Below are 144,179 nucleotides of genomic sequence, written 5' to 3' on the forward strand. Positions count from 1 at the left end.
CTCTGCAGATGCATTCCAGCAACAATTGCTGCTGAAAGTCCAGACACTTGGCTTCTGAGGTGTTATTTCCAAATAATTTATCAAACCATTCAATCTACAAAGAACAAAATGGCGTTAGTGGCCTCTGAAGAATAAGTACTTAATGTCTATGGATTTGTCTTGCAGTAAAATATGGCTGCCAAACTTTGAAATTTTGCTGTTGCAACTTATGCAACAGTGATTTCTGTTACTTTTTATTTTGGTTAATTCTTGAAATCATTAACAAATGTGATAGGAACCTGGTGAGTTTGGGGTTAGCTGATTTTGTATTAGCTGTGTTTTGTGCCTGCTGCTCCTGTCTGCTTCACCCACAATACCAGGTATAGTCCAGCTGGAATTACTGGATCAAGTATTACATTAAAAGGAGTTTCCATATACACTCACCTATGTATACCAGTTTGTATGGAGTGTGGAGTCAACATATTTTGTCTTCCTAAGAAATGGTGGAATGGAAACACACTAGTTGCATACAGAGGAAGATGGAAACAAGAGGAAATGATTATTTAGATTTTAAGTCTGAAAGATCTTAAGGAATATGGGACAAGTGTAGAGTGCAGAGGCTTCATGACAATGAAGGTGATAAGATTACACAAGGTCAGTCTGATAAGAGTGGGAAGTAGATTTGAATAGATAAAGGAAAGGAACAGAGAAAATATTCAGAGAAAACAAAAAAGTTAGATGTCCCTGTTAGTAGCTACTTACTGAAAAATTTAGCTAATAGGATTTGAAGAAAAATAGCCATATTATAGTTTTTTTTTAAATTTTAGCAATCATCTATCTTACCCTTCAATAAAAATAGCCCATCTATGTGCATTTTACTTAACTTATTCACCTGCATCACATCATTCTTCAGTATTACATCTTTCTGGTACAATGCTTACCATCTGCTTTACACCAGTATCTGCCAGAAACTGTCAACTTTTTCTCCTGTTACAACATTATAGTTTTAAAAAGTCCTTCACTCTGGTTCTCAAATGAATACACAGATATCAAGGCAATAATCACTACAAACTATGTGTGTAGGCTTTACGTAAATGAAAAGAACTGCCAAAAGCTAATGAGAGACATAAAAAGAAGTTAAAATGATAGATTAGGGATGCAAGAAAAAGCAGACCATTCAATGGAACAGAATGGAAAACCCAGAAGAGAAAAAACATACCTGAGGATTTAATGTAAGGTAAAGCGGTATTTTAAACTAGGCGAGAAAAGATGGATTGGGACATTAGTCATTTTGTTAGAAAGCTCTTCAATATCACACCATGCTCCAGAATAAATCTCGGATTGATTAAAGATTTAATTGGGGGGAAATGAAGGCCAAAAAAACCCCAAAACAAAAGTAAAGAAGACGTAAAGGTAAGGGTGGGCCAAAGGGGAGGGTTGAGAGGCATATGGAAACGCGTTTCCTTTCATCCGGAGAATGTGCACTGGTTTCTCCCCTTCAGTCTGCACTTGACACACATGGCCACAATCTCTGAAACCGTGAAAGCAGCTTTCTGTTGTTGCATGTGCCAAACTCCATGGAACTGGCTGGGGCCCAGAGAGATGTGGAAGGGGAACAAACTGAGGGGTAAGGAGATTCAGAGAGAGTATTTTTATGGGAGTTTTCTGCCGGACGAGTCCTTCCGCATCCTGACTTTCCAAGCTACTCTAGCCCCAGTTGTAGGCAAAGATTGCTTTTCCACTGGGAACATCTAACTTTTGCAGACGTCCGGAAACACTGAGCCGACGCACACCGAAGACTGCAAGCGAAGGGCGCGGCCAACAAGCGATCGCCGAGATTTGAGCCGCCTGGGCCATGCACATGCGCTCTGGGCACCCTTGCCCCCCCCCCCCCCCCGCCCTGGGTCTCTGTGCGCACGCGCAGTGACGGCATCTTCGGAGGTGCACATGCGCGCTTGTGTTTAGCGGCAGTTGCTGGGCTACAGTTGGTCTACGCTGAGAGATTCTAAACCGCAGAGTTTGGTGGCTGGGATGTTGTGGCGGGACCCGGCCAGCTTATCTACAGTACTGGTGTTGGGCTCAGGATGCAGCGAAAAGCGGAGGGGGCGGCGAGATGGCTCTGAAGCCCGTAGGGTCCGCGATGAAGAAGATTTTTGGCTTTCGGAGTAAAAAGGGCGAGTCCCCCCGGGCCTCCTCCGGCCGGAGGAGGGACAGCGCGGGCTTCGGTCGTGAGAGTAGCGATGGAGTCAACTCACGGCCTGGGTACCACATCCGAGACGAAGATCTCGGAAAGATCCACAAAGCTGCCAGCGTGGGCAACGTAGCGAAAGTGCAGCAGATTCTGTTGCTTGGCAAAAGTGGCTTGAATGACAGAGACAAGCTGAACAGGTAATAGGGACTGGGAGGCGGTGGGCGGGGCCGGCCTGGAGGAGGCGCGCGGACCTGGGAGAAGCGCGCACCTTCCCGGGCGCAGCCTGGGGGAGCCCAGCCCGCCTGTCGCCGGGGGCGCTCGGCTTCTTCCCTCCCGAGGCCCCGCAGCACCTGGGCCTGGAAACCTTCCCGGGGTCTAGCGCCCAGGCCGACTTTATGAGCAGCGGGAACACACACTTGAGCCGGTTTCGGACCCACTCACAATTCCCCTTATAGAGCACTTCACTGACAATTGCAAAGTGATTTAACTAAAAGTCAATAATAATAGACAATTAAGTATATACAGCAATTTATTTTTAACGTACACATTTTTATACCAAAATGTTAAACCAGAATGTTATGTAACATGTGGGATCCAGTAATTCCTGTAATAGAGCAACTTCTAGGCTAAAAATTCTTCTGGTAAAGTCCAATGTTCATTTTATTTCAGTGTACACCTCTGTATATATGTTCTTTACTGAAGGACCTTAGAAGGAAACTTTGAAGTGGAAAGATGCCTGTGTTCCTGAGTAGGAGGACTCGTTTCCTCAAAATCTCTGCTCCTCTGATATTTATCAATTTTACATAGACGAAATAAAAATATCATGGTTTTATAAGTTTTGAGTTACACATGCTATCTTTTATTGTGGTGAAAGTAAGAAAATTTTGGTATAGTAGATGAGATTTACCCTTCTAGATATCCAAATATGCCACAAATTATTTAATAACAGCAGAAAAGAAAGATAAATAAATAGAACATGCCCAAAAACCCAAATACGTATTTGTAAGACTTTAGAATTTGATACTGGTGATGTTTCGTATTCGTACGAAAGGATGAGTTATTCACAAATGGTGGAGAAATACCTGCTAACTCTTTGGAGAAGATTAGCTAGATTTTTATCTCACAAAAATAAGTTCCAGATAGAACACAGATTAAAAATTTTAAATATACAAAGTGAGAAAAATACTAGAAGAAAACACAAATGCCTATTTATACATTTTTGTGTTGACAAAGACCTTCTGAGATTGACTTCAAAAGCAAGAGTTCTTAAGTTTGACTTAGCAGCATAAAGAATTAAAACCCTCTGTATATCAAAATAATACTATTAAAAGACAATGTACTTGCAAAATATTTACAGCATATTTATATCAGATAAAAAATATATCTTCATTAACAGAGAATTCTTTGAAATGAAGGGAAAAAACCTTTAATTTGAAATTAGGTAAAGTCCTTTTCTGCATATCTACAAGTGACCGGTGGGCATGAGGAAAAAATATTTAGTGTCCCTGGAAAGAAAAGGAATTTAAGTTAAAAGAAGAATGAAATATTGTTTTCCATCCACAAATTTGTCAGGATGAGTTTAAGTGAAACTTTAAATTGCTTTTGACTTTTTAATAGGCAATGTGATAATAAGTACCACATTTTAAAAATGTGTATTCCCTTTATCCATCAATTCTGTTTATACTGAGCTATCTTGAGGAAATTGAGGTATATAAGAAACAGTGTGTTAAGTTCACGCACTCTGCTTCGGCGGCCCAGGGTTCACAGGTTTGATCCTGGGCACAGACCTAGCATCTCTTGTCAAGCCATGCTGTGGCAGCATCCCACATAAAATAGAGGAAAGGCTGGCACAGATGTTAGCTCAGTGACAATCTTCCTCAAGCAAAAAGAGGAAGATTGGCAACATACGTTAGCTCAAGGCCAATCTTCCTCACACACACACAAAAAATTAAGTTCTCCAACTGTGTTTGTCCATTCTTCAATCCATTTATTCATCATACAATCATACATACCCTGAATACCTGTTATATAGTGGGCATATTCTCCGCTCTCAGGACCCTTTCATCCTTAAAAACTTAATGCTGCCCATTCTGAGCAAATAGAGAAATTTAAAATGGAAGTATTAGGACCTAATCTCAGTTGATGCTTTCCCTCTCTTCTTTCAAACAAAAGCATCTCCGAAGGAAGGAAATTCTAAAAGATAACCTTTACTTGCCTTTTTGAAAGTTTATAATAGTATTGAATATTAATATTAATCATTGGAAATATCTGAGTTTCATACAATCCATAAATCTAAATATTGAATAAAATGAGCCATCCGTAGTCACTTGAATCCTGAATTTCCTTTGACTTAAAGTTTCTTGAGAATTAAGAATTACTTTTTTAAAAATTCTTTTTTTGTTTTATTTTAGTCTTCTTTCCCCATAATACTTTTAACAACTAAAATTTATTTAAATGCCAACCATATGACTAGAACTGCAGTAGACATGTTGTATAGACCGTATTTCGCTAACATAAGATGCTGTGGATCGTATGATACCCCACTATTTTATGTACCCATGAGAAATTTTTTAAAAGGCTGTCCATTGTAGTTGTATGACATTATGAATAATAAGTTGCATTCCAGTGTCAGAGATGTTAAAATGTGAGAAAATGAGCATCTTAGAATCATTGAGATACAGTGTTCTCTCTAATCCTTAAAACATATCTGCAAAGTACATATGATTGTATCATTTTACTTAATTGAAATGTTGTCTTTGTAGAGTAGTAGTAATAGTAATAATTACAATAATAGTATCTAACAGTTGTTGAGCTGTTATTGTGCTAGGAACTGTTCTAAACACTTTGCATAGATTCTCATTTAAGCATCACAACAGTGTCCTGTGAGATAAGTGCAATTTTTCTCCCCATTTTATTGATGAGGAAATTGAGGCATAGGAAGGCCAAGCAATAGCTAATAAATGACACAGTTAAAGTAGGATTCAAACCCAAGGTGAGCTGAATCCAAAGGTCATGCTCTTTCTATTCAGATAGGCTGCTCTGCCATTAAAGTGGTGAGTAATAAGAGCTAATAAATATAGTCATCTCTTGGTATCCACAGAGGGATTGGTTCCAGGACCCCTGCAGATACCAAAATCCACACGTGGTCAAGTCCCTAATATAAAATGCTGTAGTTATTTGCATATAACCTTTGCACATCCTCCCATATAATTTAAACCATCTCTAGATTACTTATAATACCTTATATAATGTAAGTGCTATGCAAATAGTTGTTATACTGTATTCTTTAGGGAATAATGCCAAGAAAAAAGTCTGTGCGTGTTCTGTACAGACACAACCATCATAGGCCTTTCGATCTGCAGTTGATTGAATCCACAGATGTGGAACTCATGCACACAGGGCCAACTGTATTGTATTTTCTCCGGAAGAAAACTAAATATTTGTTTTAAAGGCTTTGAATAACAGGCTATTTAATGTTTACAATTACGTGACTACTTGTATGTTTTGAGATAGTGCACTGTAATTTCCTGAAAAGTCCTCTCACTTTCATAGGACTGCTCTGCATTTGGCCTGTGCCAATGGCCATCCAGAAGTGGTAACTCTCCTAGTAGAGAGAAAATGCCAGCTTAACCTCTGTGACAGCGAAAACAGAACAGCTCTGATGAAGGTATGTAGTAGCCAACTATGTCAAGATGCGACAGAGTTGATTTAATGACTTAGAATAAAAATGAATTTATCTCATTTAAATAGAACTAATTGGTTAAACCTGTGGAATGTTTATTCGGAATTCCTAGAATTTACAGTTTATTTCTTGGCATAATACCAACAGGCTATACAATGCCAGCAAGAGGAATGTGCAACTATTCTGCTAGAACATGGTGCCGATCCAGATGTTACAGACGTCGGTGGCAATACTGCCCTCCACTATGCTGCTCGTGGTGAGAATCTGTCAATAGCAGCAAAGCTGCTTTCACACAACGCAAATATCGAAGCAAGAAACAAGGTAGAGATCAACCAACTTTATTTATAAAACATTTGAAATGCACATTTTTTTTCTATTTTAGCCACAAAACATTTTATTTACAATATATATCCTGAGTACTATACATTAGGCCCTGTCACAGTGGAAACAACTCCAAAGCTGGAGGGCCAGAGAAAGGTGGTGCCCACGGAAAGGGCAAAGCTTTGTCTCCCAGCCACCCTTCCACTGCAGAAGGAACAACTTCCCGTTAGTGCCTGGGAGTGGTGGTAGGCTGAGAGCCCACAAGGGAGTGAAGGAAGGTCAGGGGAGTGACGTGATGCTGGAGGCTGGCTGCTATGCAGGGGCTTAGGAAATGGCTCCTGCTGGGGATGAGTGAAAGGAGGAATGGAGACCCAGCAGCCAGCAGTGGGAGCTGGGTGAGTGCAAGTGGGAGGTGGCAGCAGCAGGACACAGGCCCTGGGCACTCCAGGACCCCAAGTTTCTAAAGGTCAGGGTCAGGTCTTGTCTTGACATCCAGTAAGAGCATCTGCTTGTGCTGGTAGCCGCCCTGCCAGCCATGTGCCACCTTGGTGCCTCCCAGGTCAGAGAGTAGCTCCTGTTCAGCCTCATGTAGCTCCTTAGTGGGGTTGTAGCAGTACATGGGGAGCAGGTGATGGCAAAGCTGGTCTGCCTGCTTTTTCTTCTGGGCGTACATTACCTCCCACCACTGCAGCCCCAACAGGAACACTCTCGGTTGACATAGGTAGGGTCAGTTTTACATATTTGGAAGCACAAGCATTCAGTGAATGAAAATACTTTGAAATAACTTAGTTGTCTAAGATTTCACTTTAAAAAATGATACTTCTAAAGAATCATTAAAGGGTACGGCTTTCCTTTATGCAATTATGGCAAATATTTGTGAAAACACTGAATTTGTTAAAGGCAAAATTTTTTTTCAGAATATATTTCCCCACACAATTGTTTCCCTAATTAGTGTAAAACAACACAGGAAAGTAAAATTTGCCTTAAAAATAGGCTTTTGTGGGTGCCGGCCCCATGGTCTAGTGGTTAAGTCCACATGCGCCACTTCAGCGGCCCAGGGTTTCACGGGTTCTAATCCTGGGTGCCAGCATGGCACTGCTCATCAAGCCATGCTGAGGCGGCATCCCACACAGCACAACCAGAAGGACCTACAACTAGAATATACAACTGTGTCCTGGGGGGCTTTGGGGAGAAGAAGGAGGAAAAAAAAAAGAAGATTGGCAACGGATGTTAGCTCAGGTGCCGCTCTTTAAAAAAAAAATTCTAACTTGAGGCAATCAAAAAAAACAGAAATAGGCTTTTAAACTCAAACGAAACAAATACATTTTTCAATATAATAGAAATCTTGCTGCTGTTGACAAGTTCTTCTATCAAAAAAAAGTGATTTCTATAGAAGTCATTCATCTCTGACCAAGGCCTGAGAAGGGAAGAGGGGAAAGGGAGAGCCATCAGAAACCTGCAGGCCAATTCGGAGATCTGGCAAATGGGGGAAACAACAATAAGAGGTTTTTTGTTTTTGTTAGTTTTCTTCAGTTCATGTGTTTAGGCAAAGTGCTCTTCAATTTTCGGGGATAATAATTCTTAGTTTGGGAAAGAGAGAGGGGCGCTGGAACCTTGCCTTGAGATCAGTTTTAGGAGGACTCCGAGGAAACCAGGTTGGCAATGGATGCGGGTGAGGAAGTGGGAAACATGAGGGAGGAGCAGATAATTAACTGACCTCTTACCCGATTCTGGCAGAAACAGCCACTGAGATAAGAGTCTAAACTCTGCTCTCAAATCTAGAATGTCTTGCTGGGAAGTAAGGAGTTTATAAATGGTGAAATCAAGTTGCATTTTGAGTTTACGAGTCCCTGTTCCAGCCCTACTCAGGAAGGTTAAACACAGTTTGGGTAAGTGATTCTTCTCTCTTAACGCTTTTCTTGTTTTGGCCAAATTCTCAAATGATAGAGGGAATTGGGCACCTAGGTGAGAGATGAGACTGGTGATTGTCTTGTTCACAAGTTCTCAGCTAGAATTGTGCTGGTGAATCACACCCACCTGGGGAAGTTCAAGAACATTTACAGGCGAGGCTCTCCCCTGGTTTTCTGATTGAGTAAATCTAACAAGGCCTGAACACTTATATTTAGAAGTATTCTCGTGAGAGTCTGATACAGCTCTTGGTTAAGAACTACTGAATGGCTAAGTATAATGTGTAAATTCACAGATCTCAAAAATTTAGGAAATCTCTAGAAGAGTTGGAGTTTGATGGGTGCTGTTTCCTTCAGTTCTCTCCTTTCCAACAATATTAGCCTGACTTTCATTTGTTTCTACCTCTGTGATTGAGAAGTTAAAAGGAGTATTATTGGTGACATCTCTTGGCTTAGAGAATAAGCCCTTTTTCCTTCCATCCCGTCAGTCACTCACCGGCACTTGGAGAGTCTTTGGAAATTTGTTTATGAGTCATCTTAATAAGTAGAGTTCTACCCTTTAAGTATTTTGCATCTTTTGTTATCAGTCAGATCATGAGGTCAACAGATGTTTATTACGAGCAGGGTTTTCCTGATCGCAGAAATAGTAAATCATGCGCCTTCTTTTCAGCTGAAGCTGCGTGACAGACTGTCTTGGTATGTCTCTCACATTCATGGAGACCTGCCGTAATCAGGGTGGCAGTTTTAAACATCACAAACCATGAAGTGATAACAGTCCAGATGGGAATTTTTTTCATAATTTAGTTTCAGCAGTCCTATAACTAATTATCCATTTGATTAACAATCTGAGAGAATTAAATACAAATAGATCGTAGTTGTAATAAGTCTTGGAAAAATTCTCAAAGGGGATGTTATGAGTCTTAATAGCAATTTTTATTACATGTTGGGGCCCAATTTTTTTGTAAAACAAATTAAAGAATCCAAGATGTTTACCTAGAAATATTTACTTTATACACAACCATTTGGAAACAGCAAATATAAAAACACAAGTGGGCTGTAGAGTAAATGTGGCCTTGGATATGTTTAGTTTGCCTGCATAAATTGAGTCAACATTTACAATTGAGGAGACTCATGCAGAAATCTGGATTTCAAGCTTCTCTTCAAGAACCGCATCTGGTGCCCTGTGAGCCCACACTACTGTTTGGGGTGCCGTGCAGTGGCTCCCCCTCTCATCTGACGCACTTGGTCTCCAGTTTGCTGCCGTCCCTGCTTAGGCTCTTTATGGACCTGGGTCACCTACTCTGCCTCTGTAAGCATTTGAGTTTCCATGTCCTGTGTTTTTTTAATAAAGATTTCAAGATTTTTGAGGCAGTTAAAATTATAGGGTTTTTTTTCCTTATTTTATGTTAATCTCTTAAGAATGGGATTCATTTTCCAAATTAGAATTTATGATGGTTTTTTACAAAGCTTTATCTTTATATGGACTATAAATAATTGTATTCCCATTGGAATGTCTGTAAGCCTTGTGAGGTTAATCATGGTTAGAGCTGCATAGGTTATGTGTATTGCAGACAATATTATGTCTTCTCAGCATTGTTCCTGAAAAATGCAAGTGACTTAGTAGCTTTCATTATGCTAAAAATAATCCGTATAGATCAGTTATTAGAATTTTTATTGATAAGCCATTTTTATTTCTGATTTATATTTTGCCGAAAATATAAAATAATTTTGGGTAATGATTAAAATGGAAACCAGAATAAAAACAGATTTGCAAAAGCAGATATACATTAGGGCCCCAGGATTATCATTATAATTGAGAATAAAATTTCATATTAAACTTTCTAACAGTTAAGATAAATACCTCTCATCTTATAATAAGAGAAAACCCATGGACTGTTTAGTATAAGCAGTCAAAGGTCATAAGCCCGTCTCTTTTAGTTCAGCGCTCATTTCCTTAGGGACGAATGTGGAGCAGGAGTGCCTGCTGTTGGCATCTGGGATCCTGATACCATTGATAGGAGAGAATCAAGCAAGTCTGTACCACCTGGAGAAATCCTTCACCTTTACTGGAAAGCTCTCAGAGCTGTATCCCTGAGACTAGTTTCTCAGATGTTAGTGTTTGCCTCAAAAAAGTATTGTCACATGGGGATTAAGCAAATTTAGAGAGATTTCTTTAGTACTAGACATATAATGCAGCTTTGTAATATTTCTCCAACATAGATGATCGTAGAATCTTTCTGTTCGGGCACAGTACTTCTGGGAAGTACATATTCTGTGAATATAATTTAGGAAACACTACTCCAGAGACCATCATTTAGGTTATTAATTGACAAAAAATCCTTAAAGCATTTACTGCTGTTTTAGAGTTTGTAGATAGAGAAAGAATAGCCCCTGCGCTCAGGAACCTCTTGGTTTAGATGGTGAGCAATGAAATAACTACAGCGTGCGTGATAAACACTGTGATGGAAGCGAAGACTCTTGGAACCAGCAAATGTTGGCAGTGGGTTTGGGAGAATGACTCTGCAGTCAGTCTGGGGAAGAGGCGGAGGAGGGCATCTTAAAGAGAAGGAGCCGCAGGGGAGCACAGCGGGGGAGGGGCAGGGGCTGCGTTGTATTTACTTTCTTCGATAGATGTTTAAGTCCAGAGGACCTTTTATCAGTTTTCAAATGCACTTTAGAAATACGTAATTTTGTAAATTATAAATTGTTTCTGCTGTTTTACAGGATGACCTCACACCACTTTTACTTGCAGTAAGTGAAAATAAACAGCAAATGGTGGAATTTTTAGTAAAGCAAGAAGCAAATATACATGCAGTCGATAAGATGAAAAGGTACAGTAGTTTTTTTTTTTTAAACCTTAGTATTGTTCTAAAGTGGTAACAATCACTCAAGTCAGAAAGGTTGAATTCATAAGAGGATTAACTTATGTAGTGAAAAATATCAACACATCATCAGTTGTGTAGAAAAGCAATTATTCTGACTGGGTAACATGAACAGTATTTAGCAGGATTCATGTTCCTTCATAATACTGGCTGATGTCGTTTGCAATCTGATTTTTTGGTCGTATGATTTTTTATTACCTAAAGGGGTTTCATATTTGTTTTATAAAATATAGACTAACTTTTAGTTTACTTTATGACGCAATATTGAAGTTCTTAACCCTTTTATAGTATTTTTTAACCTCTACTTCATATATATTTTTCCTTAAAAGATGCATGTTAAACATAAGTAGAAATTGATTTTGTCTTTTGGATGACTCTTTGCTTTAAATTTCTTTCTTTGAAGACTGTTGATGTTGTTAGGTTATTCCTAAGTGACTATTAATTGCCATTACCAGATACTATGGGCTCATCAGTTTTTATCCTTTTTCATTTCTAGTATATTTTGATATTTTTATTTTTAGTTGGTATGGGTAGGAGGAAGAAAGATAGCTTTAACTGAGTAAACTTTTCCTCTAATGAAGACAAGTCACAGGTGGGTGATAAAGAGAAAAGAGATGGGCTTGAGATTCACCTAAGACTGGGTTTAATTCCTAGCTTTCCTACTTGCTAGATGTAAGTAGGGACCTTGGGAACTCTATTCATCATCACCAAATGCTTCCTGATATGAAAAGGAGGATAATAGTCTATCTTTCAAGAGTGATTGTGTGTAAGATGATATATACAGCATTTAAGTTAGTGCCTAGCACATGCTTACCAGCATCGTTAACTGCAACCATGACTATTATTATTACCATTAGTATTATTGCTTTAAGCCTGCAAATAGCTTTTACTTACCTGACCTCTAGCTGACTTTGAGGTATAATATGTATGTCACACTAAGGAAGAAATGGGGAATTATTCATTTAAATCATCACCTGTTTCAGATAAGTGACCTCTGCATAGTTTCTTGTCCATCAAAGGACTTTAAATTAGCAGCTTCTATTACGTAATATCCAAGTGGAATAAGAGGCTTCCTTTTTGTCTCTTCGTTTTAGCCTTGTAGGTAATTTACAAAGATGAACACTTGAGCATGTAAATGGTCAATTCTGCACAGACAGGCAAGATATTAACTTGGTAGTCTATCAAATTAGCTGCTTAAATAACTTAATTAAAATTCCTAAGGGTGAAGTTATCTCTCTGTTATTTTAGAACAGCCCTCATGCTTGCTGTAAATTATGAATCAACAAATATAGTCAGGCTTCTTCTTCAGCAAGGTATTGATGTCTTTTCTCAAGATATCTATGGATGGACTGCAGAAGAATATGCTCTTGTTAGTGGTTTTGCTATGTAAGTGTTTACATTCAAATGCTAGTTATCACTAAACCGGGGTTAAAATAATTTAACTGTTACTTCTTATGTAGCAGGTATGATTTCATAGTTTGGTTCAGGCATTGTTGGAATGGCAGTGAATTAGTCCACGTTATCAGCCAGAAACCAAGCAAAAGGCTAGACTAGTTAGAAGTAGCAATGGGCGCAGGATTCTTTATCTCTCAGGACTTTGAAGACCTCAATCCTTAGGGATCCTAATGTTAATTCATTTCATTCCAAGTATAACCCCTATGCATGAAGTACAATTGTGTCATGTCTGTGATTTTTCTAACTTGTTATTTGGGTCTTAAAATATTCAGTTTTGTAGAAAATCCTGTACTTTTTCCCAGGGGCTATCTCCTGTACTCTTCCTTGAATTTTCCAGGAACCTAAAGGGTTCCTTAAGTCTGAGAAGGACAATCCTCTGTCATAAGTCAGATGGAGGGAAAAGAGGACATTCTGATCATTCTCCTGTTTCCATTGATTCTATTGCTGCCGGGTTGCTATTGAAACTGGTCCTGTAGTCTGGTCGTGATTGACCTTTGCTCCTAGGGTGCCTTTGCTGATGGAGATCCCCCTGTATTCATGGTGATCCAGATTTAGACTTTTTTTTAAGTTAAAGGGCATATTCTTGTATGCTCAGGCACTGTTCCACACCCCCACACCCCGTCCTGGCAGCTGGGCCTCCTTGCTTTAGCTACACTTATCCTTCCCACCACACTCAAAAACCCTATGTCCAGCCCACATCTTAGGCCAGAACTTCAGGATGAGTTACCCTTGGAGGCTCTTGTTTGACTTTTCTGCTAGCAGTTGTTAGTTGGGCCCATTCTAAGCTGTCAGAGAAGTTCAAATGATGCTGCAGGAAGAGATCAGACTTTCCTTTCTCCTTTGTTACCAGATCTGAACGCCAAGGCTGCTTTATCTCCTGAGGAGCACCTTTTCTTATGTTGTGGAAGGTCCCCTATCATCCTTCCCAGAGTAGCGGGTACCAACTTGCCTGAGATCCCATAATTAAGATTGGCCCATCAAGTGATCTGTTTTCCATAATAATGAAACTCTCCCAAGTGACTTATATCTACCTCAAGTTTGAAAATATTTTCAGATTCTGCCTCACAAGGAAGCCAGTCAACAGAAATCTCAGAATCTAAAGTAGGTTAGTTGGCATTGGGAGAGCTAAGCCCCATCCATGACTCATCAGTATCCATGTGTAAAAGTACAGTTATAGGGGCTTGCCCCATGGCTGAGTGGTTAACTTAGCATGCTCTGCTTTGGCGGCCCAGGGTTTTGCCGGTTCAGATCCTATACGCGGACATGGCACTGCTCATCAGGCCATGCTGAGGCAGCGTCCCACATACCACAACCAGTAGGACCTACAGAATATGTACTGGGTGGCGGGAAAGAAGAAGAAGAAAAAAAAGATAAAAGTCGGGTTATGTCTTCCAAGTCAGTTGGAGATGAACATGGAGATTAAGCATCATTCTAACAAAGATCTGCCGCTTCAGAGTTTGAGTAGAGAGAGAAGGAGTAGTTGTAGTCCAAGCCAGGTCTTGACTTCCATGAGTTTTCTGCCCTTGGTGTGATTAGCTACAATAATAGAGGACAGTTATATTATGTAATTTCACGAGGTCATATATTTATAAGTAAATTTAGTTACAAGTTATATAATAGCTGAGATGCCCTGAATTACAAACCACAGAGAAAGAATAGCTAATAACCAATTAATAACATCTTCTGAAAACTGCAGCATTTGAATGTTAGAACATATGAAAAAACACACATTGGGTTTTATTTGGAATTCCAACATAGTTCCAACAGTAAATTTCAAGAACCCATTGGTTCACTATTGCTGTGAGCATTTTTTGGAGGGAAGTATAGTATCTCCTCAAATGCTCCTAATGACCTTGTGAAATAAGGCAATAAGAGCCCTGCTTTGTAGAGAAGACTTTGAGCCAAAGAAAAGCAACAGGAACAGGAAAAGAAAGAAAATTTGTCCGGGAACAAATAGCTGTTGGTTATGGGGCTAGAATTTCTTCTGCATTCAAGACACTTTCCCTTATGTCAGGCTAACTCTAGTTACTTTACTAAGCTATACTTCCCTCAATTCATGACTGCTTCACTTTACTTTTTTTTTCCTCTTTAATTATGTGCTAAATAAAAAGTTTATAGAACTTACAAATTTGAACTATATGGGATAATTAAATTTTGATATTAGCTCTGATATTTTCTGAGATACTCTAAGATTTTAATATATTTGGTGAATGTTTTTCTTATCAGTATTAAAATAGTAATATTATTTATCACATTTTTTTACACATAGCAATCGCCAACTAATTTCTGAACATAAAGAAGAAAAGAGACCTAAAACTTGTTCACAAAATAGCAATCCAGGTAAGATTTCTGATAGTGAATTACTCTTGGTGGTTCTACCATAGGTAAAGAAAGGAAGAGTAAAGAAGTTTTGATACTGAAAGAGCAATGGAAAAATCCAGTGTGTAAATTGCATGTGTATTTTTTCTTGATTTCTTTCTTAATAGTCTAGTATTCAGAATTATTTAAGAAGTTAATTGTAGGTAATTTAAAATCTGAGACAGTGTTGTCTGAAAAGAAATTCATTTATTTAATTATGGCTCCTAAAATCTTATATGATAACTTTGTCTAAATAAAAAAATTTCTTAGTATGATGTGTGTTTTCTCTATTATCACATAATAGCAAATTGAACTGGTTATAAAAATTGATCTTAAATTTTTATGACAAATAGATTACATTTAATAAATGATTATTAATTATATGGTGATTTATCTCACTAAAAAAATAGCTATCTTTAAAGCCGGGAACTCAACCATACCTTCTTGGTACTATCAATAAATGGCAAACAATAAGAACCACAAAACTTAGCCAGTGTGCAGCAATACCAATAAGAGAATTTCTTTTAAAGATACCTACTCATAGGACAGAAAAGCAATGCCTTGTTGAGGAGGAGAGGTTATTTTACATAGTGTTATACCAACAAGGTCTCTCTGTTATCAACTTCATTCTTCATAAGTCAAAACAGAATGAAATGTGTTGACTTTATTAGAACAAGATGTTTTCTTCCGTTTGTTGGATAATTGTCATGACACTATTATTTTGTTAGAATAAGATGTTCTATTGCTGTGGTCAAAAGATTATTGTAATAAATATTCAAATAGCCCAACTCTGGACTCAACAAATTATAATAAAAGTACAAAAATGTTTCACAATAACAGAAATGCTGTGTGCTCCCTGGATGTGGCACCTAGTGCCTGGCACACTGAACTGTATGAGGACACCTTGAACTTTGTAGGCCTTTATCCAAGACCTTCTGTAGAACTTGGTTTTGCAAGTTACGGGACACAAAGATGGAATAGATGCAATACAGTTTGGTCTTTAAGGCGCTCATCCTAGAATAGAATTGTCCCTGCTTAATTTCTGTCTAAATTCTCCCCTAGAAGCTTATCATAGTTATTGTCACTTTTATTACTTACTTTATTCAATGCTTACTATGTGCCAGAGCCCACTAGGATCTTATAGTTGTCATTATTTATTATTTTTTGTTGGTGATTAATATGTGCCAGACACTTTAATTCCATGCTGAGGAATTAGAGTTTCTAAAAAGTGAGTAGGATTTAATTGCCAGGAAGAGGCAGCAGGGCGATGTTTAGCAGGAGGAACCTATCCAGATTACATGTTTGGCAGAAGGAACAGCAATGAAAAGGCTAAGAGAGGTGAGTGAACTTTGCAGGATTAATGAGCAGTTCAGTTTTGCTGGTACAAAAAGTGTGCTATAGGAATGGTTCGGAATGAGGTGCAAGCTTATGAAAGCCTTTTTAGTACTGTAGAAAGGAGTGGAGTGGATCTTATCCTGTAGATCTTGGGAAATTTATCAGTTAGAATGCTTTTAGCTACTAATAATAGGTGACCTAACTAACAGTGGCTAACATAATAGGAACCAGGGTTGCTTTGGTGGTTCAGTGGTGTCATCAGGATCCCAGTTGTTGTCCCTCTCAGCTTTGAATTGGCATTGTTTTGTTTGTATTTTCTTTCCTCATCTGCTAATTAGCAACAGCCCCGAGCACCGTATTTTCATATGACAATATCCAAAGACTGGGAGAGCTGCTTTACGTGATTCTTTTAAATAGGAAGAAAATTCAGAAACTTGCAGTAGACTTCCCCAGCATTTTATTGGCTGGACTGCATCACTTGCTCATTCTAAACCAGTAACTAGTATAGGAAATGTAATTACTGTTGTTAGCTTAGATTAATCATCTCTTTTTGCAGCTGGGCAGAGGCCTCTCTCTTTGTGTATTGGGACAATAAATATACAAATAAAAGTTGTGGTTCTCCAGCACGAATGAAGAATAAGGAATGGCTGTTGGGTAGAGAGCCAGCCAGATTTGCAGCAGGGAGTCATTGGAGAATTTTGAACAGAAGAGTAATGAGATTAGATTTGATATTAGGACACTCTGCTTATGGGATGAAGCAGAGATCAGCAGGCTTTTTCTGGAAAAGACCAGATAGGAAGTATTTAAGGCTATGTGGTCTCTCTCCTTTCTACTTAACTCTGCCACTGTAGTATGAAAGCAGTCATAGACAATTCGTAAGCACATAGGCCTGCCTGTGCCCCAATAACACGATTTACAAAACCAGATGGCAGGTTGGATTTGGCCTGTGGGCCATCGTTTGCTGACCCCTTGTGTAGAGGATGGATAGAAGGAAGCCATGTACGAGACTGGGAGACAAAGGAGGCTTTTCTTCCTTGAACGAGTATCAGTCCATTATGAAGTTGTCACCCATCCATGGTGGAGTAAAAGTCAAGAAGCTCAATTTATTCAATTTAAAATATTGTCTTTTTCTAGGCATTATGTCTTTCTCAAAATTTTTTTATTCATTTAAGAAATAATAATAATACTTAGGTTTTTGTTTGTTTTTCCTGTGAAAGCCATCAGTTAAGAGCCCATGTTTCATTATGGCTGTAGCAGTGGAAGTAAAAAGTGAAGACAGAAAAGAGGTGCAGTTCATATGATTTAGTGAATATTGCATGTGGAAAATTAGGGGAGAGAAAGAAATACAAGGTGATTCATAGGTTTCCAGGTTGTGCGCTAGCATTTGCATTGAACGTGAAGAATGAGTAGGACTTTGTCACTTGCACAGAGAAGAGCAGCAGGTCAACAGGGAAGACCAACTTTATTTCAGTTCATGTTGAGTTTGATGGAATAGCCATGTAGGATATTTTCAGTAATTGGATAAGTGGCTAATAGGAGTTTCTAGCTAGAGATAGAGCTCTGAGGTGGGAGATGCAAATTTGAAATTATCTGATTATAATTATTGGACAAAGTCATAGAGCTGAAGGAGCTTGTCCCTGAGGGAGAACATGTAGAGTAAGAAGAAGGCCAGTGACAAAACCCTGGGAATACCACTATTTAAGGAGTGGAGAGAGGAGGAGGAGTTAGTAAAGAAGACTGGGGCATGGCTAGAGAAAAGTAGGAGAGGAATTAGAGGAAGTGATACTGCAAAAATAAAGAAAATGAGAACTTCAAGAGGGAGTATCAATTGTATCAAGTAAAATTACTGAAAAGAAGGTTGGATTTAACTTTTAAAAGCTTTTTGCTGTTAAGTTTTTCAAAAGAACAATTTTAGGCTTATGAGGTCTACTGTTTACATGATTGATACTTCTGATGTCCAAATATGGAAAACACATCACATCTCCAAAGTCCTGCCTATTTTTTTGTAATGGCACCATTACCCACACAGGGTCAGGGAAAATTGGCATAGACTGGTGAGTGCACTTGCCAACATTTTTCCAGAATTGTCAAAAGTAGGAGTCAAGTGTGAGGAAAAGGATTGTCTTTCTTACCTGCTTCTTGTGGAAATACCTGAGTTTTTCTCAAGTCCTTCATCAGCTCCCTGGATGAATACTGAAACAAAAATCTGGCAGCAACAACTGGAAACCACTGTTAGATCCTACCTCTGATATGGAATCATGTCATAGGCATGTTTTGACAGAGTTTTAAATTTTGATCAGAAATAGTTTACAGACCAGCAGTTTGGAAAAACTACATCTTTTAAATATTTTATTGCAGAAGACTAATATAATACCAAGGTGAAAATATAAGGTGATATGCTGAATATACTAGTTCTCAATGGTTTGGGAGTTCTAATGATGTCAGTAAAAAAGTCAGTACCTGACTGTTTTTGTTAGTGCTGCCTCTCTTGATTCTCTGTATTTGCCGCCTTCTAATATCTCTGCTTTTACTGCTGCCTTCTGAATTTCATCTCTAAGGAAAATTGTCTTGGAATTGACAGTTGTTAGAATATATTTCTAACATGTGTATGTTTGACAGATCTGTATGTTTCCTTTAAGGTAATTGGGTACTTAACCTAAAGTTTATCTCATATTGTGTTAGTGGATTTTTTTTGAAGAAGATGATGATTAGCCCTTGAGCTAACATCTGCCACCAATCCTCCTCTTATTGCTGAGGAAGATTGGCCCTGAGCTAACATCCATGCCCATCTTCCTCAACATTATACATGGAATGCCTGCCACAGCATGGCTCGACAACCAGTGCATAGGTCTGCACCCGGGATCTGAACTGCCAAACCCCAGCCTGCCAAAGCAGAATGTGCGAACTTAACTGCTGTGCCACCAGGTGGGCCCCTCTGTTAGTTTCTTATGCTAAACTTCTTTATATCTGTACCACAGTGACACTGTTAACTGATGATAGTCTGCCAAGATTTAAAAGTGTCTCTGATATTATACTGTCAAATATAAATTAAGTTTTGTCTGGCATAGTTTTAATTTGAAGTGCATTTTTTTTGTTGTTGTTAGTGCCATTGATTCCAGCGACCCTGTGTACAGCAGGCAGAACCCTGCCCGGTCTTTTTATGCCGTCCTCTCACTTTCCAGTGCCATACCAGACAGTGCTCTGCTCCTGTTCCTAGGGTTTTCATGGCCAATTATTTCAGAAGTGGGTGGCTAGGTCCTTCTTCCTAGTCTGTCTTAGTCTAGAAGCTCCACTGAAACCTGTCCACCGTGGGTGGACCTTACTGGTATTTGAAATACCGGTGGCAGAGCTTTCAGCATCACAGCAACACGCAGCCACCACAGTGTGATGGCTGATGAACAAGTGGTGTGGTTCCCTCACTGGAAATGAGCCCAGGCAGAGGCAATGAGAACACCGAATCTTAACCTCTTAGACCACCAGGGCTGGCTGAAATGCTTTTATGGTGTTATATATTTTTTTAGAAATTGATAATCTGTGGCTAAATTAGAATATGTGGTCAGTTAAGATTTACCACACTTTTTAACTTTCTATGTATAAGATAACTTACTCCCCCCCCCCAAATTAGTTAAAAGTTCTCTTGATCCTTAATGATCAGATCCACTGTTTTCATGTTGGAGTGGATAACTCGTCCTACGTTTTGGATGCAATTTTTTTACTTTTTGACTTGTTCTGTCAACAACTGCATTGAATAGTGAGCTATATTTTTAGTTTTTTGAGAAATTAAGAAAAAAATTAGAGATAAATAAAAAGAACTCTACAATCAGTAGTATCTTATTATACTATATATGATAGGTGTATATTTTTCTATAATTATTCCAGGTAACTGCTTGATTCATAACTATTATACAAAGAAGTTAAACCTTGCTTAGTTGGAGAAAATTGTTTGATCTTTTCATTTTCTTTATAGGAACTTTCATACTATAGAGTATATTGTCAGTCATCAGGATTCTGTGTTTCCTATTCAGATTAAAATAGGGTTGTTGCTTGTTTGACGTTATTTTCTGACATCATTTCATTTATCCCTTTTATGCCTTTATTTAAATGGATATAGAAATACAGGAATCTCCAAGGCAAATATCAAGAAAAACAGATTGAAGGAAAGATATTCTGTGAAATAACCTTCTGACTGTAATCGTGTATAACACATTAACCCAAATAATAAAAATTTCACATAATGTAGTTGTGTCAGAGGTTCCCCAAACCACGCCCAGCTTTGATTATTCACTAGAATAACTCACAGGACTCAGCATCCAGTTGTACTCATGCCTGTGATTTATTACAGTGAAAGCAAAATCAGTAAAGAGAAAAGATGTATGGAGCAGAGTCTGGAGGAAACCAGGCACAAGCTTCTAGGAGTCCTCTCCCTCTGGAGTTACCAGGATGTGCTGAACGCCTCCAGCATCAGATGTGACAACACACAGGAACTGTTGTCTATGGGACCAAAGTCTCATTAGAGACTCAGTACTCGAGGTTTTTATTGCATGCTAGTCACCTAGGCATCCTCTCCCTAGCATGTACCAGAATTCCAGATTTCCCAAAGGACAGCAGCTGTTCAGCATAAACAGCATTGTTTGTACGAACAGTTTAGGCACAATGTGCCACTCTTACCAGTTAGGGAATGGTGGGAACACTCCCCAAATCCAGGTTCCCAGACACCAACCAGGGGCCAGCCATTCAAGATAGACTTTCTAAGGACAGCAGTCTCAGTCTTCCTAATGAAATCTTTTCTGCACAGCAGTTATAGCCTTGATTTAGTTTTTGGTGTTGTCTTAAAATTTTATTTTAATAACAAGTAATATGGTGATATAACATGGTACTGGTTTCAGTTGCATCATCCATATTAAATTGCAGTGCTGGTTACTTTTTTGACTTGGTGAATATTTAACAGATATTTGTACATAAATTACTGTGGCAATATTAGGTAATTATAATCTGTCCTTTTTATCTGATTAATCTTTTAGTATAATTCTTAGATAAAATAAGCATAATAATTTCTGATTTAAAATTAGAATAAAATTGTCTTAATTATATGGATGATCTAGTTTTGCTTCATATTGTGCTAAACCTCTATTGATAATTATAAAACAAGATATTCAGTCATATTCATCAATTATTTTCTTACCTGAGTATACAATTAAAATGATTTGCTTTATGTATTTCATACTTCAGTTGGGGAAATAATACCCGTATTCTGTTACTTTGATCTTTATCTTGATTTTCAAGGTGACTGTGTCTTGAAAATAGCATTTATATATTAATATATGAGAATAGCAGGTTCAGTGATACCTTTTTCCCTTTTAAATTAGTAAGCCTTATTTTTAGAGTAGTTTTAAGTTCACAGCAAAACTGAGTGGAAAGTACAGAGAGTTCCTATATACCTCATGTTCCCATACATTTACAGCATCCCCCATTGTCAACATCCTGCACCACAGTGGTACATTTATTACAACTGATGAACCTACGTTGACTCATCATTGTCACCCGAAGTCCATAGTTTACATTAGGGTTCAGTCTTGGTGTTGTACATTTTATGGGTTTTGACAAATGTATGGTGACATGTATCCACCATTGTAGTATTATACAGAATAGTGTCACTGCCCTAAAAATCCTCTGTGCTCTGCCTGTTCGTCCCTCCCTTCTCCTTAACCCTTGACAGTCATTGATGTTTTTACTGTCTGCATAGTTTTACCTTTTCCTGAATGTTGTATAGTTGAAATCACACAGTGGCTATCTTTTTGAATGTTTAAAAAATTAAAATTCCAAGATAATTGAATGTAGTCATTCAAGATGTTCTCTGTCCTTTGTCGGGTTTTTTGTTGTTGTTCATCAGCATGGGATCTGGTGACATGTGCCTTTCAAGCTGAAAAAGCATGGTATTTATAGACATTTGCCACATTATGGGGACGGTTGAGAAAAATGACATTAACATACCATTAACTGTTTGGACCATCCTGCTCTAAGAGGTGGGTCTGGATAGACTCCCTAGCAATGGAAGGAGACAATCTCAAGAGGTTATACTTTATAAACCTGGAATCACAAAGTCCTTCATACTTATCTTGCAACTGGAAGTAAAGGGCAGAGAGAGTGTTTCCTGTGTTTTGCCATGCTGCAAAGTACAGAGCCTGTAGACTGAGCTTGCTTGTGACAGGATGTTTCATCCTAAACTGGATAGTCTCAACCAAATAGCTAGAGAGATTGTGTTGTGTCACAGCAAAATAAGTTTACTCTCTTCTGACTGCTCCTAGTGCCGGAAGTCCAGAAAAATCATGCTGTTTAAGTTTGACATTGTCAATTTGTGATAATGATTCCCTAAAACAATTTTCTGAGAGTCCAGTAGGGTTTAGTTAGGATTATGGTCATTGTAAATAGCAGTTCACTTGCAGTATCAAATTTTGATAAATCTGATTCTTCTTTTCTTGAATTTGATATATATAAAGGAGGGGAAGTAAGAGTTCCTAATGCATTGATTGCCTACCAATGGTGTAATTAATATTCACTCTAGTGTAGTCTCCAGGTGCGGTCCCAAAGGAATGCTTTCTAACAAAGCATCAGTCTTATACTTTTACAATTCTGTATTTTTCTCTTGTTGATTTAAAATGTGTTTTACTTTTTTCTTGAATAGTGGATGAGAGTTCTGAAGAATACTCTTTAAGCAGGTAGGATTTTATGGATTTTTAAAAATTATTTGTTAACTAGGGGAATACAGAGAAAAGCAACTAGCGTTTATTGAGTCTTTTACTCTGGGCTAGACACTATATCTTTGCTTGACATTGGTTATCTCATGGAGTCTTCACAATAGCTTTGCAATGTAGCTGTGCTGTTTTAGTCTACTTTTTATTAATTAGGCACCTGTGGTTCAGGGAGGTTGAATAATCAGCCCGTGATTCCATAGTTAACAAGTGACTGACCCGTTAGCCTGCCTGGCTCTGCAGTCCATCCTCTTGTCCCTCAGCGTAGCTTGGCAGGTACCTGTGTAGCACTGGGATCAAGAGATAGATCCCAATCAGATCAACTCAGAAAGTCAGATTTAGTTATGTCTTAATATTAACTCTGATCTAGACTTTCCCTAAGAAACTTGGTTTGTCCAAGTATTTGTCCTAATATATTTGAAGTAGTAACTAGTACCTTGTTTTTACCATCAAAGGTAAGCTATGGCCACAGAACCATAGGTTTTACATAAGCAAGACCTAATCAGGCAAGTCTTAGGTATAATGAGATCTACTCTTCTTGAGATGAATTATTTTTCTGTAAGGGAAGAATATCTACATATAGACCATATTACGTTAATTAAATTCAGCATCTATTTAGAGAATATTTCTAAATGATTTCTCTACTTACTGCTTTCCGGTCTGGTTTTCCCTTGAGGCTAATACCCTTGCCTAGTTTTGTGAAGTTTTTCTTTTTTCCTAGAGTCTTTTTTTCTTCTTCTATGACTTTTCCATAATCTTCTCTTGATTTTTTACTTTCTTCTCTGCTTTATTTGCTGTTTTTCTTGTTCTATTATTTTTTCCACTTCTGCCAGTTAAGTATTCTCCATTTTTCTATAGACAGAACCAAAAGCACATAGAATTTCAGGACTTTAAGGAATCTTAGAGATTAATTAATCAAAACACCCTCTAGTACTTCATCCTATATTTAATATCCTGGCCAAGTGGTTGTTCACGTGGAGAATTTGAAACTCAAAGAGATTAAAGTGACTTATTTGAATAAAGTAAGTGGGAGAAATGAGACTTAAATTCAGGTTTCTAAACCCAGTACTCTTCCTTCTTTATCATACTGTAGGTGAGTGTTTTAATAGTAGGAACATGGGGAGTGGTTCTGGTGATTGCAGTGGAAGGAGGTAAGAATGACGTTAGCAGGGGGAGCCAAGTTTTAAGAGGAACACTGGGTTAGGCTAGGAATAAGGGTTTTAGAAAAAAGATCAGAGATCAGACAGGAGAAAAGAGATGAGAATATTGGGGTTTATGACAAGTTAGATAAAGAGAAATTACAGGAATGAAGGACACAGGATGTTGGGAGTTGTCTAGAAAGGCGTGGGTAAAATAGAGGGTTCAAGGGAGTCCTGGACAGGTTGCTTTTTTGATTGTTTGTTTAATTGGAGGAACTGGCAAACTTCAAAGTTTCTATCAAAAGGTATTGAAATAATTTGAGCCACTGGGAAGATTCTTTTTATAGCAAATAAGAATGTGGTATCAGCTACCTCCACCCCAACTTCCAGAAGGTGGCTTTGATCCCCTCAAGTCCTAGGGGACTGGAGATTGCTGCGCTACATAAGTCTATGGCCCAAGGCAGGTGTCTTCTCCTTTCCACTTCGTTTCCCAGTTCACTGTTGTCCTTTCCATGTTCATGTAGGGTTGGGCAGGGGTAGGACTGGCTGTCGAATCAGTCATGGGGCTTCAGTTGGGTAGTTGGCGACATGCCTATGTTGGGAGTGGACAACTGACTCCATTTAGCTTGTTTTCCAGGAGCAGGGAAATAGACAGCTCCTACTCTTGGTCATTTGAGCCCATCCTTGTTTCAGGAGTCTGAAGATTTGAAGGTTGGAGACTGTCAGGGAGCCCTGCAGAGGAGCAAGCTGGGAGCGGGAAGCCGTAAGAAGGAAGCTATTTAGACAGCACAAGGGCCATAGAGGCACCACTACCGGAACTCTGCTTTTATAGCAGTCTCCCTCCGTGGTTTCTGGGGGCCTATGAAGGTGTCTAAGGGCTTGCTGGTTTATGTGGACCGACATGAGGAGGACCCATATGGCAAAAATATTTGGACTTTATAATTTTTAATGTTTTAATCTCTGTGGGAATAGTATTCCAGCTAACAACGTGTAAATTTGTTCTTTGACTTTTGTACATTTAACTCAAACATTTCAGGGAATGCCCTGAACTGTTTTAGGGCAAAAGTAAGGAATGGGGTCACCTTAATAAGTGCTTTCCATCCTGAAGAACCAAGACTGGCATTTTTGACTGACATAGATTAGTCTTTGAACCAGGGACAGGTAGTGGAGAAGGGACAGTGTACCCTTCTGCCTTGTTTAGGTCATCAGGTTTGTTCCAGTTCAGGTAGCAAAATATGTCAGCCATTAATTAGATTTTCAATTCAGCCTTCAGGACTTTTGGTGAAAACCAATTATTCTCAAGCTCTGCCTGTGTATTGGCTGTCACTCTTTGTTATGGGAACTTAGAGTGGTCTTCATTGGATGTTTCATAGGTGGGCAGATGTGGAGGCAGAAATAGAGAATTGAAAGTTTTTTTAAAGAAGAAGGCGCATTTTAGTTATATCAAGAAACCTCATTTAATATATAGATAGCCAACCTTTCACTTGAGTTTTTGTTGTTCTTGTATTTTTACAGCAGTGAACTCACTTGTTTTTGTTGTATATTCTTGCTCTAAAGGCTTTCCGACAAAGCTGGCATTGATGATTCATGGCCTACATCGGATGATGAAGACTTAGACTTTGATACCAAGGTAAAGTACTGTCTCATGAAATTAATTTTCCTGCTCAGAATTGAGTTTTGTGTGGTATTTACTCTTAAAGATTAGCAGGGTCCACCTATCATCGTTTTTTGTTTGTTATGGAAAGTTGGTCAGAGCAAACCGTTTGATAGAAATAGGACTAGTTGTCTGTTTTTTTTACTCTGATAAATACTGAAGGCGGCTGAAGAAGAGAATGAGCTGGAACATATCTAGAGACAGGAAGATTATATTGGGAGAAGCTTTCCCACAATGGAGGAAATAGGAAATGTGGTCAGGGATAAGGATTTTCACTGTGACTTTTAAATCATACTAACAGGACGTTTATAATACTCAGGCCTAAATGAAATCTTTAATGGGTCCAATTACGTAGTCTAATAATCAGGGAATTTCCCTGATGCCTTTCAGTTCCAAAACTATATAGTATGTATCATATAGCTTTTTCTTCTTGGACACTTTTTATTTTGGTATCATGTAGTTGTTAGGAAAGAGGTTTTTTCTCTGTTTCTATCCTTGGTTCTGCATTTGGACTGAAATAATATTAAAAATTGTAGAAATCTAGCAAGTTAAATTCTTTCTCAAAATGTATATTATAGAGGGATTGCACTGTGTTTTCTAAATCATTCCATTAAGAGTAGTATATTTAAAACTCTTCATCTGATTGAAAATACATGTTTTGCCTAAAACAACCAATTCGAGAAACAGAGACTCTTAATAACTATATGGTAACACTTCAAACTTCAGGAATTTTTTATTATGGTTTTTAAAAATACCTACTCGAAGTCCTTCTGTCACATTCTAAAATTTCAGGTGTTTTGTATTATAGTTATTTAAATATTCATTGTAAAGCCCTTGCATCACTGTCAGCTGCTGGGGGTTAGGAAGCATAATTGTGCATATCCTGGAGCACCTAGAGTAGGTCTTGCATGTATGAAGCATTGTAATATCTTTTGATATCTCGTGGGATTGATTCCAGGACCCCTGCGGATATCAAAATCCATGGATGCTCAAGTCCCTTAGTCGTATCCGGTAGTCTGCATCCAAGATTCAACCTACCATGGATCATAAACATAGTACTGTACATGATCCGAGGTTGGTTGAATCTGTGGATGTGGAACATGTGGATACAGAGGGCTAACTGTCTATCTTTTCAAGCTATGTTTCTCCTTAGAATTCTGATTACCAAGTCTTTCTTCAGGTGGAAAGATGTGTTAGGAACATTTCTGTCTCTATTTTTCTTTCTGTCTAGTAATAATTTACAGTTTTCAGGTAGTGAAGATGACCATGTTCAACTAATTGAATGACTTATTTTGTAGTGACAAAATTAAACTCTTTATTGCAGTAGTATTTATAAACAAGTAATTATAGAGTAATATAAATCAGTATGATTAGGGCTGTCCTATGGACAGATCCTAGTACAGTCCTAATAATACTGACATATTACTGATATATATATAGTTACATATACTGAAATACATATGTATGTTTCTTCACATACCTTATTTTACTTAACGTTTTCCTTGTCTTAAGCTCGTACTTGATTGACTGATCATGACTCATTTTTTTCCTTTCTTCTCCTCCACCGTTTATTTTTATGATTTACCCTTGGCTAATTTTTTCCTTGTGGAAAACATTTCTTCACTGTCTGTTCTTTCAGTGTTTCTCTCTCTGTCATCTTTGTCGACATATATGGCTTTCTATTTAGTATGTGTGTGGCTTTCATTCATGAATCATGGCCCCACAGGTTTATTCTTTTTTCTTTCTTTTCCTCTTTCTTAGAAGGCGCTAGATTAAACAATCATTTGTCTTTAACTTTTTGACAAACAGAATAGAAACAACTTATACTGTGTGTGATTCCAACCCATCTAAACAAGATACTACTAAAAACTAAACTATCATATTTCCCCCCAAAAGAGATAATTCATGCAAATATTGGTGCAAACACATTTCAAAATATAACAAATAGTTTAAGTTTCTTAATGTTAATATTTTCAATAATAATTTAACCTACCTCAGGATAAATTTTTGTTTTAGGTTATTTTAGTAAAGAAAATAATGTCATGGACATTATAGTATTTGTATAATAATCAATTATGGGTAAAGGAAGTAACATATTAGGGCTTCCTATGTCATCTCTCGTAATCTTCACCCTGTGAGAAGATGTAGGTTAGTAAATGGCTGGACTGAGATTTGAACCTGCATCTGAATGACTCCAAAGCCTGTGCTCTTTGTGTTAGATCATATAGTGATGGGCAATATTATAATTGTTTTATCCAATTTGATGGTTGTTATTCTTAAAGTTGTTATTTTTTTTCTAGAATGTCCCAAAACCAAGCTTAACAAAGCTAATGACTGCTTTTCAGCAATCCAAGAAAAACAGTAAGCTATTTGAAGACTGTTCATTTTTGTGTATTCATTGATTTGAAATTACAGATATTTTCATGTACTCTTTACATTGTTTTTGCTGTAGTAGAAGCAAAACGTGGTACTGTGAGACCGGAAAATACAATGCTATTTGAGGACGATAATTCTGATAGTGAAAATGAAGATGTGGTTGAAACTCTTCCCAAACCATCAATCAAAGTCCAGGGCTTTTCTCCTCCTGCCTTTCCGTCACCTGAACCTCTTCTAAAACCTACTGTGAGGTCTTTTGCAGACCTTGATCTTACAAAGGTAAGTTCTTTTGTTTTGTTGTTTTTTTAAAAAACTTTTTTCCCCATGTTTTTTCACATACCATCCCCCTGATCCTTATAATGATGAAAATGATCTTAAGAAAGAAATGGAAGTCCTCAAGATCATGATAGAAAACAGGTATAATAACAAGAGGGATGTAAGTACAGGATTGAGATTTATAAAGGTTGGTGGGAATAAACAGTTCCTAGGTATGCCGTTTTGGAAGAAAAGGATTAAAAAGCAACTAGAAAGAACAGCTGGATGAATATGAAGATGGGTGGGGGAGAAAGGGGAAGAATCTATTTCAGAAGGGCAAGATGAATATAAAGATTGAATAAGAGAGTCACGATGAGACAGATTATTATAAAACACAACAGAAATAGTAGAGTTAATTGAGAGAAGGAATTCCTCTGTATTATAAAATATGATAGAAATTATTTTAAATGCAAATTAAGAAAAGAAAACCTGGTAATGAAAAAGTACTCAGACTCTTTTGAATGATTTCTAGCTAATTTTTATGAAGAAGTGAAAGAAAATTTAATCTTTATCCTTTTTTTGGTCATCAAAGTTTTAATTTGAATTTATTTTTTTTCTTTAATTCTCACTTCTAAGTTTAATAAAGTGATATCTTATGTTTAATCAAGCAAAATCTTTGTCCATTGATAATGCAAAGAAATTGTTTTAGGCCTTACCAAGTTTATTATGAATTGTGAATTTTTGGCCCTTCTGTTTCTTATGGTTTCTAACTTACTGTTTGGTATGTACTTAATGTTTTATTAAAATTAAAATTTCTGCTTATGAAAATGAGGTTCTTAATCTGTCCATTAAATTTTAAGCTGTAGTACTCTTAAAGAAAAAAAAATTATTTTTCTGATGTATTTATTCTGATTTATCTTTTCCTAGTATTAATCTGCATGTAATGGACATATACGTATATATTAAATGAATGAAATCGCAACTTAGGATTTTTTTCCTAGTAGAAACTACTTGTTTCTACTAGTCCATTTCTTCCCCAGGAATATTGGGTCCTGCCTGATCATCAGAGCTGTATTTGAAGACTTTGACATCTTCAACTTAGATAAGCTTAGTTTTACTAATTTTAAAATACTAGATCCTTTCTCTGATCTTTAATTACCATCCTATATGGTGTAGATAGGAAATTAGAGCTATTAGTATGCAGTTCACAGGGGAATGGGAAAACCATGTGAATTTTAAAATAGAGTTTTATATTTCTTTCATACATCATATTAGTACTTAAAAATACATCATAATTCTGTAATCACATAAGTATTTCTCTTCTACAACTTAAAACTTGTCTTTTTAAAATTAAGTTTTAAAAAGGAGTCTTGTGGGGGCCAGCCCAGTGGGGTAGCAGTTAAGTTTGTGCACTCCACTTTGGTGGCCCAGGATTTGCGTGTTTGGATTCTGAGCATGGACCTATGCACCACTCATCAAGCCATGCTGTGACAGTGTCCCGCATATAAAATAGAGGAAGATTGGCCTAGATGTTAGCTCAGCAAGTGTCTTGGTCAAGCAAAAAGAGGAAGATTGGCAACAGATGTTAGCTCAGGGCCAATCTTCCTCACACAAAAAAAAAGGAGTCTTGTATTGATGTTTTACTATTAAATATTAAATATTTTCATTCAACTTAAAAATGCTTATTACTATAATATTCCCAAAATTAAAATTTATTGCTGTAGCTAACTTTCTCACCTCTAATCTTGAAATACTCTTTTCTAGTTTTGCTCCCCTTATGTTCCTCTTTACATTGCTGCCAGAGTGACCTTTCTAAAATATATTTGTGATGATGTAACTCCTCTGCTCATGTGATGGGTCCCCATTTGCGTGAAGGGTAAAGTTCACCTGCTCACACGACACTTGCCTTTGTGTTTGGTTCTGATTCTCCAGTTTTATCTCCATCCTATTCTCAATAAGTGGTTCTAGTTTTACCACATTACTGTATTCCCCTCACGTATTATGTTGTTTCATACCTTCTGCTCACGCTCCCCTTTCTAGAATGCCCTTCACATGCTCCCACTGTGCTGTATCTGTCTTTCGAGATCCAGCCCTATGTCTGCAGCCTCTCCTGAGCTTCCCAGATAGCACCTGACTTTTCTCTCCCCTGTGCTACTGTACTTGATTCTCGTTGGTTCTAGAACTAGTGGCTGCTGCTTCTCTGTTCCTTGTGTTTTCATGTAGCTCTACTCTATTAGAATCTCTTTTACTTATATTTCCCGCTTCTCCCAGGATAATGCCTCTGATTTGATAGATCCAGTAAATGTTGGTTGTCTTACTGACTGACCAAGTGAGCAAGTGAACGAATGTGATGTTTTCTGAAGTTGGATTTTGTTTTGTTTTGCTTTTATAGGAAGAAACAACAAAGTCAGCAACTGGGAAAAAAGAAAATGGTATTGATATTATTCAAAGTACTCCACAAGAGCAAACAAATAATGACAATTTGATTTCTGTTGAGGGAGCACACAAAGATAATAGAAGTGGTAAGTTAGTGAATATATGTGAATTTTTTTATGCTTAAATGCTAGAATAAAAAAATGTGAAGCGTGTAGATCCAAATTTGATATCTGTTTCTTTTAAGTATTTTTTTTGCTATCTTTCTTCATAAATATCCCAACTACTACCAACTTTTTCTTGCTGAAAATGCTTCAACCCTCTGAAATTGTTTTCTGCTATTGCTTTTATTTTATTGAAGTGTTCATGAATGGAAATAGACTTGTATATGTATTTAAAATTCATTGTAATAAATCTTCTCATTAATGTATCTGTGACTATATTTCATAGATCTGATGTCAGCATTAGGATTAGGAGAAGAGGACGGTGTAGAATCACCTTGGGATTCTGAGGTACTGTCTTCTATTATTATTATTCTTTTAAATGTAAGCATTAAATGGTGTTAAAACATAAAAAGAGAGGCTTTGACTTGACTTCCTCACCTCTGCATTTGCCTATCAAAATTAATAAAATAATTATATGCCTAATGTAATACTACTGCATAGTACAGTTCTGCTAATTTGCAAGATTCACTTACTGAAACCAATGTATATAGTGCAAAAAACTAAGGCTTAGAAGTCATAGGGCATCACTTTGGGTTCTGAAGTAAGTTTCTGTAGAAACTAAGGAGTTATTCTAGGTCAACCAATGGCCACGTATGTGATTCTATGGTGTATATGGATACATAAAACTCTTGGAGAGATTGGGAGAGATACAGTTAGGATCATAGGTTTTTCAGCTTGGAACTTGAAAAGATAATGCCTGGGACTTCAAAGTATTACACTTTGTCAGGTAGACCTGCAAGGAACATTTCAGGAGAAGGGAAAGCATGGGGAATAACGATAAATATGTGGGATTATAACAGTAGCAATTTGATTTAGTGATGTTTTAATAAGTAAAAACTATTTTGGATAGTTTAAATAGCATGCATTGAGTATCTTTATGGCAGCCATACTTGTAGTAACATAAGTGTAAAGTAATGATGACCTATTCTAAGGTGACAACTCTGGAAAGCGATAAGGGCCTGGCCTCTTAGATATAGGCAGCTGCTGCACAGTGGGATGAGCACCATATTGGAAGTCGAAAGACATGCTCGCATCCTAGTTCCGTCACTTACTAGCTATGGGATCTTGGAAAAGCTTGTTTAACCTGTTCAAAATGTCAGTGACCTCATTCATAAAAATGATAGTGACACCTGCCTCTCAGGTGTATGTAATGAACAAATGTGGTAACAAATGTGAAAACACTTTGTGAACTGTAAAGGATGCTGTAGAAATGTAAGACACAGTGGTATTTAGTGACTTACTAAAGAATGAGGACACTTTTTTCAATCTGAAGGGCAGTAAAATGACAATAGTATCAAGAAAAGAATGGGAAAGTTAGAATGGGCTTGTGGATTTCTAATCTGGAGTATGTTAAGTTTCACTAGGCTACTAGTGAAGATATCCTGTAGGTATGTTGCTTTGGTACTTGAGACCTCCTCAATGAGATTTTAAATGCTGTGACCTTAAGTGAATTTCTCTGGTTGAATACCAACTATGTGCTGGGCAGTTAGACACTGAATGTACAAGTTGAAGGATTAGGCTGGAGTGGGAGGGGCAGAACAACGAGTTGTCAACTATCTGTTATAAGTCACTCTAAGTACTTCATATAAAGAAAATGGAGAATGTTAGGTTAGAGAATATTGGGGGAGTTTGTGGTTAGGATGGGGATGGGAGTAGGAGTGGAATCTAGATGCTCAGAAAAGATCTCTCTGAGTATGACAAAAGCTGCCAAGTGGAGGATGAGAAGGAGCCAGTCGTGTGAAGGTCTAGGAGAAAGACATTCTGGACAGAGGGAACAGTGGATCACATCCGTTCATTTTACTCTGCCATCGTGGATGACCAGGGAGCAGGAGTGGGGTAACTGTCATCATATCATTTTTATTATTGTTGTTGTGTGTAGAAAAGAAAATGCAGATAGTAAGCATCTGGCACATTTAGATGGTTAGTAAATAAATGGTCTTATTCTTCTCTTATTAAAACTCACAATACTTTTTTGAAGAGTTGCATACTATGCCTAAAATTTCATTCTATTATTTAAACATAATTTAAAGAAAAGCTTTTCTTACTACTTTGCTTTTTTATTCAACCGTTTTTCCTATCAATACAAATTTTATCAAATAGTAGATTGTTTCAAGCCCTTGTTTAGCTAAATGAAGCAGCTTCTACAGTGTTCTGTTTATATTCAGCATGACATACTCCAAAGTTTCTTATCACGTCATGTTTTCTTATTTTAATCCTAAAAAACATTGGTCATTAGAAATATTGTAAATTTATAGCAAGTATGCTTATTGAAGAATTTGTTTAAATGTGTATTTTTAAAAATGTCTTCTTGCTTTGGTGGGGAATGCCGAGTAGAGTTAGGTGTTTTGAAATTAGTTCCTTGTTGAAATGTGCATTTAAGTCAGTGTTTGTCTATGAAAATATTTACTCTGCCCTTCCACGCTCAGTTTACAGAGTCAAGAGCCAAATGAAGATACAAGATAGACGTGATCTAGAGAGCATGTATGAAGGTTTCTATGTACATGTTTTGGTTTACATACATGCTTCTCTTATTTTTAACTCCAGTTGCTTTTAAAATAGGACATTCAGGTATTTTCTTAGAACGGGATTAGGAAATCTTTATACACATCATTATTGTTATTAATTTTAACAGAGTATTTCTGAGAGTCTTCCACAGAAGTATGTTGATCATTTATCTGGAGCTGCAGACCAAAAAGGAAAAAATATGTTAAATGAACAAGTAGAAGGTAAGAACTATATTTTATAAAAAGTTATTTGACAGAATCTTGATTTAAAACATGAATACTGATATATTCTAATAGCCAAAGAAAATCACCTGTTAAATGCATAGTAAGGCAAAAGAGACATGAAAAGGACATTAACATCTAATATTCTATGGCAATTACACTTATTGTTTTCCTTTTTGATAATCATATTTCAGTACTGAATGTTTATTATGCATTATTTCTTAGATGTGTTTTATGTACCTTCTTGCATGAGTGGATCAAGAAACTTTAAGATGGCTAAACTAGAGGATAAAAGAAATGTAGGCATACCAGTAGCTCACGTGGGTATGGAAAAAAATGAATATTTTTATTAACTATTATTCTACAAGTGTATATCCAAGCTGATCAATTCATAAAACTTTCTCTGTTGGGAAATGAATTATGCATTCAATTGAACTGTCATCACAACTGTGCACTAAATTACAGAACAATTGAAGAATATGATACATACTTGTAGTATAATGGTATAAATGATTCTAATGCATTCATTGAAGATATGCTGCTGCATTCTACCATCAGCTTTTGCATTTATCCTCTTAGAGTCATGATTTGTTCCTCTGATTGAAGGTCACTCTTCTCCCCATCATTCAGCATGTTCACATTGGTGTATGTGCACTTTTCTATTTTAGTTCTAGTCATCTGAAACATGATCTTACTTTGAAATCTTAACTGCATGTTTGGGTAAGCCTATATTCCTATTATTTCTTCAGTGTTTATAATGGATTTGTATTCTGTCTTGTTGCTGTCCTAATTCCCCCTAAAAAGCAAAACTCCAAAACTTAATGTAATCATTTCCAAAGCCAAGCATGAGGATTCAGCTCAACATTAATTCTGCATGAATGTATAGTGGACTTTCATGTTTACATATAATTGATTATATGTCCCTTTTGCTTTTTAGATTCTCCTGAAAAATGTCCTCACTTGAAGGTAATAACTTTTATATTTTTACTTGAGTTATTAACTACAGATTGTATGAAATGTATATTATTTATTAATCATCTTGTTTCAAAACCCATTCAGCCTACCATTGATGTGCAAGATTCTGTTCCCAAGAAAGCAGGAGGAAGGAAGGATGCACGAACATCCAGATCAGGTAAATTTTGCACTACAAAGTGAGCTCTGGCAAGCAGCACACTAAAATATTTGAAGTGCTCACAGTCTTCTTATTCCTAATTCTTTTTTTTTTTTTGCAAATTTAATAGAAATAATTTGACATAAATAATGCAATGTCATTGTTGGTATCCATCTTTGAAAAAAAGATATTTATAAACATAAGAAAAAGAGATTTTTAAAACGTAAGCTTTAGCTCAGATGTTTCTTCTTTTATGTTTTGATACCCTAAAGATCCCACTTTGGAATCCATGCACTTATTAGGGATTCCCAGAGGTTAATTATTAGACTCTAAGATTTTTTCCAGTGTTTTAAAATGCTTGTGTGAATTCTGACCTTTACCCAGAGTAAAGCTTCACTTGCTAACATGTCAGTTGTGTTTTAACTTTAATTATTTCATCTTAGTGTTGTTAGATTGATGATCTTAAGCCAACCAGATGTTCTGATTCAGACCGTGTGTGTGTGTGTGTGTGTGTGTGTGTGTGTGTGGTGTCTTTGATTGTTAAAAATGGAGGAAATAATTAATCATACCTTAACATTTAGTAAACACAGTCTTTTAAAACAGTAATTCTAAAACTTTTTGGCCTTCATATCCTTTTATCCTGTTAAAAATTATTGAGAATTCCAAAGAACTTTTGTTTGAGTTGTATCTATTGATTCAATATTAGAAAGTAAAAGTGAGAAATTTAAAATACAAGCATGCACAATCATATATTCTATTAGCCATTAGAGCCATGACCCATTAGCCATTAGAGAGATGATGTTGTCACATGTTATGTCTGTGGAAAACTCCACTGTAGACTTATAAGAGAATGAGAGTTAAAATGGCAAAAACATTGAGTATTATTGTAAAAATCGTTTTGACCTCTTGGACTCCCTGAATGGAAGGATCTTGGGACTCCAGGAAGTCTCAGGTGACACTTGAGAACCACCATTTTAAACCCTGTATTGCGCTCTGATGTTGGCACAATGACAAAATCCCCTAATGACGCGTTTCTCAGAATGTATCCCCGTCGTTAAGTGACGCATGATCGTACAGGGTTCATGGATGTGAAAAGGGACTGTTTTGATGAAATGCGCTTTAACGTTTCACTTCTATGTTTGTTGCTTTTTTCTCTCACTTGTCTTGAATAGTTTAATCTGACATATTTGTTAATAAAAAAGAAAATATTTTTGTTGTATGTTCATTTCCTGTCTGATGGCACTCTTTGGATCTAGTGTGGGCCAAGGCTTACCCTCTTTTTCCATGGAAACAGTGAAGTCACTCAAGGCTATCATTTCTCATATAAATTTATGATGTTTATCTAAGGCTTAAAAAGTGAATTCTGAAGATATTGGTACATTAAGGAAAGAACATCTCATTGTAGTTAAAGTAGTTTTTTATTTCAAGTAGTACTATTCATTAAAAGTTTTTTTAAAACCCGTATTTCTAGAACACACACAATACTGCCATGCATATTTAAACGTAAAATAATGACTAGACATAAATTTTGTTAATAACAAAAAAATTCATACCCTGAAGAATCTTAATTATTAATAAACAGAGCGCTTATGGAAAACAGAATATGTAATAGAAATTTCTGAGTGAATCAAAGAAAGTAATACTAGAAAATAAAGAAGTACAAAAATGAGAGACAGTAGTTAATTGAACTTATCTATGTGAATGACAAGTATAGGACGTGTAAAATAAAGTGTACCATAAGGAATAGTGTGTTCTAGGGGAGAGAGGAGGACGTGGGACTGCTTCTCTGAAGAATTTGTACAAGTTAGTCAGATTTGTACTGTTTACATTCTAATGAGTGAAAACTTTATTTTCAGATTGGGATTCTACTAGTCTGACCCTCAATAACCAGACTTGTCAGAGATCCGGGAATTTGAAAGTTGGTGATAAATGTCCATTTGTATCACAGTCAATGACCAAAAATCAGACAGCATCCACAGAATTTGGACAGATGGCATTAGTAGGTAAAGAAGAGATGAATATTGGAGCTGTGTTTCTAGTAGGGAATTATACACTCCATGACCTGTGTGAATCACAGCTGCCAGAAAACAGAGAGAGAAAAGAAGGTAATAAAGAAGCATAGAGAGTTCGACCCTAGATCCCATCTGCACGGCCTCGCCATAGTTCTGACTTCAAAAATCAGTTTTTGGCAAAATTTACTTTATGTTTACTCTGTTTATGTAACCTACAACCAAACAAAAGATGTTTTAGCAAGATATTTGCATTCTTCTGTAACCAAAGCAACATATAAATAACAAAGAGAATTAGGAGAAAGAGTAATTTTGTTTAGACTAATATTTAGCATACACTTGAGAGTGGGGAGAAGGATTATATTTAGAATTTTGGGATTATATTTAGAACTTTAGTTTTTCCCTGAAGATTACCTTCTCAAACGTAACGTGGTTTCTTGCTCTGTTTTATAGCTCTGAATTCACAAGTATTGTTTAGAACTATATTCACTATAAGTAAAAAAACACTTTCCAAAACCAAATATTAAAATATTTCTTGTATTTCTGTCCCCTTATATATTTTGGAACTGGCTTTCCTAACAGTAATGGGAATCATTGAGAATTTGCTACATGGTACCTCCTTCTCAGCTGTGTCCACAAAGTCTATCACCTTGTTTATTATTTTTTTTAATGAATAAATAGTTCACAAAGAATATTCGTTTTAAGGAGTGCTGTTTCATTTAGAAATAATACCTGAAAAGTCAATTTTAATTCTACTAGGGTACCCATTCTGTTAACTGTCTAATACGTGTTCCACTTTATGTACCAGTTAATTCAGTGCCCTTAATCAGTCTTATGATAAGATCTGTAGTAATAAATCATACAGTATTCCCCCCTATAGTTTTATCTTCTTTTTTTTCCTTACCTCTGGAATTTAACATTGTATTTACAAAAGATTTTCAATTATCTCCCAGAGTAGTGTCTACAAGCTATTGGTCCAAAGCTGTTTACCTGTGCAAGTGACTTGTTTGCTCGTATTTCTTTATGAGCTTGGTAGAACCAAGAAGCAGGACTTTAAAACACCTACGCAAGCTCCCTCCACACAGGGAGATGTGAAACAGAAACACTACCGAATAACTACAAGCAACTTCAGACAGTTCACACAGGTCATTTCTCTTCTCAGTTGATGCCTTTTGTAAAGTAATGAGCAGAGTCTAGTTCTCCAGGGACCCAGGATTTGTGCATTTATTCATTTCCTAAAGATTTCTTCTAACCTGGGTCCTGGTCATTTTATAGCCTAAGTATTTCTGGAAACGTTCCCTCAGTTCAGGCCTGCATCATCTTTATTTTGACTTACTGCCTTCCAGTTCGTCTGCCTCCGTTTATTCATGTGCCTCTGTAATTCATCCCTCCCACAGCATTTAGAGTGATCTCTCTCAAACGCAAATATGACCCTGAACCACTCTGTAAGACACATTCACGTCCAGGCATCTTAAAATTACATGTAAGGCTTTCATAATCTGACTTGTGCCTATCTCTCCATCCTTGGCCCTTTCTCCTGCCTGCCCTTTCCCCTGGCATTACTGAACTGCTGATGGTGCCTTCCTCACAATCTCTGTACTTTAGACAACAGTTCCCCTACTGTGTGCTTCTCTCCTGTCTTGCTACAGCCCTGCCTGCTCTCCCCCTTTCCTGCCTTCTACCCCCTTGAATCTGGCTAACCCCACTGTTTGTCTCAGCTCAGGCATTAACTCTACAAAAGCCATCCCTGACACCTTTAACCTACGTTCTTCTTTAAATCTCAGTGCCTACTACTTAGCAGGAACTCAACAAATAATTGTTGAGTAAAATAAATAAAGACTGTTTTTGCAAAGATGATTGAAGGGATTGTCCCCTACAACCTAGGAGCAAAGAGGATATATGTGTAAAGAAATAATTCACAGTTCAGGTAGTGAAGATACACCAGAAAAATCTATAAAGTACTGAGGTAGCGCCAAGGAAGGAGACACCTGTTTAGCTGGAGAAAGATAGCTGTAATCAAGGAGACTTCACAAAGTAAGCTGAGTCTTAAAAGATGAAAAGACATTTGTCAGAATGGTAGAGGAAAACATTTCAGATATATAGAAGGAGGTACACTGAGAAAGGCATAAAAAGTAACAGTAATGTTGGAAACCACGAATATTGTTGTAGTTGAAGCTTAGTGTGTTAAAAAGGTATTATTATAAGATAGAGGATATTGTGTGACTCGATATGTGTGTACTGTATTGCTAAATTTTGTTTTGTTTCTGATTGTTGTGTTCATTGATATTGGGTGGATGCATTCGTGAATGAATCCTTGAGATGTTTGTGTGCCTTGAAGCTGGTGACATCTAGTATTTTCCAAATGGTTTCTTGAAGTTTTAGATACACTATTTCTTAAAGAAGTAAATATTCAGGTAAAGATTAAGTTTAATTTAAACTCTCAGTTGATAAAATGTTATTTTTAATCTATTTTTAGAAAGATTATACTTTTTATCTAACCATTTTTATAAGTAGCTCATTTTAACTAAATATATAGCTTTGTCAGCAGAAGTAGACTTGGAAATCACATCAGAGGAAGAGCAAGAAAGGCTTGACGGAAGTGAAAATAACCACCTGCAGGTACGTAAAAATATAAATTTAAATTTCTGATTTAATCTTGTTTTCTATGCTTTAGTAACATAGTCTAAATGAAATTACCTTTCAAACTAGCCTTTTAGAATTAATAGATCATCATTTAATATTAGATTTTATAACAATTTAACTAGTTACAACACTTAAAATAGTCAGAATCTGTAGGAACTTATAGCTAAAATTTATTGCTGGAATTGAGGCAAAAAATTTCCTGAATATTGTTTACTTCTGTTTGTATAACTTCCCTACATGATGAAGAAAGTAACATCAAATATTGAATCTTATGAGTAGGCAGTTAAAATTATGAACAGTATAACAATGATGGCCACTGAGTTGAAGTCCTATAAAAAGTGTAATCATTCCCAGTGGGTCAAAATTTGCACTTTGATACTGCCAGTCACTAATGCCAAGATGAAAGATTTATTCTGCCTTGTGATCTATCTCTGTGGAATGGACTTCAGAGTCTACATTTAGGAGAGAATGGAGTCGTAAGATTAAGACAGCTGCCTATTAAGGGAATCACACCTTCCAGGATAGGAGCTTTGTTATTAGGGTACAAATAATAACTTTCTAATGTATTTCATTTCAGTGTAGAAAATCAGTAAATGTTTTTAAAAAATTTTTATCCACTTTCACTAGTGGATATTAGACTATCTTAGAACTAGATACAAGCGGATAATCTATATTGATGTATGATACCATCATAGTATATAATTGGAATTAAAATTTAGGAATTTGCTTTTCTTTCTGATTGATGTTAATTGATTTTGGTTTCTAGTAAGTTAACGTTTACCTGTTCCCCAGTATTAATCTATAAAATAAGATCCTTAAATGCACTGTTGGGGCTCGCTGTTTAAGGTATGGTGAGGTCAAATATCTTTAAGTGAGGAAGCCTTTGTAGCATTACAGATCATTTCCTAATTTGTTTTTGGTAGATATAACATATAATGAATTGTTTAGTTCAAACAGTGAGAAAATTAGGCTTACAGGTTCATGTTTTTCTCCTATTTCAGGCTAAGTCAACTTATTTTTCACTTCTTAGTTACAGTGCAATGATTTGGAAGTAAACATAGATTAATAAGTTTAACAGTTAGGTTTTAATTGTTTTCTAATTTTTCTTTGTCGTTACTTGCTTACTTAAGGATAAAGCTATTTTACAAACATACACCCTAACAGAAAAGACATCTGAAAATCAAAGCAAGCAAATTAATCTTCCACTTTTGCGTCTGCCAAAAATGCCTCAAGAACCAGTAATGAATAAGGAATGTGATAGAGAGGATATACCTGTATATTCAGCACTTCCTTGTGTGCAAAAGTATAAGGAAATGTGGATCACACAAGGCAAATTAGAGTGGAAAAATAATTTAAAACTCGTCACAAATGAGTTAAAGCAGAAATTTGGTGAAATTTGTGAAAAATACAAAATTACTGCTTATCCTGAGGAAGAGCCATTACATGATAACTCGAAAGAAGGAGCAAACTTAAAGGAAATCTCTTCTAATTTGACAAATTATACACTTGATTGTGAGGAAAAAGATGCACTTGGAGTGTCTGTCTCTGTACTATTCCAGGCGTTTCCTGGACAAAAAGAACCCAGTCTCAAAAATGTCTTTCCATCTCGTTCAGACTCTGGGTCCCCGGAATACGCTTGCCAGTCATCTTCAAAGCTTTATTTAAATGAAAATAAATTAGACTGTGAAAATGATAAATCAGACACTGAACATGTTTTTAACAAAAATGAGGAGAGTTTTTATAATGATCCAGAAAATAAAAAAGTAAGGAACCCAGTAGTTACATTTGAAGTGAAAGAAGACCAAGAGTTTGATGTGCAAATGACAAAAAATGTGACCCAAAATACCACTAATTGGAATTTAGACATCGGACATACACCTCAGTCTAGTGATCCACAAAGCCTTCTTGATTTGTGGCTTGCCCGTTCCACTGGGATGAAACACATGATTCAAATAAAAAGGCACAATGTTTCTTCTCTTACAAATACTGATAAGAAAATAAAACCAACCAAAGAATTGTTCCAGAAGCCATTATATGCAGATCATTGCAGTGCTAATAACTATAACAGCGTGGAACCCAAATTAGAAAATGTGAGCTCTCCACCATATAGGGACAGAACATCCAGAGTATGTCTAAATGAAGAATTACAGCAAGATATGCAAAGGTTTAAGAATGAGATAGGCATGTTACAAGTAGAATTCCTGGCTTTGGAAAAAGAGAAAGTGCAACTTCACAAAGAGGTAGAGGTTCATGTGCTGCTGCTCTGTGTCTTCTCTCTTTCTCAGCTCTCGGGCCCATTCTGACTTTCCGCCTATGAACGAAGCTCATGTATAGCATGACGTTGTCTAAATGTGTGATTGTGTCTAGAAATAGATTATTTCTGCCGTCTAAATAATAGGCGTTCAGGAAGACATTCTCACAATTTTTGTTCCTTAATCAACGTGAGTCTCTCTTGTCCATCTTCCTTCTGAACTGGGAAACTAGTTCAGTTGAGTACCATGTGACCTTCTGAACTAGAATAAGCATAAAGGAAACTGCTTTAAAAATATAACAAGCTCTAGGGCTTTTTTTATTCTATTGGCTTAAAGATAAATTAGGATATAAGAAAATATTCCCAGCTAAACTAATCTATTTATTATGCTTTAGTGTGTCCAATCTTATCTGCTTTACTCAAACCCTTGGAATTAGAATTCCAAATGACCACTTTGAGATATTTTTAATAATAAATATATACACTCCCACATATTTTTTATCAGCAGTCTCAGATTTTTCAGTTGAGTCAGACCTTTATATTATGTTGCTTAATAAAATATGTTACGTTTTGATGTGTATGATATTATCATATAGGTGCATAAACCCTCAGCAAAAAATTCGGTATTTAACTCTGAAGGAGAAACTTGAGTTCTGAGGTATATTGAGGTTTTTTTCCCCCCAATAATAGATTTTTTAACTTGTTTGTTTGCATTTTGTATAAGAGGTACATTGAGTTTTAAAGATAGATAAAAATCTAGAGATATTAAAGAAAAAGTAGATGAAGCTGACCCCCAACTAAGGCATTTAATTACTGTACCAAGTCACACTTTTAATTTATCTGATTAATTTGATGAATTTATCTGGTAATTTATCTGAGCATTATAGAATTATATCATCTCTTTTGCTCTGATAAAGTGGTAGGTAATGGCACTTTAGGAGCTTTGGACAAGTCATTTATTCTTTCTTGGTTTTACTCCCATTATTGGTAAAGAATGGGGCTAAAGTAGTCAATTGCTTCTATACCCTCCAGCTGTAAGATTTTATGTTTAGTGAATGTGAAACTTCAGAACATTCCTCATTTTCTAGAATTCTACACTAACAATTCATCAGTTTCACTCTGCTCCTTGTCTGGTAGTGAGTTTTGAGTCATTTATTTTAGTGAACACCATCACTTTTTGGATATCCCCAGGATCCAAATGAAAAAGAATTGTAAGAGGCAGTGGAGGAAGGACTAGCTCAGTGCAGAGAGAGGAAGGCTTCCTGTTTGTCACTGAAGCACCACAATGTCACATCTTCCAAATCTGGTGGTTTAATGCAAAATCCAGATTAAGGTAAAGAGAAGAAGGCAAATTTTGTGTCTATGTAGTCTTCTTTCTCTCTGTCTGCCAGTCAGATGGGGTGAAAGTGTTAGGTAGCGAAGAGCGGTTGTGAATAAGAGCACAAAATTAAGACAGCACTTTGAAATTTTGGAAAATTCTGCTTCATTTCCTCAAACAGAAATGAAGCAGAATGTACAAAAATGTCAATGACCTGTAATGATAAAATTAATGAAAACAAAAAAGGTCTTTTTAATGAATAAAGTAATAACAATTATCCTTAGTATCCAACTTTTATTAAAGGTTGAAGAAGAAAAGAAGAAGCACAAAAGCAGTGAAATGGAAATATCAGAAAACATAGATGCTGCTGCTGCTGCTGCTGAGAATGGATTAATTCAACAAACGAGTGGAAGAGCTGATAAGCAGCGCTTTCCTGTTATGGAGAATGAGGACTCTGTCAGGTAAGCCTTCAGCAAGATTACAAAGTAGGTAATGCTATTTTTCAATAAAGCAGATCTTAATTTGAGCTAATATTCGTGATTAATACATTTTATGTTTTTACTAGGGATATTCACCCTTGCTTGGCAATCAGGAAAATGCATCTTAACAATGAGATATTTTGTGCAGTCATGATAAATATTTTATTAAAAAAATAACCAATGTTGGCAAATGGGAGGAAAAAGGCATTCTCCTACCCTATTGGTAAATGAAATTGATAAATCTTGTTTGAAGGGTTATTTAGCAGCATGTTTCAAAATTTTAAATGTGTCATCCCTTTATCCCAACAGCTTCACTTCCAGGACTAGATCCTACAGGAAACCATGACTTATATAAACACACACAGACACTCCCAACACATTTACACATACCCATACACATTCTAAGTATGTTTATTATATACTATTATATATATAAATATGACATATGTTAAGGGTATGTAAAACCCATAAATATGTCAAGGATATTCATGTAACTATGTTCCATATATACATATATGTTAAGGATGTTTATTATACATTGTCATATCAAAAGGTTGGAGATGGTCTAAATACCCATCAACAAGGAAATTAAGTCATACTCATAAAATAATGTAGCATGCAACCATTTAAAAAAATGAAGTTAATCTACAGTGTACTGATTGTTTTAAAATTAAAGTATATTTGAAGCATTTGTTTTGATGTATCTTAAGCAAATTTTGTTAGAGTACTTCTAATGTCTGCTAAGTGGTAAAACAAAGTTTCATGCTACACTGACATTCCACCTTGTTACCAACAAAATTGCGTTACTAGATTTTTGTGTTTTGTTCCCAATGTATGAGTGCTCAGATATTGGACCCTCAAATTAATCTGGATATTGCCGTGGGATTTCACGTGGCAATTTGTTCCCTAGCCTATATAAACATTTCAGTATATTGAGTACAACCTGTTAAAATAAAACACATCAACAGATCCATCTACCAAATCAGGGGTTGGCAGACCTTTTCTGTAAAAGGCCAGCTAGTAAGTATTTTAGGCTTTGAAAACCCTAAGGTCTCTTTAACTGTAGTCTGAAATCTCTCCTAGACAATAGGTAAATGAATGGGTGTGACTGTGTTCCAATAAACCTTTGCTTACAAAAACAGGTGATGGGCTGGCTTTGGCCTGTGGGTGGCAGCTTGCTGGCCCCTGCGCTGTAAACCAAGGTGCTGCTGATGCAGTGCATCTTCTTTCCATGGGGCCCTGCCTGCCTGCCGTGACCCTTCCTTTCTAAAGAGACTGTGGAAGCGTGCCCCACACCAGATGGCTCAACAGTGATTTCCCATTATACAATTTACAGAAATTCAGTGTATAAACAAGAATCTTTTCTCTGCTTTATTTCTGTGTCAGAATTTTAATACGACTACTTTGCATATTTGAGTAGTATAAAATGTTCTAGAGTTAGATGACTTTCATCAAGCAAGAAATACTGCCTTGAAACTGTTAGTCTTCCTGTAGTCTTTATAAGCGTGAGGAAAATGGTGCTCAGGTTATACAGTATCATTATATATCAAGAAAATTTTCAAGGGGTCTTTTAGTTGTAGAATTTTGTGAATTTATTATTTAATGCTTTGGTCTGGCATTTTTTAAACCATTTAGTGTGACACATGTATGAAATTTTTAAAACTTTAAAGTATTACAAAAATGCTACATATCATAATGTAAGATTTGAAAACTCCTGCTAAACAAGAAGAAAATTAGATCATCCACGGTCATGCCACTAAGCTAAGAGGTCCTTAAAAAGACTGTCTTTACTCCCTGATTCTCATTTCCCTTCCATTCAGTCTTGAGCTTTATCTAGCATTTTTCACTCCCACCACTCCTCCAAAATTGTTTTTTCAAGGTTCCCACTGATTTCCACTTTAATAAATCTAGTTATAATTTCTTAGACTTCATTTGACTTAACCCGTCAGAAATATTTGATAGAAATGGAAATTCTCTCCTGCAAGGTCCTTTCTTCATTCGGCCTTCAGGATATAACTCTCTCACCTGGTTTCTCCCCACCTTTCTAATCCGTCCATCTCAGTCTGTTTTGCTTGTTTCTCCTCATCCCCACATTTGACACCTTGAAGTGTCACAGAATTCAATCTCTGATCATCTTTCTCATGATTTTTACTACCCTGTATATGCTAATGATTCCCCAATTTGTATCTCCAGCCCAGATCTCTCTCCTTAATTCCAGACCTATATATCAAACGGCCTACTTGATATGTCATTTGGAACTCTGTTGGGTAACCTTAACATGTCCAAAATTGAGCTCCTGCTATTCTTTCTCATGCCTGCCCCTCGTGTAGTCTTTCCTGTTTGAGTTAATGACAACTCTTCCAGTTGCTCTGCCAAAAAAATTTGATGTCATCCTTGACTGCTGTCTTCCTCTTTCTCTTATACCTCATATCTAATCTGTCAGCAAATCTTGTCAGGCTACCTTCAAAATATATTCAGAAGCCAGTCACACCTTCCATGCCCAAACCACTATCATCTGCCATCTAGAATAGTGTAATAGTCAGCTAATTGATCTTTTCTTTCTTTTTTTTCATTAACTCCATCAATTCTAAACACAAGGGAACTATTAAAACATGTCAGATTATGTCATTCCTCTGCTCAAAACCTTCTAATTGCCTCCCATTTCACTCAGAGAACATGGCAGAGTTCTTCCTAATACCTGCAAGGCCTTACATAATCTGTTCATCTCAGATCTCTGTCTCTGTCTCTGACTTGAGGTTCTATTTTCTATCCCCTTCCCTCTGTTCCAGCCACACTGAATTTCTCACTATTCCTGAAACACTCCAGGCATACCTCTGCACTTGCTTCTGATTCTGTCTGGAATGCTTTTCCCCCAGATATCCTCAGGGCCTGCTCCTAACATTCCTGGGTTACTTAAAACCCACTTTCTCATCAAGATCTTCCTTGGCCATCCTGACTGATATTTCAACCAACCTTCCCTCTACAACACATCAAAATTTCATTTCTCTGCCATGGTGCAAATTTTGCCTATCTGATTTGGTGTTACTGTGTGTTTACTTCACTCTCATGAGTAGGGTATTTGTGTGTTCACTGCTGCATCCTCAGTGCCTAGAAAAGGGCCTACCTAGCACACAGTACTACTCAGTGAACGGAGTTTAACCTGTGTATGGTTCTAAACATTGTCATGGTTCTCCCTTAAACAAAAAAGTAGTCTTGGTGTGGGCCCATTCTAACAATTTTACCTGTCAACTATCTGCATTTTTTTCATTCTTTCTGGCTCTTTCTAATAAGCTATCTTCTCTCTATGAAAGTTTTTCCATTTAGGGAGGAAAGTCCAATATTGTAGTTAACTCGCTCTTTATTCTTTGAGTGGTATTTATGATCATTTTAATTATGGTAAAATGGATCAAAGGAATAGCAAACTTCCTTGCTATTTTATTAAGAAAAATAAAATATAATGGTGTTAAATTATTATAGGACTTTAAAAAATTCTTGCCAAAGGAAAATGAGCTTTGAATATCTGAAGTAAAAAGATGAAGTTGGGATTTACTGCTCTCTATAGTAAGACAGCGCTCTGCTGGTCAGGCACAGACTTTTCTAACAAGCAGAGCAGCTCGCTGTTCTTCTTTGAGTTTTGGGAAGAGTGGAGTTTAAGGACTGGTGGACTTTCAGAGGCCAAGTGGTTTGATGGCATCTGAAGCAGCGTGGCTCTTGGGTGAGACTGCTCTTGATTGGTGGGCACTCCAAGCCGTGTTTCGTGGAGTGAGTTTGTCTCTGATTGGCTTTCTTTCAGAAGGAAGGAGCTGATGTTGACTGGCTGGTGAGTGAGGCCAGTGGTCATTGATTGATCGAACACATTTACAGCTGGTTCTGGTAGCGTCTTGTTACCATGGCCACATGTTAGTCTTTTCCTAAGTTTGAGGCCACTTGAACAAGATATTTTCTGGTTAAAAGTTGCCATCCAGGGGCTAGCCCCCATGGCGGAGTGGTTAGGTTTGCACACTGTGCTTCCAGGGCCCAGAGTTTCCCTGGTTTGGATCTTGGGCCTGGGCCTAGCACTGCTCATCAGGCCATGCTGAGGCGGCATCCCACACAGCAGAACTAGGAGGACCTACAACTAGGATATACAGCTATGTACTGGGGGGCTTTGGGGAGAAGAAAAAACAAACGAAGATTGGCAACAGATGTTAGTTTGGGGCCAATCTTTAAAAAAAAAAAAGTTGCTTTCTATTAACTATGTTCAAAATGAAAACCATGTCATATTCTATAATTACAGACTTATAATCAGACTTCGGTTTGCCTGGGAAGCTCTCTTTCCCTTTCTCTTCTGAAGTTTAACTTTGCTGCATGAATATTCTTGGTTGGCCATTTTTCCTTTCAGCACTTTGAATATGTCATCCTCCTCTCTCCTGGCCTGCAAGGTCTCTGCTAGAAATCCACTGATAGACTTATGGAGGTTCTGTTATGAGTTACAAGCCTCTTTTTTTTCTCTTGCTGCTTTTTAGATTCTCTCTTTGTCTTTGATTTTTGACAATTTTATTATAATGCGTGTTGGAGTGGCTCTCTTTCAGTTGAGTTTGTTTGGTGACCTACGAGCTTCAGGAACTTGGATATCCAAAGCCTTCCACTGGTTTGGCAAGTTCTCAGCCGTTATGTCTCTAAATAAGCCTCCTGCCTCTTTCTCTCTCTCTTCTTCTGCAACTGTGATAATTTGCAAATTGTTTCCTTTGATGGTATCCAGTAATTCGCATAGGCTTTCTTCCCTCTTCTTCATTTTTTTTTCTTTGTTCTCCTCTGATTGGATAATTTCAAAGTTCTTATTTTTTAATTTGCAGATTCTTTCTTCTGCTTGATCTATTTTGCTGTCAGTATTCTCTATTGCATTTTTATGTGTGTGTGAAGAAGACTGGCCCTGAGCTAACTTCTCTTGCCAATTTTTCTCTTTTTGCTTGAGGGAGATTGTCACTGAGCTAGCATCTATGCCAATCTTTCTCTATTTTATGTGGGATGCCACCGTAGCATGGCTTGACAAGTGGTGCTAGGTCCATACCTGGGATCGGAACCCCAACCCGGGCTGCTGAAGCGGGTTATGCGAACTTAACCTCTAGGCCACCAGGCCGGCCCCCTCTATTGCATTCTTTATTTCATTCATTGTATTCTTTAGCTCCAGAATTTCTGTTTGGTTCTGTTTTATTGTTTGTATCTCTTTGTAAACTTCTCATTTGTTTGTGTATTGTTTTCCTGGTTTTGTTGAATAGTCTTTCTGTGTTTTCTTGTAGCTCATTGAGTTTCCTTAAAACTGCTGTTTTGAATTCTGTGTTGGGTAAATTGCAAATTTCCACATCTTTGGGATTGGTTACTGGAAGAGTATTGTGGTCCTTCGGTAGTGTCGTTTCCTTGATTTTTCATGTTCCTTGAGGTTTTGCATTGCCGTCTTTGCATTTGAAGTAGCAGTTACCTCTTTCAGTCTTTAATAACTGCCCTCTCCAATGCATCCAGACTTGTATTTTTTTGCTCCAGTGGAGTGCTGGATGGAACTTCTCTGCTGGAACCCTGGGTTTCCACAAAGACTCTCTCATCTGACAATGATTATCCAAGACTGCTTTCCAGGGGCTCCTGGATGATGCTGAGAGTGGCTGGAACCAATTCGTGGGCCATATAGGGTCCACAGTTGGGACCTGGGTCTATACAATTGTTACCTGATGCGTGGTTGGGTGAGATACCTCCCAGGTCACTTGGCCTATGGTGCTAGATCCCACAGCCCCCACACAGGCACCTTTGTCCATGGATGAATGCCAGATTAGTGGTGGTGATTGGGGGGCACGATGAGGTACATCTTATTCAGCATGATGCTGACGTCACTCTGACATATGGATATTTTAAAAGTAAAATCCCCCCCAAGATATTTCCCTGATTTCTTCTTTCATGTTCTGTGTGCTTCATGCTATTTTAAAAATCATTTCAATTAAGCATTATTATATTTAAAAGCAAGACCAAAACTATAGCACAAATCTAATGATTTACTCCCACGTTTGAGTCCTTGCTTTTAGACAGTAAACTTGATTTTTAGTGTAGCATTCAGGGTTCTTCAGAATTTCTTTCCTGACTCATCTCTCACTACTTGCTTCCATGTATTTTATACTTTTCCTTTCAAGGTCCTAGGAAACACCTAGATGCCGTACATGTACCTAATCTTTGTGCTCACGTTCTAATCTCTGAGAAGAATGATTTTTTTCCCATTTCTTTTCCTGGCGACCTCGTGTGTTTTATCTCTTTTGTAAAGCTTTCCTTGTGCTCACTTACAATTTTTCACATGTCAACTATTAATATCTGTATCATAATTGTACATCCAACTTTGAAGCAGGAATGTGTATTTCCTTCCCTATGTACTTCATGATTGTTTTCTGAATTAATGAATAAATTAAGATGATGAGAATTAGAATTTATGAAAATTGTTTTTTATTGTTTATCAGTAGAATTATTAGAAAACATTGGCTTTTTTATGGATTTTTTCAAGTAGTGCTCCTGGCTTGCATATGAAGGAAGTAAAGAAAACTAAGGATGAAAAATGGACACCAAAAGAATCTGTGATTACCCCAATGTTTGAGAAGGCCGACTCGCTACCTGGAGGTCTACTACAAGTGAATGATGACAGCAGTTTAAGTGAAACAGATCAGGATGATGGGAGGTAAAATCTATAAACTCTTTATTTCTAGCAGAAAGCATATTACCACTGATTACTTTTTCTGGAAACAAAATAGCTTAGTGCAGTGTACAGGCCAAGGTAAGAGAATTCTCAACTACATCTAACAAACACTGCTGAAAGGTTAAGATGAGGACAAGCGACTTTGACAAGGAGCAGTTTCAATAAACAGTTGCCCTTGAAGCCAGACTATAGTGAATAAGTGTAAACAACTCCTTAGAGAATATTTACTGTGAAAGACAATAGGGGACAGGTGATAAGAAGAATGTGGAGTTCAATCAAGTTTTCTTTCTTTCTTTCTTTCTTTCTTTCTTTCTTTCTTTCTTTCTGTGAAGATGGGAGCTTTTAGAGTATGTTTGTATGCCGTTGGAAATGATCCAGTGGAGAATGACATGTTTATTAATTTAATTTTGTCTGCATTTCCAATATTAGAAAGCTTATTGATTGTATTACATTATCTTTGAAAGATGATAGTAAACTAATTGTCCATAGTACTTCTATTCACGTATAGCTTTACGGTAAGAACTTGTCCGTTCAGAATTCGTTCTGACGTGGAATATTCTCATATACAGGCACACCCCGTTTTATTGGGCTTCACTTTATTGTGCTTCACAAACATTGCATTTTTCACAAGACCCTCCACCAGCAAAAAGATTATGATTCTCTGAAGGCTCAGATGATAGCATATTTTAGCAATAAAGTATTTTTTAATTAAGGTATAGTCATTGTTTTTTTAGATACAATGCTATTGTACACTTACTAGACTACGGTATAATGTAAACATAGCTTTCATATGCACTAGGAAACCAAAAAATTTGTGTGACTTGCTTTATTGTGATGTTCGCTTTATTGCGGTGGTCTGGAACCAAACCTGCAATATCTTCGAGGTATGCCTGTAATTGAATATGCACATGATTACTTAAAAGTTATACTATTATACATAGATTTTTAAAAATTATATAGTCATAAATAATGTAAACACTTAGGCTACATTGAATAGAATTTAATCATTCCTTGATGTTTCTAGGTATTATAATGCCTTTGACAGTATCATCATGAATAGCTGGGTTTTGTAAGGTACTCTAAAGTATCAGGTTTATGAACTTAATAGTTGTTACGTTCTGGGGAAAAGGGGAAGATTTCGAAATGTTTGTGTACAGTAGAAAAGTAAACTGTTAATCTATCACAGATGATTACTTTTGGATTATATAGTTCTAAATTACAAAAGCTGTGCTTCCTGTACCAACAGTGTTATGGATACATATTGTGTGCTCAGTAAGCATGTTTTGAATGCTTGAGTAAGCAGTTAAATGGATGAATGAATGCCTGTTGATGAATTTCTTTAGAAAAAACAAATCTTTAGTTTATTGTAAGTAGGTTTCCAATATTGCCTAGGTGTAAAGTCTTTTTATTTCAAAAATATGTGTAAGATTCAGAAATTATGATTTATAATTATAGCTAAAAATGGAGTAATAATATAGATTCATTTGCTATTATATACTTAGAAACACCAAAAAATAAATATTACTTTCCCAGCATATTGTGAAACACATGTTTTGAAGCCGGATTTCCTGAGTTTGAATTGTGGGTCTCCTATTGACCAGCTGTATGAGGGCTGGGCAAGTTACCTAGCCTTTCAGGATTATTAAAAAAGGATTTCGTTCATATAGGGACTTAGATAATACTTTCCAAATAGGTTTTAGTGCCAGTAAAAGCTTGCTTTTATTGAAAGTGACAACCAAAGACCCTGGTATATTTTTTTTCCTATCAAATAATACAAGTAACATTATATTTTTGCTTTGACTGTCAGCTTAATCTAAATTTAATACTTTGTTAATATTATTAGTGTATTTTCTTTGTCCCTTAATGTTACTCTTTCTATTTATTATGTAATCCCACTATGGAAAGTTAGTTACAATTGCGGAGATTTTATATTTATAAAAACAGGTTTAGATATTGTTTGTATTTTAAGTATTTAATATTTGCCTGAGAAGAATTGTTTGTTTTCTTAGGCCTGCGAAGAAAACATCTAATGAAAAGAACAAGGTATTGTAACAAATAAATTATCAAAAATATTATTCTGTAGTAAAAAAATACATTATAAAAGGTATAGTGGAAAAAATAGAAAATCTTCCTTTGTTGTAATACATTTACTTTGAAAAGGTAATTTGGAGACATGAATTATTGATAAAAGGTATCTTTTTGATAAAAATCAGTTGTTTTAAGAAGAATCTGTATTTGCTTTTATAAAAAGATATTTATCACCTCTGTACACTTAGTATATTTTATAAATATTTTTGGGACATTTTGAAATAGTATTATTTATTTGTAGGTCAAAAAGCAAATTAATTCTCTGGATGACCTTGCTGACTTAACTCAGTCATCTGAAACAGCCTCAGAGGATTGTGAGTTGCCGTACTCCAATTATATGAATTCCATGTTGCTGATTGAACAACTTGGCGTGGATTGTAAAGGTAGGACCATTGTATGAAAATAAAGCCTTTTTATGTCCAGTAGTCTCCCCTTTATCTGTGAGGGATACATTTCAAGACCCCCATTAGATGCCTGAAACCACGGATAGTACCCCTAGATATACTATGATTTTTCCTACACATACATACCTATGGTAAAATTTGCTTTATAAATTACGCACAGTCAGAGATGAACAGCAATAACTGCACATGTATCAAGTGTATGATTTGATAGTTTTGACATATGTATACACATATGACACCATCACCACAGTTCAGAAGGTTAACATGTCCATCATCCCTAAAAGTCTCCTCATGCCCCTTTATATTCCCTTATTGAAAACTGCCAAATTGTTTTCTAAGTCATTGTGCCCATTTTCCGTTCCCATCAGCAACAGATGAGAGTTTCAGTTCTTCCGTATTTTCACACTTAGTATTGTCAGCTTCTTAAATCTTAGACCGTTGTGATGAGTGTGTAGTATATATGTCATTATGGTTTCAATATGCGTTTCCCTAATAATGAACATCTTTTCACATGCTTATTTGCCATCTGTTTATCTTCTTTGAACTAACTGTTTAAATCTTTTGCCTTTTAAAACGTTAGGTTGTTTGTGTTCTTATTTGTTGAGTTTTGAGAATTCTTTATATATTCTAGATACAATTCCTTTTTCAGCTATATTTTTTTGCAAAAATTTTTTTCCTAGTCTGTTGCTTGTCTTTTCATTCTCTTAACAGTGTCTTTTGAAGAGCGGAAGTTTTCCCTTTTGATGAAGTTTAATTTATCTATTTGTTCTTCTATGGATTTTGCTTTTGGTGTTCATATCTAAGAAATCGTTGCCTAGCACAAGGTCACAAAGATTTTCTTCTCTGCTTTTTTTTTTAGTTTGTTAATATAGTGAATAACATTACTTGATTTTTGAACGTTAAACTAACCCTGCTTTCCTGGGATAAACACCATTTGGTCATGACAAATTATCCTTTTAATGTATTGGTGGAATTGATTTGCTAATATTTTATTTAGAATTTTTACCTCCATGCTCATGATGTAGTTTTCGTTCTTGTAATATCTTTGTCTGGTTTTAGTTTCAGGGTAATGCCAGCCTTATAGAATGAGTTGGGATGTATTTCTCCTCTTCACTTTTTTTGGGAGAGTTTGTATAGAACTGGTGTTATTTCTTTCTAAAATGTTTGGTAGAATTCACTAGTGTAGCCATTTGGGCCTGGAATTTTCTTTATGGGAAGGTCTTTAACCAGAACGTTAGTTTCTGTTATAGATATAGGGCTACTTAGCTTCTCTGTTCTTTCTTGAGTGAGCTTTGGTAATTTCTGTCTTTCAGGGAATTTACCCACTTCATCTGAGTTGTCAAATTTATTTACATAAAATTCCTAATGGTACTCTGTTACTCTTTTAATGTCTGTAGAATGTGTAGTAATGTCGCATTCCTCATGTCTGATATTGTTAATCTTTGCCTTCTCTCTTTTTTTCCTTATCAGGCTGGCTAGAGATTTATCACTTTTATTGATCTCCTGAAAGCATTTGGTTTCATTGACTTTTCTCTATTTTCCTTTTTTTGTGTCATTGATTTTGCTTTTGATGTTTATTACTTTCTTTTTCTGCTTACTTTGGTTTAATATACTCTTCTTTTTCTAGTTTCTTAAGGTGAAAACCTTTCTTCTTTTCTAATGCAGACATTCAGGGCTATAAATGTCCATGTCAGCACTACTGTAGCAGCATTCCACAAATTCTGATATCTTTGTTTTCATTTTCATTCTGTTCAAAATACTTTTTAATTTCTCTTTTCCCTTCCTCTTTGACCCAGGATTTATTTAGATTTGTGTTATTTAGTTTCCAAATATTTGAGTATTTTCCAGAGATATTTTTATTCTTGATTTCCAATTTGGTTGCTTTGAGGTCAGGGAACATACTTTGTATGACTTAACTCTTTTTTTGGCTTATTGGCTATGTCTTCTGTTTTGCTATTTTAGTGATTACTTTAGTGTTTATGACTTTAAGTTCTCACAGTTCACCTTCAAGTAATGCTCTACCACATCATATGTAGTATAAGAAAATTGCAGTAGTTTACTTTCATTTCTTCTCTTTTAACCAGATCCTTCCTGGATCTATGGGATTATAGTTTCATTAAGTTTAGAAGTTTTGGGCCACTTTTTCTTCAAATATTTTTTTCTGTCCCTTTCCCCCAGCTTTTTGGGGAATTGTATATTAGCCATTTGAAGTTTTCTCACAGTTCATGGATGTCAAACTTACTAACCTTTTATTTTGTAATAACTAATATGTGTTTATTCCCCTCCAGTGTATTTTTCATCATTGACATCATAATCTGCATCTCTGTAAGTGCTATTTGGTTTTTAAAAATAGCTTCCATGCCTCTACATAGCTCTTTGAGCTTTGTTTGGGGATACAGTTAAGTTACTTATAAACAGTTTGATCCTTTCCGATGTTGCTGTTATGATGTGTTAGGTTCATCCAGAGCAGCGCTCAGCCTGTACCTGATTATTCCCCACTACTGAAGCACGAGGTTTCTGACTATTCAAGTCATTGGCGTGTGAATTATGAGTTTTTCCAGCCTGGCTAATGTGAATAGACACTATTCCTGGTGCCGTGTGAGCACCAGGCACTGTTTCATGCCTTTTCAGATGGATTGTTCCCCTGGTCCCGGGGGTTTCCTCACCTGTATGCACTGTGCACTACTCTGCTGAACACCCAGGGGCCCCTCTGCACATCTCCAGGGTTCTTCCTCTGTTCCGCTATCTACTCTCCAGTGTTCTGACCTGTGATCTCTACCTGCCTTGGTTTCACCAGACTCTCAGCTTCATCACCTCCACTCAGGGAGTCTGGTGGGCTCTACCTCAGTTCCTTCTCCCTGTATTGTGGCCTGGACATTCTCTCAAGGCAGTGAGGTGGGCATTTGTTAGGCTAACTTCAGTTGTTTTGGGGGATCACTGTCCTTCATTGCCTGAAGTCCTTTGTCTTGAAAATCATTTTTATGTATTTTGTCTGTTTGGCTTTTGCTTGTTTCGGGTAGGAAGGTAAATCACTACCTGTTACTCCGTGTTGGCTAGAAGCAGATTGCAGTAGACTTCGGCACGTGCTGTAGACCGTCTAGAGTGCCTTTCTTCCTCCTTTGATTCATTGCTTCCTGCTCATCCTTCATTTCTCAGTGTAGCCCTCTCTTCCTCAGGGAGGTCTTCCCTGGGCCCAGTCTAGATCAACTTCTGTTATGTGATCATAGAACTCTGTTTTCTTATAATAGCTATCACATTTTATAATTGACATGTTATTTGTCTTTCTCCTCTTTAAGCTAAACAAGAGGCAGGGATCTTGTCTATTTGATCTGCAGAGCTTAGTGTAATGTCTTCCATGTTGCAGGTGCTCAATATACATTTGTTCGACATATGAATGAGGGAATGTGAAACTGCACAGTCCTTTATGCACAAAAAAATACCCATATTTTATTTCTATTTTTTTTTTCTCCCTGATGCAGATTCTGTTAGCCTATTGAAAATCCAGAATGCAGTTCTTTCATATGAAAGATTAATAGAACTTAAAAAAAATCACTGTGAATTACTTACAGGAAAAATTAAAAAAATGGAAAATAAGGTTAGTGGACTACAAAAGGAGCTATCAGAAACGAAAGAAATGAAGTCACAGTTAGAGCATCAAAAAGTGGAGTGGGAACGAGAAGTCTGCAGTTTGAGGTATTGAACATCTTCATTTTAAAGAAATATTTGAACTATTTACTTTTATACTACAGTAAATGTAGAAGTTTTGTAATTGCTAACTGACCTTCTGGGATTTTACAGGGGAAAAAATGTCTTTAGTATAGTGGAGTATGAAATTCTTAGAAATGATATAGGAAGTTCTTAACAGTGATACTTTAAGACCAAATGGGAGTCCACTATATGGAAACCTCATTATTTATTTAGGAAATTAATTTTCAGTTGTTTTTCATTTTTCTGTATTACAATTAATGCTGCAAGGAATGTCTTTTTTTCTTTTTTTCAAAGCCAATCTTCTTTTTTTCTTCTTCTTCTTCTTCTCCCTAAAATCCTCCAGTACATAGTTGTAGATTCTAGTCGTGAGTGCCTCTGGCTGTGCTATGTGGGATGCCGCCTCAACATGGCCTGATGAGTGTGCCATGTCCTCTCCCAGGATCCGAACTGGCAAAACCCTGGGCCGCCGAAGTGGAGCTCGTGAACTTAACTACTAGGCTGGCCCCAGGAATATAAATCTTTTATATAAATCTATTTCTACGTTTCTTACTATTTACTTTTTGATTTTATTTTTTTTTACTTTTTCTTCCCAAAGCCCCCCGGTACATAGTTGTATATTCTTCGTTGTGGGTCCTTCTAGTTGTGGCATGTGGGACACTGCCTCAGTGTGGTTTGATGAGCAGTGCCATGTCCTCGCCCAGGATTCGAACCAATGAAACACTGGGCCGCCTGCAGCAGAGCGTGCGAACTTAACCACTCGGCCATGGGGCCAGCCCCTTTACGATTTACTTTTAATAAATTCTTCAATATAGTATTATTTGGTTAAAGCATAAGAACTTTTAAATAGGTCTTTGATCCATATTTCTTACATCAGTCTCAAGAAAGTTTATAATAATTTTCATTCCCACCAGAGTATGAAATGAGCGTTTTTCTCAAGACTAAAAAATTACAAAATGTATGCAGTTTTATTCTTCACATATGCATGGAATAAAAAGTAAGATGGAAGGTGATTACCAATTAGTTTATTCAAAATCTCTCTCATACGTAGATAAAATTAATTCAGAGGTCTGTGCTGAAAGCACATATTACTCTTAATTGTTTACTTAATATGGAGCCTGTCTTGTTCCAAAAGGGATTTTAAAATGATTTATAAAGTAGATAATAATCTACAAGATAAGTTGAAAGTGTTGCAAGAGAAGAAACATAGAAAGTGAGGGGCCCCAGATAGCAGCCTCCCTTGCCTGGTCCTGGGTGACAGGAGCCTGCAGATGGGTGTTGTCTAGACATCTGCTGTTGTGTCTTACACTGTAAGTCACTTTTAGTCAGTATTACTTCACTGTGATATTTTGTGAACTTGGAATTTTCATTCTAGTGAATTTATGAACTTGTTTATAAACAATGAGTTCTCTTTTCAATTAGTAACTAATCTGTCGTAATAGAGTGCTAATTATGACTGTGGAAAAAAGTAATTTTCAACTCTAACTTTACTGAATAATTTCAAAATTCCTTTCCTACAATATTTACCAGAGTGACTGTTGACTAAAACTAAGCAGCAGAATGTTTTTTCATTGCCACCTTTCAAGTATATATATCTTTTGAAAGAGATTTAAGTAAGAAATTGAAAACATGAGGTTTAGAAAGGAAAAAATTTGAGAAGTTAGAAATTTCATTAGGATAATAAACCAACATATGTAGAACCCGATCATAAAATGAATTTTTCTTTTTCCAAACAAAATGAATTTTAAGATAAGCATATTTAACTGCAGATTTACCTTAAAACAAGAAGAAGAGAAGAGAAGAACTGCTGATAAGTTATATGAAAAAATTAGGGAGCAATTAAGAAGAAAAGAAGAGCAATATAGTCAAGAAGTTGAAATGAAACAACAGCTTGAACTCACTCTTAGAACACTAGACATGGAATTGAGGACTGTGAGAAATAATCTGAATCAGGTAAGTTAATCTAGGTAAGAAATGCATATTTCTAACATTGTTTCATTAATATTACTTGTAATAGCTCTGGTTTCATGTATATATGGGTTTAAAACAAACCAAAAATGTTATCGCATCCTAAATATGAGCTGTGACATTTATAGCTAACATTATTAACTTATTGCAATTCTTGGCACCTAAGAGATGCTCTGTATGTGTTTTCTGTATGAAGGAATGGAAGGTAAATTGAGCCTAATCATTAACATAAATGTTAATTTTAGTTTTTTTATGTTAAATTACAGGCTAAATTGCCTTAAGACTGTGATGAAACTAGTAAATGTTTGTAAAGAAATTTTATTTCACGATACTATGTCTACCTGTAATTTTGCTCTGTGACGAATTTAGCTATCATTTAAATTAAAATTTGAGTTATTCATGAGGGATAAAGTCCTTTCGTATTAAAAGAGCTACTTCCTTTTAACATTTTTTTTTTTGAGTTTCTACTCTTAACCTTTGATTCTTTTTAGTAGTAGGAAACCAAAAGCCTAATGAAATGTGTCTCTAGGTTGTGGAAGAGCGAAATGACACTCAGAGGCAACTTTCTCGAGAACAGAATGCCAGAATATTACAAGATGGAATTCTGACCAACCACCTTTGCAAACAAAAGGAGATAGAAATGGCTCATAAGAAATTGAACACTGAGGTATTTTCTTTAGTCATTTTCACATATGTGTATTTATCCTTTTTTGTGTGTATATATTTAAAAAACCAACGCTATACATCATGGAAAGTATAGAGGATTTCTAAAGCATATATACAGTCGTGCATCACTTAATGATGGGGCTATGTTCTGAGAAATGCGTTGTTAGGCAATTTCATTGTTGTGCAAACATCATAGAGTGTACGTACACAAACCTAGATGCTATAGCCTGCTACACACCTAGGCTATATGGTACTAATCTTCTGGAACCACCATTGTATAAGCAGTACCTTGTTGACCAAATGTTGTTATGTGGTGCATGACTGTATATATAATTTTGGGGGGGGGGGGTGGCATTTTTTGTCCATTGGAAAAAGTAATATTCTTAATTCAAATCCGTTTGTCTGTAATAGTCAAGTAGTGATATTTCCAATGGCCTCATCCAAAGGAGAGGCTTTTAATATTTTTCATAGGAATTAATGAGCTTTCCATAATCTCAAAACTATTGGTATTAACAACTGTTGCTATTAACAGATGTTCCAGTTTTGGACAGTGATTTCACCGCCTTGATATATTAATAGAGAGGTTTATCACTTCCACTGATGGTAAAGAGAAACAGTGTAGCCAGTTTAGAGACCATGTTTTGGATGTTATTCTTCTATTTTTGAGAAAAGTAACAATTTGCTCCAAGTTGTATCCTATTTCAGGACAAGGAGCTTTTGAAAACAATAATATGCTAAATTAGTGATAATTTATGGATGAATATTTTATTCCTAGTGAAATAGTTCAGTGTATTTTCCCCCTATTTTGCAGTTATTGCTATTTTAAACATTATGAAGAGGAAATAAAAGTTATTGCAGCAGCAAATAGTCTCATGATTTTCTGAGAAGAACTCTATAAGTTTGACTTTATTTACTGTTACTGTTTTGAAATATAAGGCTTCTTTTGTATGTAACTGTTTCCAGTAGAGAAGTAGCTGTGGTTTGGCACAAGAGCACTAGTAGTAGAGTCAGAAGCCCTGGGGAAATCAGCTTGCTCGTATTCCAGAACTGTGACAACTCAACAAGTTCGGTGATGGATATAGAGATGCTTAGTATAACACCTAGATGTATGACTTGTCAGTAGATGGAATTTTTATGATTGACTATAAAAATGTTAGAAAAGTAGATTATCTGTGGAATATTCTCAAGGAAAAGGACTTTAGGAGATTTCATCTGTCCAAATGTATGCAGAGCTGAGGCTCCTACTCTGGGGCAGGTGGATAGGTTAGATGTCAGACTGCAAACTCAAGTTTTAATGTAGTCAGATTTAGCAGTCTTTTATTTATGCCTCTGAGTTGTTGTAGTTCAGAGAAAGGCCTTTCCCATTCTGAGATTCTTAAAAATTCTCTCATGGTTTGTTTTTTACTTTCGTGGACTCATTGTCTTCAATTAAATTTTTGAACTTTGGGGAATTTATGCTTGTATAATGTTTGAGGTTTGGATCCAACTTTATCTTTTTCCAGTTGGATATCCACTTCTGGCAACCTTTTTATTGTATAAACTTATAGATTCTTTAATTTCAGAGGAAATCATGATTTGTCATTTTATTGAACACTAAGCTACAGGTCTCCTTTGTTTTACTTAGGTTTCTGATAGTCATGACAAAGAAAAAGATCTGTCACATAAAAACCACATGTTGCAGGATGAAATTGCCATTCTAAGACTGGAAATAGACACAATAAAAAATCAGAACAAGGAAAAGGAAAAGAAATATTTTGAGGACATTGAAAGAGTAAAAGAAAAGAATGATGATCTTCAAAAAACAATAAAACTGAATGAGGAAACATTAGCGAAAACAATATTTCAATATAATGGACAGCTTAATGTTCTAACAGCTGAGAATACAGTGCTAAACTCTAAACTGGAGAATGAAAGACAAAACAAAGAAAGACTGGAAACAGAAGTTGAATCATACCGTTCAAGACTGGCTACTGCTGTCCACGATCATGATCAAAGTCAGACATCAAAAAGAGACCTAGAGATTGCTTTCCAGAGAGCAAGAGATGAGTGGTTTCGCTTACAGGACAAAATGAATTTTGATATATCTAACCTGAAAGATAGTAATGAGATTCTTTCTCAACAACTTTCTAAAGCTGAAAGTAAAGTCAATAACCTAGAAATTGAGCTCCATCAAACAAGAGATGTTCTCAGAGAGAAAACTTTGGTTTTAGAAGGTGTACAAAGAGACCTCAGCCAAACACAGTGTCAAAAGAAGGAAATTGAACAAATGTATCAGAGTGAACAAGGTAGAGTGAATAAATACATCGGGAAGCAGGAATCCTTAGAGGAGAGATTGGCTCAACTACAGAGTGAAAATATGTTGCTTCGACAGCAACTGGATGATGCTCACAACAAAGCTGATAGTAAAGAAAAGACAGTGATTAATATCCAAGACCGGTTTCAGGATATTGTAACAAAACTTCAAGCCAAAAGTGAAAAACAAGGTCTTATGCTGGAAGAAAGAAATAAGGAGTTAATGGATGAATGTAATCATTTAAAAGAAAGAATGTATCAGTATGAAAATGAGAAAGCAGAAAGAGAAGTAAGTATCCAGAAAGATCAATATTTTTCAAGGTTTCTGAAAGAAAATTCAAAGTAATATTTGATTATAGCTAAATGTGGAATCTAGTTGAATCTAAAAATATGTAGACTATAAATGAGCTTAAAAGCATACCTTGTATCCAGCAAACAAAAATTAGACTAGAGACTTACTTTACTTTGAGTAAAGACATTGTGTCACCTATGAAATTTTAAGAGGTTAAATTATGAATTGTTAATAGGTACAGACTGATATTAATAATTTAGTCTCATACTGCTAAAACAATAATTTTAATCTTTATGTCACCACATTTTAATACCATGATGAAGCAGATGAATGAAATGCTCATAACTAAAATGAGTATTTCGAAATTGATTCCATTAAGTGGATTACCTTGACAGTTAATTCCAGATTTCCCAGGTGAATTGAAGTGTAGGTGCTGTAGCTCAGTAGCTTTTTATACATTTTTAGTTGGTAGAATTTTATTATTTTTTGAGGAAGATTAGCCCTGAGCTAACATCTGCCACCAATCCTCCTCTTTTTGCTGAGGAAGACTGGCCCTGAGCTAACATCTGTGCCCATCTTCCTCTACTTTATATGTGGGATGCCTACCACAGCATGGCTTGCCAAGCAGTGCCATGTCCACACCTGGGATCCAAACCAGCAAGCCCCTGGCCATCAAAGCAGAATGTGCAAACTTAACCGCTGTGCCACTGGGCTGGCCCCCAGTAGAATTTTATTTTTACTGATGTCAATTTGAATTAAATTTGGAAATATTTCAGTCTCAAATCAAATATCCTATGGCCTCTGTACTCTTTAAAGGCATCTGCTTTTAATTAAATCATAATTTGGGACAAATGTGGTGAGTTTTAGCAAAACTATATTTGATTTAATCTTCCCACTGCTGGTTATAATTCACTTTGAACGTTTTCACAAATACTTGGCTCCTAATTGTCATTTCACGGCTCAGTTACTATCATTTGGACCTCAGTTTGTCCAACACAAAGAGAGTTGCAGCTCTCCATCGTTTATTAATTTGGCATTGGATCTCCGTTTCCAGACTGGCGAGGGGCGGCAGGATTCACGTGTGGCGGGAGTGGGGTTGAGTGGGGAGAGAGTTGTAGGCACTGAGGTCAGGGAGGGAGGGGGAGGCCAGGTTACCTAGAGCCTCGAAGCCCATTGGAATGACTTCCTTTTTATTCTGAGATGGGAATCCTGGGAAGAGTTTGCGCAGAGGATGGAGTATGTGAGGAACTCTGAAGTTCATGTAGGCCTCTGATAAAGAAGAGGGAAACTGTTCCACAGTGTAGAATTGACCACCCCTAGTCCCACTACATCCTCATGTCTTTTTGAGATTTTCAGTAGGTAGCAAATCTTTGCGAATGCCCCCGGGGAATGGATAGTGGGGCTGAATCCATTGCCTGAGTAACAATGCTTATGAGGCAGGAGGATAACACCTTTTGTGTCTTTGACCGATTTCAGTTAACAGGAAGTGTACATATGAGGAAAAGAAGGTGAGTTGACATATGTGATACTTTTCAGAGTATATATGTTAGTGTTATATGGTATTAACATAATTTCCTAATAAGATGATTTATAAAATCAGTAACAGGAATGTCTTCTTAGGTAGTTGTGAGACAACTTCAACAAGAACTGGCTGACACCCTGAAAAAGCAGTCTATGTCGGAGGCTTCTCTGGAGGTTACGTCACGATATCGTATTAGTTTAGAAGATGAGACACAGGATTTAAAAAAGAAATTAGGTCAAATAAGAAGTCAAGTATGTATGAAATTTAACATGTCAGCAATTCACCTAGAGCTGGTTAAATAACATAAAGTGTTTTAGGGTACTAATTTTCGTGGGCAGCTTTCTTTTGTATTTTCATTATAATTAATTTATTATAATTTTATTATCTTTATAATGCACTTGTTTCTTAAACTCTGACTTTCATTCTTCCATTTGTATTATACATTTTTTATTACAATATTTAACCTTAGGAAAATGTGAGAATTATGCATCATTCTTCATAGAAGTTGAGAGACTTTTTTTTCCTACTAAACAGTATTTTTTTACTGTTATCTCTATCATCGTGATGAGGCAAGCCAGATAAAATCAGATGTTTAATGAAATGTTCCAGAAAATTGCCTTATTTTTCATCTTCACTTTTGTGAATGAATATGAATCTGTGTGTATTTATTTCATGGATTTCAGATAACTTGTGCAGAAAGGTCATTAACAAGCCAGTTGAAGTTAGGCTTTTCCTTCATTTTCTTTTCATTTTAGATATATTGTAAAAGCATGAAAATATTCAAGTCATGTATAGTATGTACACTCAAAATAGAGAATTAAGAAAATTATCTAGATCCTGCCATTGGATTTTTTTCTAAAACTTTGAGATATAATTCGTATATAATTCACCCATTTAAAATGTACAATTCAATATCTGTTAGTATATTCGGAGAGTTGTACAACTGTTACTGCAGTTAATTTTAGAACATTTTCATCACTCCAAAAAGAAACCCCACATCCCTTAGCTGTCACCCTCAGTTCCCCATCTCTTCCAGCCCCACGCAACTACTCTCTGTCTTTATAGATCTACCTCTGCTGGATATTTCATATCAGTGGAATCACACGCTATGTGGTCCTTTGTGACTAGCTTCTTTCACTTAACATAACATTTTCAAAGTTTGTGTTATATGATGAATCAGTACTTCCATTTCTTTTTGTTGTCAAACAATACTCCATTGTGTGGCTAAACTTATTATCCATTCGTTAGATGTTGGCCCTTTGGGTTGTTTCTACTTTTTGGCTATTATTAATGCTGCTGTGAACATTTGTTTACAAGTTATTGTGTGGATATAGGTTTTATTTCCCTGACACTGGATTTTATCCTCTGAGTTAATTGGGCTCATTTCACCGTCTCTCAGCCTTTGCTTGTGCTGTCCTTTCTGTCTTTGCAGTTTCTATTCTTCTTGTCTAATTGTACAATGTTCAGACCTGGCTCACAGTCTTTGATTCTCTGTGAAGCCTTCTCTGACTGTTCTAACTCTCGCTGACCTTACTCTTTTCAGCACTTGTCCTCTAGTCTGTGCAGAACAATTTAGCCCTTAATTTTACATTGTTTTATTTTGTTCATGAGAGAGAATCTTGTCTTTCTAAGTATAAATTTCTCTAAGGGGAAATAAGATTTGATATGCGTGGCACTTGTCCTTGTATAAATTGAAAATATTTTAGCTTATAGTTGTTAGGATAAAATTAAGTATTTCATACCATACCAATAATTTCTTCTTAGAAACATTGATATAAAATAAAGCTTTTATTCTAAATGAATTTTAAGCAATTTAATATAAAATTGAAAGTACTTAATCTAGTAGAGGAGAATTGTTCAATCATTTTTTTTCCCCTCGCTATGAAAAAAAGTCTAGATTTGCCTTCCTTCATGATGCAGCCAGACCTGGGATTTACACGCTTATAGCACTTTGCCAGCTGTAAAGCTCTGGGGACAGCTTCTCTGATACACCAGACCACATAGCCTTGATCTGCTCGTCAGCCTACTTGCTGAGGCAGCCCAGCATAAACAGTCGGTGGGGGTGAATTGACTCGGGAACTTTGATTTAGCAATAGAATCCGTTCTTTCCACGTCAGTGGCTGTGCCCTGACTCTGACGGTCATGTCGTTGTGTCCTACCAATCCAGGAGGTGCTATCTGCCCTGGAGCCCCTCATCACTGCCCACTGGGTGACACAGAGAGGAAGTTAGTTATAAGTTATTATAAGCGGAAAAGGTACTGTTGGCCAGTGGAATTGGTGAAAGTTTTTGGAAGTCCTGAGGGTATGTTGTGGGCCTCATGCTCCCCATTTGCTGCCACTTTCAGTGATGGGAAGAATGATTTCATGTATCTTCAATAGAAGACCACTTCCATTGGCCTGCCATCTGCAAAAATGTCAAGTTTTATTAGAACATAAAATGCAGCAAGAATAATAATGCTAATTGCGAACACTTAGAGCTGACTATGTGCTACGTACTCTTCTAAGTACATAGATTCCCTAATTTAATCTTCCCAACATCCCAGTGAGGTAGATATTATTATTATCTCCATTTTACAGATGAAGAAACTGAGACAGAAAATGTAAGTAATTTGCTGAAGTTCACACAGCTAACAACTGGTGGAGCTGGGACTCAGACCCAGGCATCCTGGCTCCTATATAAATACTCCCCTCAAACTATTCCAGGAAACACCTGGTTGTCACTGAAAGCAGCGTGTTAACTTTTACAGTACAGGACTAGCCATGCCCATTCACATATGTGAATATTTAAAATTATAGTTGATGTGCTTGGAATACATATATAACTGTTTATCATAAGGTAATTTCTTCTTTCCTCATTTGACCAACATATAAATTTGTATATTTATCTGATAAAATATAATTTAAAATCATGAATAATGTGTTTTAGTACTAGAGGAGAGGTCGGTAAGCTTTTCTGTAAAGGGCCAGAGAGTACATATTTTAGGCTTTGTGGCCATAAGGTCTCTCCTGTATGGCACAAAAGCAGCCATAAATAACATGCAGATGAAAGGGGGTTGCTGGATTCCAATAAAACTTTATACACACAGGTGATGGCAGATTTGTACTAGATTATCAGTAGTTTTTTTCTTTATTTTTTTCTTTATTTTAGTTGCAAGAAGCACAGGATCGACATATAGAGGCTGTAAGATGCGCTGAGAAGACACAAGATCACGTGCAAAAGTACAACTGAAAGCAGCACAGAAAATAACTTGAGTATTTCTAGAGCAGATAAGCAGTGTTGTATGAGAGTTATACCTGTTAGGATAATAAATGCATCAGTGTTAAGCTGGATAAAAATTTCAGCTTCAAACTACTTTGAAATGCATACTGTTTGCACATTATCTCTAAATTTTGCACATTATCCACAAACACAACTAGAACAATGGCACAATTGCCAAATCATCTACTTTCCAAATCTTTAAGAATTTATGTAATTGTATCTTCATAATGTTTGTTCAGAAATTATGTGGTATTTTTTAAAATCTATGTGTGAGAATAATTATATAAAAATATACGTTTTAGGCTTGAAATTGAAAATGCCAAGTTAAAAGTTACAGTCAAAAAGCAAATGGGCAAAATTGAACAGCTTCAGAAAAACCTGTTAGGTACAAGTACGGTAAGTCGATCTCTTAATTTCTATCATACTGAAAAGGAATTTTTATTTCACTGGTAGTAATATATAAGAATATTTTGGACAATATGAAAAATATCATTGATAAAAATATTTATTGCATTTATATTGATACTTCTTGCTACTAGTAGTATAATTCCTCTTTATAGAGGAAGTTGACTGAATTCATAAAATTAGTGATTTTTCAGTAAGATTTTAATTGAAAATATTGTGATAGTCTAAATGCAGTATTCTGTATATACCACATTTTGTTTATCCATTCATCTGTAGGTGAATATTTGGGTTTTTCCACCTTTTGGCCATTGTTAATAATGCTGGTATGAACATTGGTGTACAAATAACTGAGTCCTGGCTGCGATTTTTTAATATGTTTAAAAATTCCCAGAAATTTTGAAATTCTGGAACTCTGAATTTCTCTCATAATCTAACCCCTTCAGTGAGATTTTGAGAATGAATTACTTTTAATGTTGTAATTTGTTCTCTTCATCAAGAATGAATACTAGGTCATTATGCAAGCATTTTTCTGAAAGGAATGTATTTTTCTCTTTGTTGGACTTTAAAAAAGAAGAGATACCAATGAAAAAATAGAAATGGCTACTCAATTAGGGCCTTGCATAGTAACATAGTACTTCTGGCATTGCAAGCTCAGAAACTAGTTTTTTCCCACTCACTTCAGTTAATCAAAGATTTACTTGGATTGGACAAAGATTGGATTGGAGAAAATCCAGTCTCAGAAAAGATTGACATATAATGCAGGATTCCAATTTTTTGAAATATAGTGAAAATTATATAGCTATTTCTCAAGCAGAACAGTATTCTCCTGCCATTCCTACTCTCCTTTGCAGGAGAGGCTGCCTGTGATTTAAGATTGGAAGATTGCATGGTGGACCCTAAGTTGGAACGATGAGGTAGCTGCACCTACCTCAGTTTCTCTCAGTTACAATAGCTAGATTCTTGAGATTTCATTATACAGATATACCTATTCTGTTGACTGGTCTTCTTTGTGCTGAAGAAACATTGAAAATTATTTTTTTTTAGACTTCATATAAATTAGTCACAGTGTATTAGCATACTTTTCATGTAAGTGACATGACAATATATTGGTAAAGTCTTCCGTGAATGAGAGTGCCAGGAGTTGTCCCCTTACAGTGTCATGCAGAAATTTATTAAGGTATCAAAACTTGAAAAATTTATAAGAATACCCAAAACTGACTAAGCTTATTCAAAAATAATGAGGAATGTTATGTAGATTTCTATAGAAATGAGTTAGGATTGCAACGTAGAATTATTAGCCACTTTAAGGTCTATCCTGTGAATCAAAAATGTAATGAGACAGCTTTCAGTCATCTCAATCAATAGCTCTAACTTCTCTAGAAGGTTCTCATCTCGTGAAACCCCAGGCCAGAGACTACCTGGGTTAAGGTATCTCATCAACACAAGTTTGAGGTGAAGAATCCGGATTGGGAAGGAGAGAGAGCACTAGCTGACTCCAGCCTCCAAACAGTACAGTTGAGTGTGCATCTGAAACGAACTTAGAAGGAGACTTCCATGAAGTCAAGTCTCTATAGAATAGGAAATTATTCAAAAGAAAACAAAGCAAACAATCGATAATCTGACCCTTGTGAAGAACTTTTGCATTATAAAAGAAAAACAAGACAAAGTATGCTGGTCAACATCCTAAGGGTAAGGGTGCCCCCTCAAGATTAGGAAATAACACTACACTCAAAGTAACACGGATAAGCATCAATATCAAATGTACAAGATTAGCTGTCTATGAAGGTAATCCACACCAAGTAATGGTTTAAGAGTGTGAGGCTGAGGATATTGTCTATGAGGGATAGAAGGAAGAAAGACAAGTGCAGATGACCTAAGTAAAGGGGTCAAGCCTGGAACTGTAGATTAGGGAATCTGATTTGAAGCCTTGAAATTTAAGGAACTCAGAGGATTTGAAAAGAGGACTAGTGAGGGTCCAGGTCGGAGTATTGGGGGGCGCTGTCACTTAGAAATGCAGTGGGGGTAGAGGAGCAGAGGGAGGGCGTGGTCATTGTTAGTAGTTGCTGCTGAGAAGTAAAGCAGGATGAGAACTAAAGAAAAGGTCCTTGATGATCCACAAAAAAGTTTTAGTGGAATTATAGGATTGAAAGTCAGATTTTAGTGTAAAAGAAGAGAATAAATGATGAAAAGATGAATCCTGTGGATGAGACCATGCATTAAAGAATGTTAGAGTCCCCTGGAAGGGAAAAAACAGGGTGATAGAAAAAGCTACATACAAGACTCAAGCAACAGTTAACGTTTTTATCTAATATAGAGAAGACTTAAGCGTTATTTAAAGAGAAAAGTGGTTAATAGAAAAGAAGAAATTGAAACCTATGGAAGAATGCTTACAGAGAATGTCACATGATCATCAAAAATGTAATGGGGACTGCATAGGAATTTTTCAAAGATTATCTTAGTAAGATGTGATTTAGTGAAACCTGGAATATCTTGAACTATTGATGAAAATGTTTCTAGGACATTTTAGAAACTAAAATGTAAATATAGCCACTCTTTAAAAAAAATTCACTAACACTTAGTATTTTATGTATAAAAGCTTCTGTTTTTAACAAATAAATTATGGCAATTTAAATTTCAGAAAAAATAATTGATGAAAATGTAAAATCGATTTAAGCTGTTTTAGGAAAAGTCATTATTGGGGCCGGCCCGGTGGCGCAGCAGTTAAGTTTGCACGTTCTGCTTCTCGGCGGCCCAGGGTTTGCTGGTTCAGATCCCGGGTGGGGACACAGCACTGCTTGGACTCCGTGCTGTGATAGGCGTCCCACATATAAGGTAGAGGAAGATGGGCACGGATATTAGCTCAGGGCCAGTCTTCCTCACCAAAAAGAGGAGGAGTGGCAGTAGTTAGCTCAGGGCTAATCTTCCTCAAAAAAAAAAAGTCATTATTTTTGAAATCTGTCCTTATTGACATCAGGTAAACCTATCTAAACACATATTACTCATGAAATCATGAGAAATATTTTTAAGAAATAAGAATGAGTCTCTAGATTTTTAAAAATAATTTTCTTTAAAAATTCTTTTCAAAGTCTGAGGATGAAAAGGAACAATTAAAGAAATTTATGGAGTTAAAACAATCTCTGGAATATAGTTTGGATCAAGAAATGAAGAAAAATAGTGAATTAGAAAAAGAGATTACTGGGTAAGATTTTAATATTTCAGATCATTTCAACCATTAATTAATTGATGTAACTGTAATTTTACTTTATTAAAACCTAAATACAAATTCGTTTTATATCTACATTTTCATAGTTAAACAAATGTCTATTTAAAAATTTACTTCAGAAACTTGCAGCACAATCTGAAACTTTTGAATGCCAGAATATTGTACTTACCCTTTAATGATTCCTAAACAAGAACGTCAATACCTTTTGCATGTAATGTCAGCCGCACTCTTCATTGTCTACCTTGAATTTTTATTTCTGCAGGATATCGTTGCTTTCTTTGATAATCTTTCCTCTTTTTAGTAGTGTTCTTCCCACAGCATTCAAATATTTTAATATCAAAAAATCTGTACCATTGTTTAATAGCAGCAAAAATTATCTTGATTTCGCTTATATTTTCTTTCTGTTTTTTTAGTTATAAAATGTCATACATACAAAAATAAGTATATGACTTGAAGAATAAAAAGAGTAACCATGTTTTTATCACTCAGATAAGAAGTGAAATATTTTCCAATGTCTGTGAAGCCCCTACCTGGCTTCCTTTCTGTTTATTTGCTGAGTATCTATGTTTGCTCTGTGATTCTAATCAAAATGTTCCTCTGTCTTTCTCTACATTGTTTGCATCCCTTTTATTTTGTTAATATTGTGCAAGCCAAGATCTCTAGATCTCTTCCTAAAACATCTTGAGGAGACTGTGACACGTTCTGTCTCTGCTAATTTCCTTTCTTCTGGAAGCTCTGCCTGTTTCCTTTTTCTCTCAACTCAGACTTCAAAGATTTTTTTTTCCTTTTCTGTTTTGAATGATCTCCTTGATGTTTTTTGTGTGTACTTTCTTTTCTTCTTGTAGACTGTGGTCAGTAGGTACCAAAATGTATTTTTGAGTCTTCACAACATTCATGTATAAATATGCTTTTCTTCTTCACCTTGAATACTCATCTCTGGTTTATAACTAATATTTAGTAATATGTTAATAGTAATATTAACATACTAAAAATGGTTAAATAACTTATTTAACAAACTCTATATAGTTACAATATCAGTCTTTTATCCTATATGTCATAAAAATTTTATTAATATTATTTACCTAAGATTATCATTTAGTATGCTTTTAAACAATATTAGATTGGAATGAATGTGAGAGGATCATAATTTTTACATTTGTTTATTTTATATGATAAAGCATAATATCTGTTCAAATAATTATTAAATATTTACTCTTAAGGAACTTGACTTACTCATTCTGTACATTTCTGCAGAGTTAAGAAACTCTTAAAAGTGACAAGAAGGAAGTTAAATGACTATGAAAATGGAGAGCTTAGTTTCCAGGGAGATTTAAAAACCAACCAAATTGAAATGGATATTCAGATGAATATGCTAAAACATAAGGTAATTTTTAATCAATTTTGGGGATTACTTAATTTGGGGAATTAATTTAAAATCACTTAATTTGGGGAAGTATATCACAATGCTTTGAACAGTGAAGTACACATTTTTCTATTAATTTTATAGACTTGACACCAATGAACAATTTTTTTCTGTACCATTTTTCTATAAAAAGGGCATGCTGTTGACTCCCTGCATCTTGAACCTGGCTAGTCATCCAAAGCCAAGCAGCACACCATTACACAACGTGAAAGCACTAGCACCAAATCAGGGTTTTTTTTGGTAACAGCTTTATTGAATATAATGAGCATATCATGCAGTTCACTCATTTAAAGTGTACAATTTAGTGGTTTTTAGAATATTCAAGAGTTATGCATTCGTCACCCCAATCCAGTGTAGAACGCTGTCATCACCCTAAAAAGAGACCCTGTACCCTTCAGCCATCACCTGTGCCAGTTTCCCCTTCACTACTCAGCCCTAGGGAACGACCACTCTACTCTCTGTCTCTGTAGATTTGCCTTTTCTGGATATTTCATATCAGTGAAATCACACAACATTTGATCCTTCATGTCTGCCTTCTTTCATTTAGCATAATGTTTTAGAAGGACATCTATTTTATAACATGTATCAGTACTTCATTTCTTTTTATTGCTGAATAATATTCCATTCTGTGGGCCAGCCCCACTGGCCTAGTGGCTAAGTTTGCAGTCTCCCCTTCGGCAGCCTGGGTTTAGTTCCCAGGGGAAGACCTACACCGCTTGTCTGTCAGTGGCCATGCTGTGGTGGTGGCTCATCTATAAAAAGAGGAAGATTGGCAGCCAGTGTTGGCTCAGGTTGAATCTTGCAAAAATAAGAGTGAAAAAGAAAAAAAACTCCATTGTATGGACATACCACATTTTATTTATCCATTCATCAGTTGTTGGACCTTTGGGTTGTATCAACTTTTTGGCTATTGTTAATAATGCTGCTATTAATGTCCAAGTTTTTGTGTGAACATATGTTTTCATTTCTCTTGGGATTACACTTATGAATGAAATTGCTGGCGGTATGGTAACTCTGAATTTAACCTTTGGAGGAACTGCCAGACTGTTTTCCAAAGTGGCTGCACCATTTTACATTTTCATCCACAGTGTGTGAGGGTTCCAATTTCTCCACATTCTTGCTAACATTTGTCACTACCTGTCATTACCTGTCTTTTTGATTATAGCCATTCTAGTGGGTGTGAAGTGACATCTCATTGTGGTTTTGATTTGCATTTTTCTGGTAACTAATGATGTTGAACGTCTTTTCATGTGCTTATTATCCATTCTTTGAAGAGCTGTCTATTCAATTCCTTTGCCCATTTTTAAATTGGATTGTAAAAATTCTTTAGATATCCTAGACACAAATCCTTTGTTGGGATTTGTATAGGATATAGGATTTTCAAATATATTTTCTTTTATTCAGTAGCTTGCCTTTTACTTTCTTGGTGGTGTCCTTTGACACAGAAGTTCTTAATTTTGATGAAGTACAAGTTAATCTATTTTTGCCTTTTGGTGTCATATCTAAGAAACAATTGCCAAATCCAGTCATGAAGATACACACCTATGTTTTCCTCTTAGAGTTTTAGCTCTTATACTTTGAGTTAATTTTTATGCATGGTATGAGGTAGAGGTCTAATTTTATTCTTTTGCATGTGAATATCCAGTTGTGCCACTTCCACTTGTTAAAAAGACTATTCTTGTTCCATGTAATTGTTTGGCACCCTTGTTGAAAACCAGTTGGCCTAAATGTGAGGGTTTATTTTTGAATTCTCAGTTTTAATTCATTGTCTAAATGTCTATTCTCATGCCAGTATCAAATCAAATTTTTAAAAAGTCAGTAGTAGAATGGCTTTAACTCTACTCCTGTGGAGATTTTTTGCTTCTTGAAGGAGGCTGTGGCCAGCTTATGTGTTATTGACTCCATAACATGATAGGAAGTAGGCTTACAAAAATAAAGTCCATTCCTTTTATTTTCTGCATTCAAACTTTCAGTCTCTCACCCAGTGCCTCCCACTTTATCCCCATTTCTGTCATCTCTTGATCACAAGATCTGCTGACTCAGTCTACTATCTACTTCATTATGTTTAACTTACTATAATTCATAGACTCATCCATAAATTTCACCATCTAGGAAGGAGAAAATTAAGTTGGGGCTGTCAGCTTTCCTCTTGGGAAATCTCGCTAATCCATCATCTTGCAATTCACAATAGATCGTCTTTTGACCTGGTCCTTGTGTATAGCACTGGTGCTGAACCTGTTCTTGGCACAGATCCTACATCCTCAGAAACCAGTTCCCTGTATTTGTCTTCTTTTACTTATGTAGAAAGAGATGCATGACTGTACTTTATAGCTCGATGCATGACTAATAGAGTAAATATTTCATCCCATCCAAAGAAAAATTTTCAAGAGTACAAGCTATTGAAAATCAGGCAGTATTCGGTTGATTTATCAGAGACAAATAATAGGCAGATTAGTAATTTGAATGTCAAAGTCAGTTTGTATGATATGGAAAAGCATTGTACGACATAAAGATGAGATAGTCTTACCTTCCCATGCAAACAAGCTTGAAGGAAGGTAAAGGAGAAATTGTATTTAAAGTACATAGTGCCAAAGGACACTACATTTGTTTTACTACTGAAAAGATTAAAAATGATTCCATGTTTTCTTTATTTCCTCACTGAGGAAAAGAAAATGAAGATTGAGTACTAGATTGATTAATAAATACTCAAAGCTGGCTATCTCTTATAGAATTCCAGTTACTTAAAAACAGGTGAAAGATCTGATTTTGGTTCTTTAACTATTTCCAGTTGTTTTTCAACTATTCTGCTTCATATCGTATGTCTTCTTGCTTACCAGTCCTCCTCATCCCCAGACTTAAGGGAAAGTTCTAAAGAGGCATACCTCTTTCTAAAGAGGAAACCCAGAAAAACCTCCTCCTTGATGGTTCTTTGGTCTTTCTTCTAGTTGTCTGCTTCTTCTCATTAGCAGTGTTTGTCATTAATAAATTAATCTCAACATTTATTAGATCCCACTTCACAGGAGACTAATTTCTACTGTATAAGTTATGTTTCTTAATTTCTTTTTTTATCCACTTTTCTGTTTATCTCTTTTCTGCTAACAAACTCCCCAAAGTTTAGTGGCTTAAATAAACAACAATTTATTTTGTTCGTAAATCTATAGTTAGGGAAAGAGTGGCCAGGACAGCTTGTGTCTGTTCGCCTCAGCTTCAGTTGGGGCAACTGGAAGGTAGGGGCTGGAATCAGTTGAAGGTTTGCTCACTCACGTTTCTGCTTGTTGATGCCGGCCATCGGCTGGAGCTTTCTCTGGGGCAGGCAGCCAGAACACCTACACTGGAACAGCTAGGCTCTCTTTGTGGCCTGAGCTTCCTCAGAACATGGGGGCTGGGTTCCCAGGATAAGCAGCCTGAGAGACAGAGCCAGGCAGAAGTTGTACTGCATTTGCTAACCTAGCCTTGGAATTCACACAGCATCACTTTCACTGTATTCTGCTCAGTAGGAGCAACTCATTAAGGTTGGCCCATATTCTACCTTTGTAATAGAAGGAATATTTAAAAACTTGCAGACACATTTAAAAGCCAGCATTTACCCACTGGCCACAATTCTTTATATTCCTCTCATATGAATAATACACTCATCTCTACCCAGTATCCCCCACGAGACTCGATTATTATGGCATCAGGCTCAAGTCCAAGGTCTTACCATCTTAATCGGATACAGATAGGGATGAGGTGCCGGGGCTGTGGTTTCTGGAGTATAGCCCCTTGAGTACAATTCCTCGCAATATGAAGACTTGAGAACTGAAGAGACAAGTTATCTGCCACCCACACACCCAGCGTTCTGCCAAACTGCTGAAGACTCTCCCCTTCAGAAACGGAAAATGGGAGCACACTGGCCACAGCAATTCTGAAGGACAGCCCGATCCGTGCTGCCAGTTCTTTGATTCGGACTTAGCCCTAGCCCCAGGAAGGCTTCTCCAGGGCCCTTTGCTGTACCCTCCGGGCTCTTTGTTCTGTCCTTTTCATAGGAATTCACCTGTGTTTGCAGCTAAGTGGTTTTCTCAGCCTGCTTCCTCCCTGCAGAACTTCTCAGACCCACAGGCCTCACAGTGTACTCCCTTGGTCTTGTCTGGTCCCAACTAGCAAGCAGTGTTTCTGCTACTATAATTCTCTTAAAAACTTTGCATTTCCTGTGAATTTTATTGGAGTTAATGCATTAGAAAAACCACACTCACACATCTTTCTGAGATAAGCTTTTCACCTTGGGCTTCCTGTACATCTGTTATAGGGAAATGCCTTTAAAATGTAAAATTCTTACACTCTTATGATCCTTAAAGGAATTTGAGGCACCACCTTCCGTCTTTCCAAGGTCTTAACAAAGGGTCTTACAGGCCTGGCTTCCTCCTTAGACCCAGTTTTCCTGGCAGCACCCTGGATTTGATCTCAGCCCAGAAGCCGTTTCTCTACTTTAGCATTATTTGACAATTGGGCGTGTGGGGAGGCCGTAAATGGGGAACAGATGTTTGAACCTGTAAGTCCTGGTTCATTTATATTTAATAGTCTTTCTTTAGCTCAGCTATCTCATGAATTTTGCTTTCAGCTGCTTCATAACAAGAGTCCCTTTCCTCCAGGGTTCAGTGTCATTTTCTTCACTTGCCTGGAAGCCCTTGCTGTCGGCCTCTTCAAGAGGTAGCAGGCTTCCACTCAGAGTCTCTTGGGGGCCCTTTTGGTTTCATTCTTACTCTTCTCTACATCCTTTCAGAGTCCACCTGCCTCCTGGTTCAAAGGCACTTCTACTGTTTTAGTGATTTTTTTTAGTGACAGCACCCCATTTTTAATATCGGTATCTGTGCCAGTTGTTTATTGCTGCATAGTAACCCACCTCAAAACCTGGTGGCTCAAAATAGCATTTATTTTATTATTTTTTCTTTTGTGAGGAAGATTGCCACTGAGCTAACATCTGTGCCTATCTTCCTCTATTTTATGTGGGACGCCACCACAGCATGGCTTGATGAGCGGTGCTGAGTCCACGCCTGGGATCCAAACCTGTGAACCCCAGGCTGCCAAAGCGGAACACTCAAACTTAACCACTATGCCACCAGGCCAGCCAAAAATAACTTTTATTTTATTCACAAATCTGCAGTTTAGGCAAGGCTTAGTGAGGCCAGGTCGTTTCTTCTCCACTTGACATCGGCTGGGATGACATGAAGCTGGGGACTAGAATCATCTAAAGGCTAGTTCATGCACACATCTGGCCGTTGAAGCTAGCTTTTGGCTGGGATGTTAGCTGGGGCAGTCCCAGCTGGAACACCTGTGTGACGACTCATCATGGGGCCTGGGCTTCTTCACCACGTGTTGGCCGCATTCTAAGGGTGAACTTCCCGAGGGAGAGAGTCAGGCGGAAGCTGTATCACGTATTCTAACCTAGCCTTGGAAGTCACAGCAGTTCCACCATATCCTATTCTCTAGAAACCAGTTACTGAGGCCAGCACGTATTTAGGGGGAGTGAATTTCATGGGAGAAGCATCAGAGAATGTGTATACGTGTTTTAAAACCACCAGATCCACTCACCTGTCTTAACCAAATAATCATTGTACCTAAAGGAAAGTAGTTCTTCCCAACTCAGTATCACTGAAGTTCCAGCAAGTTTTTGTGTTGTTTTTATTGTTTAGTGTATTCTCTTATTTTGTGGAAAGTAACAAAGGATTACAAGAGAGCACTATTAAATTAAGACATGTTTTGTTCAAAAAAAGTATGGATCGTCTCATCAATTTTTTTTTCCCTCTGAGGAAGATTAGCTCTGAGCTAACATCTGTTGCCAATCTTCTTCGTTTTTTGCTTGAGGAAGATTAGACCTGAGCTAAAATCTATTCCAGTCTTCCTCCACTTTATATATGGGTCACTGCCACAGCGTGGCTGACAAATGGTGTAGGCCCTCACCCAGGATCCAAACCTGCAAACCCAGACCACCCAAGTGGAGCATGCTAAACATTAACCACTACGCCATGGGGCTGGCCCCTCGCTAAACTTTTATACTGGGAGATGTGATTTCTCCTTAACCCTGAGAATCATTTCTCTTTCGAATACAATTCAATTTAGCATAAAACATTTATAGTTCAGAAAAAGGCTTATGGCATTAGAATCCATATTTGCAAGATTCATTAATTAGAGTCTTATTTTGGGAGGCATTTAGTGACTCAGGCCTAAATAACTCAATATCATATCCCTGAAATTTCTTTAAAAGATAGAGAGAGTTAAGATGAGGAAAGGGTGAAAGACTTTCTACTAAGAGGTGACTTCTAGTCCCTTTATGGAAGAAAGATGTGAAACAATCATAGAAAAATAAAAGAGTACAAAATCAAGTCCAACTGTTATATATGGCAAAGATGATGACAGTAAAGGATATATTTTTGTGCACTCTTGGTGGTTTTAACTTTTTTCTTGATTTTGTGAGTAGTTTAAGTTTCCATGTTCTAAGACTCTACTACAATATAGATAACATTTTATTGCAACTGAATTTATTTCACAATTTGATACTGTTTTTGAGATAGGCTATTCTCAGTCTACTTCATCACCAAACTATATTATTTTATTCATGCAGATTGATGACCTTACAGCAAAACTGGAAACTGCATCTTCAAAATGTGTACATCTGGATGCAGAAAATCAAGTTCTCCAACAGAAGTTATTATCTATGAAAGCGCTACAAAAGAAATGTGAAAAACTAGACAAGAATAAAAAGAAGTTGGAACAAGAAGTCGTAAACCTCAGAAGTCATATAGAAATGAACATGGTGGAACATGGTCGAGTAGAACAGTATAGACGGGAGATTGAAGAAAGAGCAAGACAGGATATAGTAGAAAAATTAAAAGAAGTCAATTTATTTTTACAGGTTAGTTTATTGATCTGTAATATGCTTTAATTCATTTTATTGCGAAATACATTTTAGATGTATACCTTGTATGTGTTTTCTCTCCATTTTAGATGTATACCTTGTATGTGTTTTCTCTCCATTTTAGATGTATACCTTGTATGTGTTTTCTCTCCATTTTAGATGTATACCTTGTATGTGTTTTCTCTCCATTTTAGATGTATACCTTGTATGTGTTTTCTCTCCATTTTAGATGTATACCTTGTATGTGTTTTCTCTGCATTTTAGATGTATACCTTGTATGTGTTTTCTCTGCATTTTAGATGTATACCTTGTATGTGTTTTCTCTGCATTTTAGATGTATACCTTGTATGTGTTTTCTCTGCATTTTAGATGTATACCTTGTATGTGTTTTCTCTGCATTTTAGATGTATACCTTGTATGTGTTTTCTCTCCATTTTAGATGTATACCTTGTATGTGTTTTCTCTCCATTTTAGATGTATACCTTGTATGTGTTTTCTCTGCATTTTAGATGTATACCTTGTATGTGTTTTCTCTCCATTTTAGATGTATACCTTGTATGTGTTTTCTCTACTTCCCTTACAGCAGTTTGTTTAGTAGATTTCTAGGAGGAAGGTGGCATTTGTTTCTCCCTGTAAATATTTGCTCCCATCATTATCAGCACTAAATTAGCCTTTCAGAATGATTCTCTACTGAGAATCATTCTATTTTTAAGACCAGTTGGTATAAAACAAGACTATTGAGAGGAAAGGAAAAAATTGTGATTTTAAAATTGTACCATATTCTCAAATTATTCTTAAGTTATATTGTTCAATTTTTAAAATTTTAAGTGGACTTTCTTATTCTTTGAATTATCAAATTACATGAATACTAATATGACTGATTCAACTATATTTTCTAATTCAGATTTAATTCAGTTGACATTGATGATAAATGTTTTAAACTTCATCTTTTTTCACATTTAAAATTGATCTCTGAATCATTGGCTCAAAACTAAAGGAAACAAATATACTATCATTATTGAAGTTATAATTATTTTAAAAATGTATCCTTTTAATTTGTTTTAGACACAAGCAGCAGCTCAAGAAAACTTAGAGCAGTTAAGAGAGAATAATAATGCCTCAATAAGAAGTCAGATGGAACTCAGAATTAGAGATCTGGAATCCGAACTCTCCAAAATGAAAATTTCTCAAGAAGATTTTAATAAAACAGAATTGGAGAAATATAAGCAACTCTATCTAGAAGAATTAAAAGTTAGAAAATCATTGGAAAATAAACTAAACAAGTAAGTCAAAACATAGAATCATAGAAAGTAAATTCAGCTCAGTAATTTCCTCTAAAGCATAATTTTTATCAAGCCAGGGTCATGAGGTTAGCAGGAAGTGAAAGCTAACTAGATGGTATAATTATGGATAATGATGTTAGTAAATGAACTTAGCTTTAACATGTTAGTCCAGGACAGTTTGCATCTCTCCCCCTTTTCTTGGTTTTACATGACTTTATGTTTTCCCCTTAATATTTTCATATAGTAACCTGATCTACTAGTGTTTTAGCTCAATGTTTTTGAAGCTTTATAATTTAGACAGCAATGTTATTATAAAATTGCTTGTCAGAATTCCTCTAAATAGAAATATTAAGAAATTTAACTGTTTTGTAAGATTACATCTTAAACCCAAAGGGTCAAGTACTACCACTCTGGGCGCACTCTGGTGCTTGGTGAACTGTCTTGATTTGGGCTCTTCAGTGTTATTCCTAGAGGGTCCCTTGAGACAAACTCTCTTCGTGTTTTTCTATTCTATAAAGGGATCCATGTGAATAGGGACAGATTGTCCTAGGGATGAAGGGCACTGTAAGTCACAGCGTGGCTGAAAACAATACCACCGTCTCCTAAGGCGGGTGTGGAGGACAGAAAGGGCAGATGGCACCTCCAGTGCCTTGGTGACAAGGTTGGGAGCTAGTTGCCCAGCTTGGCTGTCTCCTTCTCCTTTAGAGGTTGTTGCTCTAAATTACCAAATGCTTCATTTCTCTGAGGTAATGAGTGAAAGGTACAAGGGTGATGAATGCAAATGCTTGAAGATGTCTTTGAGGGATTTTATTTTTAAATCTCTGAACTGGTTTACTAAATAAAATGGCATCCTCCAGGATCCTGGAAGGAGGGCCATTGCGGACGGCAGCTGTTCAGGCATCTCCAGCACTGATGGCCATTTCTCTCCCCTCCCTACTTTGAATTATTTGTTAGTTGAGAACCCCCTAGAAACATATGTACTTCTTTAGAATGATTTTAAACCTATGATTGTATGTAGTAGGTCTGCTCTGAGACATTTTCAGTGTTAACACACTGTTTAATGGAAAATTCCATTTACTATTATGGCAACTTAACAAAAAAAAAAAATGTCATGCAGGAATCATTTTAGGGAACATGAAATACTAAGCATTGGTCTTTTGCAACCTTCCCAGGACTAATGAGAGGCTGGCAGAGACCAGCACGGAACTTCTGCTGAAGAAAGAGCAGAACAGGTCTTTACTCAGTGCTCTGACTGCGAGGCCGGTCCTGGAGCCGCCTTGTGCTGGAAATCATAATAGTAGTTTAGTGCTCAATAGAAATCTTACTCCAAGAGAAGATTTAGTGATTCCTACCTCACGGCCACGGCCCTCAAATAACAGCATGGAGACTTACTTGACCAAGGTGAGTCATACTATCTTTGTTCCTTTGGGTTTCAGATTCTGATAGAATTCTTGTTTTGAATTTGGTGAAATTCTGAGTTGTTTGATTGACTAATGCACTCTAAGTAAAAGTCATAATAATTTTTAGGAGACAGAAATTTTACAGGTTTTTTTAAGTCCCTGGATCCCTCATTTTCAGGAGATACCTATCATTACCTTTATTCAGTAAATGTAACTAACACAATTTAAATTTCTTGAAAAGCTTGAATTTAAATTCAGTTTTAGAAATGAAATATTATTGCCTAATGACCAAAGTTATGCTTTGAGATGCTTTGGCTGTCTTTCTTCTTGATTTCACTTTGGCGGTGGTTCATAAGAATTTTAAAGTTTGGCGCACCCCAGTTTTTCCATCCCATCCCTCAGCATACGTGAATGATTGGCATCCAAACAGTTAACCACATATGGATGTTTATTATTTAAACAAATGCAAGGTAAATCCTTTTTATTCATCAAATAAGCTTGGAGCACTAAAAAGATTAATTTCTGTTTTTAAGTTAAAATTTTTGTCATTTTCTTAGATGAGAGTACATCCTTAATTACTACTTTATTTGTAGCATTTTTATAAAACAATGTCTGTGACTGAGCAATTGTAGAACATTTTTTAAGTAGTTAGAGCAAGCAAATATTTTAATTTTTAAAATGAAATTCACTTAAGTCTGTATATCTCGCCTTTGTTACCAGCTACAAACATAGATTCTTTACCTGCCACACAAGAGGGGCCAAATAAAAACTGGATACCAGGCTTATGGCAAGGAAAGGGTTTTTATTTAGGGTGATGTCAGCCAGGAGATGAGAGTGAGCCCTCAAATTTGTCTCATCTCCCGGAAAGATGTTCATATTAGTTCTCACCAGAAAAAATCAGATAACATATCGTTTTGCAAGATGAAGATGAAAGTGTAATTGCAGAAGCAATGGAAGAGAAGATTTTTGAGGATATCTTTTCTTTAATTTTTTTGGAAGAAAGAGGTGTTTATTTTTTAGTATTTCTAGATGAATTGAAAAATACTTTATTTTAAACTTAATGTTGTGGTTCCAAGGTATACATAGTTCCCTCTGAAGCATTGGTTTGCCAAACCATGCCAGACTTGATACGAGAGGTTGAAAAGCTCTAAGCCCTCCCCTATGGAGACAAAGACAGGCATCCTGACCACTGCAGGGAGCCCTGCCAGGGTTCTCATACAGCTGCTGCTCCCACAGCTGCTGCCCGCAGAATCCCTCATCACACTTGCCCAAAGAAGCACCTCTCACTTGCTAGGAGTTTAATAATTTCCACTAGGAAAACATAAAATACTGCTAGGAGAGGTGGTGACACACTGCCTAAAATGACAGAGAGGAGTGCGGTTTTGGATGAGGCATTACAAAACAACACATTTCTAAAGATTTTTAGCTATGATTCTAGAAATTTTATGTTGATTGATTTTGGATTTTTGGTGCATTATTGACACTTTAAAAAATTTTCTAATAATTTATTTAAGTAATTTTTAAATTTCTCAAATGGCCATTCAGTTTAGCAACTCTTTTTCTATGATTATACAAATACATCAAAGCTAAAACAATTAATATTCCCAGGACTTCAACTTTTACATGATAGAACATTGTCTCAACAGATGAGTCATTTCTTCCCAACTAGAACTTGGCCTCCTGTGTATATCACCAAGGCAGTGCCTGTCTGCTCTGAATTCCAACTCTAATCAAACTATCACAGTAGTTACACTAGTTTCTCATAAGGCAGAGACAGAGTTTAATAAACTTGTTTATTTTATCAGTTATATCTCTCTGTAATCCCTCATGTCTCTACCTTGTGTTGCCCACTTAGACAAATGCCCAGTAGTCATTTTATCCTTTGAAAGATTCAGTAATCTCTCAACTTCTTCCAATTCTTTTTCTTTCATTCATTTTTTTCTCTGTACTTAATTTTTCAGCTCCTTGATCAACAAATTCTCTCTCAGTTCTTTTCTCTGCAGCAGGATACATGTATTTAATGTTTACAAACTCACAAGTGTAATTTCCTTCATACATTAAGCTATTTACAGTTGGGAAGTGAATTGCAATGGTTTCAATGGGCAAACTTACTTGATTTTATTACATTTTTATATTTCTCGTATTTATTTTTGTAACATTTGAATACTCCCTAAAAAAGAATGATACCAAATTTTAATTTAGAAGTATCATTAGTTTCTGAAAATATATTAACTTTGGAAATGTGTGTGTGTGGTATGTTCATGGTTATCAAATTGGTCTCAAAAAAGAGAACGCAACATTATTTTCCAATCTGTAACCTCAAATATAATTTAATGATAGCCTATCAACAAAGTATCATTGAATGAATGAACATATATTTGCATTTGCTGTGCTTTGCTGTTGTTATTGGCTCCACTGTATTCTCCCTCTAAAGTGTTCCTTTCAACCTTCCCCCTCATTAAAGTGGGGGTTGTTTTGAAGAATGTACGTTAGTTATAAGGTCAAGGAAGAAGACATTTCTATTAGTGTTTTCAGTCATCCTTCCTGGAGCTGTGGAGGGGTAGGTGGCAAATGACCCTCCTCTCCCCTTCTGAGTTCAGAACATGGGAGTCAGGCAGCTGGAGAGCAACTTACCGGCTCTGTTACTCACACCTGCTAACGAAGTGGAGGATGTGGTTGAAGTGCGCAGCCACAAGGGGCTTCCAAACACTTCATCCTCAATTAGATCCTTCCCCTCACAGCTGTAAGACGAGGACCCAAATGCTCCACATCTCCCCCTCCCCCTCCACTGCCCCAGGGGCAGGCTGCTCACCGCAGAGAGGAGAGCAGACCCGAGTGCACTTCACTGTGGGCCCCCAGTGTTTGCGAAAAAGAGACTCGGAACCAAGCAAGCACTTCTTAGTTCCTTCTCCCAAATTCACCCACTAGGTACCCCCCTCTCAAGAGGAAGGTAGAGAGAGTCCAAGTCCTCACGTGGAAACTTGAGGCCAGGGAAATGAAGGTTCTCCTGAAAGTTTTGACTGGATTTGAATTATAACTCTGTTTAAGCTCGTGTCTTTTGTACACACCAGCTATTGATGATTGGACAGAAGTATGCTAGACGGTAAAGAGAAACTTGTTTTGTGTTTGAAATTTTGCTCTAAATAACCCACAACATGGATAATTCATTTGTTGGTTGATTTTGGTAAACTAAGTTTTATTTGGAAGAAATGAGTAGTTCTTTTAAGGAAGAATTTCCTCAATTTCAGCTTGCTTGGTTCGCTAAGGATTTTCTCCTTCAACTTTCCTCCTGTGGTTAAAAAGAATTTGAGCTTTATAAATTGAGAATATTGACTGCTACTAATAGGAATTATATTAATTTTGGCTCCTTTATTTTTATTCATGTCTTTGAAACATATAATTTAGTTAGAAAGCTACTATTTCATGTCTCCTGTCTAAACATTATTGAGCTACATGACAGTTTTATATATTCATTTTCTCTGAGTTAGAGTTAAAACTCTATTTTTCCTGAGTATGAGGAAGTAGCTGGGATGGAACCCTAGGCTCAGTAAGAAGACCTACTGCCCATTCCTGGCCTGCAGACCTCGGGCAAGCTACACCTTCGCCAAGTCTTTCTTCCCGCTTATGTAAAATTAGGGATTTTGACTAAATCAGTGATTTTCATGCCTTAAAAAATTTTTTTTCAAAGAATAGAACCTTTCTATTGGAAGAAAATGAAAAGAGTTTCTAGGGGAAATATGGTAACATTACATTAGTAGTTCCTAATTAAACTCGTGTAAAACCGTGGTCTACATAGTGTTTATTAATGGTGATATAAATTGTTTCAATAAGGTCTTCTCCCTTCATTTGGTACTGAGTTATTAATTTTACAAGGCCTGTAATAATGTTGTCACATTATTCATTTTATAAGGCCTGTCTGTAATGCTATGATCAAAAAGTTTTATGGAGGGGCTGGCCCCGTGGCCGAGTGGTTAAGTTCGCGCGCTCCGCTGCAGGCGGCCCAGTGTTTCGTTAGTTCGAATCCTGGGCGCGGACATGGCACTGCTCATCAGACCACGCTGAGGCAGCGTCCCGCATGCCACAACTAGAAGAACCCACAACGAAGAATACACAACTATGTACCGGGGGGCTTTGGGGAGAAAAAGGAAAAAAAAAAAAAAAAAGTTTTATGGAAATTTTGGGAAGCATTTAGCCAAAAAATTTCTCTTTACATCTAAAATTTGGAAAGATATTGGATGTCACATTATCATTATCACCGTGACGCTGTTTGGGGCATTTAGTGAGAGGATACCTTTTATAAGCAAGATTTAAATAAAAACACTCTAGGTGGGGACACTTGTAATATAGTTTGAAATTGCCCCACACATTTCATAGTTAAGTAGATAACTATAACTAGTCAAATGTTTAAAAAAATCAGCCCTGACTTCTAGAAAGGAAACATGTTACGTTAAAGGGTTATATATTGTTTTCCTTGTTTCTAATTCTAGAAAGTCATGAATCAGAAACCAAGTTTAAAAACTGGCTCTAGTCTTTATTTTTTCCTTTCTTCAGGCAGATTTTCTGAAATCATTGTGTCCATATAAATAAAGAAATGTTTCAGTTATAGTACAGACAGCAAAATATCTTTACTTAATTTTTTTGCCAATAAAATTTTCACATGACATTATGATAGTGCAACTTTCTTCATTTTGTATATTTAAGATTCTTTGCTGAAAAATTAGTAACATAGATCAGACCTTAAGATTTGAACTTTCTAAAAGTGCAAAATGGAAAGTTTATTTTAAGGAAAAATCCATAGTAAAAAATAAACTGATTAAACTTTTTTATAAAGTGCAGTTTTTCTAAGAATTGAAAAGTCGTGAATTCAGTGTGAACTGTGACTTGAATTGTTTAAACTTCTTTGTACCAATAAGATCAAACATCACCCTTTTAAAGTTATGTATTTTCAGTGGACCAATACTAATCGTACTTGTTATCAGATTCATCTAAATAGCATTACTTATATATGTTCTCTATTATTTAAAATTAAAATATATAGAAATTTATTTTATTTTGTTAATGTGATTATTTTTCTATCTAAGCAATCCCCAAATTAGGTCTAGTCTCTCAAAGTGTTATTTCATAAGCTATACATCATTCCTACAATAATGTCTCTTGTTTAACTTAAACATTATAAATAATATTTGACTTATTTCAGATGCAGGAGGAGTTGGAAAAAAATATAACTAGAGAACTAGAAGAAGGTATGTTGCCATTTATCAATTTAGACATCAGTGATTTCTGAAATAAACTGTAAATAGTAAATGGCATCCCTTTCCATTGTTTGGATAATAGATACTGTGTTAAATGTTTTTTCTTATACATAACTAATGAAAAATGTGAAAACATAAACATTCATAATGAAGAATATACTTTTTCCTCATTTAGTCATCTTCTTCCCTAGCTTTTTAAAAATCTCAAAAGTCGATGTATCCTTTGTATTTCTGGCTATCCCCTCCCTTCACTTCTGCCGTCCCTATGGAACTGTCAACCTGCACCCTGAAACTATTCTCAGAAAACATGGGCTTCATCTACTTCCCATGTTTCTGGTAGTGATATAAGGCCAAAAAACCAGACTCATTAAGTCATACTTAGTCAAGCAATGACAGTTCATACAACTGTCACTTGATGGGTGACATTTAAATCTCCAGTCACTGATGATGTCATTTGCTTACCTTTTGCCCACAGGAAAAATTCCAAATTCCTCAGCATGGAATAAAAACACCCAAATCACTTTGGTTCTTGCCAAATTATTCAGCCTCATCTCTTGCTCCTTACCCTCCTCTGCCTCTTTGCTCTGGCATCTCCCCAGACTGGGCTATTTGTCACTCCGCAATGTTCTTCCCCTCCAGTCTCTGCATGTGCTTCTTCCCTCTGTCTGTCTGACACCCTTTCTCCTTGTCCTTCAGGTATCAACTTACATTTCACCTCCGCCAAAAAGCTGAAAACAGTAACACAAAACTGAGAGTCCCTGCTGTGTGCTCCACTAGTGCCCCGTTTTATCCCTGTCACGGGATATATGAGTCTGTGTGGAAACTGCCTGTTCGTCTCTGTTTTCAGTTTATAGCACATGCCTGCTGAGGGATGGACTATGTCTTCTTCGTCTTATAACTCCAGTGCTTGTTACAGTACCTTAGCACATCGTTGTTGAATAAAGAAGTGGAGAATGAGAAAACCAGAAGCTCTGAAACTTAACCACAATAGCAATTAATTCAGTGTGCAGCACTGGGCAAATTATACTTCATAGTCATCTTGTATTTTGTATTATAGCCGTATATAGATATTTTTCATTTTTCTTAACACTTACAAAGGCCTCAACTATTTTTTACTAACTTATGCTTAGTTAACTATGAAGTATTTTAAATAAAGACTATAATTCTTTCTTCTTCTTTCCAGCTGCTGCTGAATTTGAATCTGGACCCTGTAGAGCTTCTCCTCTGGGATCTACTGATGAGTCAAATCTAAATCAAGATCTAGTTTTGAAAACGTCACAAGAATATGTACAGATTTTGAAGAAAAATTATATGATCTGAAAAATAAATATAAAAATTTATTTACTGGGCTGTTTATATAAAATTTTAATTGTTTCCCATCATACATATGACATATGAAAATCTTAAAGTAAAATATTTTTATATCTTACGTGTATGATGATTATTTATATAGTATTTTAAATTGTTTCTTGGCATCGAACTAACTTTTAAGCAGATTTTGTGAATGAAAACCAGCACTGAGTTTTACATACTTAAACTGCCCACATACCAGCTGTTTAAACAGCACCCAAACAACCAAGTTGTCATTAACACTTTAATGGTGTTGATAGCTTATTTGTATTTTCCAATTTTTATCACTATATATGGACCTAAAGATTTAGACAAACATCATTTGAAATGCTGCTGCTGTGGCTATTGTCGTTGTCTGGATGTGTCACAGTTGTTACAGTCCATAAAATTTTTTATATATAATTTTAATTTTAAATACTGATTCATAGATCTTTCCTTGTGGAGAAATAAAATTTGCCTAAGGCTGTTTGCCTTTTCTATTTATTTATTTTTGATTTACTTTTTGGAAACAGTGTTAAAATTAGAGAGAAGTTCCAAGTTTTAGTAAAGAACTTTTTTCTCCTGAACCACTTGAGAATAAATTGCTGACATTATGCCATCATCCCTGATTCCTTTAGTATTTATTTCCTACAAATCATAACATTCTACGTAACTACCGCACAACCTTCACAATCAGAAAATTGACACTAAGGTATTCTGTCATTTAATCCTCATCTTTTCAAGTTTTACCACTTGTCTGTGGCGTCAACAGCAAAAAGATCCTGTTCAGATCCGTGATTGCATTTAGTTGCCATGTCTCTTAGTCTCCCTCAGTCTGGAACACTTCCTCAGACTTTTCTGACTTTCATGGCCTTGGATCTTTTGACGGGTCTGTTCCAGTAACGCAGACCATCCCTCAGTGGGGATTGTTCTGATGTTTCCTCATGACCGGTTCAGACCACACCTATTCACAAGAGTATCGCAGAAGTGATCCTGAACTCTTCTCATCGCGTCTGATCATGTGACCCACAATTCTGATTTGTCCCAGTACTGCTGGTGTGAATGCTGACCACTGAGGGTAGTATCTGCCGGGTAATGCTAGTTTTCCACTTTATAATTTAGTATTTTGAGGGGGAAAAACTTTGAGACTATGTAAATACCTCTGTTCCTCATCAAACTTTTGATGTATTCATTTACTATTATCAATATGGATTCTTGATTTATTCAATGAGTTATAATTTGTTAATATCATTTCTAAAAATTTATTTTTCTTTTAGACGTTCTGTTTTGAGAATTTCAGGCTTATTGAAAAGTTGTAAGAATAACAAAGAATTTCTGGATACCGTTCCCAAAATGTTAACATTTACTCTATCTGTTTTATCCTTTCTCCCTTCTCCTCTCTTTCCAGATAAATATAAATGTTGGTATATAATATAGATTTTTTTTTCCTGAACTGTTTGTAAGTTTCAGACATCATGCCTCTACTCCTAAATACTTTAGTGTATATTTCCTGAGAAAAGGAATTATCTAACATAACTGTAATGTAGTTATCAAAACCAGGAAATTGGCTAAAACTGCTTTGATATTAATATGTAATCTGTGGACCTTATTCAGATTTTGCCAGTTGTCTCAATAGAGTCATGCACTGCATAATGACATTTCAGTCAATGACGGACTGCACGTATGACAGTGGGTACTAAATCCCATAGGATTAGTACCATCTAGCCTAGGTGCGTAGTGCGCCATACCATCTAGGTTTGTGTAAAGATGCTCTATGATGTTTGCACAACAAAATCACCTGGCAATGCATTTCTCAGAACATATCTGCTTCTTTAAGTGACACATGACTGCAATATCCTTTATAGGCAAAGAAAATCCAAGATGCTGCATTGTGTCCAATTTTCCTGTTTCTTCAGTCTCCTTTAATCCAGGACAGTTCTTTAGTCTTTGATTTTCATGACATTTACATTTTGAAGACTACGGGTCAGTTATTTTGTAGACTTTCTCTCAGGTTGAGTTTGTGTGATGTTTCCTAAGTAGATCCAGTTTATGACTTTTGGGCAGGAATGTCACATAAGTGATGCTGAGTTCTTCCCAGTGCATCAAATCTGGAGGCACATGCTTGGTTCCATTACTGGTGATGTTGACTTCAATCATTTGGTTAAGAAGTGTCTGCCAGGTTTGTCCATGGTAAAATTACTATTTACCCTTTTATTTCATAAATATCTTGTGTCGAGATACTATCAGACTTTGGAAATATTTGGTTACTCCTCAAAATTCCACCCACTAGATTTCACATCCATTGATGCTTCTCGCTTGAATCAATTATTATTATGATGTTTGCCAATGATGGTTTTTCTTATGTGTCATTGCTTCTACATTCATAAATAAAATGAAAAACAAAGGAGAAGGGAAAGCTTGTGATTTTGGTTCTTAAATTGCCCCAGATTTGGCCAGTGGTAGCCATTTCAGGCTGACTTCTTGTCTTTTTGACCTGTCCCCATTGTTCTTTGAGCACTTCCTTGCTCTCTGGTACAGCAAGGTGTTCCAAGCTCATTGTGTATTTTTTCTGCCCCAGCCCTGAAATCAGCCACTTTTCATAGAAGCCGTGATTCCTTTTAGGGGAGAGTGCTATTTAGAAACCAAGATCTGGGCACTAATTGTGGTAGGTGTGCATATTGCTATAGGGATTGTCATTGCTCATAGGCCCCATCGGTGAACAGCAGGGAATTAAGTGTGTGTACTTAAGTTCACATACATGCCTGCATACATTAATCTATAGTTCTATCTCAAAATATATTGGAAACCATGAATTCTTACTGATATTTCCAATTCCAATCCAATCCCACATGGTTCATTCTAGTTTTTCCCTTTCAATTCTTATTACTCCCTTTTCTGACAGTAAGCTGGCTCCCATCATCAGTATGCTATTTGTTCAGTCCTCTCTTATGTAACCAGACTCTTGGCCCTGCCACTATGTACATGTCCTCCTCACTCCTACTTGGATTCCAATACCCCACCTCAGATTGTGTCCACTCCTGTTCCTCCCAAGTGCCTGCCCTCTTCACCCCATCCTTTCTCAGATACCCTGTGCAAGGTCACCTCTTCTGCAGATGGTTTTCCTCCTTCGGGCGCTGAAAACCCATTCTGGGCTGTCCTGCCCCTGTGTGGATGCCTACTGACCCTGTTCAGTCCTTGATACCTCGTCCTACATTGCCCACCTTTCAGGGATGCTCTCACTGGAGCTCCAGAACTGTACACTGTGGCCTTCCCTCACTGATGCCTTCCTCATTCCATCCAGGTCCCAACAGCTCATCTGGGCCACCACCACTCCCTGGTTTTGTCCCCATGCTTCTGAACAGAAATATTTGGGAAGAGCTATACCTTGTGTAATTGACTTGTCAAGCTCTACAAAGCAAGGATTTTGATTGAATTGCATCGACTCTAGGTAATTTGTGGAGAAAAGACATAATACTGAGTTTTCCAAACTATTAATATTTTAAAAGTCTGATTAACTCTCAATGTTTAAGAATTTCCCATAGAGGCCTTGAATATATTTTTTAGGTTTATTCATGGTTACTTGACACTTTTGATCCTATTATAAATATTATTTTAAAAAATCAATTTCATTTTCTGTTTGCTGCTAGGTTATAGAAATAAAATTGATATTTTGCATATTGAGCTTGGATTCAGCTATCTTGCTAAACTCTCTAATTTTTTCTTATTTGAATATTTTACCTGCAGATTCTTTTGTATTTTCTACACATACAGACATATGAATTGTGACAGTTTTGTTTTTTCCTTTCTAATTCCTAGAGTTTTAATTTCTTTTTCTTTCCTACTGCAGGAATGATGTGGAATAAAACTGGGCATAGTCGGTATCCATGCCTTGTTGGAATTCCAAAGGAGAAACAGAATATCTTTCCATAACTATGTAGATAGTGGATTTTAAAAAGTAGCTATCATTTATTGCTGTATTAGTTTTCTATTGCTGTATAACAGATCATCACTAACTTGGCATCTTAAAAACAAACACATTATTGCACGTTTTCATGGGTCAGGAGTCTGGGATGGTTTGTGAATCCTCTGCTCTGGGTCTCACAAGTCTGCAATCAAAGTGTCAGCTGGGCTGTATTTTCATTTGGAGGCTAGACTGGAAAAGAATCTGCTTTCACACTCATTCAGTTGCTTGGCAGAATTTATTTCCTTGTATGACTCTGTATTTATCTTCCCAGCTATTTGCTGGCTCTCACTTGGAGGCTGCCCTCAGGACCTAGTGGTTGCCTACGGTTCCTAGAGTCTGGTCTCAGTCTGTCCAGGATGCCATAAAAAAATACTTTAGTCTTATTAACAGCAGAAATTTATTTCTCACAGTTCAGGAGGCTGGGAAGTCCAAGATCGAGGCAATGGCACACTCAGTGCTTTCTGGATGGTAGACACTGGTGTTTTTGCCATGTCCTCACATGACAGAGGGACAAGGGATCTCTCTCAGGCCTCTTTCATAATGGCATGAGTCCCGTTCATGAGAGCTCCACCTGCATGACCTAATCAACTCCCAAAAGCTCCACCTCCAAATATCGTCACATTGGGCATTAGGATTTAACATGAATTTGGCGGGGGCATCACAAATGTTCAGTCTACAGCAAGGCTGTTCATGGTTCTTGGCCATGTTGGCTTCCTCAGTGTGGTTCCTTACTTCATAAGGCCATCCAGGAGAATCTCTCAATTCCAGGAGGGCTCAGTACTCTCTTAAGGGGTTTCACCTGATTAAATCAGGCTAACCCAGAACAGTTGCCCTTTTGTTAACTCAAAATTAACTGAATTAATTATATCTGCAAAGTTCCTTTACATTTGGCATATTCTGAAGTCACAGATCCTGCCCACACTCAAGGGAAAGGGATTATAAAAGGTGAGAACACCAAATGGCAGATATGATGGGGTAACCCTAGGGTCTCTCTGCTACAATTTTGTTAAGGAAGTTCCCTTACAATACTAATTTTCTGAGTTTTACCCTGAATGGATGTTGAATATTACTAGATGCTTATTTTGCATCTATTGAGATAATTTTTTTTTTTTTTTTGGTGAGGAAGATTTGCTCTGAGCTAACATCCATAGCCATCATCCTCTTTTTGCTTGAGGAAGATTAGCCCTGAGCTAACATCTGTACCAGTCTTCCTCTATTTTGTCTGTGGGTTGCTGCCACAACATGGCTTGATGAGTGGTGTAGGTCCATGTCTGGGATCTGAACCCACAAACCTGGGCTGCCAAAGCAGAGCTCTCTGGACTTAACCACTATGCCACAGGGCTGGCCCCAGAGATAATTTTTAAAAAATTTGTTAATATGGTGAATTACATTACATTATTCACTCATGTTAAACCAACCTTGCATTTCTCAGGTAGATTGAACTATGGTTATTTGTTTGTTTTATACATTGCTGCTCTTGGTGTGCTAATATTTTGGTGAGGACTTTTCCATCTCTGTTCATGTATAGTGCTAATACAAGTAATTTTGAATACTTTAACTCCATTTACACCTCTCCAAACTTATGTGAATTGTTGCTTTATATTTTAATTCTGCCTTGTATCTTTTTAAAACACAAGATGTTTTTATAACTTTTATATGATACTGTCAATGTTCATTTAAATTTATCTACATATTTAACTCTTTCTTGTATTTTCTTCTTGCATCTCATAACTTCCATTGGGGATCATTTTTCTTCTGCTGGTAGTGTACATCCTTTAGAATTTTCATCAGCAGGAACTGTGTGGTAATGAATCTCTGTTTAAAAATGTTTTTATTGAAGACAGACGTCAGCATCATGGCAGAGTGAGCTCTTCCCTTAGACTTTCCCCCCTAAGAAACAATGAAAAGAACACTCATAAACCAACAGAGGACATTCACGCAACACAACAGACATCTGAGAGGCCCATGCAACCATACATCTGAAGGTGGATGTGCTGGACCCTCCAGGAGGCAGTGGAAGGAGGTAAGGGGATCTCCTCTCCCTCCCCAGCAGTGGCCTTGAGTGCAGGACTGTGCATGGCTCTCTGAGGGAACACCTTCACTCTCTGAATTGCCTGCCAACATGGGTAAACTCTACACAGAGGAGGCTAAGCTATTGCAGGGGTGTCTTCATCAAGCCAGCACCCCAGGAGGGCAGATAGAGCGGAGTGAGAAGGCCCCCACCAGATCACACATGTGAAAGAAAGCACCCCTCCCCCTGCCTGGCACACCAGCTCAGCTAATCTATCAGAGCAAACAAACCCCTGCACGTATGATAGTGCCTGCACGTATGATAGTAAAGCGGCAGCTGTGAGCAGGCAATTGCAGGTGGGACCTGTCAGTATAGATTCCAAAGGACAGGCAGAGATGCCAGAGATCACTGAAGGCTCAGAATACACAGTTCCTGCCCCCCTCCCTAGTGGTAGCAGGTGGAATCTGCAACCAGATACTACCAGTATGGGAAGGCACAAATCCGCCACATCATATAAGATGAGGAGGGAAACTAATACTCCAGACCAGAAGGAAAATGACAAGCACTGAGAAATCAATCCCAAAGCCACAGAAATTTACAATCTAAATGACAAAGAATTAAAATAGCTATCATAAAAAACTCAATGAGTTACAAGAGACCTCAGAAAGTTCAATGAAATCAGTAATAAAATTAATGAATGGGAGAAGTCTTCACAAAAGAGATTGAAACCATAAAGAAAAAACAATCAGAAATGTTGGAGATGAAAAACATAATGAAGGAGATAAAGAAAAATCTGGAGTTTTTGAATAACAGAGCTGATATTATGGAGGACACAATTAGCAATTTGGAGGACAGAAATATAGAAATGCTTCAAATGGAGGAGGAGAGAGAAGCAAGACTAAAAAGAAATGAGGAAGTTCTCTAAGAAATATCCAACTCAATTAGGAAATGCAACATAAGGATTATAGGTATTCCAGAGGGAATAGCAAGGGAGAAAGGAGCAGAGAGCTTCTTCAAAGAAAGGATAGCTGAGAACTTCCTAAACCTGAAGAAAAAATTACATGTAAAAGAAGCTAATAGAACTCCTAATTATGTCAATGTAAAAAGACTTTCTCCAAGGCATATAGTAGTAAAACTGGCAAAAGTCAATGACAAAGAAAAAATATTAAGAGCAGCAAGGCAGAAGAAAATAACCTACAAAGGAACTCCTATCAAGCTTTCAGCATATTTCTCAGCAGAAACCTTACAGGCTAGGAGAGAGTGGAATGATATATTCAAAATAATGAAAGACAAAAATTTTAAGCCAAGAATACTCTATCCAGTGAAAATATCCTTTAGATATGATTGAGAAATAAAAACTTCCCCACGTAAACAAAACTTGAGGGAGTTCATTGCCACAAGACCCTCCCTGTGAGAAATTATCAAAAAGGCCCTCATACCTGAGGGAAAAAAAAGGTTTACAAAGCCTTGAGCAAACTATATATATATATATATATATATATATATATATATATATATATATACAAGGGAATACTACTCAGCCATAAAAAAAAAAATCATCCCTTTCACAACAACATGGATGGACCTTGAGGGTATTTTGTTAAGTGAAATAAGCCAGACAGGGAAAGACAAACACCATATGATTTCACTCATATGTGGAAGATAAACTAACTCATGGACAAAGAGAACAGATTAGTGATTACCAGAGGGAAGGGGGTTGAGGAGTGGGCATAAGAGGTAAAGGGACACATTTATATAGTGACTGACAAATTATAACGTACAACTGAAATTTCACAATGTTATAAACTATTTGACCTCAATAAAATAAAATGTTTTTATTTCCTCTTACTCTTGGCACATGTTTTCACTGCATAGAGAATTCTAGATTGGCAGTTATTGTCTTCCATCTTATGAAAGATGTCATTCCACTGCCTCTTGGCTTCCATAATTGCTGTTGAGAAATTGGCTTTCTAACTTTTCTTCCTTTGAATATAATCTATTCCCACCCTGCCCCTGTCCCCGACAATCTTTGGTTACTATTTAGATTTTACTCTTTGGTTTTGGTTTACTGCAGTTATGCTATTATATGTCTGGATTTAGATGTCTTATTTATCTTGATAAATAATTAAGGTTTGTAATTAGGGTTCATTTGGCTTCTTGAATCTGTGGGTTAATGAACATATCTAGACCTTCTTGATCTAGACTCCACATTTCTTACCTCTCATTTGCCATGTTTGTTTTTTGTGCTCTTTCCTATATTCTGAATTACTTCTTTTATTTTCTAGTTCATTAATTGTCTCTTCTACTGTTTCCAATCTGCTATCTGACACATCCATATAGTTTTAAATTTTGGTTGTTGTGTTTTTTATTTAAAGAAGTTTTCTTCGGCTCTTTAAAAAATCTACTAAAATAATATTTCATTTTCTATTCTTTGAAGAGTGTGTATGTATATATATATATCTCTTGTCATTTATTGAGGACCTGCTTGTAACAAGAAATAAAGGATAAGAGTAGGGACCACTAATCAGAAAATGGGAATTGCTACACTTCAGGGTTTTTTTTTATTTTTAGCTTTAAAGTGTACAATATGATGAGTTGATATACTTGTACCATGTGAAAGGATTCCCACAATCTGATTAATTAACACATCCATCTCCTCACATATTTACTTTTTTTTTTGGTGCGAACACTTAAGTTTTAGTTTCTTAGCAAATTTCAATTATATGATACAGCATGACAACTATAGTCACCATGTTATATATTAGATCCTCGGCCTTTATTCATCTTATAGCTGAAAGCTTATATGCTTCTACCAACCTCTCCCCATTTTTCCCACTTCCCAGCCCTTAGCAACTGCCATTCTACTCTTGATTTCTATGGGTTTGAATTAAAAAAATTTTAGATCCCACGTAGAAGTGATACCATGCAGTATTTGTCTTTCTCTGGCTTATTTCACTTAGCGTAATGCCTTCAAGGTGTATTCATATTGTTGCAATTGGTAGGATTTTCTTCTTTTTAAAGATGGAGTGATATTCTATTGATTTATACACCACATTTTCTTTGTCCATTACCCATTGATGGGCTCTTAGGTTTTTTCCATACGTTAGCTATTGTGAATAATGCCGAACATGGATGTACTCTGCATGGATATCTCTTCAAGATAATTGATTTCATTTCCTTTGGATTTATATACACAGAAGTGGGACTGCTGGATCATACGGTAGTTCTATTTCTACTTTCTTGAGGAGTCCCCATACTGTTTTAAGTAGTGACTGTAGCAGTTTACATTCTCACTAACAGTGTACAAGGGTTCTCTTTTCTCCACATGTCGCCAGCACTTGTCTCCTGTCTTTTTATAGTAGCCATTCTAACACATGTGAGGTAATATCTCATTGTGGTTTTGATTTCCATTTCCCTGATAATTAGTGACATTGAGCACCTTTTAATGTACCTGTTGGCCATTTGTGTGTCTTCTTTGGAAAAATGTCTATTCAGGTTGTTTGCCCATATTTTAACTGGGTTATTGGGGGTTTTTTTTGCTATTGAGTTGTATGAATTCCTCATATATTTTAGATATTAACCCCTTATCAGATGTGATTTGGAAATATTTTCTTTCATTCAATAGGTCTCCTTTTCATTTTGTTGATGGTTTCCTTTGTTGTGCAGAAGGTTTTTAGTTTGATGTAGTCCAACTTGGTTATTTTCGCTTTTGTTGCTTTGGTGTCAAATCTAAAAAAATCATCATTGAGACTCACGTCAGGGAGCTTATCACTGTAGGGGAGGAAGACATTTCCTTTACCCGCTCTGGGTTCTTCTGGCTGGAGAATGAATTAAATTCACATGAGACAGAGTAACAGGAGAAAATTAAACAAAGCTTTATAACATGTATACATGGGACAGGATCAGGCAACCTGAGCAACTTGCTAAAATGGCTGAAGCCACCACCTTAAATATTATCTTCAGCTAAAGACAAAGGAGGATGTTGGGGGTGGGGGGAGTCAGTTAGGGAGGTTACCAGACAAGTACAGCAAACAAGAGTAAGGTTATTAAGCAGATTTAAGTCCTTGCCTTCAGCATTGATAAGAGGCATTGATAAGAGTTTCTAGAAATAAGGTCATCTCCCCTTCTTCCTGGTACAGAGAGGAGACACTTTTACAGATGGAGATTTCCCTTACAAATGTAAATGTCTCTTAACAAAGGGTAAGTAAATTCTGCTTTTCAGAGTTTCTTTCTTGTCTGCAGTTTTTTAAAAGTAACCAGCCCAAAATATTCCTCATGCTCGAGAGACATGTCCCCCACACCGCCTGTGTTTTCTTCTAGGAGTTTTATTGTTTCAGCTCTCAGCTTCAAGTCTTTAATCCATTTTGAATTGACTTTTGTGTATGGTGAAACATAGGGATCCAGTTTCATGCTCTTGCATGGGGCTGTCCAAGTTGCCCAGCACCATTTATTGAAGAGACTATCCTTTCCCACTGTATATTCTTGGTGCCTTTGTCAAAAATTAGTTGACTTATGTGCATGGGTTTATTATATGGCTCTCTATTCTGTCCCATTGATTTATGTGTCTGTTTTTATGACAATACCTTACTGTTTTGGTGACTATAGCTTTGTAATATAGTTTTAAATCAGGAAGAGTGATGCATCCAGCTTTGTTCTTCTTTCTCAAGATTGCTTTGGCTATTTGAATTATATGGTTCCACATGAATTTTAGGATTGTTTTTCTATTTCTGTGAAAAATGCTATTGGAATTTTAATAGAGATTGCACTGAATATGTGAGATCACTTTGGGTAATATGGGCATTTTAGCAATATTAATTCCTCCAATCCCTGAATACCAAATATCCTTCCATTTATTTGTATCTCCTTCAATTTCTTTCATCATGTTTTATACTTTTCAGTATACAGATGTTTTATCTCCTTGGTTAAATTTATTCCTGAGTATTCTATTCTTTTGGATGCTATTATAAATGGGATTGTTTTCTTCATTTCTCTTTCTGATAGTTTGTTGTTAGTGTACAGAAACACAACTTATTTTTGTATATTGTTTTTGTATCCTACAACTTTACCGAATTTGTTTATATGTTCTAACAGTGTTTTGATGGCATCTTTAGGTTTTCTATATAAAATCGTGTCATCTACAGAGAGATTTTTACTTCTTCCTTTCTGATTTAGATGCTTTTTATTTATTTTTCTTGCCACATTGCTCTGGCTAGGACTTCCAGGAGCTTTGTGTTTTTGCCTACTCACTCTGTGCTGAGCCAGAGGGAACAGTCACTGGGGGTGCTTGTGCAAACACATAGAGCTGCCTCTTTGCTTTGTGTTTTTCTGGGGGACTCATGAATGCTAAGCTCTTTCAGCTCCCAGAGCTGGATGATTTGGGAGCTAGTCCCTCAGGTGGCAACCATAACAGTTGGGGTGATAGATGTGTGGACAAGCTCCTTCCAGGGAGAAGCTGGAAACTTGGAGTGAGTTGGGGCATACTATTGGAGTGAGCTGGGGCATACTAGCTCCATCAGACTCCCAGGAGGATCCTAGCCAGCAGCTTGATACAGGCTAATGAGAAGGTGGGCCCTCAGGCAGCAGCTGGGAAAACATGCAGTCAGATCACTTCCTGGGAGAAACTGGGAGCTGACTGTTTTCACCTGCTCCCTCTGCACTGAGCCTGTAGAGGTTAGCTGTGAGGGGTGCTCATGTGCTCATTTAAAAACTGCTTCTTTGTTTGCTATAGTCCTGTGGGACTCATGGATGCAAGCTCGTTGACTCTCAGAGCTAGATAATTTGGGGCCCATTCCTTGGGTGACAGCCTTAAAAGTTGGGGTGCTATACGTGTGGCCCATACACTTTGCCTCTTCAGGGTGAAGCTGGGAATTGGGGGTTCCCTCCTGATTGTAAGGTGCTGCACTGGTTGTGGATTTACAGCAGAGTGTCTCAGCCTTTCCTACCCATTTCAATGTGGTATTTTCTCAGTCGCCAATGTGTATGTTACTGCACAAAGGGCACGATCTGCTCGCCGCGAGACAAAAGCCAATTGTCAAGAGGCAAGACAGTGGCAGAGAAAGGGCATTTTATTGCAGCTTGCTAGCAAGAGGGAAGATGGCTCATAATGTCCAAAAGAACCATCTTAAGGGGGGCACAGAATCTTGAAGCAGTTATATAGGCCAGAGAGTCATAGGGGAGGGGGTTAGGAATGTTGACCCTCTGGTGTTACAGACTGGGAGTTGCCACACCAGCTCTGTCAGTTTTCGCTGATGATGGCTATAAGGATAGACTCTCTGTTTGGAGGTTCATCACATTCCTAAGGAACTCAAGTTATCATCTTACAGCAGCTGGGAGGTATATGCACAAGCAGGGGTCACAAAATCTACAGAATAGGTGGATCTCCTGGGGGGCAAAAATCCAGCCGGGTTAGTTAGTCAGAGGTCATTCAGAGTTACGACATGGTCTCTTTTCTACAATATGCCTTCCCTTATGTCAACCTTGTGTTGAGCTCGTTTCATGTAGGCATCACTCAAATAGTTTATGGATTTCTGTCAGAGTGAACTGATCTATGTATAGCTGTATATTTGGTGTGTCTCTGGGAGGAGGGAAATTCAGAAGCCTCCTATGCCACCATCTTGGTGATGTCAACACCTCAGTTCTTAACCTGGGAATTTTTATAGGCTCTGCTTTGTATGTGAGTGCAGTGAAAGATTCCACCCTCTTCTCTTCCAGGAATAGCTACGTGACCCACAGGGAATGAAGGATATTGGGAAAAACTTGTGCATGAGTATTTCAGGAGTGTTATTCATAACAGCAAAAGAGTGGAACACTCCAACTATGCATCACCTGGTGATGGATAAACACAGTGTGGTCCATCCACATCCACCATGAATACACACAGCATAAGGAGAGAGCTATGAACACAGGCTACGCCATGGATGACTTTCACAAGTGTTATGTTAACTGAAAGAGGCCAGACTTAAGACTACAGATTGTAGGATTCCACCTTCATGAAATTTTCAAAAAAAGGCAACCCTATACAGACATAAAGAAGATCAGTGGTTGCCGAGGGGTGGGGGTGGGATCAGCAATTTACCAACAACTGGCACAAGGAAACTTTGGGGTGGAAGAAATGTACTAAAACTGGATTGTGGTGATAGTTGTAAGTTCTATAAATTTACTAAAAATCACTGAACTGTTCTCCTACAGTGGGTGACTCTTTTGTTATAAATTATAACTAAATGAACCTGTTGGTTTTTTTTAAGGCAAAAAATAGGCTATTTAAAAGGGAAAACTGATAATATACATTTGAGAAGAAATAAATACTTAAAAGAGGTCAAATATGAATTTGAAAATAAAGTCATAGCATTTGTTCAGTAGATCAAAGGGTAATATAAGATTGAAGATCTGTAATGGGTCATGATGTTTGAGAGTAAGACATTAAGTATCCCTGTGACATAAATTCTTTTGATTATAGCTGTGCTAAATTTCTCCTGAAAATCTCCTTTCTGTGGTTAGGCAAATCCATATGCTTATTCTTATATATTAATCAGGCTATAAATATCACTTTTCCAGGGATTGAAAGGATTCCCCATCATTCTAAGAGAAGCTTGAAAGAGGTGGACATAGTGATTGGTGGGAAGGAGACCTTTCCTGGTAATCTGCAGCAAATTAAAACTGCTTGCTAAACAAAGGGCATGATGAGCCTTACATCTAGCGTTAGCCCAGGGGTTTCTCAGTTCGTACCCGAAGTCCTGTAGTTAACTTCTGTGGTTTCCACGTGTGTTCTGGGGCTTCATTGTGGTCTTCGCTCAGTTAATCACAGATGCCCCAGACTAACCACCTCTGTCCTTCTAGACTATGGTGGCCACAGGGCTCTGAAAACATAGGGCTTTCCTTCTAAGCTCTTACTTAGGCCTCAAGTAAAACTTGAAGATTTTTCAAGCTTATTGTTGAAGCTTATTTTAATAGTAAATATAGTTATTTCAAAGCCTGTGTCTAATGGTTCCAATATCTGAACTATGTTTGGCTCTGTTTTGGTTTTGTATTGGTTCTGCTAGTTCTCACTACCGGGACATTGTCTCCTTGTGTATTTGGTTAGCTTTGACCACGATGATTATTGCTCTTGAAAATTGTTTCTGGTGACGCCCAAGTCCTGGAATGAAGCTGACTCCCTTTAGAGAGGATTTGCATTTACTTGTGCCAAATCCCTTAAACCAAATCCGAAGCTTGAGTTTCTTTGGAAACCAGCCCCGCTTCTCAGTCTGCCCCCTCCCAGCCTCCATCAAAATGAGGACTAATCTTTTTCTTCTTCTTTTCTCTTTCCTTCTGTTCAACTGTACCAAGGCTACTTTCTCTGTAGTACCCTGGGGATAGGTGAGGGAAGGGTTGCTTTGGTTAACGTCTGAGGACGTAGCCCTCTGATGTTCTAGTTTCAGGTGGGGAGTTTTCCATAAGACTTTACACAGTGACTGGGCCCTGGGTCTTCACTTAGATTCTCCTCATTAGACAGGCCTGCAAAACCAAAGGTCACTTTTGTTAGATTCAGCAAATGCCTTCAGAAACAAAGTGGCTTTGATGTGCTTGCATCCCATTCTCTCTCTGGGTTTTGACTTTCCTCTGGAATTTTGATTGGCAACTCCCCACTATCTTATCTGCTCTTGTTGCCTTTATGGTGATTGGAAAATGTGTGTGTGTGTGTGTGTGAGAGAGAGAGAGAGAGAAAGAGGGAGGAAAATTGGCCCTGAGCTGACATCTATTGCCAACGCTTCTCTTTTTGCTTGAGGAAGATTGCTGCTGAGCTAGCATCTGTGCCAATCTTCCTCTATTTTATATGGGATGCTGCCACAGGGTGGCTTGACAAGCATTGCTAGGTCCACCAACGTTGCTAGGTCACCAATCCAAACCTGTGAACCCCACGTTGCCAAAGTGGAGCATGCAGACTTAACCACTATGCCACCAGGCTGGCCCCCAAAATATATTTTTACTCAGCATTTTAAACTATATTCAAGGAAGTATTGATCCTAATAATCTAGCTTACCATTTCTCTAGAAGGATGTCCTGGGGTTATTTCATTTTTGGCCTTTGAGAACTTTCTCAGCCTGAAGTGTTGTTGCAAAATATTTTGTTCTACTGGTTGGAATCTAGTATCCGAGTGAATAAATGAATCTTGTCTTAGGAAATATCCTCTCTTCCCTTTCCTCATGACAATGTTGAACTTTCCCTTAGCTCTGTGTTCCTGGCAAACAGTGATGGTTAAGAAATCCTTTCCACCTTTAGTGTTTCAGGAAATGGCTTACAGCAATGAACCCGACTTAAATAAGACTCACTAGTATGTGAGAGACTTCAATAAGATTCTGTTCCTCATGACGCCATAAGATGTGTGGATGACCCCCTTGTTTACCTGTGGCAAGGCCAAACATAGACCTTTCCCCTTTTGCCTGAACCTGTTGATGAGGCCAGATACAGACCCTCCAACTCTCTGTTTTTCTGTCTGATGAATGGGAAGCTGAACTGTTTGTTCCCTGATATTGGCTAGACAGAGATAAACATGTGCTGTTCAGCTGATTCACAGAGACTTCTCCTGATTGTAGAAACAATCCCAACCGTAAACTGCCCTATCTATAACTTCTTTACTCCTCTCTATAAAAATATGAGGTAAATCCATCCTTCCAGACACTCTGGTCCTTGGATCTGGGTGTTTTTCCTATTGCAACAGCCTGAATAAAATCACTCTCCTTACTTCTTTGGTTTTTGTCTTTCACACCCACCACAACCACTGAGGCTGTCAATTAGAGGCACACATTCTCCAGCTTCAGTCAAGATTTGCGGCGTCCCACATGCCACAACTAGAAGGACCCACAACTAAAATATACAACTACGTAACGGGGGGATTTGGGGAGAAAAAGCAATTAAAAAAAATTTGCTAGCCATATTTAAAACAAAATATTTGTATGATTAGCAGAAACAAAGATACAACAAATAGATATAAAGGTCATAGCCTATGTTAAGAAACCGCAGACCTCCACATGTGTCATGTCCTAAAAGTCTAGAAACATAGTGAAACTTTTATATGTAAACAACACAGAGTTTTATTTTTAAATATTGTTTTCTTTTGACTCCCAGTTGAAAACAGTAAGCCTTAATTTAAAGTTAATAATCTACTGATTACTTTGTTAAAAAAAGTAACATATTTTTCTATGTTTCCAGACTTTTTGAATATCCTATATGTCTTTACCCATATCACTTTCTGAACATTCCTTTCACCTCTTGTCTTATCTGAAATTAGATTTAAACTTTAAGACACCATTTCCTCCAGAGCCCTAACAAATGGAAGCAATTTATTTTCTCAAAGTCAGAGATAATTCAGGGTCCAGGGAAGGTGTCTGTGTTCTATTCTCTTCCAACTTCATGTTCATCTTCATCCTACTTAGATTCTGAAGGGGTCCAGAATGCCCCTATGGGAAAAAAAATTATTTTGCGCTGAAGGCATTTGAGTTTCTGCAATCTTACATCAACTTAAAAGCAGAGACTCCAAAAGACCTCCAAAGAACTTATTGTCATAAATCCCCTAGCTGGGAGCAAGTCTAATCCTCCTGGAGAGGAGAAGTCAGCACCAGACTCAAGCTGACACCATCACAAAACTACCACATCTCCTATCTGCACTCATAAGGTCTCATTTGTCTTTCCTGTCATTTTTTTTTTCCCCATAAGTTCCCTTTCTCCCCCCACTGAGAAGTCATTTGTTTTCCAGAAAGTGCCTTTGTCTTTCTCCCCTTCACCTATTAAATGGTATATAAGCCCTCAATTCTAATCACCCCTTTTAATCGCACTACTACATGAACTCCTACACGTAGTAATACATGAGTAAGCGGTTTTTTTCTCATGCTAATCTGCTCTTGTCAATTTAATTTGCACATCCCCAAACACTCAACATAAGAGGGTACAGGAAATGTTTCCTTTTCCAACAATTCTGAGAGCTAAAATTTCAATATCTTTACTTGCATCATTTATTCCTCTTTCTTTCTGCTCTTTAAGTGTACTTACTTAGCAAAATCCCAGTTACACAAGAGATTAATGATCATTCTTCCTGTTTTCCTTCACCCAGACATCTAAATGCTGCTGACGATCACACAGTGCCCAGTGATCCTACTACTTGTATTTGGTTAACTTGCATCTCCTTCCCTCACAATGATGATTTCAAATCTCTTCCTTCTATAAACTTCTTATCCTATTTCTTCCCCCTCAGTTGTACCAGACAATCTCATTTCCCATGACAAACTTCCCAAACTTCTTGAAAGATCTGTCTGTTTCCTCATCAACAATCTATCCCCACCATGGCTAGTGCGTCTTCTCCTTCCCTCATTCCCCGGAAACTACTCGAAAGTCACTGAAGACTTCCACATTGCTAAGTCAAAGTGACACTCTTCCAGTTCTTGTCTAAATTAATTTCTCATTCCTCTTGGCATTAATATAACTGATCTCCTTGACACACTCTCCCCTTTTGGCTGGGCTGGGCTTCTCATATTCTTTAACTCTATCCTGATTGTGCACACGAGGCATTCTGATAGAGACAGAGTTCTTATGAAATATCTCACAGTGCATTACTCCCCTTCTCAGTCTTACCCCTGGGGTGACGTGGTGACATCTGGTTGCTCCTCCTGCACCAGTAGGTGAAGGATAGGAAGACTGACTTTCCCTGCTGCTTGTGAAGGGGCAGGGTCAGCTGCCCTCCAACTCCGCCTCCTGGGAGGGCTCTCCTCCTTACTCCAGCCCTTTGGTATGTAAATAAAACCTCTCCAGGAGCCAGAGCTGGAGACCTTCCTGGGCCTCATTCCTCCTTGAAACGTAAATACCTAGGGAGACAGTGCACCTTAAGGGACCTACTCTGGGCTGTAAGTATTTGGTCCTCCTAGGGAGATAAGAGACATTATCAATCCTTGTAGATCAGAGCAATTAACTAGACAAATGGCTGCAGATCTAAATCTCATACTGCACTAACAGTCATAGAGGGTTAGGGCTTTTTATAGAATCTCAGGACATTTTATTTCCTCACAATTCCACCCCTTGTTCCTGAAAGAGTTTTAGCCCCTGGGGAATTTTCCTAAGTGTTTGCCACAACTTCAGCCACTCTAACCTGTCAAACTGAGGTTGGCATTGGTGGTCACCAAATCCTTTTGGCTTGTCTTAGACAACATTTAATCAGAACTTTGATCAGCAGGACGCTGAGCAACAGGAAGAGATGAGCCTACAGCATTGGTCTCAGCCAAACACCACGGGATGTCGGGTTCTGGCATCTAAATGAGTCCCCAAAACCGTTAGGGTCTCTCTTGGAAAGCCAGGTGGTTTCCTCCTCATGTTTCTGTATTAACGTTTTCTACCTGGTCCAAGGCACATACCCAAGGACAGCTGGCTATGCTAACAATTTGCCCAGACTTGGCCTCGGCCTGCAAGGAAGGAAGGCTCGGCAAACTCTATTATCCATACAGCGCCAGCCAGTGAGTTGAAACTCCCCCGAATGCCTTTCAGGCTGAGGTGAGGTCATGGCTCACTTCAGCAGGAGTCAGGGATGAATTTCATACAGCTTTCTAAGGGAACATCTCCCATGTAGGTAAAACCCCCACAGCGTACATGTGCGGGGGCTATGTGCACTAAAGGGGTGTTTCCTTCAGCGTTTGAATGTTTCTGATAACCGCCCCTAGGTGTAAACCACAGTGTTTCCACTAGAGAGCAAGTTACTGCCTGCCTTTCCCACCCACAACACAGGATTCCCAGAGGACACACATAACTCCCCAGGAAAGAGATTCCAGTTGCTAGGGACCACGAGCTGGACACAGTCAGGCAGCACTATGGCCTCCCACTGACTGGGAAGGTTTAGTGCCACCTTCCCCAGAGTTCTGTCTGAATAACTGAGGTCAGTTCAGTCTCTGTTTTCAGCGGGACCGACTGAAGTCAGGCAGTTTCTAGCAGGTCTGCTGGCCCTTGTCGGGGAGGGAAAACATTACCCCTATCCCTCTTGGTTCCCTTGGCTGGTCTAATAATTAAATTGATCCAAGACAGGTTTACAGGAGGAAAAAGCCCCTAAGTTTAAAAGAAAGAAACAACAAATTTGTGAAGAACTGACAAGACACAGAAACTTAGGCTTGTGTGCTAATTAGTGAAGAAACTAAGCAGTTTGTTTACATAGGCTCCTCCCCCCTGAATTCTGTATCTCAGGCACTAAGGATGTCTGTCTACCTCCTGGTGCAGGGAGGGGACCTTTCACATGTGAAATTTGTTTTCTGCTCTCAGGGGGACAGAGAGGAGGGTCAGAGTATCCTTTTCACACTGGCTGTTTCTTCAGTAAGTTTAATTCAAAATAACCAATATGCCACTTTGGCATTTTTGGGCAGCCTGCCCTGAGCCCCATCAGCTTCCTTTTCTGAAACTTCCCTGGCAGTTTTGCATATTAAAAGCTGAGCTGGTGGCTTTGGAGAGAAAGATGGGGTTAGTAGCTGAGTGGTAAGAGATCTGTAAAGGGAGACAAGAACGTGGACTGGAAGGAGGATGAACAAACAGAAAAGAACAAATTGAAGCACATTTCCCCACAGCCCATTAACAGTCTCCCAACCCTGGAATAGATCAGTCCAATGAGAAGGTTCTGCTTCATTTATCTGATGGAAAGTGCTAATCGTCTTTTTTAACAGATGTAAGTTACATGCTACTTGTCCTGTTTGATTTACACAGAAGCAACACTTTTCACCAATGACTGCACCAGCTCCTCCTTGCTGGGTAGTCAGTGTATCTAGGGCAGGACAATTTTGGAGCACAACAGGGGCTTAGCTGTTAACTTCGGACTGGAGTATTTCCAAAGTTTGCTTAGTGGTGTTGAACTCTTGTTCTCTAACCACAGCAAGATTTAAGATGGCTCTGTCTGTTTCTAAGTTCCAAAGCTTGAAATAAGGTCCTCAACACTGAAAAGAACTTAGAGTCGTGATACACAAGCAGGTTTTCCATCACTTCTCGCCTGAGTGTTTATGCGGCACAACTTTCTCAACAAAGAAGCCCAAGTTTGTAATTTGGCACTGAAGGTGGAGTATTTGGTGACAGAATGAGCCAGATATCCAGGTCCACATTGTCCTGAGTGTTTAGGTGGGAACCCTTTATATAGCTTGTCACCACAGAAGATAAAAATTCAGTGTGATTTAAAGATAAGGTCGGAGTTGAACCTGTAACTGCCCAGATCGGCGGCATTCAGTGACCTCTGCTACTAGTAATGTGAGGACCCAGACAGCTCCATTTTCCAGGTACTCCTTTCAGTTTGTAAGAGCAGAACAACTTACAAAATGTCTGATATAGGAGGCCCTCAGTCTGGCTTGGGCAGCTGTAATGCTTGGTTTTGTCACCTGGCCAAGTGGGTGCAGATTTTTGGTCCACCCTTATACAGCTTGGGGCGTTGGGCCGTCTAATCAGGGGAGAGGCTGAGACATCCCAAGCTGCACAAGGATGGCCTGTGAACCATCCAAAACATTTGGGTTTTTGGAAAACATCTGTGCTAGAGTCACTTTTAATCTCTGTGACAGGTTTGAAGATGCCGTCGATGGAATCAAACAACAGGGTCTGACAGCAATATTATCCTGGTTTGTTACCCAAGAAAGGTCCAGTGGCATGTCTGGAAAATTTTCACCTATTGTCTTTATCTGAGCAAGGACAGTCCTTGAGCTTCTATAGAGGCTTTCCTGGGCCCAAGTAACTCCCCAGAAGATGAAGAGGCAGAGCGATGTTTTTCTAGTCGTGGTTCATCCCTCTTCTGTACTTAGTCCACCAGTTGTTCACATTGGCAGGGACAAAAATTAGTTCAGGTTTTTTAGTACTACTGTATTTCAAAAATAATTGTTTCATAATATATATTTTAGCACCTACTATATGACAGTTTCCTTTCTTTTTTGTTTTTTAAAGGGGTGATTAAACTTTAATGCACGATTTGACGTTATTTATTTATTTTTAAATTTAATTTAATTAATTATTATTTTTTTCTTTTTACCTGTTGACCCTCTTTACCCATTTCTCCCACTCCCCACCCCCTGCCTCTGGCAACCACCAATTTGTTCTCTGTGTCTATAAACTTGGGGTTTTTTTTTGTTTTTTAGACTCCACATGTAAGAGAGATCAAATGGTATTTGTCTTTCTCTTTCTGACTTATTTCACTTACCATAATGCCCTCAAGGTCCATCCATATTGTTGCAAATAGCAAGATTTCATTCTTTTTTGTGGCTGAATAATGTTCCACTGTGACTATATACCACAATTGCTTTATTCATTCATCCATCAATGGACACTTACATTGTTCCCATATCTTGACTATTGTAATAATGCTGCAATGAACATGGGGGTGCATATATCTTTTTGAGTTAATGTTTCGCTTTCTTCAGATAAATACCCAAAAGTAGAATTGCTAAATCAGATGGTAGCTCTATTTTTAATTTTTTGAGGAACCTCCATATGTTTTCCATAGTGTCTGCACCAATTTACATTCCTACCAACAGTGCACAAGAGTTCCCTTTTCTCCACATCCTTGCCAACACTTATTTCTTATTTTTTTGATAATAGCCATTCATACAGGTGTGAAGTGATATCTCATTGTGGTTTTAATTTGCATTTCCCTGATGATTAGTGATGTAGAGCATTTTATCATGTACCTGTTGGCCATCTATATGTCTTCTTTGGAAAAATGTCTATTCAGATCTTCTGCCCATTCGTTTTTCATTTTTTATTTTTTTGATGAGGAAGATTGGCCCTGAGATAACATCTATTGCCAATCCTCCTCTTTTGCTTGAGGAAGATTGTCACTGAGCTAACATCTGTGCCAATCTTCCTCTATTTTTTTTTTTGTATGTAGGATGCCGCCACAGCACGGCTTGATGAGTGGTGTGCATGTCTGTGCCAGGGATCTGAACCCATGAACCCTGGGCTGCTGAAGCACAATGCACAAACTTAACCACTATGCCACCAGGCTGGCCCCATTTCTGCCCATTTTTAAATCAGATTTTTTGGGGTTTTGCTGTTGAGTTATATGAATTCTTTATATATTTTGGATATTAGCCCTTTATCAGATAGATGATTTGCAAATATTTTCTCCTATTCAATAGGTTGCCTTTCCATTTTGAAGATGGTTTCCTTTGCTGGGCAGAGGCTTTTTAGTATGATATAGTCCTACTTGTTTGCTTTTGCTTTTGTTGCCTTTGCTTTTGGTGTCAAATCCAAAATATCATTGTCAAGACCAATGTCAAGGAGCTTACCCGCTATGTTTTCTTCTAGAAGTTGTATAGTTTCAGGTGTTACCTTCAAGTCTTTAAGCCATTTTGAGTTAATTTTATTGTATGGTGTAAGATAGGGCTCCAGTTTCAATCGTTTGACTGTGACTGTCCAGTTTTTCCAATATCGTTTATTGAAGAGACTATCTTTTCCCCATTGAGTATTCTTGGCTCCTTTGTCATAAATTAATTGACCATATTTGTGTGGGTTTATTTCTGGGCTTTCTGTTCTGTTCCATTGATCTATGTGTCTGTTTTTATGTCAATACCAAACTGTTCTGATAACTACAGCTTTGTGATATGGTTTGAAATCAGAAGGTGTGATGCCTCCAGCTTTGATCTTCTTTCTCAAGATTTCTTTGGCTATCTGGATCTTTTGTGGTTCCATATATAATTTAGGATTGTTTTTTCTGTTTCTGTGAAAAATGCCATTGGCATTGGTAGGGATTGTATTGAATCTATAGATTGTTCAGGGTAATGTGGACATTTTAACACCATTACTTCTTCTAACCCATGAGCATGAAACATCTTCCATTTATTTGTGTCTTCTTCAATTTCTTTCATTAATGTCTTGTAGTTTTCAATACACCAGTCTTTTACCTCCTTGGTTAACTTTATTCCTAGGTATTTTATTCTTTTTGATGCAATTGTAAATTGGATTGTTTTCTTTACTTCTCTTTCCAATAGTTTGTTATTAGTATATAGAAATGCAACCAATTGTTGTGTATTGATTTTTTTATCCTGCAATTTTACTGAATTCTTTTATTAGTTCTAACAGTTTTTTAGATAGCTTCTTTAGGGATTTATATAGATCATGTCATCTGCACATAGTGACAGTTTTACTTCTTCCTGTCCAATTGGAATGCCTTTGATTTCTTTTTCTTGCCTAATCGCTCTGGTTAGGACTTCCAATGCTGTGTTGAATATAAGCCTTAAGAGTGAGCATCCTTTTCTTCTTCCTGATCTTAGAGGAAAGACTTTTGGCTTTTCACTGTTGAGTATGGTATTAGCTGTGGGCTTGTCATATATAGCCTTCATTATGTTGAGTATGTTCCCTTAAGTATTTCTCTTAGTTCTGTTAACTGTTCTAGCAAATTATTGAAACTTAGGAGGAGGCTATGTGAAACTCTGATTTATATCTATCTGGTAGATATAATTGTGAGTGGCCAGGACTTGTGTCTGTCATCTGAAATGGGAGCAGTCTTGTGGAACTGAGCCCTTAACCCGAGGGGTCTACACTAACTCTTGGTAATTAGTGTCAGAATTGAATTGAATTGTTGGACACGCAGTTGGTGTCAGAGAATTGGTTGAGAGAGACAGATAATAAGCAATATATAGATAAATAAGTAAATTTATAAAGTGTGTTAGATAGTGAAAGTGCCAAGAGGAAAAAATAGAGCAGAGAAAGGGGACAAGGAATAGTTTTTAGGGAAGATTGTCAAAATATGAAATAGGTTGGCTAGGGAAAAGACTCATGAAAAGATGACTTTTAAGTTAAGAACTGAAGGGAGTACGAAAGCAAGCTGGAGAACCGGGAGTGGAGTTGAAAGTTCCAAGCTTTTAACCTTGGTCTTGGTCTTTCTGATGACAAGTCCGCATCCTGAAGCTGTCCAGGATCCCACCTGTATATATACATGTATAATGAGGCTCTATATGCAGGCCACCATATATTTGATAGAATCATAAAATTCCAACCACCTTATTTTTCAGAAGCAACAAAGAAAAAACCTCAAAAATTAAATACCTAAGTTCACATGCATTCAATCCGAGTGAGGGGTAAAAACTAGGTCTTCTGGATTTCTAGACAATGTTCAAGGAAGTAATGATTCACATTAACACATCTTTGTACTTTTCATGTGTGTGTGTGCTGAGGAAGATTCGCCCTGAGCTAACATCTGTGCCAATCTTCCTCTATTTTTTAGTATGTGGGCTGCCAGCACAGTATGGCTGCTAACAGAATGATGTAAGCCCACGCCCAGAAACCAAACCTAGGCCACCAAAGCAGAGCATGCTAAGCTTAACCGTTAGGCCACTGGGGCTGGCCACGTACTTCCAATTAAAAGTAAAAATTATTTTCCTCTTCTCCTTGTTATATATGATGATAGAAATCTTAATCGAATAGGTCTGTTTTGGTTTTGTGTTGTTTCTGCTTGTTCTCACTGCGGATGCATTGTTTCCTTGTGTATTTGGTTGGCTTTGACTACGGTGCTTATTGCACCTGGAAATTGTTTGTGGTGATGCCTAAGTCCTGGAATGAAGGTGCAGTCCAGTCCTGTGTCCCTCCCTGCTCTCATCTCCTGCCGGGTTTGCTCACTCACCTTGCGCACTCCATTCCATATGAAAGTGGCCTTTTCACTGCTCAGCAAACAAGCCCAACACATTAACGCCTCAGGGCCTTTGCTCTCTCACTTTCTCTGCAGAAACGTTCTTTGCTCAGATACATGCGTGGTCTACTCTGTCTTCCTCAAATCTTCACTCAAATGTCTCTTCTCGGTCAGTCATACCCTGAACATTCCATTTAAAATTGTGACCTTTCTCCCAAACTCTCAAACCTCTTTACCCTGGTCTATTTTCCACCATAACAGTTTATAACTTTTTAACACACTCTATTATATAATTTCCTTATATACCACATCATTGTCCAGTTCCTGTTAGAATTAAAACTTCATGAGGGCAGAGATTTTTATTGTAAATAATAAAGACTTTGGCTTTTACATTGAGAAAGTGAGAGTCACTGAGGATTTTGAATGATATGGTTTGACCTAAAATTTAATGGGAACACTGGCTGCTGTGTTGATAATAATCTTGAGGGGACACAAGTAGAAAACAGTCTGTTATGATAGGCCAGGCAGCAGATGGTGGGGGCTCAGACCAACTCGGTAGCAGGGGAGTTGGTGAGAAGGGGTTAGGCTTTTAAAGTATAAATTGAAGGTAGAACAACAGGGTTTCCTGAGGCATTGGAGGGTAGGCTATAAGAGAAAGAGGTGGCAAGAATGAGCACAAGATTTTTAGTTTCAAAAATTAGAGGATGGAGCTGTCGTATACTGAGAAGAGAAGGGCTGTGGGCAGAGCAGGTTTTGGGGACGATTAGCAGGAATTCAGTTTGGGGCATGTCAACTGTGAGACGTCCAAATGAAGGTGTTGAGGAAGCACGCGGGTGTACCATTTTGGAGTTCGCAGGAGGGGTCTAACAGGTGACAACTGTAGTCGAGATTACGCTCAGCTGTACTAAGTCCGTGTGTTTGCCTGAGGTCACCGACAGGGTGTGTCACTAGAAGAGAGAAGAGGTCCAAGTGCTGAGCTGTGGAGCCCTCAGGTTCAGAGAACAGGGAAGAGGCATCGGGAAGGGAGACTGAGGAGGAGCTGCCAGTGAGGCGAGTGAGGGTGTTGTCCTGGAAGAAAACACGTCCGTCATGAGGAGCCATCAGCTGTGTGGAATGGCATTGATGGGCCGGGCGAGAATTGATCCTTCAGTTTAGCAATGGGGAGGGCACTGGTGTGCTTGATAAGAGCAGTTTTATTGGACTAGCAGGGGTTTAAATCCTAATTGCAATGGGTTTACAAGAGATGGAAGGAGATGAAATGGAATAGGTGATTACAAGTAATTCTCGAATTTTGTTGGAAAGGCCATCACAGACAATTCATGTGTTATAACAGGAAATAAAGCAGATCAACTGCTCGGTGGGGTATATGTGGTGGGGCGGGTCATGGAAGTTCACTGACAGTGAAGTCAGAATCAAGGTCGTGGGCTGAGAGAATGTATGGAAAGAAGAGGGATGAGTGATTTATGGAGGAGGTATGAAATCGTGCAGGAATGAAAGAAGGAATGCATTAGGGAAATAAAATAGGACTGCTGGGCCTGCTGGAAGTTTGGGATCCTGAATTTATATTGAGACCAGTCAACACGAGTGTTTTCTTCTCCTGTCTGACAAGCAGGAAGGAAAGCGTAATAATAGTGTTTTACCCTTTGAACAGATGGTCTTATAACTTAAAGACGTGTCGCTAATGAACGTGTTCGAGCAGAGGCTGGGCATCGTCTTTGAGGAAGGTTTTGGAAGAAACTCTTCCTGCAGGAGAGGCTTGAAAGCCATGACTTCTGAGGACTCTTCCAACTCTGAAAAGGCTGGTTAGGTTGTTTCTGCCCCTCCTCTTTGCACGCTCTGTTTTCTATTGATGAGTGAACATTTGTTTTCAGCCTTGGCTGTTGGGGAATACGGCGTTGGGAGTCGTTATGGTAGTTTTACACCAATCGGTCCTTTTGTTCCTTTGCAGTTGAAGTAGCTGTGAATCCTGCTGGGATTGTGAAAAGGGAGCAGTAGAGGAAGAGGCTGGTGCAGTGACTATTTGAAAGCTAGACGCATCAGTGCAGAGGGCCCTTCTCGTTCTGTCTGAGGGCTGCAGTCAGAGAGCCTGCTTACGTTGAGCTTGCACTAAGGCCATGGTCAGCGAGGCATCCTTACTCTCTCCCTGCGGTGTATGTACTTCATTACTCAGTACACCACACTTCTTTTTGGATGAGGCCATTTGGAGTGCAAAATTAGAGAAGATGTGTTCACACCCAAACATTAGGCAAGGGGGACATCACAAGGTGGATCCTCACACAATTTCCTGTGCTAATATGAATAAATGTTATAATTGCTGTGAAATCTACGTTTATGTGGATCAAAGTATTTCAGTAGCATTTAGCATAATAGTATGCCACTAGAAGTAGGCTGTGATCAATTTCACCAGGTCTTAAAGAGCTTGTATAGGAATGTCATTTCTTTGCCCAAAATTCCTGAAGATAAAGGAAAACATTCATAAGGGCTTTCGTACCTTCATTCGCTGCCTTGATCCCCCAACCCTATTTTCCTCCATAGATTTCATATTCCTCAAGGAATTCTCTTACCACAGAGGATGGGGAGAGAAAGTGTATTTTGAATAGTAGATGATGTTTACTGTGTTCCTTTTTTCCTCCAATTTAAAGTTATCCATTACCTTGACCAAATGTATCTTGGTCTTCTTTTAATATATGGATCTCTGTATATTTTAAAAAACTCTTTTGATAATCCTGCCACATAGTTTTTTACACGTAAATTTTATTGAAGCTTAACAGTCACACAAAAATGCACAAATCATAAATGTACACCTCAATAAATTTTCTCACATGGCTTTGAACACATCTATGTTGTCAGCCCCCAGCTCAGGAAACAGAACGCCAGGACCTGCCTAGTGCCTCTTTCCAGTCACCATCTCTCCCCACCCCGAGGGTGAGTACTGTCCTGTCTAATACCGTAGGTTAGTTTGGGCGGTTTTTGAATTTTATGTAAATGTGATACATGTAGTATGTATGACTTCTTTCGTCAACATGATGTTTGTGAGATCCATCCGTGGTGTTACATGGAGCGGTAGTTCATTCATCCTCATTGCATAGCATTCTATTCCACAAACACCACGATACTGTGTGTTTATTCCACATTAGGTGGACATTTGGTTGTGTCTAGGTTTGGCTCAGATGGTCCTGCTGTGAATGTTGTTGTACAGATCTCTTGGTGAGCATATGAACACACTTCTCTTGTGCCCGGGAGTGGACAAAGCTTTGTTTTTAACTATTAACTTTATAAACATTTTAGAAAATTTTAATAATTTAACCAGAATAACTTTAAAGACCATTTCAAGCCTGTGTAAAAACCTGCTCACTCTTTATCAGTTGTATATTTCCTGGAAATAGTCCTGGGAAATTTTCTAGAAATCTAAGATAGTCACGAGTTTAATTTCAGATTATCAGAATGCCCTTTGGCCCAGAGATCTGTTTCATGTTCTACTGCACTCCTTCCCAGGTAGCTCTTTTTTAACCCTGCCCGATGTACTTCAGGTCTTTTTTGTCGCTTAGAGCTATTTAAAGGTGTCCAATGTGAGGTAGCAAATTGACAGCCAGTGAGCTAAGTGATTTAACAAATGTATTAGTTGGCCAGTATAATGTAGGACTGGCAAATAAAGGGGAGCCTGCCTGTTATCCCCCAAAATATTGCCTCATAGTTTATAAAACCACTTTTGATTATTTCAAGGTGCATTTGGCATTTTTTAAATCATTATAATCACCATTATTATCACCATGGCTATACAGCATTATCTTATGTCATTCTCACAAGAGTCCTAAAAATGAGGGGCTGTTTTTCCCCCTCTTTACATTTGAGGAAAGCAAATTTTAGAAAATCTGAGAAACTTTCCGGTTTGCACAGCTAGTGCATTGCAGTGGCTGCCTTTGAGCCCCACATTCAGCGCCCCTCTCCTGCCCTACTCCATTCCTCTACAAATAAAGATTGAATCCCACACCCAATTCAGTTCCTGTAACTGTTTACTAAATAGAATATATGCTGCAGCCATTTTTGTTCAATATTTTTTTTAAGATAAAATATTCTCAGAATTTACATGTCTATTATTCACTCTGAAAATGGTATAGTTGCTCCTATTTTCCTCTTGGCACTAAGTAACATCGATGGCAACAGAGAGTGCACTATGACATCAAAGATAAAATGAAATATTTTGCAAACAACACTAGGTAGATTTCATCTTCTCCCTTGAAAACTGCGTTCTGCCTACTCATTTTGAATTGATTTGATCATTGCCCTCAAAAGGTAGCAGCCGAAATCCGACTAACATTTGGGTGGGGAAAATTCCATTCCTGAAAAGCCTGATTGCCCAGATGGAACACAGAAATCTGTTAATGGGCCTCCAAATATCAACAATGCATAATTAGCAGCTGCTAAAATAATAGAAGTCAATTGAACAAAAATATGGCATGCTCAGCATTCATTTATTAAATACCTTATGTTTCCAAACACTGCTTTCCACAGTGGCTGAGAAGCCTTCGCGGGCTTCTGCACGCGTCCCTCGTCACCAAACACAGGGAATTGACGTTTTCTTTTAACAAACTTCTAAAATGAGCTGTTACTATGTCCAACAGGCAGGCACGGACATGACTATTTTACATCTGCCTGATGAAAAAGTACGCTTGTCAAGAGCAACCTTTAAGGGGGCTGCCATTATCAAAGACTTCAGCAGCCCCGCTCCGTGGGAGACAGCGGAAACCCCCCATTTATCTAAATTATCTCAGTAATATGACGGAGTGATTGCTCACTAATGGTCAGTAACGGTTTTCTTTGTCATTTTCCTAGTCATTACCTCCTCAGAATGAACTCCGGAATAAACTGCTTGCAGTCCGTGACTAGAATGCTAATTTCCTCCTTAAATTTGTAGCTGGTTCTCTCAAACATCTTGTACTCGGCTATCACGGTTCTGACATTATTATTTTGTGAAAAAGAATACCTTGCCTTAGAAAGCCTGATGAATGCAGAGATACTTTATATGTAAACAAAAAACTCTGTTTGCCTTTTCCCCAGTTGTGAATTCTCTTTCATCTGTTAAAGCTTGTTGTGGCGGCAGTGTGCTCAGAAAGGGCTGGTGGAGGCATCTGCAGGTGTGGGCTCGATTTCTGTGGCTTTATCAAGCTATGCCTCAGATTTTTATATTTCCGACCATCCTCCTTTGAAGATATTGATGACATAGTAAAACCGATAGCACTGGAGAGCAGATTCTGTGAATATTTTGCTCCAACAGCCTGAGTACCTGAAAGCCCTGGTCCTTTTTGAGAAAGGGTGGGTGACTGGCTTTATTTTACTTGTTTTTCTATCCAGTAAAAGCAAGATCAGACTTCAAAAAATTAAAAGCCCAAGCCAAAGGAAGAACGGTAAAAAAGCAGAACTTTTTTCTTTCAATAAATAGAGATGAGTTGGTTTTTCTTTTTTGTGAAGATTTAAAAATGTGAAAGAACTGGCTGTACCAGGGAAAGTAGGTCATCGTCTTTCAAAGTGGCCAATTCACTGGGCAATCCAATGACAGGAGCCAAAACAATCAGCCAGGACTCAGATAGGGAGCTGCTGCAACCACTACAGGCAAGACAAGCTGTGTCGGCCATGCTCCCTTCCTGTGCGGAAGTGCCAACTTATAAAGATGAAATGAAGTGAATGAAGACGTTATAGAAATAAATATCTAGGAATATTATCACCCATGCATTTATGCGTGAAGGCAGTGGCAAGCAATTCAATAGTCTCATTCCCAACCCAGGGCAATTTCAGCCACACTGCTTCTCCGGTTGTTTTGACCATTTGTTCAAGCAACCATATGACCTATATTTTCTGGGACAGTTGACTTGAAGTGATTTGTGCTACACTACTTGGACGTACATATATGCTTGTCAGAACAAGCATCCCCATTTGGGCTTGGGGAACTCTAATCACTAAATATGCACTAGAGCTATGCTGTGTTCAGACACAGGCTGTCTCCCTGCCATCCCATCGTTCTCTCTCCCTATCCTACCTGGTCCATGCGGCCAGTCACTCAGCCTCACTCCGGAGAGCACACATCTTTCCAACTGCCAATTAAAACTGGCAACCTACATGCCCCATGGGCGTCTCAAAGGCATTTTATCCAGAACAATGAACTCAACATTTTTCCTCTCAGACTTGTGTTAGAGTCTATAAGTCTCACAAATCAGAAAACTACAGGTTATCCTAGAATCCATCTTCTTCACTTCCAAACCAAACCCAGTCAATTCCACTTCACTCTCTGGAGTATGTTCCCACCTCCGCATGCCTGACACCACTGCATGCCAGGCTCTGTATGTGCCTTCTGTAAATCATTCCAACAAACTCTTAACAGGCCACTCCATTTCCAGTTTCTTCAATTCCAGGCCATTTTCCACAGTGTTTTCACTTTTTTTAAATTAAAAAACTAAAAGTTACCTTGTCATTCTCCTAATTTAAAATACATAGTGCCCCCCTCCCCATGAAATTCCTCACCATGGCATTTGATTTAACCCCAACTCAGTCTCAGCCACTCAGTCGCTAAATCCCACCATGAAAGCCTTACACCCTCATCCCAGCTGTGGTGCAGAGGTTCCACTGGGCTTTGCTTCTGATGTTGCTTTTTGTCAAAATTGTCCTTCCCTCTCTTCTCCACTCCCATGCATCATTTAAAAACAACATTAAATCCCATCTTTTTTGATGCATGGGAGCCAAGAAGGGAGGGAAGGACAATGCCGCCCTTTCAAAACATTTTTTCCTTACCCAATATTTTCCCCTGAGGCTAGAGTCCCTTGATGTTAGTTTGAATGTGATGTAAAATTTGGGGTGATTTGCTGAGGGCTATTCATACTATTCCTCTTCTGATTAAGGAGAGTTCTTGGCCACATCAACATCCATGAATCTTGCTCTGAGAAGAGGCATGGAGCAACCTTATTTCAGAAGAGGGGGCTGAGAATGTTGTACATTAAACTGCACTAAATCAATAAACTCAAGGTCACCTTAGAAAGCCAAAAGCTGAACACTTGAGGAGCATAAGTCCCAGTTATAACAAAAACAGTCTTACCTCCTCAATGGTCCCTGACAGCATGGCTGTTATCACCCAGTACAAGGACTGATGTTCACAATGTTGACAATAAGTCATCAATGAAAGGTTAAATTATGCTCAGTCCATCTATTAAAGAAGCCAGATGAGTATGAAATGCTTTAGGAGGAATTTCCCTCAAATGGTATAATTTTGAGAATCTTGTGCTTAAAGGAGTAAAATGCCATTGCCTGGTAATTTGCTTTTTGTCAATTAGCTCTTTTCCTACCCATGCAAAAATCAACCGAGGTATTTATTGTGTCAATAGACTAGCTCCAAGCTGATAATATACTTGAAATTCATCTTTAGGTACAAATGGTTTTAAAGAACATTTTGTTCACGCTTATGAGAGATAAATGGTAGACATGGACCACCATATGTACTTAAAAACAAACTCTGAAAAAGTGCAAAACATTTAAGATAATCACATAGTGCAGGTTTCGATTTTGCCTTATTATAAATATGCACTCTGTTTACTTCTTTATCTTCCTCCCAGACTAGATGGAGTTTATTTGAAACCAGACTATGTCTAATTCATCTTCTGTCCTGTGCGGCACCCAAAGGAAGTGGCTAACACTATTAATATTCTCAACATTAGTAGTGATAAGGGACAAGTAGCCTGGGCATTATACACAAATCCTAAGTTTAAGACCAAGAAGGTCTATCTCTATCTAGAACACCTGGTGCCACAAATAGGTGAGTCCTTAATGCTTCATGAAATACAGGAGGAGGAAGTGAACTATAGCTAAAACAGGGCCAAATACATGCAGAGTCTAAGCCTATATTTTATAGAATATTCATAATTGGTAGTCTCTTTTGGTACCAATACAAATTTTATTATAAACCTCTAAATATCTTGAAATAGTATCAACTAATGAAAGTTTTCCTTCTCTCACTGGAACGTATCCAGAGAAGAAGGAGATGATGAAGGCATGAAACCAAGCTGTAAAGGAATGTTTATTTAGCTAGAAGAAAGTCAGCCCAAATGCCATGATATTTGAAGAACTATCATGGGAAAGGAAGAGAGAAAAAAATGTTTCTGTTTGTTGTTTAACCTGGTGAAAGCAGTCAGTAAGTGAACAACATTACAGAGAGGCAGAGAAATGCACATGTGTGTGTGTGTGTGTGAGAGAGAGAGAGAGAGAGACAGACAGACAGAGACAGAGATAGAGAGAGAAAGAGACAAAGAAACTGAGGAGACAGGAAAATGAAAATAGAGCTAGGAGAAAGATTGTGAAAGATAGTCCTGTTTTCAGACTTTCTGTGAGGGAATTTATAAAAGTGATCCCTTCAATTGGTGAGAGCTCACACTAGATGACATTTAAAGTCCTTTCCAACTCCAGATTCCATGATTCCGTGTCTGGATGTTTATTTTACTCAGAAAGGAGTGAATGATTGGCAGAAATAATGACTCGGCTTAAAATGGAGTCTTAACAGTGATTTTTTTGTTGTCAGAGCTATTCAACCTCAAGCTTCCTAAAAAACTCCAATGGAGGGGCTGGCTCCGTGGCCGAGTGGTTAAATTCGCGCGCTCCGCTGCAGGCGGCCCAGTGTATCGTTGGTTCGAATCCTGGGCGCGGACATGGCACTGCTCATCAGACCACGCTGAGGCAGCGTCCCACGTGCCACAACTAGAAGAACCCACAACGAAGAATACACAACTATGTACCGGGGGGCTTTGGGGAGAAAATGGAAAAAATAAAATCTTTAAAAAAAAAAAAAAAAACTCCAATGGAAGCACACAGACAATAAGCCTCCTTGAGAGTCCTTCAGTCCAACAGCAGCAGTATTCTATGCTCTACCACAGACACAAGTCTGATATTTCTCTTCAGAATTCACTGCACGGTATATTGGCTGACTGCTAGACACACTCACACAAACTCATTTAAACACAAATGACACAATCTGGGCCTTGCAAACAGGCCGGATTCACATTACCTTCTGTGCTGCGTGTCTGTGCTTCCAGAGTCCATTGCACTGTTGTCTGCATCTGTTATTGGGCAAACAGCCTGGTTTAAATGTTTGTTCATTGCACAGAGAAACATTCTCTAGGTTTTGAGCTGAGGGTGATTTCACTAGCTTGGAGAATAAGAATTTTAGTGCAGTACAAAGGATGGGTTACCCCCGGAAAATAAATTATGGCTTGGAGATCAGTAACCTAATCAGTTTGGCATGAGCTGTCAGTCTCCCTTGTGAGGTAATCCTACTATTCCAGTGGCATGCAACCTCATAGAAAATGATAATGCATTTCCATAAGGAGGAACTGGGCATACCATGGGGCCATGTGGTATGTCCATAATCTGCCCACAAACTTGTTGTTCCTAGCCCATTGGCGTCTCTGAAACATTGACATCATTTTTCTCTTTGTTTAAAGATTTGGAGGTCAGGAAGCATGAGATGGTAAAACAGACCCCATGTAGCTAGACATCCAGAACTTGTTTATCTACTTACTGCTGTTCAGGGTGGAAGAACAGGCTGAACAGAAGAACAGTTTGTAAGAAGACTGCAATTCCAATATTATAGAATGGTCCACGGTTGACATGGAAAATGAGAGTCAACAACACGTTAGCACTCCCAGATCTATCAGGGCCAAAAGGCCTGCCTCTCATTCTCCAATGGACCAAACTTAGTTTTCCTAAAATAAGCCTGTGTCAGTACTTTAAGCATCCATGAGCCACATTAGAGTTTCTTCCCGGGGTCATTTACCTCTAGGGTTATATGTTCTAATGGGGAAGACAAGACTCCCTCCTCAACTGAGGGCCCAGTGGATCATCACGTGTGTGTAATAGACACATACATATACGAATATGGATAGGCGACAAGAGTTGGATGCTTTCATTGCACAGCTATGATCATTTTGATGACATACAACAGCAATATTTTCCCTTCATGTAATGAAAAAATGTGGATGAACCAGGTCGCACGAACCTTCAGGTTAATCCAGAGCAAATGGACCAGGACACGAACATATTGAAAACTACGTGAAAAGGTAGATGCTTGTATCTCAGAAAAACTGGGACATTAGAACTCCTGAACATTAAAAATTTTAGAGAATTAAGTCATAGAGGAAGTGACTGTAGGATTGTATGAGAATAGGATTGTATGAGAGGCTGTCTTTTATTAATTTGGAATTGGGGGCAGCCACTAAAAAAATGTACACTTCAATAAGAAACAGTAGAAAATCCTATGCCTTTCAGATGTTTTAGGTAATGTCTATAGGGAGAGGAAATTCTCCAGAGTCCCAGACAGTAAAATGTCATTTGGTTGATTCAGTTGGACTTAATTCCTTACCGGATTTAAGCTTATGGTAAAACTTGCAGTATTCTTTAAGGAATTGTTTATTTAAATTAACTGATGAAATTATTAAGAATATTGGAATTTTAAATTGGTATATAATAAATATTTTGTTTATTTTCTATTTTAAATTATGAAATATTAAAAATATACAGATGATACATATGATAGGCACTCATGGATCTCCTCCACCTAGATTAAACAAATGTAAACATTTTGCTGTATTTTTTTTCACATCCCTCATTTAAACAAATAAAACATTACACTCAAATCCCAGTAAGTTCACAGATTTCTTCCTCTTTAGAGGTTATCCTTATCCTCTAGAAGAGACTATCATTTTCACATGTGTTTTTATACATTTTTGCATATGCATATATCTGTTAATAATATAAGGAAAAATATGAAGTTTCTGCTTTTAACCTGTGACTAATGATATCACATTCTAATACCTCCTTGCAACTTGCCTTTTCATCGTTAACATTAGATTGATACCTCTGGGTGACTGGGCGTCCTCATCGTTCATGTTAATCGTTATGCAGTAGCCCAGGTTAATTTCCCATTCCTCTAGGAAAAAACAGGCTTGCTTGCACACAGGCTGCACGAGCACTGTGTGCATGTGCCACTGGAGCGCTAGGGCGGGTGTCCCTGAGTGACACTGCCAGTTGCAAGGTAGGCAGAGCTTTCCCTTAACCAGGAACAGCTGAGTGGCTCTCCAAATTTACAGTCCCACCAAGCACTGAAAAACATATTACCCCCCATGCAAAATTATATCTCCTATTTTTTATTAGCATTTGTGTAATTACCTGTGGGGTCGAGTGTGTTGGCCATTCTGATTTCCTCTTTTGTGAATTGCCTTGTCAAACGTTTTGCCCTTCTTTGGAGGGGGGTATGGGGAGGAGTGGAGTCCTTTTCTTGCTGATAGGCAGAAGTTCTTTACATAGACCAGAAACCTACTCTTTATCTTGAAGGGTGTTAACCTAGAACGTCTCCCGTTCACTGTTTGTCTTTTAAACTTTCTTTAGGCATCACTGTCCAACAGAAGTTGTAAATTGTAATATAGATTGATTTATCAAGCTTGACTTTGTGATTTTTGCTTTTTTTCTCTTATTTAGTAAATCTTATTTTACTCCAATATTAAAATTATGTTATTCTACATTTCTCCCATAAGCTTTAAAGCTTTTCACTTGGTATTTTGGTCCCTCCTTCACTAGTTGTGTCACCCTGGGCATCTCTCTTTGACCTCTTTGCCTTAGTTTCTTTATTTGTAAAAGGGGATGGTTATAGTACCTACCTCATGGGGTCATTATAAGGAGAAACTGAGTCAATATGTATAAAGCATTTAAAACAGTACCTAGAACGTAGTGAAGGCTACATAGTGTCAGCTATTATTAATATTAGAAGTAGTAGTTTTACAAAATAGTAAAATAGTTAAAATATGTTAAGGTCTGTGTTCTGTTTAGTCAATGGGAGTGTTGTGGGTGGGGGTGGGGAATCAACTACTAGTAACAGGAAACTGATTTTTAAAAAGAGCTTTTAAACGGCAAATGAACTTTTTCAATTATGAAAGTATGCTTGTTCATCTCCTTAACCAAATAATGCAGCCCAGACACTAGCCTCTGTCACTCCCTCCGTATCTGGACTTTCACGAGTCAGACCCCTTTCCTAGCTGAGCACAAATGTCACTTGTCCTAAGGCAGCATCGCTATTTCTTGGGAGCCCCCTGTGTTGTCTCTGTCAGCTGTGCGGTGGCCCAGACATGTTAGCAGCAACCTTGGTTTTTCGGAATTGACAAAGAGGAGTGGGTGTTACTCCTGCTGGCAGATTGGGGTCAGTGGGGCCCGTGGGCTAGGATCTCGCTGGTGACTCTGCATGGCTCACTCTTTCTCCTATGAACATTTCTAGCTCTAAGCAAAACGTCAGTGACTAGAACCCTCTTCTCATTTGGCAGATGTTTTGACAGATTATTTTCCTGCTGCTAATCTGAAGAAAAGTGGCAGTAGCGGTTAGTTACTACTTGAGACATTGAGTTCCCTGCAGGAGAAACAAATCAAATGCGATCAGAGACTTTTTTTTCAGAGCTGGACTATAAATTAGAGTTCCAGTGCATCACATCACATGACCATCTCTATCTTTGGCACAATTTATAGATGACTTAGGACTCAAATAGTGGCATAATATTACAATAAAACATACAATGCATGTTTCTTGATAAATATTATGACCACTTTTTTTGTTTCAAGTACACTTTTTGCTATGACATTTACCATCTTTAGAGGTAAACGAGTATCATAAAGAATAATCTGGCTTTTGAAAACCTGAATTTGGATATTTTATTAATCAATTATTAAGAGTAAATCAGGAAAGTTATTAAACATAGCATATAAATAAAGCTTGAGAAAACCAAAATTCCTTAAGCAAATACAGTTGTGCATTAAATAAGAATTTTGCATTCAAGAGACCAAAGGCGAACTCATTAATAGGTAATAGGCATTAGGTATTGGTGTTGACAATATGTGCTTACTGTTTCAAACTATGGATTTTAACCACACAATTAACACATTTTGATATTTTCAGACCACTCAGCAGAAATCAATAATAATAATCACCATTAGAAATAAACATTCTTTCCATAGGGGTCTAGAAATCTAATGATCTTTGCAAACATAGAGGGTTCCCGTTGGCAGGGTTCAGGACACACTACCCCAAAATATGTCACCTTGGCATATTGAACATTTCAAGCTGAAGGAATCTGAGAAATGACGTGCGGGGTCTTCCCCTGAAGCAGGTCCTAAACCTCTTATGTGAGGTGTGCCCTCTCTCTACCCGAGGAAAGGCACATCCTTACCTCTGAAGACAGAGAGGAATCAGGACAGCCTCGCTAGGTTTTCCCTCGTTTACTACACGAACCTCACACCCTTCCTCCTCTCTTATCTTTCCGTGACTTTCAACTCTTCATCAAACCTCACATGAAAACGCTCAGGTTTAATCATTTCTGTGAGTCTTCATTTCCTTACAAAGGCTCCCTGTATCACATAAAACTTATTCTGGATAGATGTGTATACTTTTCTCTTGTTAATCTGTCTTTTGTTACAGGGGTCCTAGGCAAGAATTTAAGAGGGTAGAGGAAAAAGGTATTTCCACCCCCCCCTACAATATTTACTAACTGCCTATTGCTCTTCTGGAAAATCTGTTTATTTCCCCTATTTTGCTACTGCATTTGAGTCTCTTCAGTTATTTTCTCTAGAGGGAAACATTCTCCTGTCTCTCAGCCTTTGGATAAAGAAACAAAACAAGGGGGCTGGCCCGCTGGCATAGTGAAGTTCCCATGCTCTGCTTCCATGGCCTGGGGGACTGGATCCTGGGCACGGACCTACATACCGCTCATCCAGCCATGCTGTGGCAGCGTCCCACACACAAAATAGAGGAAGATTGGCACACCTATTAGCTCAGGAACAATATTCCTCAAGCAAAAAGAAGAAGGCTGGCAAGAGATGTTAGCTGAAGGGCAAACTTCCTCACCAAAAACATCCCAAAACAAACCAGATTTTCAGAGTCACCAAAAGAACTCACGTAGAAACTTCCCATAACCAGATATGTAGCTGATGCTCATGAGATTATATTTATTTCCAAGTGGCTGGAAATGATTGCTTCACTGGGGTGGTTATGGTGGGTTTCTTTGCCGCTGTGACGAGATCATCATGACAAGGCCAATAGCAGGTCCATGAGAGACAATTTGTGTTTTATTCCACTTAGACAACAGCTAAGTGGATTGCCATGTATCCACTGGGACTCTAACTTTTCCATTTCCTTATCTGCTTTCTCCAGCTGTGTTTGGGGTTTTGTTAAGATAACGAGCCTGGAGCAATGCAGTCTATCATCCTCCTCCTCATGGCCTCTGCCAACCAAGTCACCCTCTCCAGAGGATTTTTTCTCTATCCTTCCAGAAATATTATATGCACACCCAGTTAGCATGTGTGGATAAATATTCCTAATCTTTGTTCATACAAAACAAAAAGTCACAACAAAAATCTCCATACTGTTCTGAAACTTTCTCATTTAATGATAGATCTTGGAATGCTTTTCGTATCAGTGCATGTAGGGCTGCTTCATTCTTTTTAAGTTGTATTATTTCATGGTGTATATATATATATATACCATCATTTACTTAACATCCTTATTAAACGATATTTAAGTTGGTGGTTCTCAATCCTGAGGGATTTCCCCAGGGGCTATTTATCAACATCTAGAGACATTTTTGATTATCATTACTTGGAGGGAAGAGCTACAGGCCCTCTTGTCCATGTGTTTTTTTAATCAGTAATTTATTCTAATTGGGGTTTTTTTACATATTGAAGACTCGACTTCTATATATCAAAGAAGTAACTTTGCTTATTTCTCTTATTGTCTATAACATCTTAAAGTTGACTTTTTTGGGAATTTTTAGGTGCACAATAATGTAATCTTCACATAGTGACACTTTTAATCCTCTTTTCAATTTTTATTCCTCTTTTATTTTCTCCTTTTATAATTACATTAGCATGTACCACCAGAATAATGATAAATAACAGTGATGATAGTAGATTTCTTTGTATTGTTGACTATGATGTAGATGTTTTCATCATTATATACGGTCCTGGGAGATGTGTGTGTGTGTGTGCATGTGTGTGTGTGTGTGTGTGTGCATGCACAAACTCATGCTAAAGACATATATACCCATTTCTTTTTTATTGAGTTTTATTGTGAATGGATGGTCAATCATGTTGAATGTCTTTTTGAAATATATGGAAATAATCATATTGATCCATTAATACATTGGATTTAACATGAAAGATTTCCTAATGTTGAACTATCCTTGCATTTCTGAAATAAACCCTACTTGCTCACTTGCTCACATTGTGCATTTTTTTAGTAGACTGCTGAATTCTGTTTAGGAATTTTACATCAATATTCATATGTGAGGATGATTATGAATTTTCTTTTTTTGCTCAAATATATACAAATATTAACCTCTCCACAAGAAAAGAATTTGGAAACCTTTTTCTATGTTTTGGAAAATTATAAATACATTCAAGTTTACGTGTTTCTTTTTTTGTGTGTGAGGAAGATTGGCCCTGAGCTGACGTCTACTGCCAATCTTCCATCTTTTGCTTGAGGAAGATTGTTGCTAAGCTAACATCTGTGCCAATCTTCCTCTATTTTATGTGGGATGCCACTGCAATGTGGCTTAAAGAGCAGTGCTAGTCCACACAAACTTAACCACTACACCACTGGGCAGGCCCCAAGTTTATGTGTTTATTAATGATATCATAGGATTTCCCAAAACACTATCAGGGTTTTGAAGGTGTCAAGATTGAGTGGATTTTTGACAAGTGTCACTTATTATTTTATGGTAATTGTTCCTTTAAGATTTTTCATCTTTTCTGCTGTCAATATTAATTTATAATTTCAAGAAAAATTCATGTATTACATCTAGTTTTTCAAATGTATTTATATAATATTGACAGAACAGTCTCATATTTCTCTTAATTTCTCCTGTATCTGTAGTTATCTTTTTGTTTTCATTTAATTTGTATAATTAAACTTTGTCCTTCTTTTCTTTGCTATGTAGCTAATAATCTATTTAATGACTGTTTTCAATGAAACAATGTATAAATTTTTCATATTCCTTAATTTCTGTTGTCCTCACCATTCCTTCCTTTTGATTTCCTTAAATATATCTTTTCTAATTTTTCTCAAACATTTTGAGTTGGAAACAGTTGTTAGTGTGTATTCTTCCCCACCCCCCCCCAGGTTTATTGAGGTATAATTGACAAACAAAATTGATAAATTTAAGGTGCACAATCTGATGATTTGATATACATATATATTGTGAAATGATCACCACAATAAAGTGAGTTAATACATCCATCACCTCACATAGTTACCATTTTTGTGTGTGTGGTGATAACATTTAAGATCTATTCTCTTCTCAACTTCCAAGTATACAACACAGTATTGCTAACTATAGTTACCATGCTGTACAGTAGATCCCCAGAACTTATCTGTCTTATAACTGAAAGTTTGTGCCTTTTGAACAATATCTCCTCATTTCCCCCGGTACCCTCCCAGCCTCTGGCAACCACCATTCTGCTCCCTGTTTCTATGAGTTTGACTGTTTTTCAGATCCACATATAAGTGAGATCATACGGTATTTGTCTTTCTATGTCTGATTTATTTCACTTAGCACAATGCCCTCAAGGTCCATCCATGTTGTCACAAATGGCAGGATCTTCTTCTTCTTTATGCTTGAATAATATTCCCATATATGTGTGTGTGTGTGTGTGTGTGTGTGTGTGTGTGTGTACACCACAGTGGGATTGCTGGATCATATGGTAGTTCTATTTTTAATTTTTTGAGGAACCTCCATATGTTTTCCATAGTGGCTGCACCAGTTTACATTCCCACCAACAGTGCACCAAGTGTCCTTTTTCTCCACATTCTTGCCAACACTTATCTCTTGTTTTTTTGATGATAACCACCCCAACAGATGTGAGGGGATATCTCTCTTTTTTTAATATAAGTATTTTGGACCACATATTTTCCGAGTATTTAAGATTATGTATTTTCCTTTGATATCTAGAGTTCTATTTATCTTTATTTTTCTAGGAATATTGCGTCTTTCATCTTAATTGCCTCAGAACCCAAGAGTTAAGAGAGATTCTACTCCAGATGGAAGTGGATTTGATGTGGCTATTGTTTGGTGTTTTCACTAATTTCTATGCTATTTTCATTGCATTGCAATCAAAGAATGATGTCTATGTTATTTCTATGTTTTTAAATTTATTCATGGTTTGTGGACAACATGTAATCATTTTTGTCATCTTTCCATGGATAAAGAAAAGAGAAATATTTTATCTTTTCAAAGTTTAGAGTTGGATTTATACCAATTAGATCTGCTTTACTGGATCTATTTTCTGTACTATTGTATCATTATAGGATCCATGTTTATTTTCAGATTATTTCCACAAATTTAATTGTCTCATTTTTTTCCATATGATCTTTCATAGTTGGAGAGAAGTGAAGTTTCATACTACTATTGTTGTTTTAATCTATTTTTCTCTAGATTTCTTGTATTTGGCTTTATGAATATTGATACCATGATAATTGGTGCTTAATCATAAATATTAAACATTTGCTGTTGATGGTACCATTTGTCATTATAAAGAGCACTTCCTTGATTCAGTTAATGCATATTTTCCCTGAGTCAACCCTGTTTCTTAAGATTGCAACTTTTGCTTTCCCTTTTTTGAATTTTCTTGGAATGCCCTTGGAAAACTTTATTTTCAAATATTCTAAATCCTTTTTTAAAAAGATACATTTCTTATATGCATCATTTTGTTAAGCGTTGCTTCATAAAGCAAACTTAGAATCCTTTTATTTTGTTTTATTGGGGAGGTTAGTTTATTTGTATTTCTTGATGTAATAGATATATCTGTTGGCCCACCCCTAACATTTGAGGGGTCTTAGGCAGAGGATAGAGATCCACATACCATAGGTCATGAACATCATTTTTTGTCTTCTAATGGGCAGGCCAGAGCACCTTTTTGTTGTTTCCGAACTGTGATTTCCATAGGAATAATTCTTCTTCATTCTCACTGTTTTGATCATTAATTAAATATTCATTTAATTAAAAAGATGAAGTTGCAGGGATTGGATTTGCCCAAATTCTGGATTCAATAAGATTAATTGTCGTGTTCTTTTTCATTGTTTTAATCTGTAATTAAATCTTCATGAAACAATTTATAATGTCCTATCTGAGAATTATATGTGGGTTATGCTTAAAAGAAGTCTGCTCACTTTCATTGTTTGATGTCTTCAAGAATTTAAAGAGTCTTTCTTTCTGAAAATTTTTCATTTCTTTTTCCTTTTCAGCTTTTTTCTTATAAGACCTGCACTGTCATATTTTTAATTCTATCAAGATTGCTACTTGTCGCCTTTCTAGAATATTAAAAAGTAAAACACAATTGTTTTCAATGTATATAGAGTTTGAATATATTTTGTCAAAAACACATAAATTGAAGCAAAAGTTAGAAAATAAAGAAGTAAAAATAATTGTTATACATGTTTCCAAAAAGTTCTTTTCTTCAAAAATACTCAAATTGATGGGGCTGGCCCCGTGGCGGAGCGGTTAAGTTCCCGTGCTCTGCTTTGGCAGCCCAGGGTTTCCCCAGTTTGGATCCTGGGCACAACATGGCACCGCTCATCAGGCCATGCTGAGGTGGCGTCCCACATAGCACAACCAGAGGCACTCACAACAAGAATACTCAACTAGGTACTGGGGGGCTTTGGGGAGAAGAAGAAGAAAAAAAAAAAGAAGATTGGCAACAGTTGTTAGTTCAGGTGCCCATCTTAGAAAAAGAAAAATGCTGCCCACTGGGGCACTGGGATGACTGTTGGGTTTGCGGAATCTCTCTTTAAAAAAAAAAAAACAAAACTCAAATTGCTTTTTCGAAAAAAAAGGAAAATACATGTTTGGCATATAAAAAGCACGTAAAATTTTCAGTAGAATATTTTAATAAAGCAGAACTTCAATTTATCTTTTAAATTCCACTATATTGCATTAAGCATTAGCAATTTTAGCGTTCAGAATCTATCTAGTTGCCAACACAAAGTATGACTGTTGCTAATAACAGGCAGACATGTCTAAAGGGCTTAAAACAAGCCGAGCTCACTCTCATTGGGAGCTCAATAATATTTCCCCATCATTATTATTACTAATACTGTTATTTTCCAGATTTTGTATCATTGTATATCACAGTTATATCATTATAAACTGTTAGGGTTTTAAAATTTATATTCTGTTCAGTGATCATAATACCCAGATTAAATTCTCTTTTTATCTTGTCTGAGCTCAATATTTGTCATGCTCACTACTCATCTTTTGGTCATATTTCCCTAGTCCTCCTTTGATTGGCTAAAGTTTGTTCTCAGGTAAGCTATTCAAGAAAGGCTCAGGAGAATATGTTCTGTGAGTTCTGCCCTTTTTTGGGGTTGCCTTTATGCTTAAACAATAAGTTGGCTAGGTATAGGCACTATCACACTCTATTTCTTTTAGAACACACATGATCTCTTCTCTATTTTTTTATAGTATTGGTTGTTGCTAAGGAAAAATATAAGCCCAGTTTGTGTGTGTGTGTGTGTTTGTGTACATGTGCGTGCGTGTGTGTGTGTGCGAGTATTCTACCTGGATTCTAAGGATTCATCCCAATAATTTTTCTGGGATCCATCTCATTGTTTATCTTTTTGGATCGGTTTTACCCTGGGATACAATACGCTCTTTGTTATTGGATTCGAATCCAATTTTACTCATGGGAATTTTATTAAACTGTATTTTAAAGTGTTTTGTCGTAGTCCTTAGAGCTGTTCACAAATATTACAGTTCTCCTTCTGGGTACACAGGAACATTGAATTTCCCTCTCCATTTGAAATTAATTATGGCTACCTGACTTGCTCAAGGCCAAGGAAATGTTTGTGGAAGTGACATGTGTTACGTCCATTGGAAATTTTAGGAGCCAGTGTATGATATGCCTTTGTCATTTCTCCTGATCATGGAGATTTGGGACATTCCAGATAATGGTGGCTCCTTCAGCCTGGATTCCTAGATACATGTATCATGGAGCAGGGCTCAGCCAACCCAAGGAAGACACATATCCTAAGTGAGAAATTAAAATTTGTTATTTTAAGCCACTGAGATTTTGGGGTTTTGAGTCATTGCAGAATAACTCAATCTATCTAGACTACCATCGTTTTTTTGTTTTGTTTTGTTTTGCTTTGCTTTGTTTTGCTGTTTCTTTGACTTAAGTTTTCTTCTCTTTTCTGAGAAGATCTTTCTGGTCAGTGTTTTTCATCTTCTATTTCTTTTTCATTATTTTCTTCAGGTATCTTTCTCTGTTTTCTTTTTTGCTGAAGAAGATTTGCCCTGAGCTAACATCTGTGCCAATCTTCCTCTATTTTGTATGTGGCTTGCTGCCACAACAGGGCCGCTGACGAGTTGTGTAGGTCTGCACTCGGGAACTGAACCCAGGCTCCCAAAGCAGAGTGCACCAATATTAACCACTAGGCCACAGGGCCAGCCCCAATTCTCATTTTTATAAATAGGATCTTTGATGGCTCCTTTGGATTAGTAGTCAACTTTGAACAAGGTGATTTTTTTCTGGACAAGTCCTTGCTGGAGAAGGGTTAGGACCATTTTCCAGGCAGAGAGCGATTCTCTCTGATTTACAGTGCCATTCTTTATAATACAGGGTTGTGCATGCGAGTGGCTGTTTTAGCCTTTCTTTCTGCCAAGTCAACCCAGATCAGCCGCTGCAAGGCTACCCGCCATACAGAGTCCCCTTTCTCGCCTACATCATGGATAGACAGCTCATAGAATGCAATCGTAGCAGACGCTCATGCAGCATATACTTTGTGCTGGGCATTGTTCTAAGTGCTCACAAACATGAATTCATTTTATCCTGGTGAAAGCTCTAGGGAGGAGGTACCACACTAATCCCCATTTTACAGATAATGCAGTGGAGAGAGCAAGGTTGAGTGCTTTGCCCCCAAGATCACACAGCTGGTAAGTGGCAGAGCCAGGACTCAGACCCAGAGAAGCAGGCTCTAGACGCTACTTTCTTCGTTACTATAGCATAGTCTGCCTCCCCGATTTGGTGGTGACAAAGACTTTCTCCTTGACCAAACTCTAGCCAGGCTTCTCTGAGTCCTCTCCTTGACAAGGCCTCAACTTTGGTGTATGAAACTTGAGCAAACACTAACATAGTTTCTAACAACTCACAGATGCATCCATAGGATGACCCTTGCCCTCCTTAAAGTGCCTGCCTGAGCAAACTCAAGGCTGTTTCATGAATTGACTGTTCCTGCCAACACCGGAAGACAAGGCCCCAGTCTCTCGGCCTCTGTGGGAGGGTAGGAGCTAACTTCAATAAGCACCAGTCAGCAAACCCAAATGGCTTTCCCATGGACTAACCCCCTCTTCCCACTTTCTGCAATTTTTCACTTCTCTGACTCTACTGAGCCCCTGCTCAACCCCTCTCTACTTCTTCATTCTCCCTGGAAAATGTCAATCACCTCTGTACAAATCAAGGCTCAGTTCAGTTCATGCTGGGCTCTTGCCCCTATTCCTATAGTTATTACTGGTTAAAATCCATCCTTAACACATTAACTAGTGTCCAGCTTTTTTAAAATCTTTGACAGTGTTCTGTGTGATTCTTCATTCAATTTCAATTCCTTTGCATCTCCTTGGTACCAAATTCAACCCAGAGAAGCCCCCTTCACTTGCATCCTGTTCTCATTCTTTCAGACAGTGGGCTGTAGTCTTGTCTCACCAGATGTGCCATATGATAGCGCTCTTGTCCCCGTTGCCTGAGATACACAGATGCAGGCATTTCCTCCCTGTGTTTCCCCATATGAAAGTTGACTTCGCCTCATAAAGATCATCCTTATACATCATGGTTTGGGGCTACAGCTGTCTCCCATATGAAATTCTTTATGTTTTTACATTCAATTCTCTGTGATTTTTAGAATGATTTAGAAGAGGAGATGGAGGCAACAACATTCTTAGTCTTCCATTTGAAAAGGGAAATTGAGGATTGATTGATTGATTGATCATTTGATCGATTTTTGGTGAGGAAGAGTGGCCCTGAGCTAACATCTGTTGCCAATCTTCCTCTTTTTGCTTGGAGGGGATTGTCAATGAGCTAACATCTGCGCCAATCTTCCTCTATTTCACATGGGACACCATCACAGCATGGCTTGACTTGTGTAGGTCTGCACATAGGATCCAAACCCACGAATCCTGGGCCACTAAAGTGGAGTGTGCAAACTTAACCACTATGCCACCAGACCAGCCCCTAGATTTATTTTTAAGATTAAATTCACTAATGACACAGAATCAACATCAACTCTAAATACTTAACAGCCTTGGATTTATTGAAATCACAATGATGGTCAGTAATACTGAAACTTACAGGCATCAGATAGGATTAAATCATCTCCTTCAGTGACTAGATGCAGATCAGGTGGTGCCATATATAATAGCCTGAATGTTTTAAATTCGTTCCACAAAAAATATTAGTAAGGTTGCAATGGAAGAATCTTTTTTAGCTGGGGTTACTTGCAGGCCATCACTCTTCCCACTGTAAGGTAACCAAACTGGAGAACTGGAGAAAAAGCAGCCAGCAGCTCCAAGCATCTCTCCCCGGTGTTAATCCTTAAAGGCAGGAAGACAGAAGTTTTCGAAACAGCCTGGATAGAAGCAAGGCTTCCTTATTTTAATTTTCTGGGATGGGTCAAGGGTTAAGATCAGTGGTCCCAGTTGAGTATATTTTACTATAAAGGCTGTATGGGGCACAGAGAGAAAGACCGAGACTGAGAAAAACCAAGTACAGTCAAAATTCTGATGCTCCAGGTAAGCATCAGAAAAACAAATTCTATTATTTAATTTAGTCACACCAAGATAATTGCTGCTCTGAGTATGCCGGATTTCACATGTAAAATTTGTCTTCTTATAATCTTACCGGTTCATTTAATCATCCGTTCATTCATTTATTCACTTATTCATCAAACAGTCTTTGTGCTAAGCATGGTAGATTACTACCAACGAATAGAGCAGAGAATTTTCACCCAACTCAACTTCCCCTAACAGCACAGGGACCTCTAGACTTGGAAGCACCTTCATTCTCCAAACCAGCCTCTGAGAAATAGCATAATATACCTGTGTCTTAGCAGATCATTTTATAAAATTAATAATCTGTCATTAAACATAACATTAAGAGTAAGGATGATGTCCTGTGCCCTTGTCGCAACCAGCACCTACTGTCATCAAGTACACAGTAGACCCTCAATGAATATTTGTTAAAAGAAAAAAAGTGTGTGTAGATATATGTCTACATGTATATACATACATACATATGTCATAGGCAAATAATAGTTTATCATGCTACATAATTATATTAATTTGAAGAAGGAATTACTATGTAGGAGGAAATGGCTATGATAAATCATAGTCGTGTCAGCAAAAAAGCAATAGTATCTCTAAAAGACTAAGGGAGGTAACCATTCATCCATATAGGTGTCAGAGTCACATATACTCCATTTAATAGCAAATTAGTTACTTGTCATATTCAGGGAAACCAAATATTTTCTTATTTTCCCAGAAATTGGACAATAAACTTTCTTCCACAAATGTTTTGTATCTATAAAAATACTCATTAGTTCAAAGTGCCAGAATTCTCTGGAAACCAATTCAAATGGCCTTGGCTGTGGGCAAGGTGACAGAACATGTTTCTTTGCTCAAATGCCCTAGATAACAATGTCAGCTAGCAACAACACTGTTAAAGCCACCGGCGCAAAATTCCTAATTGAAAGAGCACCTAAAACAAAATCGATGAATATATTACTTTTCATATTGATAAATAAATGACAAGCAATAGGATATATTGGAGTATAGGAAGAAGACATTTGTGTTAAAACTGATTTGGCCTGAACTTGTTTTCTGAAAGGGGCTGACGTGGCCTGTTGAGCATGCATAATACATCTGCTTTAAACATTTACAATGTCCCAAAGACAAAATTATGCCCTTAAAGATAGGGATGTAACTTCCCCCCATTTTGGCATTTCATTAAGGATAAGCGTCCCTTCCTGGAAACTGAAGATTAATTATCGACCTGCTGTGCTCACTTTGTAACAACTGACCTGCTGACCAGTGACCTGCTGTGCCAGCTGAGAATCTCATGACAATTGTAAACAGGACATTCCTATCACATGTGATGTATGCTCTTTGTTCAAAGATGGTACATAACCATTCTGTACACCCTCTGCTTCTTTGCCCTTCCTTCTCTGGGGAAGGAAGTTCCCAGGCTAGTCCTCAGATCTGGCTCATGATAAACTCACCCCAATTTTGATTTATAGATTGATTACGGATTATTTGCATTGACAATATTGAGCTTTATTAAAAATTTTTGCTTTTTAACTTTGAAATACACTGTTCTAATGAAAGTTCTTGATTGCGTAAAAACAGAAAAGAGTGCAATAAAGTACAATAAGAAGAGGAAAGCTTATTGAAACAGTATAAGGAAGTCTCAAGGAAATGAAATAAAGTTGGGCTTCATGAAAACTCTACCTAAAATCTGGGAAGTCAGGAACCAAGTTCTGTCCATCTGTCTGTCTGTGTGTCTCTCCCTCCCTCTGCCTCTCCTTATGTGGGTTTCTCTGGCTACACAGTCTCTCCTCTCCCCTCTTCCCTTCAGCTCCACCACAATTTCATCTCTGCTTATTGACTTCTGCTTCCTCTTACTTTGATTGTTTTTACTGTAAGTGGTATGGCTTGCTATGGTGACCTTTAACTTCTGACTACAGCTTCTGGTCTCTTTGTTCAAATCGTTGACAGAGATAAGCAGAGACAAAAGTTTGGCCATCCAAACTACTTAGCTTTTTTGAGATCAGACATCCCTCCCTGGTCCAACTGGTTAAAACAACACCGTATAAAATATGGACCCTTTTGCCTAGGCTGGGGTCGGGGGTGTGGTGACAGAGAAGGTGGCACGAGGTGGCGGCCCCTTTCAACCATTCCTACCACATACAACGATGACCAGAACTCTTAGAAATGAAACTCTCTTCTACTACAACGGTCCTTGTGTCTCAGAAAACAGAAACTGGATTGAATTCAGGCTTCCACTCATCTTTCATCCTATCATTTATTTATTCACTTTCAGTAAATACTTCCCGAAGGTCTGCCATGAGGCTGACACTGCACTTTGTTGGAAAAAACTTTTTATCTTTCTCATCGCTGAGTAGGAGACAGTGTTTTGATTCTGACGTGTTAAGTCATCTTTTAATGTCAAATGGAAGAAACCAAAGGAAATCATTACATTTAAAAAGTGCCTTCCTTCAACCCAAGTATGCTTATTCACCATTAGACATGATCTAAAACGTAGAAGAAAGTCCCTTGGAATCTAAGGAAATCGGGCCTTGACCGCAGGCTGACCCTTCATGAACTGAACATGTAAATTTAGGCAAGTCGGTTAAACATCCTTCCTCCATTTTCTCATCTCAAACTGGGACACATAATATCAATTGTACACACCTCACAGAGGGTTATTGTAAGAGAGTAAAAACTTAGAGGTTCTGTATGTGCAATGATACGAGATTTATTATTATGTCTCAAAGGTTTCCAAGCAAAGCAGTTTTGGATTTAAGGGAAATTCCAGCTAGGCCCTTCCCCACCCCACACCCATTATATTACATTGCTTTTAAAACATAACTGGAAATCATGGTTTTTGTTTTATTTTTTTCAGTCACGTCATTTCAAGGCTTCAATGTCTAACATAGAGAAATCATAAGTATAAACACTAGTTGATTTTTTGAAATCCCTGAAGAAGAAAAAGTTCATGGATGTCTTACATAGCCCAATTTTCCAGTTTTTCAAAAAAACTGTAGATTAATATAAGCAAAATTGCCTGGGATTAAACCTTACAACAATCTCAAGCATCTGTCCAGCACTTCTGCATAGCCACGCTCAGACACTTTCAAAATCACGGAAGCAAACAGCTCACTGTTTGAGAAAACTCCATTATTTTCAAGGACAGACAGAAGAAAATGAATTTCAATTGAGGCCAAAGCCATTTAAGGGAGACCTAAGACAGGTCCCTAAAAGTCCTTCTTTACATCTAATGCTGGGATTCCTTGCGAACCTCATACTGCAGAACAGAAGCACTTCTTGCTTTTAATAAGACATACCAGTAAGTTCTATCTCTCTGTTCCTATTCTGTCTAGAATGTTCTCTCTCAGCCTCTCTGCCTTTCTCGCTCTTAGCCTTCACTGCCTTGGGACAGATGCCCCACCCAGTCAGGGTCAGTCTCCTCCTTTGCCCTCTCACAGCATCGTTCTCAAAACTGTCATCATTCTCTGTGAACTGACAGTTCCCCTGTGAACGGGCCCCTCGGTGAAGGCCTCCTCCTGTGCTGATGCGCCCCCAGAACCACGGCCCATACATACTCGGTTTAGCGCCTGTGCACACCTGGGGCAGAGCCTTGAAGGACCAGGCACTTGTAAGAACGTGCTCCTGAAGAGCTAACTGCATCTTTGAGGACAGAGGAGAGGGGAGGGGCAGCCTAGGTGTGGGAGATTGTGCGCAGAATATGTTTTGTGATTTTGTTCCCTTTGGAAAAAGGGAATTAAATGCACACCTTCTGTGTTTCAGCTTAGATGTTGTGGATTGGTTTAGAGCATACAATGAGTCAAAGACAACTGGCCAGAAAGATATTTCACTCCTAAGGGAGTAGAGCCTGGTGATTATGGCCAGCACTCCAGAGGTGAACTTCCTGCTTTTAAATCTTACTAATTCACTTACTAGCTTTGTGAGCTTGGGAAATTTGCTTAACCTCTCTGTGTCTCAGTGTCTTCAACTATAAAATAGGGAAATAATTGTACCCATCTTCCACTCTGACAGAGGCATCTTTCTAAATCACAGATTTGATCCTGTCTCTTCCTTTAAAACAAAAAAGTAAGTTCCTCCACAAGCAAAATGGTCCTTCCTGAGATTCTCCTGGCTTCCTCCCTGCCCTGAGTCCTGCCCCTGTGTATGGATTCCCAAGTATTCACTCCTCCGGTAAGTATGCATTGCATGCCATCTACTGGCCTGCGTACCGTCGGGTATTTAGTGGTGCCAGTGGGTGTCATCAACCACGCCACATGGTAGACCTGGTTTTGATTATATTAACGCATAGTGTCCTGGCCTGCAATAAAAGAAAGACAAAAGTCAAAAAGGATAGAGTATGTCTCGTGGGGAAAGTGCTCTGAGGACAAATAAAGCAGGTGAGGGAAGAGAGAGACGGGCGAAGTAGGAAGGCAGTTACTCTTCTGATGGGGCCGCCAGGGAAGCCTCCACCTCAGGGTCAATTTGAGCGGAGACCTGAAGTGGGCATCTGAGGGGGAGAGTCCCTGAGAGCCCTGGGGCAGAGGGAGAGCAGAGCTGGTGCAAAGGAAGTCAGGAGGGTGCCTGCTGGGTTTGAGCATAAGAAAGGCCGAGGGGGCTGGGCCTCTGGAAGCAAAGGGAAGAAGGGGGGAGGTGAGGTCAGGGAGGCGGAAGCACCGGGTAACACAGAGACCCCTAGACTGTCATGAGGACTGTGGATCTTGTTCTGAACGAGATGCAAACCCACAGGCAGGTTTTGAGTGAGGAGCGGCATTATCTGATCTGGGTTTAACTGGTTCACATTGCTTCTGCACTGAGAACAGCCCAAAGGGGGCAAGGGCAGGAGCAGAGAGCCCAGGTGGAGGTGACTGTCCTTGTCTGGACCCAGAATGTTCTTTCATGGCCCCAGGGCTCCAAGCTTCTCTGAGGGCAGGCTCTGCATCTCCTGTTTCTGTATTTTTCTCCAGCTCCTAGCACACAGCTCTGCATAGTGTAGGTATCCAATAATTATTTGTTCAGTAAATGAATGTTTCCATGCCTCGCAAATATGTTGCTTCTGCCCAGAATGCCCTTTCTGCCTAGTGTGCAGTTCAGCCTTTTAGAGCAGCTCAGACATCATTCTCTCAGCAACCTATTTAAGAGTCTCCGAGTAGACCTGGGGAACTCTAGTCTTTTCCAAAAGCTCACCAGGTGAATTCTAATGCGTAGCCAGGGCTACACAAGAAACCACAGGGAGCAAACAGGGAGAGCAGTTCTCAGCATATGTCGGTCTTGGAGCTCAGAGCTGTTGAGTACAAGCTCAGACCCCTCTCCCCAGAGAGGGTCAGGGTAACACTTACTTGCTAGATTGTTGCAATCAACTTTGCAAATTGCTCTTGCGTCTTTGCCAGAACGAGAATTGATTAACATCAGGTGAGTGGTGAGACGGCCAAGTCCATTGCCTCAAATCTCCTGGGATGAGGTGGGAGCTAATTAGGAGTAAAATGGTTTCGTGAAGCAAGTGATTATATTTCTCCCTTATCACTGTATAAGTCAAGTAGATATTTTTCTCTTCCTAACACGTAAAGTACATTTCTGCGATGTCACACACGGAACTTGTAGCTTTCTCGGTGTTTCTCAAAGCAAGGCTTGAGGACTGCCTGCATCAGTGCCATCAGGTGCTTCACAAAATGCAGATTCCTGAGCCCCATCCCAGGCAAACGAATAAGAATTGCTGGGGCGGCATTTGAGAATCTGTGTTTGAATTAGATTTTACTTATTTCTGTGGCCTCAGGGTATTTTCCAAGAGACACCCCCTCTCAATAAATTGCCCTAGCTTGTTTTTTTTTTTTTTTTTTTTTTTTACAGTGCAGGAGGCATTAGAAAATGGTCTGTCTTCCTTAAAGTACCAGGAAAAGTGCACACAAGTGACATCCCTTTGTTCTAACGCCCTGATTCGTTTGTGAGGAGTGTGGCGGCCCAAGCAGCTCAGACAGCGTCTCACAGAGGAGCGGAAATCTGGGTTGCATGACTTAGTATCACTTTGGAGCAAATGATTTGGTTTGACTGAGGGAGACCTGCAGGTGGTCTCCGGAAAGGCCTCTGAAATCAATACAGCCAAAAGGCAGGGGTAGGTAATGTTGCTTTCAGTAGGCCAACTTGATAGAGAAGGTGTAGACAACAGTCCAGTGAAGCGATTCAAGGCCACAAAGCTAGTCCTCCGTAAGCAGGTAGGTGGCAGAAACTGCACTGAAAAGATTCTCCTTTTACTGAGGAAAACCCTGATTGTCCCACGAACTGGCCCTGCTCTCAAGAAGGAAGGAGAAGCAGCGGAAGCAATGAGAGGGGTAGGGGTCCACTGCCAACCACCCTCTAGCCGAGACCCAAGGAGGAAAGGAACACATCTTTTTTGTCATACAAGCCGCACATTAATTCACATGGTTCCAGTTTGTAAGATTTTAGAATTTAATCCACAGATTGGAGAATAAAGCTTATTAAAAATGACTTACAATGGGTGCGAGGACTGGGAAAAAGAATAACTCATGCTCTGTCACTGGTCACCTGAGGCCACCTCCAGAGGCTGGAATGACAGGCGACTCCAGAGCCAAGACAACGGCACAAAGCCCCAGGCCAACTGTCAGCACAAGTACCACATTTTAAATGTTTGGGATTCCAAGCTTTGAGTAGGCACTTACTGAATACTTGCTGACGCGACTGGGGTAGCATTTGCAACGAGACAGAGCTCCCTTCTCAGTCCGCCAGCTGCTGTCTGTTTTTCACAGACTGTTTGTCAGGATCTGCTCTGTGACAGACACAGCCTCACCATATCTGGTGCCAAGACTTGATCTGAAACCAAATGGAAAAGAACCATACAGGTGGTAAATATCCACGTGTTTCTGGAGTTACATTGATATCACCCTTGTTATCTCAGAGAGAAGGAGTCTGAGATTAAACAGAAAGTTGCTCATAAAAAGGTCAGATGCTGGAACCGAAAGCAGGAGGAACAGCTTGTTAAAATGAAGCCAATCCGAGTAATTTATATAGACTTTAAAAATTGCAAACAGAAGCTCTACAGAGCATGTGAGGAAATACCACGGTAATTTTATTGGTAGTTTAAATTGTTTAATTAGTATAAATATTCCTTTAAGATGAAATGCACCAAAGAATAAACAGTCAGCTGCCAAGTAAGCACATTCAATAAATTAGCATATACTCCTTAATGTTAGCCACACAAACAGCATGCTGGTCTGCTTAATTAATCCAATTGTTTTTATCCATTATATAATAAATGACAGTGATAATTGATTGAGAGTTCATTCTGAAAACATGGAATTCACACACTCCTGCTGGCTTGCTGTGGCATTGATGTTTATTGTTAACCCGTATTCTCTTCCAGGTGAATGTAATCACGCTTTATAATGCAGATATCAAGTGTCCAGACCCACAAAATCCGCAATCGCTTCATTCAAAACACAATATTAGGAACGCATACACATAAGCGCAAATTGAAAAATTAACAAACAACGATTCCATCTTGAGACAAAGCTTTTATATTAACAATTGACTAAAATGAAATTTCAAAAGGACGGTAAGCTCTGAACTCTCTGGCTCCTCATTCATCAGGCCAGTCACTGGATCGCCAGTTCATTTCTCCCTCTCTTGCCCAGAAGTTGCCAGTGAAAGCAGCAGGTCTTGGGGCCACCAGAAAGAAGGTGTCAAAATTGACTGAGCAGAGCCATTTTAAAATGGAGTCAGAGCTGCCTTTCCAGAGAAACTGCCTTGCTCTCTTGAACCTTGGACTGGGTTCAAATGGCAATTGTTTTACAAGCAATTGTTTGACAAGTCAACAGGAGAACGAACATTCTGATCACAAAGACTGAGGATTGTGGACTTTCTGAAGAGATAATCAGTGGTCAATCAGTGTTTAGCCAAGACTAACTTTCTGACTCCAACTCCAGTCAAAATTCTTTGTAATACAACCTCCCTTCTTTTCCTTTAAAAGCCCCTGACTTTACTCCTAAGCTGGACACTATTTGGGTTTCTGCTCGGATCTCTGCTCCCTGAATTGCAATTCTTTATTCCCAAATGAATGCTTTGCTTCGTAAACTGGTTTCTGTTCATGCAGGTTGACAAAGGACACACATTTAGAGAAGAAAGTGAGTAGGTGACCTGAACAGAGAATGGAGATGCCCAAAATAGGGAAGGCAGGGACTTCTAATCATAGTAAAAATCAAGATGGATCATGGAACGTGGAAATGATAATACATAGCATGGCAAAAATATGCAGACTACAAAGAAAGAAGATATTTTCTTATGAAATTGATTTTCCAAATATGCAGAATATAAATTACCACTTAAAGGAAAATTAAGACCAGAGGAGACTGAATCTCATACGCAGGGTATTCTCTCATAAGGGACTAGGGACTAGTGGATAATGATGCTTCCCTAGTTCTCTGAATGTAGCAGAGTCAAAATAAGTAATAATAAAATAAAGCATAAAAGTAGAAAGAAATAAAATATCTTGATAAGCATAATAAAAATTAAAAAGAAAATAGAAGATTTCTGGGAAATGGCAGCACTTCATATAATGGGGGCTATATTTAGGGGGATTAATATTTAAACAAAGAAAAAATTGCCCATGGAAAATAGGTGATAGGTAAAACAGAGTAGAAATGAAAGAAAGCATTTGGAAACGGTTTAAAGAAATAAACCAAGAACAAAAATGATACTGACTACGGCTTGATAATTTTAAATGAAAAATAAATCAAGGAAATGATCCTGGGCTGCCTCTCTTCTTTGTTGAGTTGTTACAATCTTTTTAAAAATTAGTTCATTATGTTCATGGAATTATGGAATTTTGTGGCATAAATAAAATGAAAGTTAAGTCAAAATGTTGACATTGACAACAGATTAACATATAGGAAGCAACCAAACCAAATGGGTTTTCTGAAGGATTTTGTGTTGATGCCCGTGTATATTTTTTCCCAATGATATCAGTTAGGCATGCTATACTGAGCAGCATTTCTTCATTTTGCAGATGTAGAGAGAAATATGCCAGCAGTTGAGAACCAATGGAAGTCAGATATTGTTCCAATAAGTGGATCCAGCGCCATACAGAAAGGGTGTTCCCTTCCCCAGGACGTGTCTCTGCATGCCACTGACGTTCCACTGAAGGCAGGTGGTGGACCAGCCGTGCCAGGTGCGTAGCACCATGCCTGTCTTTCTGCCATTGTTTGAAGTTGCTTTCATTCTTACTC

General features: G+C 37.8%; 1 protein-coding gene and 1 non-coding gene across 51 annotated transcripts; both read left to right on the top strand.

Moving 5' to 3' along the window:
* The first annotated feature begins 236 nt into the window (after window positions 1-236).
* Window positions 237-88,148, top strand: ANKRD26 (ankyrin repeat domain containing 26). Of its 50 annotated transcripts, none has more exons than XM_023632155.2 (37): window positions 237-2,367; window positions 5,723-5,837; window positions 6,000-6,173; window positions 10,805-10,911; window positions 12,211-12,348; window positions 14,687-14,757; window positions 22,793-22,826; window positions 25,556-25,628; window positions 27,953-28,013; window positions 28,105-28,307; window positions 30,676-30,805; window positions 31,107-31,168; window positions 33,513-33,606; window positions 33,832-33,930; window positions 34,544-34,572; window positions 34,666-34,738; window positions 36,574-36,822; window positions 39,263-39,345; window positions 40,500-41,609; window positions 43,242-43,399; window positions 49,935-50,105; window positions 52,133-52,166; window positions 52,453-52,594; window positions 56,095-56,308; window positions 58,090-58,273; window positions 58,818-58,955; window positions 60,579-61,535; window positions 63,159-63,311; window positions 66,209-66,279; window positions 66,622-66,715; window positions 69,811-69,923; window positions 71,202-71,331; window positions 77,969-78,259; window positions 79,328-79,545; window positions 80,718-80,946; window positions 86,143-86,188; window positions 87,381-88,148. In XM_023632155.2, the coding sequence occupies exons 1-37, from the start codon at window positions 2,093-2,095 to the stop codon at window positions 87,515-87,517; spliced, it is 6,660 nt and encodes a 2,219-aa protein (XP_023487923.2). In that variant the 5' UTR covers window positions 237-2,092; the 3' UTR covers window positions 87,518-88,148. The 50 variants fall into 50 exon arrangements, with proteins under 50 accessions (XP_023487923.2, XP_023487926.2, XP_023487924.2 ...); XM_023632158.2 differs by having other exon boundaries at window positions 56,185-56,308; XM_023632156.2 differs by having other exon boundaries at window positions 49,938-50,105.
* Window positions 26,643-26,781, top strand: MIR9080 (microRNA mir-9080). Its single transcript, NR_128103.1, has one exon. It is a non-coding gene; the product is annotated as a microRNA mir-9080 (primary transcript).
* Window positions 88,149-144,179: the final 56,031 nt, after the last annotated feature.

The sequence above is a fragment of the Equus caballus genome, chromosome 29, assembly GCF_041296265.1.
Source record: "Equus caballus isolate H_3958 breed thoroughbred chromosome 29, TB-T2T, whole genome shotgun sequence".
NCBI classification, from domain to species: domain Eukaryota; kingdom Metazoa; phylum Chordata; class Mammalia; order Perissodactyla; family Equidae; genus Equus; species Equus caballus.

Bases quoted from the DNA above. Each gene is read 5' to 3' on its own strand.
- ANKRD26 (XM_023632155.2), top strand. From the start codon at position 2,093: ATGGCTCTGAAGCCCGTAGGGTCCGCGATGAAGAAGATTTTTGGCTTT. The intron at 25,629-27,952 runs GTAAAGTACTGT...TTTTTTTTCTAG, and splicing joins ACTTAGACTTTGATACCAAG to AATGTCCCAAAACCAAGCTT. The intron at 56,309-58,089 runs GTATTGAACATC...ATTTAACTGCAG, and splicing joins CGAGAAGTCTGCAGTTTGAG to ATTTACCTTAAAACAAGAAG.